Source organism: Halichoeres trimaculatus, unplaced genomic scaffold (genome assembly GCF_033239565.1).
Source record: "Halichoeres trimaculatus isolate MK-OKI-2021-1 unplaced genomic scaffold, fHalTri1.1 fHalTri1_scaffold_6, whole genome shotgun sequence".
Lineage (NCBI taxonomy): Eukaryota > Metazoa > Chordata > Actinopteri > Labriformes > Labridae > Halichoeres > Halichoeres trimaculatus.
Genome location: NW_027437184.1, coordinates 4,501,840 through 4,623,447, shown reverse-complemented (window position 1 = coordinate 4,623,447; position 121,608 = coordinate 4,501,840). Strand labels below are relative to the sequence as shown.

At 39.1% G+C, this 121,608-nt stretch overlaps 3 protein-coding genes across 3 annotated transcripts; 2 read left to right on the top strand and 1 right to left on the bottom strand.

Annotated features, from left to right (window-relative positions):
* Positions 1-3,657: 3,657 nt before the first annotated feature.
* On the bottom strand, positions 3,658-37,449 carry rabep1 (rabaptin, RAB GTPase binding effector protein 1). The gene is made up of 18 exons (XM_074672711.1): positions 37,305-37,449; positions 32,097-32,225; positions 30,816-31,019; positions 29,093-29,253; positions 28,836-28,955; positions 25,345-25,480; positions 21,965-22,143; positions 20,494-20,604; positions 19,361-19,822; positions 16,962-17,066; positions 16,761-16,877; positions 16,325-16,423; positions 14,748-14,888; positions 12,605-12,794; positions 8,919-8,974; positions 7,090-7,188; positions 6,414-6,530; positions 3,658-4,672 (listed from the first exon to the last, which is right to left on the bottom strand). The coding sequence occupies exons 1-18, from the start codon at positions 37,348-37,350 to the stop codon at positions 4,571-4,573; spliced, it is 2,574 nt and encodes an 857-aa protein (XP_074528812.1). The 5' UTR covers positions 37,351-37,449; the 3' UTR covers positions 3,658-4,570.
* A 936-nt stretch (positions 37,450-38,385) lies between these two features.
* scimp (SLP adaptor and CSK interacting membrane protein) lies at positions 38,386-49,281 on the top strand. The gene is made up of 8 exons (XM_074672359.1): positions 38,386-38,520; positions 39,210-39,328; positions 43,058-43,112; positions 45,751-45,827; positions 48,280-48,390; positions 48,475-48,606; positions 48,691-48,759; positions 48,845-49,281. Exons 2-8 carry the CDS (start codon positions 39,217-39,219, stop codon positions 49,279-49,281), a joined length of 993 nt encoding a protein of 330 aa, XP_074528460.1. The 5' UTR covers positions 38,386-38,520; positions 39,210-39,216.
* An 8,026-nt stretch (positions 49,282-57,307) lies between these two features.
* Positions 57,308-117,992, top strand: vps37d (VPS37D subunit of ESCRT-I). Its single transcript, XM_074671521.1, has 4 exons — positions 57,308-57,552; positions 70,065-70,236; positions 100,774-100,856; positions 116,081-117,992. The coding sequence occupies exons 1-4, from the start codon at positions 57,430-57,432 to the stop codon at positions 116,618-116,620; spliced, it is 918 nt and encodes a 305-aa protein (XP_074527622.1). The 5' UTR covers positions 57,308-57,429; the 3' UTR covers positions 116,621-117,992.
* Positions 117,993-121,608: the final 3,616 nt, after the last annotated feature.

Sequence of the window (121,608 nt, the reverse complement as noted above, 5' to 3'; positions counted from 1 at the left end):
TGAAACTTAGCTCGTAGCACATCATCAGAATCAGTCAGCTGACACATATCCAAACTCTCTGAATGTGCTGTGACACACTGACTCAGTCTGGACTCGGTCGATGCGCTCTGGGTTTCCTGCAAAGCCCGTCTTTTCTTTTTGACCTCTGAGAGGCGAGTGACATTTATTTAAAACTACAAAAATGGCTGCCATAAATTATAATCAGCGTGAAGCTGACTGGACACAAACAGTTCGATCTTGTGGTCAGAAAATTAAGAAAGTGAACAATAAATTTGAGGAGTTAACTTCAAAATGAGAGGAAAAATAAAACTGTGACAAATTTGACATTTTTTTCTCTTTTTTGAAAGAGCTTTTGTAAAAATCCTTGACCCTGATTGGTTATTTTCTTCTCAGAGGCGTGACTTCTATTCAAGCTCTGTTTTGTGAAGCTGCTTTGAATTTCAGAGTGAAATATTTTCCCTTGTGAATTTAAATGGTGACTTTAGACAAACATCTTCTGCTGGACTCTTAAAATAATTTTAGTTTAGAAGATTTAAAGGTTGCATGTTTTGAAAATTATGAACAAGGATGTTAGATTTTTTTTAAATAAGAAGGTAAAGTAGATCCCTGTTCAAATCCCTGACATCTCACTTTCCAACATCCCGTACATTTCACACTAAAAATCTGTGTATCATAACGTGTTAGAACGTTCACACATAACGTGTGAAACAGGCATCCAACGTCTTCAAAGTCAGCAACTGTAGTTTACAGACTACACTTCTTAACCACTTTAGCAGGACCCTTGTTTTGTTGCAACAGCCATTGTTGGTGTAAGGAGAGAGGAAGTTATAAACTAAAAGCGTCAATAATACACACTTAACCAAGGCTAGATGTAAAATATGAGCTGCTGTTGTAAACAAAGGTCTTCAAATTATGCAATCTGGAATCTGCATTCATTTACAAATTTCTAGTTTAAAGATTGAACTTTACAAATGTTTTGATGGGGAATTTATTAGACTTAAAAAGCTATTTTTCAAAAATTTTTGTGTCATGAGGTCAAAGTTGTCTCTGAGTTTACGAGAAGCAGGAAACACTTGAGCCGTCAGAGTCTGAAAACTCAAATCTTCATATTGTTTGTTTTGATTAACAATACAGAAAAGGATCAAGGCCACTGAAAAAATATACATCCAATTGTTTTATATATCTATTTTTTCTGTGAAAAAGTCAGCATTCTTAGATGAAAGTCAAATTCTAAGAAAAAAAAGTCAAAATCCTGACTTAAATCTGTGAATTCTGAAAAAAGTCAAGATTATGAGCTTACAGTCAGAATCAAGAAATAATAATACGTCCACTTTTTTTAATCAATTTTTTCTTTGAAACAAGTCATAATTTTGAGATTAAAGTCAAAGTCTAAAAAAAAAGAAGTCAAAATTCTGACTTTAATCTCAAAATTAAAAAAAAAAAAAGAATTATAAGAGTATAGTCAGAATTTTAAAAAAAAATATGTCCACATTTTTTTAATATCAAATTTTCCTTTGAAAAAAGTCAGAATTTTGAGATTAAAGTCAGAATTGTAAAAAAAAAAAAACTCAAAAATTTTTCATATCTTCTTTTCATTTAGAGAAAAAAAAAAGTCAAATTCCGACTTTAATCCTAGAGCTTTGGAAAAAGCAGAATCATGAGATAAAAGTCAGAATTTAAAAAAAAAGGCAAATTTCAATATCCAGTTGTTCTGAGAAAAATGTTAAAATTACAGGAATTAAGTCTTTATTTAGAAAAAAGTAATAATTATATCTATTTTTTTGCAAGAAAAAAAGTCAAAATTCTGACTTTAATCCTAAAACTGTGGGAAAAAGCAGAATTATGAGATTAAAGTCAGATTTTTTTTTGAAAAGTCAAATTTTTTAATATCCAGTTTTTCTGAGAAAATGTTAAAATTACGGGAATTAAGTCTCATTTTTTGTCTTAAAAAATCCAATTTTATACATCTGTTTTTAATTTTTTTTTTTTAGAAAAATTTCAGAAATTTTTCTTGTATCTAAGAATTATCTTAGATTTTTTCTCAGAAAAAAACAGTGATAAAAAATAAGATTTTAACTTTTTTTTCTAGTGGCCCTAACCCTCTTCAATAGAACGATGATACTGTGTAAGAACTTATTTTACCATTTTATCTGAGCTCAGGATCAAAGTGTCTCGAGTTTTCACAGCAGGGAGTAAAAAAGGAAACCAGAGAGACAAAGAGGGGAGATAGGAGTTACGATGATCACATAATGAATGTCAGAAATTTGTTACAACAGGAGTAAAAACAAAAAAAGGGGCATGGAGACATGTTTCAAACCCTGGCTGTTAAATGTCACTCAAATAACGCTGTGTGGAGAAAGCGTGAAGATGACGGTTAGAGAAATGGTTAAAAACTGCTCACAGGATGGAAAGGTGTGACATGAGGTTGTTTTTAACTCCACACTCACGTCAGATGGAGGACACTGACAGCTTTAGTCATGTAAGAGTCAGCTGTTTAAATTTACCTTAAAACATCTTCAGGATTTCATTCAAAACATTCCTGTTTTTCACCGATCACAGCTGCCTGTCACTTCTTTTCCCCTTGATCCTGTTTCTGTAGCTGTGCTTCAGAAACGTAAAGTCGCGTCTGATCATCTCAGTAATGAGTCCCTCTTTAACCCTCTCACAGGATGTTGCTTTGTTGTGCTCTGACCATTAATGGAGATTTCCATCGATCTGTCTTTGAGTCTCACTGTTAGATCTGCTCGTTTTCATCATTACAAATGTGACTGAGCTGCATCTTGCTGCATCCGTGACTTCTGCTGCTTGGTTGAATTAACTTCACTTAAAGCTGCTTCATTCTTTTAGTTTGATGAGATTTAAGTTTGACTCTGTAAGGTGTGTGTCAGTATCACAGTTTACAGTATCAACACTGGAAAAACTGAAATCTTATCAAGTGTTTTTGTCTTATTTCAGTAAAAAATGTCTTTTTAGACTTAATCTGAGCCACATTCACCTGTACAGTCCAGAAAAATTCTTATTTTAAGTTATTTAAAGACAAAAGTGAGATCTGAATTGCTTGCAAGTTTTTAGCAAATTTTCGAGCAAATTTTTCTTTTTTTTTAACTTGTTACAAGAAATTCAGACCTCATTTTTGTCTTTAAACAAATTAAAACCAGAAGTTTTTCTGAAGAGATTAGTTGAATGTGGCTCATATCAAGCAAAAAAGACAGTTTTTATTCAAAATAAGACAAAAACACTTGATAAGAATTCAGTTTTTTGCAGTGGACTTTCTCGATTACATACATAAGTCTGCATCTTATGGTTTGTTTTTTTTTCTTCCTTATTGTTACTGTCTTATAATTAAGCTATTGCACACATTATACAAGAGAAGAATTGTCAAAAGAAGTCTAATTTTATCCTTTTAACATCTTTAAAGATGCTTTTTTCGCATGAAGTCTGATCAAAAACTTTAATTTTCAGGATAATCAGGAGAATATGATCTTCACGCTCTGATTTTGGGTTTAGTTTGCTTTATGTTGTGGTTTGAGAGAGTTGTAGTCACAGCCTCTGCAGCTACAGCTGAGAAACACATTGTGTGTGTGTGTGTGTGTGTGTGTGTGTGTGTGTGTGTGTGTGTGTGTGTGTGTGTGTGTGTGTGTGTGTGGTGTGCTCTTCTATTTTATATCACTTAAAAAGTCGTCCAAACTTAATCCCAAAGCTTCAGGATCACATTAAAAAGTCTGGAGCAGAGCGTGTGCATTATGCACATTACTTTCCATTAACACGTCCTCTCTCCTCCCCATGAACTCATCCGTTACCTGTCAGGAAGTAGGTTAGCCATCGCTGCACGAGGTGAGGAATGAAACTTAGGGACATGACGGTTTGGTTCTTCTCTGTATTTCTGCAGCTTTTAGGATTAAAACGCTTTCTGTCAGACATTAAGAAAAAGCAAAGATACAGTCGATGTGTTTTTTAAGGAATGGAGAGATATTGCTCAAATTTTGTTCCTTTTTTTTCATCCCAGTTAAGTTATGTGCAAGTGCTTTCCGTGATTTTCCTTCAGTGTGTGTCAGTCACAAGGTGCAGAAGCAGGTCGAGGTGGAAAACGTCAGACAGAAAAAAGCGAAGGAGGAGGAGGAGGAGGAGGAGGGAAGGAGGAGGAGGAAGCAACCGTTTCGAGAACAGACGGAGAAAAAGATGCATCTTCTGATTTTACCTCAGAGGAGAAGTGGCAGATGAAAAGTGCTTCAGAGGACGACAAACCTTTTTGGTTGAGCTAATACAGACAGTCATATCTACAGTAGAAACAAACACAGACTTCTCTCCTCCGTCCACGCACACATTTAGTTATTTACACGTGTTTTAGTAGTGTTCTTCTTCTTCATGTCATCCAAGACGCTTAATGTACACAAAGGGCTCCTCACGCCGCGTCCGTTCTCTTCCTCTGTGGTTATGGGGGAGGACGAGGAGGAGAGGAAGAGGAGGAGGAGGAGGAGGATCAATAATGTTACTGGGCCAGTGATGAGAGAAAGAGAAAGAAACAGAGGGGAAGGGGAATGGAAGTGAAGGCAGGCTTCACTCAGCCGTATCATGTCTCTGGGAGCTGGTTGATGTCAGTCAAGTTGGTGTCATTGAGGATGACTTTGATTCGATCCAGGGAGTCGGCCTGTCGTATTCGCTCCAGCTGTACCTGCACACACAAACGAACAAACCATAACTCACTTCCTGTTTGATGAAAGAGCTCAGGAGTCATCTTTTAGACACCTTTTCCCTTTGAGGAGGAAAACAAACGCTGGAGTTAATTACACAAAAACAGAGGTAAGCATGTAGCACAGCAGGCTCCTGAACTCATTGTTCCTGAAGAAGAAAAAACAGGATTTAAAATTCAAATATCATCAGAGCAGCTGGAAACTGGGTCAGTTTTGAAACAGATTGAATAAAGAGGAAGTTAACTGATTTCAGACCGGTCTCTGTTTCATCAACACGCCCACACAAGATCGAACCCGACAGATATTCCTTCTTCCTGAAATCTGGTAACTCATATCTTGCCTCTTTCTTCCCAACACTGCTGACATTTCCTTCAAACCATCTGAAACAGACTCTAAAATAGTTGGTTTAATTTAAAGAATGACAAAAACAGTCTTAGGAGCTCACAGCTGCCTGAAAACTGACCCGAAACTATAATTTTTTCTATGATTTATTCTTTATTTGTTGTACAAAAGCAGAGAACAGATGCACGCTTTGCGGATGCCAAACAAACTTTTGTTCAAAGTCTAAACAGGAAATTTTAATTGATTATAAAAGAAACATAAACAATTATGGTTCTACATCCCTTAAAAAACTAAAAAAGAAAAAACACAAAACAACAAAAATTCCAACTTATTTGCACTTTTTCACTGTTGACTAATTTTCCAGATTAAGATTAAGGGTTAGTTCATGAAAAGATATATGTTTTTTTTTTTTACTTTATATAGGAAAAGGCATAGATATATTTGGTTACCATCCATGACATACTAATTTTTGATACAACAGCTTTTTTTCTTTAAATTTGCTTTCAAAGGTTTGTTGTTAATGCCTCATTTTATAACAATATTAAGACAACAGCAGGTTATACTTGTCTCACTGTATCTCTTTTTCTGTAAAATGAATGTAATGTTGTCTAGCTGTAAAACATGTTTTAATTTTGCTTTGAATAAAAACTTAAATATTAAAAAAATAATCAAATAAAATAAAAATGATGACAAACGTTGTACGTTAGTACCTTTTGTCAGTAGCCGGCTAAATGTAGCGCTACCAGCAGCCCGGTGCTGTGAAATATCCGTAGGCTAACGTGACAACAAGCTAACTGTCAGTTTGTTTAGTGGCCATCCATATGTGGCGCTACTGATAGTCTGGTGCTGTGAGACGTGTCTGTAATATGTAACATTAGTAAACCCTGGTTATGTCCTGCCAGTCATCTACCAATCAGAGCTAACGTAACCTCACTCTTCATTTTATTGATAGACTCTCAAGTTTGAACAGACCACTGCAGAATAACTGCTGACTGTGGGTTGGAGTCAACATTAGCACAAAAAGTTTAGCCCTTTTAGCCTTTAGCTTGTGCTCTATCTCTCTCCTGTTTATCTTTCTTCTGCTCTTCTGTCCTTTTTCTGTCTGACAGTTAGGCTCCAGTGTCCACCATCACTACAAAATTAATCACAGAAATCGTTTTCAGCAGAGACAAACACAAATCTCTCTTCTCTCTACTAAACTTCATCAGCTGGCGTGGTGTTGTCATAGAGACTTGGACGTGCTGTAAATCAATCCGGTGACATCTTTGGTATCAGTATTAACTGATACTAAAGCTCAGAGTATTGGTATTGAGGATCTGTGCATTCCTTGTTATGGTCTTAACTTTTGAAACCATCCATAGAGAGATTTCTGTTCCTTACCTGAAGAGTCTGAGAAAGTTTGACAAAGTCCTTCTGAACCTGCTCGCTGACGTCCAGCTCCGTCTGCAGCCGCTGAGCTTTGTCCCTCTCATCGAAGACTTGACTCTCTAGTGCACTCTGCAGTCGACACAAACCAGAGTTAGAAAAGTGAGACGACAAACTTTCTCAAACTTCTTTAAGAATTTAGAAGGTTATAGAAAAAGAGGAGGAATATGTTTGGAGATGATAAACATTTACTAAATGTTCATCTTCTGTAGCTGATCTCTACATTTTTTTTAACTGAGGTTGACATCTGAGTGTCTCATCTTTTTATACAGAAAAGAAAATCTGAACATTTCTGTTGAAACAGAAGGCTGTTTTCTTTTCTTTGGATAATTTTCTGTGGCTTCCTGACTCATCCTGATGCTTTTAGCTTTTAACGTCTCATTCGAGAACATTTCACCTCAATCAACACAGAGTCGCCGTCTGCCATTATGAATTTAAAATTAATGTATTCAGGGTCAGACTTCCTCAATAAACACTTCTGAGATTTTACTGGCACACCTTTTATCACTGCATCAGTGAGCTCTTAGTGGGGAAAGCACATTAGTCTCTGTATGAAGTGTCATGATCAGCGTGGTCTGATAATAATCACGTTAAGGAGACGGACACCTCGGGTCTTTGTGGTGTTACAGACCTTTGCAGTGGTGAGTTCCTTGAGCTGCTGCTCCAGGCTGATCTTCAGGCCCTGGACGCTCTCCAGTGTCTCTGTCTTCTCCGTCAAACTGCTCTGCAGCTGCATTTAAAAAAAACAGGAGTGCCAACAAATATCAGGAAAATATGTCCACTAGGGGGCAGCACAGCAAGACCTAACATTAAAAACTGACTAATTCACATTAAAGAACCACCCAGAAAAGTTTTTATTCCAAACATGTTTGAAATCAATGTCACAAAGCGTTGGAATTGACTTCAACCAGTGATTTTTTTCACATGAATTAAAGATTCATTCTTTCTGCTGCTCTCTGTGAAGCTCCCTCTGACTCAGGAGACAGATATCTGCCTCTTCATACCATCCTGAGACAGAGAACGAACAAATATGGACGACAGATGGTCTCTCAGAGGGGACCCAGTTTGAATCGTCTCCCTGCGTGAGGACTTTGATTGCGTACAGCAGAGTCCACGTTCTGCAGTTTCTGTGCAGCTGTGCTCTCTCTGGGACCGTTTGTTCTCCTCATGTGGAGCTGGAGATCCTGCTGGCTTCAGGTATGCTGGTTCAGCTCTGCTGATAGTTTTAAAGTACAGAGTCAAAACCACTTCACAGAAAGTTGTTTCACCTCTGCCGGCCAAATTAAAGAGGCTTTTCATCAGGTTGGACTTCAACAGGATTAATATCCTTTATAGTCCTCCACACTTTTCTTTATGGGTAAGGTTAAGTGTGAAAGTAGCTGCTGGCTGCAGTTTTCTTGCATGCTTTGTGCTTTATTGACAGCTCTCCTGCAGCACTGAGTGCAGTGTGGGGGAGGGACGGCATCAGTTGAAGCTACTGCACAAGGCAGTACTTTTTTATTTTTATTTCATTCATATTCACGTATAAATATATATAAAAAAAAAAAGAAATCTTAAAATGAATAAAAAAGAGCAGAAAGAAACATTAAAAAAAGAAAAACAAAACAGACAAAACACATTCTTGATATAATTGCTAGTTATATTATGTTTTTCTTTTTATTTGTTTATTTTTATTTAATTATTTTTTTATTTTATTTTATTTTTTATTTCATCATTTTTTATTTATTTTTTCATTTTATTATGTATTATTTTTTTTATCTAATTTATTTTTATTGTATTTTTCATTTTATTATGTTTTACTTTTTATTTAATTTATTTTTTATTTTTATTTTATCTTTAACTTATTTTTTATGATTTATTTTTTTATTTTTATTGTTTTTTCATTTATTTATTTTTTTGGTTTTATTTATTTTAATTTATTTTTTATGTTTAATTTTTTCATTTACTTTTTATATTTTGTTTTATTTTATTGTATTTTTATTTTATTTTTATTTTTTTTCATTTCAGTGGAAAGGTTATAAATATGTTACATCTCTTTTTTGTTTAATGTACTGTTTTTGATATGATTTCTGAAGATACTGAATGATTTGTTTTCTTTATAGTTTCTGTCCAGGGAATTCCATAATCATCATTCAGGTATTTAGGCTTCACTTTTGCACAAAAGATAGAGAAGGAGATGGATCATGTATCTTTATACAGAGTCACAGCTCTGCTCTTTATTTTCCGCCTGTAGATGATCATTTTGCTGAACTGTGTTCAATAAGTCTAAATCTGGACCAGTTTATCTTTGGTTTTATGTAACTGTGACATTTGTGCTCAGTATGTTGTCATAAAAAAAGTTTGTTTGAGACGGCTGGAGATGAAACAAATCAGGACTTTTCACTTTGAATAAAAGAATAAAGCGCTGTAAGCATCCCTCAGTGAGGTGTAACACTGCTGGCTGATAAAAGAAATCTGTACCTGTTCCTTCTCCGCCTTTATTCGCTCCAGCTCCGTCTTCAGACTGGAGAAAGATGCTGTGGGAGAGAGATTTCATTAGAGCATCATGATGTATCTGAATCTCAGATGTTTTCTCGACATATGCGATCTGTTGGAGGGTGATTTGGCTTTTCCTGAATAATGTAACAAAGCTGGTTTGTCTCTGTGTGTTTGGGTTTTGTGAAACAGACAGTAAGAGGTCGACACAACAAAACCTGAAAGTTAAAGGACTGGCTGAGAGTCTGCAAGACTGAAACACAACAAAACCTGTTTTAATTATAAAGGATAATGGTTGCTTTTTCACTCTTGATTATTTTTTAGGTTAAAAATACTGAAGACACTGAAATGGTGCCAAAGCTATCACTCTGCCTTTGGGAGATCTGGTAACAGCAAAACAGAAATTTAGTTATAAACTTAAAATATGTGTTAATCTATGTTGTCGCCCGTTCCTTTTTAACTCTAATGAGACTGCAACAGTACTTACAAATCAAATCAATGTGTTGTTTGACAGAAATTAATCAGTAACTGTTACTATAATGAGAAAATTTAAGCTCTTTAAGCTTCTTTAAATCAAACTGTGAGTCAAGTTCAGCTTTCAGGAAGTTTTCTGCTACTTTTTTAAACTATTTTCTTCTGGTAGCCTAAACCTTAAGCCAGCACAAATTCAAAGAAAGCGACACAAACCCTATTGCAGCCTAGACTCATGGTCCAAAACACCTTTGTTATGCTTAAGTCTAGATCAGTGGTTCCCAAAGTCGAGGTTGTGAAATGCCTTCCAAAACTTAAAACTATTTACCATCCCATATTTCAAACATTTTTGTGAAAATACAGACAATTAGAGGTTAAATGTTACACAAACCATGCAAAGAGAAAACGTTTGAGCTTTTTTCTACATTTCTTGGCAGTAGACCTTCAAGGTAAAAAAAAAGGACAACTAAAAATCAGTGGAGGCAGATCAAGCCGCAACCTCTGGTCTAAGAATATGAGACAGTGCTGAAGTGCTAAAACCTGCAGTTTCTCCAGAGTCCGCTTGACGCTGGCTCCAGAAGAGCCGGAAGTCATATGAAGACCAAGCCGAAAAAGCTGTTTTTACAGCAGAAATAAACCTATTTACAGCCTGGTACGAAAAACGTCTCCTGTCTGAGTCGCTAATTCTACTATCAACACACACGAAAAGGGGGGTGAACTTCTTTCCAACTTGACAATTTAGAGGATATCAAGACAGAAAATTCGTCCACTCAGAGGCACAGCTCAGCTTACATGACTGGAGGGTGCCCTATACAGTGCAAAAAAATAAAATAAAATTTTATAAAGTATTTTTCTCTTATTTTAAGTAAAAATTGTCTTATTACACTTAATCTGAGCCACATTCAATCAATCAGTCCTGAAAAATGTCTAATTTTGAGTTATTTCAAGACAAAAATGAGGTCTGAATTGCTTGGAACAAGAAACATTTTCTTAAAAATTTGCTTGAAACTAGAATAATGTTTTAATACAAGTTAGTTTACTCTTTTTATATTGGCAGATTTTTTAACTTTTAACAAGCAATTCAGACCTAATTTTTGTCTTTAAATAACTTGAAATCAGACATATTTCTGGACCGCTCAGTTTAATGTGACTCATATTAAAGGATAAGTTCGGTTTATACAGCTGTTACATTGTTTATAGGATGAAGTAGAACAAAATACTCACCCAGAAGGTTTTCCTGATCCAAGCAGTGCTTCGGGAGATATTTACATCCAAAATCGTGCAGAGGACGTCCGTATAATGGGATCCATTGGGGCATAGACAGCGCCGCTCCTAAAACTGCATTAATCGTCCAAAAACTCGTGTTTTTCACCAATATTCCATCATGGTCCGCTCCAGGTTAGTCCTCTGCTGCAGTCTGTGTCACTCCAGACAGCGCTGTGTGGCTGTACTGACCTCTGAACTGACAAAGACTTTGTTTACAATTTTCCCTCAAAGAAAGGAGTCAGTGCTCCAGAGAGTACTGCGCATGCGCATGCAAACAAAGTCTTTGTCAGTTCAGAGGTCATTACAGCCACACAGCGCTGTCTGGAGTGACACAGACTGCAGCAGAGGACTAACCTGAAGCGGACCACGATGGAATATTGGTGAAAAACACGAGTTTTTGGACATTTAATGCAGTTTTAGGAGCGGCGCTGTCTATGCCCCAATGGATCCCATTATACAGACGTCCACTGCACGATTTTGGATCTAAATATCTCCTGAAGCACTGCTTGGATCAGGAAAACCTTCTTGGTGAGTATTTTGTTCTACTTCATTCTATAAACAATGTAAAAGCCGTATAAACCGAACTTATCCTTTTAGTCTAAAAAGACATTTTCTGCTGAAAATAAGATAAAAACACTTGATAAGATTTCTGTTTTTAGCAGTGTAGCTGTTAGTGTAGAGAATCAAAGCCTGTGTAACTTCCAAAATTAAGAATCTTGGGCTTTTTTTGTGTTGTGTATTCCCATGGCAGGGTGTCATGGTCACCCTCGCTGCTATTTAGAGGTACGGAGCTGAAAAGTTTGGGACTCCCTGGTATAGATGATGCAAATATAGACATTCAGCTGTAGGGATGGGAACCTTTCACATCTGCAATGATACAGTATCGATACCGATGCCGGGTACCTGGCAATCGGTATCGGTACTCAACTGTACCAATTTTCTGAACTTTCGTGTGTGTTAACGTGGTAAAAAATATTAATTTGTTATAATAAATAAAATCTCAAAGTTTTTCAATTTAACATATTCATTTCTCAGTATATAAACTTGCAATGCTGTGTTCATGTCCAGCATGGAAAATCCCCTACTCTTACACTCTCTCACAGTCAAAAGGATGCGTTTAGGTACCGAATCGTGGTACCTTTGGTTTTACGTGAATTGGTACTTGGTACTACAGACAGATTCGGTACCTAATTCGGTGCTCATCCCTATTAAGCTGTAATAATTGCACCAAGAGTAACACAAGTTTTGCATAAAGTATCTTGAAAAAAACTGCAGGAAAAAAATTAACAAAAAATCTGACGGTTGCTGCAGCTGAACTGAAAAATGTCCCTTACATAATTCTACGCAAAAATCCTACAAACCTGAAAAATTCTCACACAAAATTTGATTTTTGAGGCAACATCACTGCCTTATTTATCAATAAAGAAAAAATAAATGACACTTTCCATGGCGAGGAACACCTCACAACATCTCATGCTGTTTACGTTGTAAGTGCACAACAGGACCCGTCGTTATCCAAGGCCTGAAGTTACAGTGAAACATGTTTGTGTTATTCTGTGCAGCAGGACAGCGGTCAGTGAAGGGAATCATTCATTAATGCACATTAGAGCTGTTCAAAGACAGTTAAAACTGTGTGAGGGGAGGCGATACGCTGTGAGCTAAATGCTGCTATTAGTCTGACAGCTACATCATGAACACACACACACACACACATCAGGCAGTTACAGAACGTTGGTCGTACCTTCCAAGATGTCTGAGTGAAAGAGATGAAATGAGGAGAAACAAAAGAAGAATCAGAGGAGAACACAGAGGATGTCCAGGAAATGAAATGTTGGAAACATCTCCACAGACGCTTAGGAAAGTTTTACTACGAATGACTGATTAGTTCTCTACTCTCCAGCTGATCTACGTTAATTTAACAGTTAGAGTCTTACCGATCTCCTCCTTACAGCCCTCGATCTCCAGCTGCAGCGTGTCCTCCAGGTTCTCCTTTAAGCACTGCTCCGCCTGGATCTGCTCCTTCAGGAACAGGATCTCAGCTTTCAGCTTCTCCTCCATGTGATCCGCAGACGTCCGTAACGAGACCAGGTCCTCACGTAACCTCACCACCAGGCTCTGCAGCTCCTGAAGAAGAATTCAGAGACATTACAGGCTTTAATTTGAGGAACTATCATCATAAAGAGGTACAGTTTGTTGAGTTATGGTACAAAGAAAAACAACTTTCACCAATTAGAGAAGAAAATATAACTTTATATGCAGACAACACTTTTTATAAATTGTGTATTTACTAATAATACTAAATACTTGCTTATAGATAGGTATATATTTGGAACTAGACAAAAAAAGGACAACAATCATATAATGAGATGTGATTGGCCAACAACTGCTGCTGCTAACACCCACACATAAGATAATTTATTATTTTATAAAATAACAATAACAATAATGATAATAATAAAAAAATAGTTATTTTTATTATTATCATTATTATTGATATTATTATTATAATTTTTATTATTTTCATTTGTATTATCATTATCACTATTATAATTATAATTATCATTTTTATTATTATCATTATTAATACTTTAATAACAACAATTAATAATTATTATTATATTATTATTATTATTATAAAAAAAGCTTTTTTGATTATCAAAACTACTTCATTAATTAATTATTGATTATTCTGCAGTTTTTAAAATAAATACTTTCAATATCTAGAGCTAACATAAAATGTCACAAATACATATAATTTTTTTTTTATTTTGGTATGATTTTACTCTAAATCAGCCTAAAATTTATAAAAATGCTTCCATGTGATGAGCTGATACAAACAAGACCATCAGAGGGAAAATGGATCATGCCTGTGTTGTTATTTTTAATGCATGCCAACTCTTCTGGGGGCGTCAAGGAGCGTTTAACAGGTCACTGCTCAAACAGACGTTAAAGTATTTTTTACTGTCCAAAGATTCAGAATAAAGCAGGATGAGAGTTTCCATCCAAAATCCCTACTTTACGATCTACAAAAGATAAGATTAGAGTTCCATACTTATATTTTATAGTTATATTTTTTGTATTTTATAGTTGTACTTTCTTGTATTTGTATATTTTGTAATTTCTTGTATCTTATAGTTTTATATTTTGTACTTTCATTTTTAACACTTGTTGAAGGGAGAAACTATAATTAAAAAGCAATTTTCCCTCAGGGATGATTACAGTATTGATTCTGACTCTGGTAAGTCATCCACAGGGGGCGCCAAACCACACAAACAAAAAGTTCCCAACAGAGGCTTCAAATTCTGAATAGTTAGAAACTTCAAAGTTGTGGTGCAATCAAGGATTTTATCCAAACTCTTACAGACTTCTTACAGACTAATTCAAAAATGCTTGGGGGAAGAATTTCAAAAACTCATAGATAAAAGAAAAAGGATAATTACACTACATTGTTTCTCATTTGTTGGAAAAATAGGCTTTCTGGAGGTTTCAAAGTTCTGCGACAAGCTGGTTTTTACCACCACCAAACCCAGAGTGTTGCAGCATCAGTGCTGCTCCACCCCCACTGAACCAGAGCCCACTCTGCCTGACACACTGCCAGGGGATAACTCAGCTGAGAGTAACAGTGTGGGAGGAAGTTTTCGTGTTGGGAGGAGGAGGAGGGATTACAGTTGGAGACAGATACTCTTTCCTACCTTGTCAGAGACTTTAAAACGAGCAGTGTTCCCACTAATCGTTGAAATGAAACTTAAAGAGTCACAGACACAGCTGAGCACTGTGCTGTTAATCTGTGTTAGTCTCTACAGTTTGTTTCTGGTTTTTTAATAACCAATAATCATCCTTAAAGGAAGTTAAAAGACAAACCTCTCCCACTGCAGCTGAAAAAAACATCCAGGTCTGAAGATGTGAGAAAAATATATAAGTAACTTTGCATCTGACAAACATTTAAACCTCACCCTCTGTATTTGACTCTTTTAGACCCTCTGTGCTGTAAACTACTTCTTTTATTTGCTTTAAAGAAACCCTAAAGGATATAATCGTAGCCCTCTACTTGTCCTTATTGATTTTGGTTTCACATACTTGCACAGTGTTGGGCATTTGAAAGTCCTCCTGTTGCTGCAGCTCTACGTGCAGCCTGTGTTTCCCCTGCAGGCTCTCGTTGTCTCTCTGTAGTCGACTCAGCTCATCCGCCACCTGCTCCCTCGACTTCACCAGCACCACCTGAAACAAACAAACACAATCGCTCAGTCTCTCATTGTGTGTCAGTTTATCTGTCGTGTAGGACCGTCGGCACTTCACACATGGCGTGAGAGGAGTGACTCATCGGATAGCATTTCATTTTGGAGCCATTCTCCCTGCAGAGCTACCATTGTGCTCGGTTTCACATCGTAACCGAATTAATGGAAGTGTTAAGACCCATTTTTCTCCGGATCAAAGCCGCAGGCTGCAGGAGGAATGTCTCGATGCTTTGCAGACGCTTTGTTGTGTGTTGGCAGACCTTGCAGCTGCACATCCATTATTAAGACGGTTTCTGTCTCTTTCTACTCCATCTTTTCTTTCCCTGCCATATGGACGATGATCTGTGAGGAAAATGATGCGTGCACTGAGATTATTTCCCAATCAGCGCATTTTTTGGACACTTTCAAGCACATGCATCTTTATTTTGTCTTTTTCTTTTTGCAATGACTGGATTGATGCAACATATCATCACCCTTTTAAAATAATAACCTTTGGGAAAACACAATTTTTTTTAACCAAAAACAGAGCACATGATTTTTATTAATTATTTACATCAAAAAGGCCTTCACAATGGATGATTGTTGACATTCAGAGAACATTGTGAGTGTCAATCATATAATATTAAAGAATAATGTGAGTTAGGCCAATTTTCTAACAATTTAGAGTGACTTAAGTAACTTTGAACCTGGATTAAACTGCTCTTTAACTTGCTGCTCAACCTTTTGGTGGAGCAATTTTTTTAATCTGTATATCTCCTTGAAAATATGTAGGGTCAACAATAGAAAAAAATCATAATTTTTAATTTATTTTATTTTTTCAGAAAATAGCACAGTGTATGTATGTCTACTTGTAGTTATGTGTACATGCATATATTTGTCTTATTGCCTTTACTTGAATTTCTCTTTGACAATCTGTTTTATTTCTTTACCTTTTTCTCTTTTTCTTTCCACTTTTCGTACGGTACATTGGAGAAAGGGGCTCTGTTAAATCTAGCTATGTTTTTCAGTTAAAACTGAAACATTAATGATGTAATTTTTAAAAAACTACAAAAAAAGACCATGACCAAAATAAGAAAAAATCACAGTGATATTATAACTGAGTGTCACAAACCAGATATTTTGAGTTTTGCAGAAATAAAGATGGAAATTTCAGGAGGATTTCTACAGCAGCCTAAAGCTCCATGGTGTCAGCGTATATTTGTGTTGGAAAAGAAAATCTGCCACTTCAGCTGCAGAGACAGAGAAAGTCAAATCCAACGTGGCTGTGTGTCTGCGTGTTGTCAAAACAGAAATTAGCCGTTCCTTTTTTCAGGACTGTACTCCCTCCAGCCTCAAAGACTGACATGAGAGGGAAACCAGAGACTCAAACACAGCTGGCGAGAACGGGCAACACGGAGCTGAAGGAAGGACGCCGCTCACCATCTGCTCCTGTGTGTTCCTCTTGGCGTCACTGAAGGCCTGCTGTAGTGTGCTGAGCAGCGTCTCTGACTCCTGGACCCTCTGTAAGAGACCGGAAACCTACAACACAGGACAAAAACATCAAAAAGACATGAAGAGTCTTAGAAAGGTCTTTAGGCTTTAGTTAAAAATATCTAATTCAGAGCACAGGCCCGGCCTCACAAATAGAAGTCATAGCAACATTATGCTTCTGTCGATACGCTCCAAAGGATTGTGGGAACATTCTCGCAGAGTTCATGGGTAATTTAGCCCAGTAGGTGGTTAGCAACTCTGATAATGAGCCGAAAGTTTCATGTTCTTCCAGTTATTATCAGAAAAAAAGGATGAGAATTGGCACTGAGAAAGAAATCTGTTCAGAGCAGACCACGCTGTGACTCAATGAGGAATCCGTCCAAACCTTCGCTGCAGTTTCCTCGTTTCCTGCTTTGACCGAATCTTCCAGACTCTGTTTCTCAGTCATGGTCCTCTCCAGCTGATCGTTGGCCTGACGAAGCATCACCTGCAGCTTCTTCACCTGAGAGGGAGCACAAAAGATATTCTCCGTTAAAGAAAGCATGCAAAGCTGGGGTGGATGTGAGACGAGATGACAGAAACGCACCTGATCTCGTGTGTCCGCCTCTTGACCTTGGATCACCTGCAGCTGCTTCTCGTAGTTGGTGCACATGTCGCAGCGTCGGCCAAGTTTCCTGCCTGCGTTTTTCACCTGGAGACAGACAAACAAGACAACAATGAGATAACTTAAGTTTAAAACTTTAAGATTTTGTCCATTTCTACACCTTATGTGGGCAGATGTGTTAATGTTATTAAAATAATGATCTGTCCTGTGGTTTTCCCCAAATAAACAATCACATCCAGAAGTCTTTGCACAGACAAATGTGTCACCCTGCGGTTAGTTTGTAAAGAAAAGCTGTTTTTCAGCTGCCCACAGTCCAACACCCACCTCTCTCTGCCATTTCATTTGTTAAAAATCATGATTTAGAAATTGTTGATCTTGTTACTGATTGTTTCATCTTCTATTTTGGGTTATGAACAGAATCACTATAAAACTGCTCCACAACCGAAACTCCTCACAGGGGCTTTAAAAATGCCTGATGACTGAAACAATAACAAAAAGTATCTAAGTAGCATGCAAGCTAGCTGATGTAATGAGAAGTCAGACAGCTTTTCCCAAAGATACAGGCATTTTAATAGTGATTACATTTTCATTTGACTGATAAGATCAAATGGTATTGACGGAGTAAAAATATAGCTATGAGTTTAGTACCTCGTATAGTTTGATATTTGTTGAGGACAAAGTAGCTAACAGCTGTTTTACGGCTGTGAATCATCTTGTTGACATTAAAAACGACGATTCAGAAATCGCCGCACCAGTAGATGATGGAGTTATTTGTTTTTTAAGGTCATAAAGAGGCATCACTGTAGGTTCAATCGCTTTTACAACTGCTAAAAAAACACAAAACAACACAGTAGATGCTTTATTTATCAGCATTTCTTCAGGGTCCCTTTACTAAACCCTCCTGTTGAACTTAATTTAAATTATTTAGAAACTCAGCTAAGGCAGCATGATGGATAATTTCCTCTTTTCCCTGTCAAAGAAAGGTTTTGCTTGTGTATGAATGTTAGGGGTGGGAGAAAAAATCAATGTATTGTAGTATTGGGATATTTTTGTTTATTTTATATATAATATAATATAATATAATATAATATAATATAATATAATATAATATAATATAATATAATATAATATAAAATAATATTTTTTATTTTATATTTTATGTATTTTATATTTTTTATTTTATTTGTTTATTATATTTTAATTGTTTATTTTTTCTGTTTTAAGTAAAGATTTTTTTTGTTCCAATTTTTTCTTTTCAAATGTATGTCCTTCATTTCAGTCTTTATACGCAGGGTTGAAAAAAGTAGAGATGTCAGATCCCTGTGCAGTTTTTTGTTTGTGTGTGTGTGGGGGGGTATGGCTCCTGATACAGTCAGCAGACACCCTCATCATTATCATTCAACTTTTTCACATGGTCAGGTTTTAAAAAAGTTAAGTGAAAATAGCAAAAATCAGAACCATAAAAATTTTAAATCTATTCAGCACCCCAGAATGCATAAAAGAATCAAATCTGGAGAAAAGTTTATCATCCCATGTGCATATAAATTATATTTTTCACTTTTGTTTTTATATTCTCAATTTTACTTTATTCATGCTCTTGTTTTTTTTAACTATTTGCACCAACAGACAAATTCCTTGTCATGTAGAAAAATATTCAGCAATAAATCTGATTCTGATTTGGATGATCATTTTTATCTCCTGTACACAAGTTTATTGTCTTGGCCCATGATGTGTTTTTATGGAATTAGCTCCACTTTATTTTCCTTTTTCAAAGTGATATTTATCCCTAATATATTTCAGAGAACCTCCATCATTACTATCAAACACTTTTGGGAGTGCATACATTTGCTGCACAGTGATTTGTCTCACCATTTGATGCTTTGCTAGCTGAACCATCACCTCATTGTCAACTTTCAGTTTTCTGTTAGTCGCCTTCTATGTTCATACATTTTCTGCAGCTGATTACTCCAACAGGAGTAGCAGCAGAGACCTGATATGCTTGGTTTATAGCGTGTGATGGCGCTAAAGTAAATATTTATAAATGGTTCATCACAGATTACACAACCTCTTCACAAACAACTACTTTTCCTGTCCACACAAGTCAATATCTTCTGCATATAAGACACTTTTCTATTTCTATTTCTGTCTCGTACACGTGGTTTGTACGAAGGCAGAACATCAGTTTTAGAAAGGTTGGATCTTTGTGTTGTTTTTGATCAAATTTCCTGTAATTATAATTATTTTATTCCAAGGTTTGCCATAACATGATCCTGATCTTCCCCTTAGACTCTGTCTCGCTGAATGATTTTAATAAAATAGATCTAAGAATATCATGCGCCTGTGCTGGGTTTAAACTGCTTCTTAAATACTGAGAGCTGCACCTCTTGCTGCAGCAGGTTCCACTCGCTGTCGCTGACCAGCCTGTAGCCCGCAGGCGGTAAGTACGCCGTGTCGGGGGCGTGAGAGATGCTGGACAGCAGCGACGCCGTCTCCTCCTGCTCCGGCGTCATGGCCTTGATGGCCTTCTCCTGGTCTTTCGTCAGAAGAAAGTGACTCGCCGTCAGCTTTATGGAGCTGATAGATGCTGTTTCACCAAAACTACTGTCCGTCACGCTGCAGTCGGCCCCAACCAGGGGCCCAAAGTCCGACTCGTCCAAGTGACTGGCCGACTTGGCTTTGTGGTTGTGGCCGCCGAGGCCTTGCTGTGGAGACAGCGAGGAGCCGAGGCTGTCTGTGGACTGAACTCTGCGCAGGTTTTCTTTGTAAGGGTCCATGGAGCTTCCTGCCACCACATCAGTGTCTAACGAGTGCATGGAGCCGTGGGCGCTGTGGTTGGCGTGGGGCTGAAAGAGAAAGAGCCAATCAGAATCCTGGGAAAACACAAGTTTTCACTATTTCACCATCGCTTGAAGAGGAGATAAATAAGATCCCAGTGAGTCATTTTTCAAGCAGAACATTTGTTTGTTGTGTTAATAAACACCACCTGTTTCAGAGCAAGATGCTTGAAAAGACACTGAGAAAATTCTGGCCACAACTATCAGTGTGGAGCCGCTGATTTAAAAGCGCACAAGGAAGAACAAAATACACATAATAAACAAGAGTTTCTCATCATTTCATAGATCTAAACATAACAGAAATGAACTGATAAACATAAAAACACGCCTACGACAAAACAGAAACAATGAAATGTGTTAGTGATCATGTGAATAAAACCCCTGTGAGTGACCCTCTCTCCTTCATTTCCTTCAAACTATGAAAAGGATTAAAGCAAAATGCTGTGAGGTAGAGTTTAAAGTTGGAAAAACACATATTACACAGACTTTAAGGTTTCTGTCATGCATTACAGCCGCCCCAGTTCAGTGTTACATCAAAAATACCCACAAGGACAAACATGAAGGTGCCATGACGCCCGCCTGGGTATCGTGTTACTCAAATGGGAAATAATATGACGTGGGGCGATAATAGCCTGCTCAGCTCGCCCTGAGGGAGGTCTCAGATTACGTGATTCTCGTACCTCCTCGACGCTCAGCCCCAGGAAGGAATCCTCCAGAGGCTCGGTGTTGTCTCCACCATCGTCCTCCTGCAGCTCCTTCACTTGGCTGAGCCGCTCCTTTTCATCCTCCTCCTTGGATGGAGAAAGACAAACGCTTTGGTCACTTTATTCTACAGCTTCACCTATTTTTACACTAATTTATTCAGAAAATCTTCAGATCTAGCAAGATTAAATCAAATGGCTCAGATGAATGCTGCCTTCCTGAATAAGACAAATTTTTAAGCTCACTCATGATCTCCACTTAGTGTTAAATATATATGATAAATAAAGATCTTCAAAAATCTTCAGTCAGATAAAAACCTTCTGTACAGTATTTTCTTCTTGCCTGTTACCTCCTTAGAAAAGAGAGTAGATGAGTTAAAGAGATAAAAAAACACCCAACTACAGGAAAACTGCACTTTAAAAAAGATATTTTTGTGGTTTCACATTAATCTAAATTTAATTTTTGTTATAATTGTCGAATCAATAAGTCGAATCATTGATGTTCAAATCTTTCTTTTTCTTAATATTATTTTTAATTTTAATTCTTTATTTTTTTTTATTCAGTCTTTTATCAGTCTTTTAATTTAAAAGTGAATGAATATACAGGTATATGTATTGACAGTAAATAAATGGATGAAAAAAATAAGATAAAGAAAAATTAAGCTTGTAATTTTTTTTGTGATTTATTCTTTTACGTGCATATATATATATATATATATATATATATATATATATATATATATATATATATATATATATATATATATATATTATTTAATCTTTTAATTAATAAGTGAAAGATATATATATATATATATATATATATATATATATATATATATCTTTCATGGATAAACTCACCTTTGAGTGATTTTTATTTATTTTATTATTAATTTTGTATCTGTATCTTTAAAAAAAAGGAAAATATAAAGAGAAGTTTAAAAAAAAATTTTTTTAAGCATCTAGTTTCATTTTTAAGTTTAAGTTAATTTGTATTTTTTAAACCCTGCTGTGCTTATGATTTATTACATTCCTGTATGACTTTCTTGCTGCTGTAAAGCACATCAAAAATACTCTATAAATAAAATTATTACTCTGATAATTGTTGTGATCACTGTTCAATGATAAAAAGTTGTTCCTCTGCCTCGTCATCCTTCCTCTAACTTCTCGGTGACCTTTTTCCTACACAGTCACACAGCAGCTCGACTTTGAACACTTGGCTCTCGCTAAGAGGCTTACATATCATCTTTGAAAGATGGAAATAAATTATCTGTCAAACCACGAGCTCTGTTTGACAGATCATTTGACAGGAAATGTTTCCCAAAATACTCACAAATTTATAGAACAACATCAAGCATGTCCATGATGAGGAAAAGCGTCTGTAAAGCAGACTCTGTGAGCTCACACACGTGACTAACAGAGGGGCTGGCTGAGCGGGGTTTCTGTGTACCTGGTCTTTCTTCTTCATCTCCTCCACCTGGCGGAGCTGTTCTGACGACAGCACGCTCTCTATCCTCTGCATGTCTCTCATGAGGAGCCGCTGGGACTCCAGGAACTGGTCGTTGGCTCTCTGCCACGTGTGTTTCAGCTGGTTGTGCTGCTGCCGCTCCAACTCCAGCTTGTGGCAAACTGAGACGTCGAAAGGCAACAAGACCCAGGGAGACAGAGAGAGACAGAAAGGTTGTTTACACTTGTTTGGATGTCTAAAAGTTTTGATCTGTGCGTCTTTCCTATGATAACCTCTTGTCTTTTTAGAGGGAGATTTATTCCTCTCCAGCTTCAGCTCTTTAAATCTATTTTTTTTCTTATAAAATACCTTTTCGTCTAATATACCTCAACTGAAATTATGAGAAATGTTTTATTCATAACCCAAATCCTGTTATAACATAGTTCAGTGCACCTGCAGAGCAGCTGACCTGTATTTGACTCCTGTAATAGCCCAGACGTCAGGTCTCATTTTCTACCAGCAGGACTCACATTTTAGAGCTTTTTTATCGTCTCCCCAAGGAAAAACTATTTTCTAAATGGGAAAAAGTCTGAGTGCTCAGTGTGAGCAGTTCATAGCTTTGTCTGGGGCTGTAAAGGTTGGTCTATTAATCTGTGGGATCAAAAGGAGTCAATATCAGACTAGTCTGAAAGGGAAAAAACATGTCAGTCAGTTTTTTAAGCAATGGTTCAGCTTGTTTGGTTTGATGTGAGTAAAAAACTACATTTGAACTGTGCAGGCTGCTTTTATAAAGCTAAAGCTCTGTACGCTGTGCAGAAACTCAACAACTCTCACAGCTGACGTCTTTAAATGACTATATCATGATGTAAATATGTGAGAGAATACTGTAAAATTTTCTTATCTATGTTCAAAAATAAAGAGGCTTGACTCTGGACTTAAAGACAGAGCTCTCAGTTTACTAAATGAAAACTTGTAATTTAATTTGTTCACAACTTTTCCAGCATCTCCTGCGCAAAAAAAATCACTAAACTTACTTTTTTTCCATAGAAGTGCATCATGGGTAATGGAGTCCATTTTAACTAACTTCTACTATCTAGTTTCAATTTGTTTTGGGGGTTCTTTTTGTTGTTGCTGTTGTTTTGTTTTCCCTGGTTTTTATTTTGTTTTTGTAATTTTTTTCTCTATTATTTATTTATTTTTGTTTTTTCATTTGTTCTTTTCCATGTTGATTTTCTTTTCTTTTTTTCTTTTTGTATTATTTTCACATGTTCGAAATAAAGCATTCATTCATTCAAAAAGCTTTAGCTATGAGATTCAAATAAATTTGCTCCTAGAATTAATAACTTAATAGCTTGTACAACTTCCAACATTCTCTATCCATTAGAGTTACAGCCTACATGACAAGGGATGAAACGGTTTTTGAAAAAAATCCAAACTGTTCGGTTTTCCTCACTCGGTTTGGGACGCGTGTGCTTCGTTTGGTTCGTGTTTCTCTTTTTTCTTATTTTACGGCTCAGTTTGAGACTAGTTTGTAGCTTTGATCATAAGAATGTGCTAATCGAGGTGAAGGAGTACAGCAGGACACTTTGAGGGGAAGCGTGTGTGTTGTTTACATGAAGAGTAAGAGGGTGTTTCTGTGGCGTTGAGTCGTTAAATTCAGTGTGAGCTCTGATGACGGCGGTAAGGAAGTGGAGGATAAAACTGCGACTGAGTGTTGCCAACTTGAAGACTTTGTCGCTACATTTAATGACTTTTCAGACCCTCTGGAGAGTTTTTTTAAAAGACGACCATTCTTGTGACTTCTCTGGCATTTGGAGAATCTGAGGTTAAAGCGTGTTTTGATCTCCTCAATGTTCAGCGTGTGTGAGTCCCTCCTCTATCTACAATTGTGTGTCTCATTATGGTCACTTCTGCTGGTCCCCAGCCCAGATAAAGGATGAGGGTTGATATTTAAACAGAAAAAACAAGATTGGACAGAAGAAAGTTAATTTGTAGCTCTAAACATATTTATGATGTTGTGTTTTTCCTGCTTTCTGTCTCTCCCACGTTATTTCTTTGTTACAGAGTCCATGACAGCGTCATTTTTTTACATCATATTCTTAGCAATGATCATACTTACATTTCATAGTTATATTCAATTTCAAGTGCACTTATGCTTCTTTTTTTCCCACTTCTTATACTTGTGATTTCTTACATCTTTAATTTTAAAACTTCTTATTTTGGTATTCTTTGTAATTACTTCTCAAATCTTGTGACTCCTTTTTTTTTATACTACTTTTTTCAACTTTTTGAAGGGGTAGCTGTGACTAAAAAGCAACTTCCCCTCAGGGATTAATAAAGTACTTCTATTTCTAATTCTGATTTAGTGACTTTTAGTGACGTCTGGGACAGCCAATAGTGGCTTTCCTTACTGAAGAGTTGGCGTGTTGAAATTAGCAATGTTTCATTCAGCTTTAATGATGTTTAAAATGGGAAACAGCCTCATTCTTTCAGCTTTTTTATGACTATAAATGACAGAATTGATTAAAAATAATCTGTTAATGGTGGATTATTAGGGTATATGGTGATCTGGGCTGCCCGAAAACCACAAAACCGTGATAAGAACTGAAGCGTGGGTTTTGTGAACCGTTCCATCCCTAGACATGACTAGATTAAAATTATAAAATGATGCTGAAAAGTGTGCGTAAAATTGTTCAGAATGCAGGGTAAGAAATATTTGGGGCTAAAAAATTTGTTTGCAGGTGAAAATGTCTAAATATGAAAAAAATCCTGATAAAATTCAGATCCTGCTCTAAAAACATCCTGACATATGTTCTCCATATCGCCCCCTAATGGAGAACATTTTCATTGGTCAGAGAGGAATTACGTCTTGTTTGCATCTTGATAAAAATATGTTAAGAAATTCTGGACTTAATGAGTAAAATTTGTAAAACCCCAGTCGAAAGATTTTGTGGAAGTCCCATATTCGACTCTTTTTGTTTCACTTTCTGTCTGTCGTTCCTCCTCAGCGTGGTTCTGGTTACTCTGATACAAACACATGGCTCTGCTGTAGGCCTCTCCAAAATTGGGAAGTCGGGGTTTGATCCAAGGTCTCGCTGTCCTCATGCCAGAGTGTCCTCAGGAAAAACACTTTGCTGCTGAATCTCAGCTTCTGTCTCTCAGATTTCAGTAAATGTGAGGATTTGAAAAGTTGTTTTCCCACCCACACTGTAGTCAGGGCTGAAATTTCAGCACATTAAAAGACGACTCTCCTGCTCGAGAGCTGACGCTTAAAGTGAGCAAATTATACCACACACTAACTATAAGAGTGACACAGTAAGATGGAGGATGTGAGATGAGTTCTCTCCTGAGATATTAAAAGATGGAGCTGACGAACTCTGTACCTTCATGAAGCTCTTTACGTAGTTTCTCTGCGTCTTCCTGCAGCACAGACTTCTGCGTGTTCAACACGGCCACGTACATCTCCAGGTCAGTACGACACGACTTCTCCGCCTCCAGAACGTGATTGAGCTCCTTGACCTTTGCAAGAGGAACACAAGTTTAACGTTTTCACAAGAAACGTCTGTATTTCTGCAAAAAGCTTCTCTTCTGTGATGTGAAAAGAAAGATAGAGACAACCTAAAGTTTTATTTGATACTTTTTGCTTCATCTCTTGAGGGAAATGTCTGACTCTTTAGTGGCTAAATGCTCCACTTTCTCTGCTAACTATGTCTCTCTGCTTACAAAACTTTTATCAGTTTTTGCTCTGTGAAAAATGCCGACTTCAGCTGGAAACAGGCTGATGACAGAGCAAAGACAAGAGCAGAGAGAAAACTTAACAGTGGTCTGACAACAAAACCACAGTCCGTCCACAAATCACACTTCATCGCAGTGACTTTTTTAGATCTACTCAGAGTCAAACTATCAACATTTTTAACGCAGCTATAAATGAAGCTGTGGACGGTGGTTTATTAGTTTTTGTTATGACAGAAGTTGAATTGTCAAAAGACACGTGACACCACAACCAGAGCTATTCATAAAAACTACAACTGCTGACACCAAGCAGGCACTTACGCTTGCGTTTGGTGAATATTTCATGACACCAAATCACGTTTAATGCTCTCTAGTTTATACTTTAATGTGCTGCTAACGAGCATCCAGAGTGAACATATTTTCATTTTACTGCTCTGCTCCATAAGACACAACAACCGACAGGAATACACAAAGGTTGGAGCTTTCTCGCAGCTCGTGCAGGGTTAACAAAGTTAAATTTTAAAAGACGTTCAAAGGGCTTTTTTTATGGCTTCAAAGAGCTGAATTTAAAACGTGTTTCACAATCATCGCAGCCAAAGAATGAAAGAAAAACTGAACCAGATCAAAAGGACGGCTGAAGGTTTTACTTGGTTTTTACTACAGAAACAAGTCTTCTTTCCATTTTAATGTTAAAAAGAAAACTGGTCGAGTCCACGTTTTTACCTCTGCTTGATTACAGAGATGTATTGTACATGAATGCTGCTGCTCAGGTCTGCAGATGTTGGACAGTGTGTATCACGGAGCTCTGAGATTCATCACTGTACTTTGTACTCTAAAGTCTGATGGACTTCTTTAAGTTCAAGTTCTTACAAAGCCAAATTCCTGGCAATCTTCCCTAATTATTAATCTTGAAAGAAGCACAACACAACCCGAGATCTCTGAGATGTATAAATAATCATCAGACTGAATTAAAGCTGGAGTGAAAACACTGGAATACAGACTTTCTGAACTTCGATGTTTTTAATTGACTTTCTTACTTATTTGTACTTTAATGAGTCGGTGTGGCTGTTTGCTGTCACTGTGATTCTGCCTTTCTTGTTCAGGTCTCCCTTGAACAGCAGATCTTGTGATCTCAACAAGACTAACCAGGTAAAATAAAAAATAAAATAAAATGAAATAAAAATTAAATAAAATTGAATAAAATAAAATTATTAAATGAAATTTAAATTAAAAAAATAATATAAAAATACAATAAAATTAATCAAAATAAAATAAAACAAAATGAAATAAAATTCAATTCAATTCAATTAAACAAAATAAAATAGAATAGAACAAAATAAAATGAAAAATAAAATTGAATTAAATTAAATTAAATTAAATTTAGAAAATAAAATAAAATTAATCAAAATAAAATAAAACAAAATAAAACAAAATTAAATTAAACAAAATAAAATAGAATAGAATAAAGTAAAATAGAAAATAAAATAAAATAAAATTAAATAAAAAATAAATAAATAAATAGAAATAAAATAAAACAAAGTAAAACCAAATTAAATTAAATTTAATTTAATAATATTTTCACAGAGTGCTTGTATTTCAACATTTAAGTCAGCATTTTAAGAGGTTAACACATATAAAAATATAAATGAAACGTGTTAGCTCATATTTTTTTAATGACTAATTACTTATTTTAAATATAAAAATATTTATTTTTAATACATTAATTCCACTTTCATTCAGAAGACAGGATTTAAGAAATTTAACATTTTAAGTGGCTTTAAAGCTCCGGTGAGGAACTTTTTTTTGTATAGCTATTGGTGCCCTCGTGTGGACACTTTCCTAGGCTTTGCAGTTAATTTCTTGTACATATTGTTAACTAAAAGAAAAAAAACAAACTCTTTTAGCTTTTTATTGGTTAGATGTAATGCTACCGATAAATTTTGGCTGAAAACTGCACAACACTGGTGTTATTTGAGCCTACGCTTACCATTGCCTACCCTGCGTCATTATTTACAGGGGCTAAAAATATGTGTATAAGAAACATGACTTTTATTTCTCATAGTTTTGTTTGCTTTTGGATGGCTTATAAAGGTAAAATATAAAGGTAAGAATTAAGTTTCAGTCTTTTTTATGACCAGTTAAGAAATACTCACAGGAGCTTTAAGTGCCAGAATATTAAGTATTGTGACGACTGAAAATTGCTGTGAGTCGAATTTCATGGAGAATGAGGAAGTGCGACATCTGTTGTTTAGTTTTTCTTAATTTTTTTATCTGTATATGAAAGGGAGTGTAATAGTTATGAGGATACATTTTGAAGTTTTTGTGTGTAACTGTCTTTAAATGACTTTGTACGCTCCTCCCTGGAAAAAAATGAATTTGTAAATAAATATTTCACTTGTATTTTTGTGACCAACATTTTAAATCAAAGCCTCCCTTAAAAATCAAATCTAAGGCGTCTGCTTTTGCTTGCTCGGTCTGTCCATCAAGGGTCCTGATGGAGACCATAGGATCTGAGTTGGAGCTGGTTACTGAAGAGGTGCCAGGTCACTCACTGGGAACTACAGAGGAGTATGGCAGCAAAACCCTGAACTGTACCGTCTGATCCTGAACTGCCCCCTTACTCTGACTTTCCTCTTCATTACTGTGGAATCCTTGCGTGTGTGTGTGTGTGTGTGTGTGTGTGTGTGTGTGTGTGTGTGTGTGTGTGTGTGTGTGTGTGTGTGTGTGTGTGTGTGTGTGATGCTTAATAACAGTGAAAAAAACAAGTTCCCCTCTTGGATGACTAAATTTTGGCTTCTTCTTATAAAATAACTTCCCTTTTTCTTGAGGGTAAGGAAATTAAGGATGTTATCATAACAAAACTAATGACGCAGAATCAAATGAAGCACCAAAAGCTGCTAAAATATTCTTTTTTTTTAAATAAAATTTTCACACCTGAAGCTATATTTGCATTGTAAAAGGTATTTTAAGTTTTGAGTGTCTGAAGCAGCAGAAAGGCTTTTCCACCTTTAATACAATAAACCTTCACAAATTTGATTTATTCAGACAGTGCAGCTGCCATGCCTGGTCAACATCACGCCCCGTTAACATCATTTTATCTGCTCCTTTCCTCCTCTGAATCATTGATTCACTGCTGACTAACCTTCGAGGCCTCCAGCTCCTTCACTCTGTCCTCCGCTGTGGTCAGCTTCGCCTTAAGGGCGGCGATCTCCTGCTCCATGGGCATCACCACCGAGCGCAGCTTCTCTGCATCCTCCTGAGCCTGAGAGGAGATTTTAATTCACTCATAAATAAAAAAGAAATTATGCAATTATTACAAACTTACAAACTGGATTTCTGATTTGTTTTCAGGTTTGGAGCCTGTTTTTAAATCAAAGCCAGGCTGAAAACGTAGCCTACTTTCTTCATCTCGTTCTCCAGATTCTCCTCCTCCTGGCCTTCAGAGAGGCGTCGTCTCAGCTCTCCAAGTTCCCTCTCCACTGCCTCCCTGTACTGGTTCCACTGGGCTCTCTCTTGCTCCAGGCGCTGGTGGAACTGGACCTCGTACTCACACACAGTTTCTATAGGGACAAGGCAGAAAGAGGCACATTACTTCTTGCACCAGTGATGTTATCTCTGTTTTTCCAGGGTCTTTAATGAACGTGTCAGCAATCTGTGCTGCATCATCAGTTTCTAACAGATCTACCAGTGCTTTACAGCAGCCAGCTCCTTCCTACACTGAGATGAAATGATTTCAAATAATTTTTAGATTTTGTTTTTGAATAAAAAGTAAAATGCTTGGTTACTTGAATTTATCATCAGTGTGTCACTTTTCTTTAGCGTTAATATTAACTCAAAAAAGTTCTGGTGGATGCTCTGCGGGTGTTTCTCAGTGCAGTGATCCTGATGCTGCAGAGACAATGAGAGTGTCTCTCCTTCAGGTGAAGCATGGAGCACACAGAGCTTTAAATTGATTGATAGTTTAATTCTGTGAACACACCAGAGTCAGCAGATGAGTCAAGAGTCTAATGTTGATAAATGACATCCACAAGTCCTGCACAGTCAGTTCAGGATCATACAGGTAAAGCTAGGACAACACCACCCTCCTTTTGTTAACTTTAAAGGTCCCATATTGTGCAAAAATCACTTTATCAAGTCTTTTAGGGAAACTTGTGGGTCTTTGGTTTTCCTCCCAGCCCACAAAATGTAATATTTAATGACAAAACCTGTACTTAGTAGTGCTTGTGAATGTAAAATCCTGACCTAAAACGAGCTGTTTGGATTTTGCCGACGTCAGCGATTCCCTTTTTTGACCAATCAGGAGCAAATCTGACCCGATTGGTCCACCGGAGCAGACACCCCCGAAACCCCAGAGAGAAATCTCTCCAGCAGCGGGGAGGAGAATGCCAAAGTTGAAGAGCCATCACTGCTCTGTTTTTGGCTGTAAACAGACACATAGTTCCATGCTCAAGCTTTCCATCCCAGAATAAGACAGACTAAGTGTCTAGAGTTCATTTATCAGGAAATGTTCCAGCTACACTCAGTAAAACTGTGCATGTGTGTGCTAGTCACTTCACGGCCGACTGCTTTTCCAACTTTGGACAGAACAACAGAGGGCTAGCCAATAGACTGGTCCTGAATCCAGGCGCATTACCAACCATCCACCAACAAACCTGGGACCCTGGAAATGTGAGTATTTTAAATGCTGTGTGCTGTGGAGCAGATGGAAGAGCTTTTCCTCAGTGTCCCCCCTGTCTCTGTGTTAGCTTCAGGATGCTAACTTTAGCTGCAGTGAGCCTGCTGTTTTAGCCTGTAATGTTACGGTAAACGAGCTTCTCTGTTTTCTAAACATTGTGCACTCGGAGCTCGTGGCGCCGCTCTCAGTGACGTGGAAGAGCGGGGCGGTATCAGTGGTAGCTCATTTACATATGAAGGCCACGCCCACTAAATCAGAGCGTTCTGAACAGAGGGGCTATGAGAGCCTGGAAACAATGCTGCTGTGCTTGATTTATTGGCTTTTTGGACCAAAACATGTTACTACCATTTCATGAAGACATCAATGATCCATATTAAACTGTAGAAAAGGAGCAGAATATGGGACCTTTAAACTTCTAACTTTGAACATCATCATTGCTGTGTTTACCTTTCATGATGGCCTGCAGAGAGGCCACCTCCTCCTGCCACTGGCTGCGGACCTGGTCGATGGCTTCCTGTTTGGTGTTTTCGGACACGGTGGCCACGGCTTTGATGGTCTCCATCTCCGCCTGAGCCTGGGACAGCTGGTTCTGGACGGAGCTCAGCTCAGCCTGGGCGCCCTCCATGGCCAGGGTCTGCCTCTTGAGCTCCTCTGTGGGGACAAAGGGTCAATGATGACATGAACAGGGGCGAAAATGTGCAGGAAGAAGAAGGCGGACTAACAGGAATCATTGTAGCTGCTGTTTCATAATGTTTTCTATTTTTAAATAAAATTTTACAATTCTTACTTTTCTGGGATCTCAGGAAGGCATTTTTACACTACTTTAAATTTTGATTTATTTACTGATTTAAAGGGACAGTGCAAAGAAACATGAAGGATCAGTTTTACTCATAAGTGGACTAGCAATTTCCCCTCAGAGATTAATAAAGTATTTCTGATTTCTAAATTTTTTTGGGGACTTGAAGTAGTGCTGTCAGGTGATCAAACAAATTAATCTTATTAATTACAGGATTTTTAATTAATTAATCAAATTAATCGCATTTTAATCTCATATCTGCTGAAGGTCCCCAAATAAAGTATTTAAATTCTAGGACATTACAAGATTGAAGTGCATGACTAATCAAATGAAAACACAAAGAAGAGAAGATTTGTTAAATCCACATTTTTTCTCAATTCAATCGCAACCGTTTACTGCGTCTATAGAAGTATATTGTGGTTTTTCAGCGCTGGGAGGTGGGGTCTGGGAGAGCTTGTCAATCAAAATCCTGCTCGTGAACTACTGTGGGTGAGAGCAGTGTGCTCTTTGGATGAGAGCTCAGCATGGATATGAGGAGAAGATGTGAGATGACAGAGACATATCGAAACGCTGCAAGTCAGAAAAGTTCAGGCAGCTCACGCTCAAACTGAGGATGTGTCGCGGTAGTTCAGAGAGAAAGAGCGGAGCCATTGTGAGGAAAGACGACAGAGATCATGGAGAAGAATCAAAGGATGGAGTGACGAGATGAACGTGATCAAAAAAAGTATGTTTTGTCTGTTTTTTTGGATCAAAAACAGGAAGAGAGACATAAAAGAAGAGAGTCCACCCCTCTTAGGTAGTTTTGGTGCTTACATAGTCAGAGAAAACAAGATTATTTGGGTCTTGAAAGATTTTTACTTTAAGCTTTCATTGCATCCAGCATGAGTTAAAATCACATTAGCAAAAAGAGATGCACATGATGGGATCCTCACCTTCCTTGGACATGTAGAGCTCCTTAAATTTGGCTCTTTTCTGGTTGAACTCGGCCTCCAGCTGCTGCTTGAGTCTGATGAACTCGGCCCTTTCCTGCTCCAGAGCGGCCACTCGCTGCTGCAGCACCTCTGCGGGACGGGGAGCAAATACACAGAACACATGAGACCACAATCAATCACTCAAACGGTATGATACAAAAACCTCATATCTAAAAAAATCAGGCTGTAAAAATACAACTTTGACTCACTGTATCGCCTCGGTTGAACTTTGAGAAAATAACAGGAGCAGTCAGTTTATAAAATCTAATCATATGAAATAAGAAAAATACATCGCTCTGTTGCTCTTTCCCTCAGACAGGAGCAGAGAGGAAAACATCAATAGAGCGTTAGGCATAATGGCTTTTAGTTCTTTGGAGATAAGAACATAAATAAGAGGGATCTAAGCCAAGAAAAGCTTTGTAGATCAGACTGAGCCTCTGTGTACATTCAAAAAGAGCCAGTCAGCATGTAAGGCCAGTGACAAACCTCAAAGAAAAGTGATTACCAGTGTTCAAAGCTCTCATATATGCAGCACATCATCAAGCAGCGGTCAAAAGGTTAGAGATACAAGTCGTCCTCTGGCTCTGTGGGAGAAGAAGGACCTCGCCTGGCTTCATCCTGAGTTTGGAGACTGAACTGTTTAAACTGGCTCCAGATCAATGAGAAAATCCATGAGCTTAGAGCTTGTAACTGGATCTGAAGGTGTTTCTTTGGGAGAGAAGATTTAAAACCAATGTAATGTTCAGCAGACTGAATATTATTTCCATGTTCTGTCTCACTGGTCGCAGAGAAAAGTGTTAAAGTGAATTAAAGGGTCGTCTCATGCTCGTCTCATTCTGAGTTATTAAATTAGTTATGGTTATTGATTGTTACAATAATAATATTCTGTATTTTCCACCAGAGTTTTCTTTATTTAATTATCTAAATTTGACTCCACTACTTTTTTTTTTTATTTCTTGAACTGAACCTGTTTTCTTGCCCCTGATCACAGGCAGCTCAAACAGTCGTTATTTTTCCTTTCAGGGTTGATTTGTTGGAATAATTTTTGAGACATGAGAATGTAAATTGTTCTGTAATTCACAGGACAAAAGGGAGGATTAGAGTCACCTCTGCAGAAATTACTGTTTCATAATTCAGTCTTTAATCAAACACTTTGCCTCGAGACTCTTTGCAGGAGTAGCTGACCCCCCAACAGGTTGGGAACCACAGAGTCAGACTCTGCAGAGATAGATCCAGTTTTCCCCCTGTCAAAAGGGGGTGAATCCACCAATGTAAATAACTACAGACCAATTTCTAAATTACATATTTTAGCAAAAATGTTTGATGTCAGTGATCAGTTAAAGGATTTTTTAGAGTCAAATAATATTTTATCATCTTTTCAATCTGCTTTTAGAAAACAGCACAGCACTGTTATAGCTGGTCTTTAAGTTTGAAATGATTTTATTGAGGCTCTGGACAGTAAAAAATATTGTGTTGCTCTTTTTATCGATTTGTCTGACACAGTAGACCACAGACTGTTGATGTACACCTTAAAAAACATTGGCATCTCAGAGTCAGCCTCTCATTGGTTCAGAGATTATCTAACAAACAGAACACAGTGTGTGCAGGTGGCTGGATCCACCTCTGCTGTTCTGGATGTTACCAAAGGGGTGCCCCAGGGCTCAGTCCTGGGACCCATTTTATTTTCAATTTACATCAACAGTCTGTGTGCTCATGTGTCAAATGTATTTTACCACTTTTATGCAGATGACACCATTATTTATTGCTGTTCATTCTCACTCACTCGGGCTTTTGAGTTTTTACAAGCTGCTTTTAATGTTGTTAAAACTAAGCTCATGGTCTTCTCTAACTCAAGTGAGTTGCAAGTAGATATTCCAACTCTTGTAACTCAACAGGGAAGTCCTATAGAGCTGGTCTCTAATTTTAAGTATTTGGGGTTTCTTTTGGACCGTGAGCTTTCTTTTAGGGATCACATAGCAGGCTTGGTCACCAAACTCAGGGTGAAACTCAGGTTCTTATACCAAAACCAATCCTGTTTTTCACTTAGAGCTCGTAAACTGCTTGTGTCTGCCACATTTCTTCCTTTAATTGATTATAGTGATGTGTTGTATATGGGGGCTTCACTGAAATGTCTTCAGTCCATAAATACTGTTTATCACAGCGCCTTAAGGTTTGTCACAGATGATGGTCGCCTCACGCATCATTGTGACTTATACATTAAATCTGGTTTGCCTTCTTTAAGTGCGCGGAGGTACACGCACTGGAGAACTTCAGAGAACTACAAGCCGCTACTCCTTAAAGTCGTGTCGTGTGACATTGTCTACCTCTCTGTTCCTTGTGTCAGAACTGAGTTTGGGAAGAGAGCATTTAGATTTGCTGCCCTCACAGCCTGGAACTCTTTACAATCTGAGCTGAAGCTCTCAGAGCTTGTTTCACTTGGAGCTTTTCGATCCATGCTGATGGACAAACAGCGTGAGACCAGCGAACGGTGCGTGTGTTTATGAATTGTTATTTTTGTTGAAAGCTCTGCGTTTAACTTAAAACACCTTGCACTCACAAAAGTATGTATATCTTAAGTTGTTGTATTTTGTCTCTTTTAATGTTTTTGTCATGACGTGTGCTGCTGACCTCTTGGCCAGGTCACCCTTGTGAAAGAGATCTTGATCTCAATGAGTTTTCATTTGGTTAAATAAAGGTTTAAAAAAAAAATTACTAGTGGGACCCCTTCTCCTGCCATAACACCAACAAATCAGCCCTTCCTGACAGAAACAAGAAGTCTGGTTCTGCTTTTTATGTAGTTTCATGAGGTGAAGTTTCTTGTGATCAAAGCTTTGAAGACAGAAATTGATTGACAGAATGACGGATGATGACAACTAAACAACATCACGTGCAGCAATTCTCCAAACCTGTTCTTCCATCAAACCAGCAGCCTGTAATTTTAATACCCTTGTGATATTTGAGCACAGTCTTGACCTCAGAAGACTCAACACTCATCAAACAATGCCATTCATAATCATCACTTAGAGATTTTCTCAACAAATATTCAAGGTTGAGATGGAAAACGTATATTTTTGTCACTTTGAGTGATGCGCAGCTTTCAGTTGTGTCATTTCCTCCGAGCTTATGATAAGAGTCACAGGTTTTTCCGACATCCAGTCGTGCTTGGATCGTGCTTATTTTCCTTTCTTATTTAAAACCAGCGGAGCGAGCAGGGAGATAATGATATCTCAGACTGAGGAACGGAAACATTTGCACACCAGCAGCAGCAGCAGCAGCTCCCCGCTGTCATGTGATAGCTGAACACACTACAGCAGAAATTCCATCAGCACATCAGCTTAACTTAAATACACGTGGGTTTCTTGGAGATTTTTGGCTTTAATCCCATCAGGAGCACCGTTAAATAACCTTCTTTAACACAGCTAAGCTTTTTTCTGTTGTTTTACAACATATATTACAAAGACTCTTACAGTGACGACTTCTCTTCCTCTGCTTATTCTGTCTCTTTGTTGAGACATCTGCAAATTTTACATGAATCAACACTGGAAAAAACCCAGTTCAATTTAAACGATCGGGACCAATCAAGGCTTAAGAGCAAAAACTGTTTGAGTTAAAAGGAAAAAAAGATTTTTGCAACTTCTAGAATTTGCACGAGGACAAATTGAATGAAAATGCTAGAAAAGACACTGAAATTACAGCCTCATAGCTTATACCACAAGAAAGCAGAACAAAGAAAAACAGTCACTCTAAAATTGCAAAAAATAAAACCCTTAAATTTTCAGTTTTTTTATGAAATGAAATACAAACCAGACAGTCTTTGTTTATATTATTCAACTTAGAAGGTTGGAGCAAGTTAACTCGTTATTTATGACCACATGATATGATATTATATAGTGATGGATTGGGCCTCTTCTGATTATCATGCAAATAGACAATGAACATGTTTTATTATCCCTCAAGCTGACTCATGCACATTAATTTCAAAAAGGCTTTCTTCTCTATTTATGTCTGTCATAAGAAAGTCACAGGTAAATCACATCAGGGGTAAAATTGCAGTCTGAAAACTTAATCTTACTTTGGTCCCAATAAAGCATGCAGTGGGGTGAGATCTTTGCAGCTGAAGCAATGAATGAAATGTTAGATTTCAGCATGCAAAGTGAACATCTGCTGACATAATTATGATTGCAACATGCATAAAAAATCATGCAGTTGTGGTTGGAATTGCAGGGTGCAGCACCCAAAATTATCCACAACAAAGATGATATCATAAATCGTAAATTAAGTGATATCATTTACTGAGAGACATGTTGATAGAAAATTATATCTGATCAAAGAAGACAACAAAACATGACTGATGTTATTAGTGTCACCTCCAGGAGTTATAAAGAATGGAGGAAGGGGCTTGTTGTTCTAAGTAAAATACGCTTTTGGGGGTGACCAGCAAGAAGGTAAGTGAGAGCATGCATGTCAACTTCAAAAGTCCACATCTGCTATGATAACTATACTGCAAATCCAGAAAATAGCAGTTTATATTGACTAACCAGACACTATTAACTCTAATGCAGTATATAATTCATGAAGACTAGTTTCACGCCCACACTAAGCCAGGGTATCTATTCCCCGCAAGACCTCTGGATGGTCCTCGGACCCCTGTTTGAGAACCAGAGGTAAAACCTCCTCCAGGATCAACCTCCTGTATGATGGTCCAGCCCCCGACTGTTGCAGGCCACACACAGCACATTGTAGAGGGCTGATAAGGTCCATATGACCCACGTTAAAGAATGACAAGGCTGGGTCAGGCTTAGAGAGGCCAGTGCTGACCTTTAGATCAATTTAGTAACATCAGCTGAAGCTACGAGCTAAGCAGCTAGTCTGTCATAAAAGCTAAAGAGACAGCAACGTTAGCTTGGTTACACTAGGATGTAACAGCATTACACTTCTTTTCAGCATTTACAAAGACTCAGAGGCTTCACACACATGGTTTCACGCAGATATTCACCAGTGCACGAACTGCGTAGTGTGAAATGCTCAATATAAGCCAGTGACAGCAGTGACACGTCGCCCTGATGATGCTAACTAGCTAATGTTGTCAAGGATGCAGAGGCCGCTGGTTTCGGAGCTCCCAGCCCTTAACGGTCCCTCCACGAAACCCCACGAACGAGAGAAATTTACCGTCATGCTGGGACGACAGCGGGGGTCCCGGGGCCTGCTCGGCCATGGTTTCCTGAGGGGGGCTTGAGGCTATAACCAGGAGAGTGGGATAAGCGCTAGGAGTGTCCAAGAAAACAGGCTAACATCACAACTAGTGTTAAGCGCGCGACAGGAGAAAAACTGCTTCCGGTTAATCTCCAAAATACAAAAGATATGTCGCTGCCCTGCGATCTCGATCCTTTACCAGGGTACGCAGTAATAGAAACGTATTTAAAGAGCACTACATAGATATGAATATTAATGATTACTGTCGAGTCACGGCCAATGGTAACAGCATTCCAATGCAAATTATCAAAACTATACTGTTTATGCTTTTATTTTGAAGGCAATTGAATATTTCCTGCCAGGGCTTGAAAAAGCTCAACGTCTTTACAATTCCGGTGTCACCTTTCAAAATAAAAAAAAAATTACAAAAAAATATACAAATTTTCTCTTAAAAGGACAATTCTAATAAAGTTCTTCTACTTAATAGTAAAAAAGTAGTTTAATAGTAATAATGATAATGATAATAATAATAATAATAACAGCAACAATAATAATAATAATAATAATAATAATAATAATAATAATAATAATAATAATAATAATAATGACAAACATTAAAAATATTAATTATTATAAAATCATAACTTTATATACAGTACAGACTATACAAAGTTAGATCAGTTACAATCCTTTTTCTTTTTAAGAGGAACTGAAAATAAAGAGACTGCAGAATAAACATTACTTTCCACTCTTATTTTAAAATTAACTCTCACAAACAGTGGCAGCAAAGAGTTTTTTTAGAATGACTAACTCGAAAGTGTTGTCTTTTGAAAAAAAAAGGACGTTATTTCATAGTCTTGAAACAGATGTTGCATACTATTTTTTATTTGACTCTTACACATACTCACACACACACACACACACACACACACACACACACACACACACACACACACACACACACACACACACACACACACACACACACACACACACACACACACACACACACACACACACACACAAAAGCTGTAATCACTGTAGCATGACAGAAGGAGGGGAGAGTCCAGTCTCAGCCTTCTTCTAAGGTCTGAAGTTATCTATGAAAATTAGTAACTGTCATGCAAATACAAAGCATGATGACTGCTGACATATCACATCCTGCACTACTTTAGCCAAACTGTGAGCTAAGGTAAGGTTCCTTTTTAATTATGCAGCAGAATAATTAGGGGCTCTTGAATTAATTCTTAAAACCTGTGAAAAATGTGAAATTATTTCAAAAACATAATCGTCTAGAAAATAAAATGTTCTTGCAATAAGTGCACGTTCAAATATCTGTAAAGACAGTAAAGTGTGAGCATCATTCAAAATACTGAAGTCACTGAAATGCTTATTGTATTAACACTTTTCTGAGCATTTTGTTTTCAAGTCAGCAGAATGTGGCAGAGATGCCACTTTGTTAATGTTTTGTTTCAGACAGGAAGCTGTTGAAAGGACAGGATATGGGGCATGCAGATAAACAGAAAGAACATTACTATCTGTCTGTCCGTAAAGATAGAAGAAACTGTGGCTTGAACTAACACCTAATTAAAAAAAATCCTCTTTCGTGCTTTTGTTAACCTTTCGTTTTCTCAATATTAAGGTTGTTACCAGCAAAGAAGTCAGACTTCCTCAGGAGAAAAAAAAAAGTCCCTCGAGCTTGTTGATTCTCAGAATGCTAACTTCGAACCAAAATAACTTTACCAACATAAAAAGGGGAAGTGGTGCATGGTCTGTCTTTCCGATTCACCCTGCCGTCTGCTGAAGAGCAACATCTTATTTCTCTTTAGTCACAGCACTGATGCCGTTTTTTGCTCTTTAATCCTCTGTGCTGTTGGACAGGGCGTCAATGGATCTTTCACGTAAATATTTGTGGCTGTTGGTGCTCGCTGGGACGATTTTAATAAGCGTGTTCATTGTTGTCATCTTCGTCCTCATCAACAAGTGCATCTCAAAAAAAGGTAGGATGAAACTTCACTCAACACATCTCTGAGAAGCTAGTGGATGTAGCATCATCTGCATATAAATGTTTACCCCTTATTCTTGTCAATTTTCCCACTTCTTTTTTTTCTTCTGTCATTAAAATTAAAATCTGTGATACATGCATCAGCAGATCCAGTATCACAGGAGGATGGTTTAAGATAAGGATGATTCACTGAAGGAAAATTCTGTTTTTGTAGCTGTTTAAGGACATAAATAAATAGTAAAGTACATTGTTTCTTATTGACACAAATAAAAAATGAAAATTTGAAATAAATTTGCTTTAGAGATTCAGTGATAAAATAATAAGATATGTCAAAAGTCGCACATCTAAAACGTGAAACCAATTAAAACCAGTAAACAGTTGTTTAAAAAATTAAAAAGAAAAACATTACTCAGCTTACAATGTGATTAAAAGTGTAATATCTGTGATAGGCTGTGTTATTGTGCTGTTCAATACACTTAGGGGAAAGGGGAAATTAACCTGTAAATAATATAGTATATGATATAAAACCAGTACATTTTTCAGTGTACTCATCTGTAGAACGAATAAATGAAATTGAATAATCTAAAATCAGGCAATGGAAAGATAACTGTTGAAATTTGAAGTATGAGAATGAACCTGCAGAATCTGTGGAGGGAGTTTCTCACACTGTTACTGTCTGTGGTGTACGACCTCAAGACAAACAGTGTCAGACAGTTTTAGCAGTGCACTACTCAAGCTATGTAAGTAAAGTCACTGTCTTGGTGCTAAATAACCACAAAAATGTTCTCACTATCTGTTAATTTGTTGTTTTGCTGTTGTGGAGCTGAGAGTCTATACATGAGAAGTTGAGTAAATTAATGAAATATAGAGTTCAGGGAGCAGGTGGGCACAGGCTCTTAATTTATAGGACCAAGGTATTATCTTGTGCCTTCAATATGAAAGTTGTTTAGATACTGTGAGCACAAAACAATTACTCTTTGTCCCCACAAAATAGTTAATGTAAACACATGATGAACATGTTATGAGACCTAAAAAGCACCTGTGTGCAGAATATTACCTTTGCATGTCTCATCATTTACAGTAAAGCTCTCATGTCTTTGCTTTGTGTAGACAATGATTTGTTCACAAAATTTAGTGACTTGTTTCTCTGTGACGTTGTGTCTTATCGAAACAAGTTCCACTGAAAACCCAACAAGATATGAGACAGGAGGTTGCAGTTTGTGGCTATGGGAGGGGAAGAATGGTTCCTTTTTTTGATGTTTGTTTTCAGGGAAGTACATTGCCGGGGAATTTGTTTCTCACACTTGATGGCCATTACATTTTCTCACGCTCTTATATTATTACTATTATTATTGTTAATAATAATAATAATAATAATAATAATAATAATAATAATAATAATAATAATAACAATAATAATAATAATAATAATAATAATAATAATAATAATAATAATAATAATAATAATTATTATTATTATTATTATTATTATTATTATTATTATTAACATTGTTATTAATATTGTTATTATTATTAGTATTATTTATTTATTTATTTATTTTAAGTCTTCCCAACTATTAAAAGAATAAATTAAAATAAATAATTTAGAATTTAAGTTTGTTGTCTTTGAAAAAGGTAAAGTGAGAACCTATGTTACATACAGATGAGTTTCATTTTTGGGAGTTAAATTATGGAACAGACTTAGTGTTGACTTGAAATAGTGTAAATCACTGTTGAGTTTCCAAAAAAATCGAAAAGTAAAATGATAAAGGATTACAATGTAAAAGCACTGAATGTTAAATGAATAAGAAGAATGATTACGAGCAAATCTTGTCATGATTTTATTTTCCTTATTTCTATGACTGCTACTCTGGGTTATTTTATGGATTGTATAGAATAGGCAAAAATAAGCCTCAGCTTCAGCCTTCTCCTTTTTCGGTTACAGAATTTGTTATTTATTGATATATTGGTGGATAAAATTGTACAAGGATATATACACGTTTTATTTTATTTTATTTATTTTTTTTATTGATTTTTTTGTTTTTATTTATTTATTCTTTTGGTGAGGTGATCACACATAATTCATATTCTGTAGGCCTACTGAATACTGTAACTGAAATGAAATACTCATTCAAAAAATACTCATCCATAGCTTTATTTATAAGCACATTTAAGGTCAACCAGAGCACTTTGCAGACAGATAAAAAATAGTTATAATACAATAATGAAAACAGTGGAATAAGTTAAGAACATATGCAAAAAAAATAATACAGCTATACAATTGTGGTAATAAAAAAAAGGAATACAATGAAATACAGCAATACAATCATGGCGGGTAGTAATTACAGTCCCTTGGGTCAGTTCCTGTTTATTTTTGGAATGGGGTGAACAAAGTTTGATTATTATTTAGTTATTATGAAATACACTTCAACAGTTTTCCTGCCAAGCAGCATCAGGGATTCCTCTTTTAAATATTCCTTGTGTCCCACACAGACATCAGAAAGTGAATTTTCTGTTTTTGTGAACTAAAATGGGACATATTTGCTTCTGGTATTCAAAATGTTGAAGTCTCTAGATGTTTATAAAATACTCTGAACACTTTTTTTTTAATCTGATTTTTTTTTTAATCATTACTATCTTAAACTGATTTCCCTCAGTGTTTTATTCTTACATATCTTATTGATCTATTTCATTGCCTTCTTCTGTCTTCTTGTTTTCTGCCTATTGCTTTCATTTTCAGTCTGTTTGTTCCATTGTGGATCACTTTGTTCTCTGTGTGCGCAGTCTGAATAAAAGCCATAAGAATAAGGGTAAGAATAGAGAATAAATCAGTAAAAATCTTGTAAAACAGGAAGCCAAGACTTCTGAACTTAAAGCTGTGAATTAAGTGTCAACAGTGTGACATAATCTGATCATAGCTCAGCATAAAAACTGCAAACAAGAGCTTGTCTGCCCGACTACAAGGGCTATATATCACATGTAAACACAGTACAATATGTCCAGGGATATAACTGCATTAAACTCTCATAAAAACAGACTCTCACTCACGCCCAGTCATATGTGGTAACGCTCTGTGCAAATAAAATCTAAATTCACATGAAAAAAGTAAGTAGCAACCTTTACTTCCCTTTCCTGTACCTGTTTCTCTGTATTAAGCTGGAAAAACTGTAGCTAGTGACCACAGAAGAGGAAGAGAAACCAAACTATTGCAGACCGTCAGAGTAACCTGCAGGTTTTACTCTGATTCTTCCTCTGCAAAGCATAATTATAATTGTATGATTTGCTATTATTAGAGGCCCCCTCTGGATTTGATTAGCTTAGATGAAACTTTAATGATCCCTGTGGGTAAACTGGGCTGCAGCAGTGAAGACAGGAGCTCTGTGATGGTTTAGTGTGAGGATAAACAGAGCAAACACAGGGAACAGAGCACACAGCTCAGATTTATACTGCGATGACCATACGAGAGTGTGATGACATGTTTATAAATGAAGGCACAAACACGGCCGCTGATGTGTAAATGTGATTTTTTTGTCGGTTTAATTATGTCCTACTTAGAGCCTCATTATCATGTGGTGTGAAATAAATCTTGGTGTATTTATTTTCATCCCCATTTGTAGCAACATAATCCTGCATCACACTCCTGCTGAGCCGTTAATGAACTCAACCATGATACGTTTTCTTTTTCCTGTCGTTTAACTTCTTCCTCACTCTGTTTCCTCCACAGCCAAACTCAAAATCACACACTCAAACCTGGAAAAAGGACATGGCTTCAGCATCAGGTAATGTTTGTTTATATTCTATATTATTTTAGATTCGTTACTTAAACCCAGCCCAAACCTAAGTGTATTAATATTGTGTTGTGTGTTTATACCTGGTCTCTGTGTCTGCATATCTTTTGATCAGAAAAGCATTTTTGGTGACAAAAACTCAGTTAACTTCCATAAAATCCTAGATTTTCACAATTCTTTTGATGAATTTAACAACAGCGTAAGCACATCACAAATATAGGTGTGCAAAAACACAGTATGGATACACACAGAGCTTACTTTAGATTTACTCAAAGACAACATCAAACATGTTAGAAAAGTTTAGATTTGCTTTAAATCACTTCATGGGTCAACTTAGTGAAAAATAGCACTCTTGTTTAAAACAGCAGAGTTAATCTTTTTAAATAAACTTAAAGCTGATATACTAAACTTCCTAAGTACTGCGTATCATGGCACATTTTAAATAAATTTAGTACACCCAACTTTAGATCAAAGCTGGTCGACTTCCTTTTCTCCGAGTGTGTCAACAAACTGGCAAAGCAGGAGGTTTCTGATTTATCAACAGCTGTGAAATAGCTGGTAGTGACAAAAAACGATTTCAAGGATCGAGGCCCATGAGTCAAAAGCTGGAAATAAAAAAGAAAATGTATTCAACTTCAAAAACAAGACAAAAGGCAAAAGGAGAAGAGGGTTTAAAATGGCAAAAATGTCACTTACTAACCATCTTTTAAAAAGAAGAAAGAAAAGATGTTGATAAATATCTTTGATACCAGACTCATACCTCTGGAAACACACTTGACGAGACGATCAGGCACAGGGCAAAGTGAGACGCCGTCTTTAGCACATGTGGAAACAACAAGGGCAGGGACAACAATCACAAAGGTGAGACATACATGAGGGCAGAAAAGGACAGCAAAACAGTTAAAAGGTAAAAACAAAGAAAAGATTAAACTAAAAAGTGTGAAATTTACATAAATGATGAGAAATTACAGGCAGTTAAATTATAGGGTTAAAAAGAAATCTAACTCTTAAGTCTTGACACTTAAAGGGACTGTGAGGACTTTCTATTTGAAGTGGATTACAGTGACTAGGATTGTGCACGCTGTCATGATGTCGACTCTTAGGGTTGTTTTTGTTTTGAAAAATGAACAGAGATCATATCTTCCTTTTCACTCTACTTTTCCTTGTTCGAGGTAACTTTTTACCCGATGCAATGCCATGAGGTATTTATGTATGTATTTATCAACAGTTACGTGGCACTGTTGTTTGAAACATGACAATAAGCAAACTTTGTAAACTCAGTTTGTATGTAGCTATGTAGTTTTGTAAGTAGTAGTTAAGTAGTTTTGTAAGTAGTCCATATGTAGCACTACTGGTAGCCCGGTGCTCTAAGACGTGTCTGTAATGTGTAACGTTAGTGAATCCTGGTTATGTCCTGCCAGTCATCTACCAATCAGAGCTAACGTAACCTCACTCGTCATTTTATTGATAGACTCTCAAGTTTGAACAGACCACTGCAGAATAACTGCTGACTGTGGGTTGGAATGAACGTTAGCACAAACAGCTTAAACAGTGTTTTAGCTTTTAAATCATATTTTAGTCTTTAGCTCATGCTTTAAATTTTAGCTCATGTTTTAGCTTTAAGCTCATATTTAAGTCTTTAGCTCATGCTTGAGCTTTCAGCTTGAGTTTTAGCTTTTAGCTCATGTTTTAGCCTTTAGCTCATGCTTTAGCTTTTAGCTCCGGATTTAGCTTTTAAGTCATGCTTTAGCTTTTAGGTCATGCTATATCCTTGAGACCATGTACTAGCTTTTAGCTTGGGGTTTGGCCCTCAGCTCGTGCTTTAGCTTTTAGCTCATGCGTTAGCCTTTAGCTCATATTATAGCTTTTAGCTCATGCTTTATCCTTAAGACCATGTTTTAGCTTTTAGCTCGTGATTTGGCCTTCAGCTTGTGTTTTAGCTTTCAGCTTGTAATTGAACCTTTAGGACATGTTTTAGCCTTTAGCCCATGTTTTAGCCTTTAGCTCATGATTAAGCCTTTAGCTGATGCTTTATTCTTAAGCTTGTGATTTGGCTTTTAGCTCATTATTTAGCCTTTAGCTTGTGTTTAAGCCTTCAGCTCGTGCTATCTCTCTCTTGTCTATCTTTCTTCTGCTCTTCTGTCCTTTTTCTGTCTGACAGTTAGACTCCAGTGTCCACCATCACTACAAAATTAATCACAGAAATCGTTTTCAGCAGAGAAAAACTCTGTTAGTTTCATTGTTGATTAAAATTAGGGATATATGTAGAGAGGAGAGATTTCCAAGATCACTTTAAATGTTCTCACAGTCCCTTTAAAGAAAAACACATTTTAACTTTAATTTATCATTGCGGACATAATCCAAGTGACAGGTGCTGAACCTGGGGCTCTGCACTGGGTCGCACCAGCTACACAGGAGTCTAAATGTAGCCTGGTTTGAACACATCTTTAAATTTAGGATGGAGTTCAAATTCCACAAAGGTTAAAGTAACAACTTTTCAAATGAAAGCATGTGAATACTCAAAAGTCAAAAGAGCAGATTCATAACTCAGGAAATGACATAATCCGAAGAGCACGTTGGATTCAGGGTGTCCTCATTGAACCTAACATTTATTTTCTTTTTCCAACAGGAGCAACAAGTACCAGGAGAGGAACATCAAAGCCAGCACCCCACCTTTACCTCCTCGGACACAGTTTCTCACTGAAGGCAAGGCTTTTATTTAATGTCTGAATAGATTATGTAACACAGCTCTACCCATCAAACCCCCCTTCTTCCTGCAGCCTCTTATCTTGCCCTCACGTTCACCACATTATCACAAAAACTGCAAATAAAACCTAAATCTGTCTGCTGTGAGACCAGAAGCCAAAATCTAAGAGGAAAAAGAGGATTACATCTGAGGCTCACATGAGTTTGTCAAAAAATAACACGTGACCACTAATGACAGAAAAATTAAGCAACATGAAGAGCAGTGGAATAAAAGCCTCCATGACTGTTTCTGCACAGCCACAGAAAACTGGACTCAGATCCAGTCATAAACCACATTCTGTCCTCCAAACTGTGGTTTCTGTACCAAAATGATCCATGCATCACATATTCAAGCTGAGTGAGAAATAAAAATGATGTCCACAGTGAGGCCAAATGAACAAAGCGCCAGATTTGTTTCACAAATCTGGCCAAAATAATTGGATTTTTTGGCCAGAGGAGTGTTTCCATGAAACTCTAGCAACTCCATTTTTCTCCAGCCTGTTGAAGCAAACACAGAATATCAAAGAGAATATATTAGACCTCCAGATTTTGTAGACTGTAGCATAAAAACTTGCTGCCTGTAAAATCACAGACGGCAGAGCATGGAGGTAGAAGCCTGTTGATGGTGGTTTTTGTAAATACTGACTCAGCCTGACTTTTGGCCAACCTTGGAGCAGATACAGAGCTGCATCTGACACGGGCCTTTAGCTTCCTAGCTAGAAGCTACAACAAGCTCTAACTTGCTAATCCATCCTCAATTACAAGCCTCAATGTCTGTTTTTCAAACCACCTACTACACTAGTACTACCTACTATTTTAGCCAAATTCAGTCAGTAGTAATCAGTTTGTGAAAATTTGCAAAATCTCCAGTTTGCCAAAAATCCCCAGATGTCCTACTGATCCAGAAAAATCCAGAAAATGTCTTACTATTCAACAGACCAGTCTACTTGGCATACTGTTTGCCAAAATGCATGGCACTCACGATGTTTGTCTATGCAGGGGGCAGGTTTGGTAAATTACCGCCATCTACTGGAATGAGTCGGCATTACAACTATAATACAACAACACTAATGTAAGACAGTCTGTGAGATGGAAGTGAAATGATGCGAAAAACACAAGTATAATATATAAATAAACCACTTATTCACTATTTTAAAACATACCTGAATTATATAGAAGTGGTTTTTCCATCAGCTTTAAAAATAAAAATCCCTTCCAGATTTATTTTAAGAAACGATAAAACTTTCGGTGTAAGATTAGAAATCAAATATGATGATTCTGCTATGATGTGATTAACAAAATGACTAAAATGGCAAGATCTACCTAAAGTTCGTGTTGTACATTTATAATCAAGGCACAATAAAATCCATCACTTGTAGCTCCATTTTCTGAAACTGAAAACCAAAGTAGTAGGGAGGGATTATTTGTTTATCAACAACGGCGGATGCGCGCGCAACCTTGGTGCGGAAGCATTGCGGAGTATAACGGTTTGTCAACTGACGTGGAAGAGTTAACCACCAAAAAACGCGGTTTTAAACTAAATATCATCACTTACATGGATGGTAAACGGCTCCCAAGTTTGTAAAATAGCAGTGAGTGGACAAAAGAGATCAGCAAGTGGATGGATATTTGGTGGACTTACGTTTCTAGCAGAGTTAAACACACAACTGTCACTCGATGCTCATGACTGCATTTTCACGGGACACTTACCAGACCGGAGCGTAAACATGTGTCGATAAATCAGAAACCGTCCCAGACCAAAAAAAGGACACAGACTGCTGAGTCTGAGACCCGGTTCATGATAAAAGACCCAGAAAACTACGTCCAGAGTTAATTATTCACCCGCGGACATCGCTGGTGTTTCAGTGTAAAGTGTGACCCTGTTAACTGGTGACTCTCGGCCGTTAATCACTGATACTGTCGGCTGAGTCACCAGTTAGCATGGTCGCTATTAACTCCAAAACACCGGTTGCTCTGTGACGGTCAAAACTTGATAAACGTTGCCTCTTTTGTATGGTATCGATTCTAAAAACTGATCACAGAACAACCGTACATTTTTATGCAAATAACAGGTTGAATTTAGCGTTTAAAAAACGCTAACTCGTCTGAATGAATGGAGCGAACCTCTGCTTCCGCAGTCCACGTGCGCATCATTACGATGACGTAGGCTGATTATCTCTCTCAAAAGCAGTAGGCAGCATTCACATGTTGTATGTAGTAGGTGGTTTGGAAAACAGCTATTTTTTCTAACATAGATCAAAAATCAACTGGCTGCAGACCTCCATCTTTAGACCCTTATCTTCGTAGCACTGAAGCAGCTGCAATAGAGGCTTGGGAATATGTGCACAAAGAGAAGTTTGAAAAAAAACTGCTGAAAGATCTTAAGCATTAAATGTTAAATTTATGGTTTTAGGAGCCCAAAGTTATGAAAACCTGACAGAGGAATGCAACCATGAGCAGAGAACGCTGGATAACAAGCAGAGTACGAGGGACCACAAGCAGAGTGTTCGGGATTACGAGCAGAGTATGCCAGACTAATTTATTCCAACACTGTAACCCTTAATGCTGAAAAGATCCTGAATATAAAATATTAAATTTATGGTTTCAGAGGTACAAAGTTACGAAAATCTGACAGAGGAACCCGCCTACGAGCAGAGTATGCCGGACTACGTAGAAGGCGTGCCGGACTACGAGCAGAGCATGCCGGATTATGTAGAGGGCGTGCCAGATAACGGGCAGAGTATGCCGTAATAATTTATTGTTTTACTTTAACCCTGAATGTTGAAAAGATTTTAAAAATAAAATATTGAATCTATGATTTCAGAGGCCCAAAGTTATGAAAATCTGGCCGAGGAGCCCAACTACGAGCAGAGCATGCCGGATAACAAGCAGAGTATGAGGGGCTAACTTATCCGTACGCTGTTACTCTGAATGCCTAAAAAGATCTTGATTATGAAATTTTACTTTTACGTTTTCAGTGGCACAAAGTTACGAGAATCTGGCTGAGGAATCCAACTACGAGCAGAGTACGCCAGATTACGAACAAGCAGAGCCGGACTACGAACAGAGTACACCAGACTACGAACAAGCCGAGCCAGACTACGAGCAGAGTACACCAGACTACGAACAAGCCGAGCCGGACTACGAACAAGCCGAGCCGGACTACGAACAAGCCGAGCCGGACTACGAACAAGCCGAGCCGGACTACGAACAAGCCGAGCCGGACTATGTGGAGGACCTGAATGAGCCGCCTGATTATCTGAAGTTAGAGGATGACGACATCATTCTTCCTCCTCCTCCTCCACCTTTCCAGGATCCTGATTCAGCAGCAGACACCGCCTCTACAGATGACTACGACGACATAGGAGGTGAGGATGAAAACCAGGATGATGAGGACTACGATGACGTGGGATGAATCTATGAAACGACAGACGGAGAAGGCACTTTTTTGACTTTCATACCTGGATCCTGCTGCAGAGAGGTTGATGGAAGTTGCACTTAATGTGCAAAAGCTTTACAAGTGGACTCAGTGACATAATGTAAATAACAGTTTTAATATATGTCAGAAATCATACTTGTTATTTCATCTGCTGCTTATAAAAAGTATCTGCTGAGAAATAATGTCTGGTCCAGCTACATAAAAAAAAATAGTTTTTATATTCTTGTTTTTATTCCAGGTGTTAAAATAAAACTCATTTTATACTTTCCAAACTCTTTCATAGTCTGTTCAGCAGAGACTTAATTAATGACATGCATTAAAATAAGATTAAACCCCAGTAAAAAAAAAAACTGATCACTTTGCTTTATCTGTTTCCACCTGTGAGATAAATCCCAGAGTAAGGAAAAACACTTTGCACTGAGAGACTGCAGCTGACAAATTGATGATCTTTGACATTTTTGATTACAAAGATGTGTTAGCAAATAGATTGCATTTAGCTACGGCTTTGCATAATGTTTGCTCCTGAGAGTTTCTCTCCTTTAACAAGTCTCACAGTCTCCTGTGAGCTGCACTGGGTTTGTATCTGAGAGCGAAAACATTGCTTCTTCTAAGAGCTAACTTCTAAGAGAGTCCAAAGTAGCAGAAATTAAGCTCTACTGAACAGGTTCAATGTCGTAACCTCAGATTTCTTTGTCTTTTTTTTTAAAGTAGACTTTCGCAACTCTCTTATTTCAACACATGAAAAGAAAAAATGCATTACATACAGTTTTAATCTGTATAGGGGTCATGCCTAGTTATAAATGAAGCTGTTTAGAATAGAATAGAAAATTGAATAGAATAGAAAATACTTTATTTATCCCCGAGGGGAAATTCAGGAGTCACAGCAACAATCAAGAAAACCAAAGTAAGAAAGTGTATAGAAAGTGCAAAAAGCTCCATAAGAAAATAGATGCTGACAGCTTGTCCATCATTGTCCAGTCAGCCAGCCTCCACCTCCACAGGGTCCAGGACTGAGCTTCTTCAGCAGTCTGTTCAGTCTCTGTCTGCTGGATCCTGTCTGCTCACAGCAGGTGAAGCTCTTCTAATGTGGTGTTGGTGTCCGATGTCAGCTCCATCAGCCACGTCCGTGAAGAGCACGATGCCACTCTGCCTGCCGGCAGCCCCTCTGCCGCTGGGTTGGCATGGCTAGCTCGTCCATCTTATTGGAGATAGATCTTACGTTCCCAAGCCCTACACTAGTTAGCATTGACATGCTACAGGCTGCTAACAGCTGATTTCACATGTAAACAATGCAGCCATGGATACATGTAGGATCTCCAGACAAACAGGAGAAAAAGTAGTAAAAATATCACTGAAGACACAAAAAGTTTGGTGTCCATGACCAACAATGAACCATACAAAGTAATGATCCACTCCAAATACAAAGATGACGAAAAAGAGACGAAAAAAAATTACAAGAAACGGACAAAGAAGAGAGAGATGCTGCAACAGGCAGCTATTTGGGCAGCGCCTAGCAATGAAAAAATAGAATTAATTAAATAAATTAAATAATTAAGTAATAAAAAAATAACAAAACTGATTTGTGCCATGTAAACAGAATATTCCTCCGTTGTCATGTGTTCTCGAAAGTGGGAAAACTCAGACACATCCGTGCTTCGATCCCATTTTAAACCCATTTCTCTATCTTAAAATGAATAATAAATGCTCTCTCTGGCTCATTGGGTGTAATTTCCCCCTGAGGATTGTCTTTTCTTTGGCCTCTTGTTCCCTCTAGTTGGTTGAAAGATAGTTTGAATTTCATAGCAGTACTCATGGTCCTTAAGGAGCCTGTGCGTTTACTTATCAAAATTGCTTGTGCTGTGAGATATTAAATCTATTGAATTATGCAAAAGGGTATTGGTATCTGGGGTTATTGCACAGATCATAGGAAGAAAAGATTTACAACAAGACTCTGGCCTGTAAGGAGAGGATATAAGCTCATCCTGGTACACAAACAATCCAAAAGACTCACACTCAGAGAGTAAAATATGATCTCTTTAACACTCAGCAACTCAAACCTAACAGGAATGGTTTACTGACTGATGAGGAAATCCCACATATTTGGTGAATTCAGAACAGATGACAATTGGACAATTCGTGCAATAAAAGTTGAGAACGGCCGAGACGGAAACCAAAAATTTTCAGCCTTCTACTGCTGGAACATTGAGGGACACTTTCACGGATCACAGAAGAAACCCCGTCATACCGGTTTTACGTGACTGTTTGGGCCACTGGCTGCGTATAAAGATGGCAGACACCTCCCCACCTCATCCAAAAATGAAGCCAAAATTTATTTCATTCATTTCTTTGTCCGTTTCTTGTGATTTTTTTGTCTCTTTTTCGTCATCTTTGTATTTGGAGTGGATCATTACTTTGCACGGTTCATGGTTGGTCATGGACACCAAACTTTTTGTGTCTTCAGTGATATTTTTTCTATTTTTTCTCCTGTGTTTGTCTAGAGATCCTACATGTAACCATGGCTGAATTGTTTACTTGTAAAATCAGCTGTTAGCAGCTTGTAGCATGTCAGTGCTAACTGGTGCAAAGCCAGATGTTTTCCCACAAGGTGAGGAGAAAGAGGTGAGGACGAACTGATGGTTCTCAGGTGAGAGCTAAGAAGTGATGACATGGACCTGTCCTTCCATCGTTATTGGGAACGTAAGATCTATCTCCTATAAGATGGACAAGCTAGCCTGAGAAAAATGAACTCTGGGAAATATCAGCATGGTGTAAAGTAACTAAAATAACAGGAATCACGTTTAAGGAAGACAATCTAACGCAAGTTTCTAGGATCAACTCATACCCTGTGTTTTAGCTTGACTCATCGAACTTTACTACAGCCAGTCAACAGAGGAAGATTGAAGTGTTTTGGCATCACTTTCAGGAGCAATCGTGTCGTCCGTCTTTTTGTATCAGTCACGGTTTAGACTGACGTTGCGAAAACTCAAACATTCAAATATAAAACAAATCACCGTAAGAACGTTAGAGATCAGGTGTAATTGGATTTTAACTGTCTACACTGTCTTAAAGTAAACAACCCAGAGCAAAACAATCCCATTTTTTACCCACAGCCTGAATGAAGTCTTTGTATTGAGTCTACTGTAACCGACACATTTTCCCAATTCAGAAAACCAGAGTGAGCGCCTTGTCCTGAAACCAGAGTTTATGCATCTCACCACACTCTGGCAACATGTGCAGCAACAGTCAGCAGAAGTGGTCTCCTTCACCAACAGCGCTGTGAGAAACCAAACCTCGGCTCATTTCCTGGCTGCTCAGAGTCAACAGAGCTGTCAGAGGAGGTAGCAGCAACAGAGGAGGTGGTACAAGCATAGAAAGGAAATTAGGGGGGAAAAAGTTATTCTCCTGGAGAAAAAAATGACTCATTTGACTGATTTATCCAGAGTGAAGAGCTGTTGATTTGTTTAAACTGATGTATAGAAGGGTGAGAAAAATTATTGCTGTGTCTGGTGGAGGAGGAGCTAACTTTCACTTCTTAGGTTGTTTAAGGTAGTGGTTCCTGACCTCACTATTAGGTCCCTCAAAATGCTTCAGGATAAAACCAGTGGGTGTGTGCAATGACTCATTAAAGAGAGAAGAAAAACAAGCTGTTTTGCAACAAAGAATAAATATATAAATAAATAAATAAATAAATAAAAAGGGAGTTATTGAAACAATGACAATAATGAACTGTTGAATGGCACATCTCATTTTAAAATCAAATTTCCAAAATGACAGAGTTAGCAAATTAAAGTTTTATGTTTAATGTAATTTTGAAATCACTGAAGTAGTTTGGTTTGAACAAAAATCTATGAGCAACGCATACAGGTGCAGCAAAGCTGAATGATGTCAGGGGGTGTTAAAACAGACTTGTGGAAGAAACTAAACACAAGTTATTGGTTGGCAGCACTTGTTTAATTGGCGGCAAATTACTGCAGGTCAGGCATTGTAAAAATAAACTCCAGTATAGAATAGAATAGAATAGAATAGATTAGAATAGTATTGACTTAATTTATCGAAACAAAGTAAGAAAGTGTATAGAAAGTGCAAATAGCGCCATAATAAAATAGATGCTAACAGCTTGTCCATCATTGTCCAGTCAGCCAGCCTCCACCTCCACAGGGTCCAGGACTGAGCTTCTTCAGCAGTCTGTTCAGTCTCTGTCTCCTGGATCCTGTCTGCTCACAGCAGGTGAAGCTCTTCCAATGTGGAGTTGGTGTCTGGTGTTAGCTCTGTTAGCCATGTCTGTGAATAGCATGATGCTACTCTGCCTTCTGGTATTCCCTCTGTTTCTGGGTTAGCACAGCTAGCTCATCCATCTTATTGGAGATAGATCTTACGTTCCCAATAATGATGGATGGAAGGACAGGTCCATGTCGTCACTTCTTAGCTCACACCTGAGAACCAGCACGTCATCCTCACCTCCTTCTCACCTTGTGGGGAAACATCAGGCCTTGCACCAGTTAGCATTGACATGCTACAGGCTGCTAACAGCTGATTTCACATGTTGATGAACTGCTGAATATGTATTTTTAACTGTGTAGTATTTTTTTTCTTCAAACTAAATAGTAAATTGGTATTGTTTTCCACAGAGAACTATTTTAAAGCTGGTACGGCAGTGCAGTATTTATTTGAATGAAAGAAGTCAGGATCATAAAGCACATTTTATCACATGTGCAATTATTGCGTATTCATTTGATTTCATTCTCAATATGGATGGCAAGACTTCCTTTTCTTATTTATACAGATATATAACTGTTGTTTGATGTAAAATGAAGGAATTCTGAGAATGAAATAAAAAGAATCAGTTAGCCACCAACTCTATTAAGAGAATAGGAAACAGCACAAGTCATCCACAATCCCAAATGTTGACCATATATGAATTTTCATATTTATGTTTTTTAAGGAATTTCTAGTCCCGGTGCCCTGCAGACATGTTATTGAACCAATAAATGATCCGATGAATTAGATACACATCATTAAAAAACCACAGAGCAGAAATTTTAAAGCATGTGTGATGAGGGTTTTCACCACTACCTGGCAACCCAAAGTTTATTTTGCTTCTGAAGCACAAATTCTCTTCAAATTATCTGCAAATGGCATAATGTTAATAATCAAACAGTACCCAGAAATGTTAAATAAAGAGGTTATTGTTAAAAGTGCAATGCTCAAGTGTATATACTTTTAAAATCTTTGACTATTAATGTGAAACTCTTTGTCTCTTTTAACAAACAGCTCACATCTTATGAAATAAGCCTTGAAGAGACTTTTCATCCACTGTTGGAAGCCAAAACATATTCCAAACAGTGGTTTATTCATAAATAATATATTTCATCTTAAAACACATTCTGAGTTTCATTTCATATTCATGCCTCATTACAGCATCCTGTAACTAAAGCTGTCAAATAAAAGTTTTGGAGCCCAGAGATGATCGTTTCTGGTGTGTAGGGAAATAAAAGCGTGGAACAACGTAAAACTGACATACTTAAAAGTTTCTCAAGTAATGATCTGTTCTTTTAGTGAGCATCCCAACAGAAATCATCCAGTGTTTTCTACAGTCAGCAGGACCCAGAGCAGAATTTTATCCCCCTACGATCAAACTGTCAGAGTAACCCACATCTGCACGGACCACTCACTGAGCTTATTTTCCATACTGGTTGTCTTGGTGTCCCCCTGGTGGCAGAAGGGCCCTGAGCAGCCTCTCAGTCAGCTCGCAGTCTGTTGTTTATGCCTGAGGCCCCTCCAGTCCAGATATTAGGCTGCAGACGACGCAAAGGAAAAAATAAATAAATAAATCTCTTTTGGACTTTGTTTATGAAAAATGCCCAGAGCCCTTGAGTTTGCTGACCTACATACATCTAATAATCCCTCACACCAACCACATAATGATATCTTGTCAGTAATCAGTCACAGCTTTACTTGCTCCTGACAAGTTGAACGGATTTAAGTGAGTCTTCCAAAAAACACTCGAGGGTTTAGTGAACTCATGGCACCGTTCAGAAAAAGCATCAGGCCAAAAAATACTGCACAAAAATGAAGTGAAAGTGTTGGTGAAATCTGAGTGAGGAACAGCTAAAAGTGAAACGCATGAAGGAAAATGTTTTTCAATGCACTTTCAAAAGAGTTGTTGCACATTTTGCTCCACAACTTCTGACCAAATACCCTTATTTGATTGATTTTATAAGTAAAATTGAAAAAAGGAAAACTACAGCAGCATAGTTTTAAACCAGGGGACAACACTGCTGAGATGTGTTGGGTAAGATATGAAGATTTGATCTTTGATTTCTGCAGCTGTGGATACTTTTCTAATATTCTGAGCACTTGAATGAAACATTTACTTCTAAACACAGTAGGCTACCCTTACTAAAACTGTTCAGGGCAAGAATTTAACTTTGAACTGTTTTATGGTTTGGTGTAAGAAAATCATCCTCACTTGAGGATTTAAATCTTCAATTGCTTGTTGCATTGAAATAACCAGGGGGCTTTTATTTTGAAAAAACTTACTGTAAATAGACTGCACTAGAAATCCTTTAAACTTATAAATAAGTAATGCTGTCAAAAATGTTGAGGCAAGTTATTTTAAATCCAATTTAAATATTGGATCACTTTCTATTAGCATAAAAGCTAGCTTATTTGCTAAGGATTAATGGGCCTCTGGAGATGGTATACACCCCAGCTGGACAAACATTATGGGTTTTTATGCTCTCACACACAACAGGAGATTAATGGTTGAGTATTTCTGTCAAATTTAACATTTCAGGCAACAGTTAGGATGTTTAGGCTACAAATACAGCAATAGACCTATGCTAGTTTTGAGTAGCAGAGTAAATACTCTGCATGCCAAATTGGAGGGCACATTATATAGACACTGGGCATATCATATCAGTTCAACTTTTTCCCTCTCTGTGCAACATAAAAAGAGCAAATCATCCACCACCCATCCCTCAACACTTTCTACAGAAGCAACACCGTCACCATGGACTGTGCTCTGTTCTGGCCTCTGGGAAGAGATTCTGCAGCATCAGGACCAGAACATCAAGAGTTTGTAAGTGTCTTACTCCCATACCATCAGACTACTGAACTCAACATTGAAGCAATGTACTCCATCTTATCTTACCTGCGGTACAATGTAGTATTCATTAAAATGCCATTTATTTATTTATTTATTTATTTATTTATTTATTTATTTATTTAAATTGTATTTAATTTTATTTTATTTGCACCACCCTCTGAGCTTTTCTGCTACAGAATTTTGTTCAAATATTTAATGACAATATTACAGAAGAGGATTAGAGACACTTGGAAAAAAAGAAGAAAAAATGAATAACTTTTTTATTATTAGTTTTTTTTTTCTGATGAAATAAAAAAGTCAGAATTTTGAGATCAAAGTCAGAATTCTGACATATTCAGAATCGCGACTGTAATCTCAGAATTCTTAGGAAAAAAAACATTATTTATTTATTTATTTATTTATTTATTATTATTATCATTATTATTATTATTATTATTATTATTATTATTATTATTATTATTATTATCATCATTATTATTAATATTATTATTATTACATAAATTCATTTTTTTTAAAATCCTGGAAAAAAAATGACAGAGTTTTTGGATCAAATTGAGAATTTTGACTTTTTTTTTCAGAATTTTTTTTTGAATAAAAATTTGGACGTTTTTAATATCCCACATCCTCTTTTGTACAAAAAAGAAAAAAAGAAACAAACAAAAAAAAAACTGAATCTATTTTTTTCTTTACGTCAACCTAGTCTGCACATTCATTTTCTTCAAACTGTAAAAGGCCAGGAATTCTTAATTAATGTGTTTTTGTTCCTGGTTGTGAACTCTCTTTATCTTTGTTAAGAAAGATACAGCCCACTTAATCATCTTTCACCGGACACTTTTCAGTTTTATTTTGAAGGTATTCGCCGGAAGTGTGGAGGTTGACGGTTGGTGAGCGTCCGTTGACTCTGCATGCGGAGCAGCAGAGCTGAACGCATCGCATTCCGATGTGAGCGAGATGTGACCGCTGTGCGGACTTTGTGTGTCTCCAAACCGTCTTGAAGCGCGTGGCGAAGGAGCAAAATGTCCATCGTAGCGGAGCCGAACTCTTGTCCTGACGGTTACCGAGCTTTGAGCGACGGGGAGCTGAGCGAGCTTTTACAAAACGACGACAAAATGGACCAAATCATTCGGCTCAATGAGAAGGTAGGTACCCTCTGTTTCCCCAAGGAAACCAAAGTGCCGTGAGGAATTTCTGTTGGATCACCGCTTTGTTGGACCTCTGGTTTTGTCTCAAACGACGTGTTTCCACCGTTTTCCTCTTGCACTTTTCCTCCTCTTTGAGGAATTTACATTCTGGCGTTTTAGTGTCATTCACATTTTAACGCAAATCCGCTTTACATGGCTCATCGATTGTCTGCGTGGCGAGTGGTCGGATTCCCCATTCGTTTCAAGAACGCCGTCTTCTAATATCTGCGGTGAATAATTAGTTTCTTTCCTGAGATAAAGCACAGATAAAATCACTAATTGGGTCATTAAAATGTCATATCTTCATCCAGAGCTCCTCACCGCGCAGTACGCATCACATGGAGGTGTTTGAGACGCGCCGTTATGTGGTTTGAAACCCCCTTTAAACACCACGCAATGTGGTTTTTCGTCTTCTGTCGGATCTGAGCTGAATGAGGCGATCTTGCAGTCACTGTTGCATCCTCTTCCATGAGCAGTGCACCCACACATTGAGAAAAGCTGACTTAAATTGAAGTGCAACTTTGACAACTGTCTATTCTCAGTCCTCTGCGTTCAATATATTTGGATGAGAAATTAATTCTGAATGAAAGTCAACTTCCTCTGCAGTAGGTTGCTCCTTTTTGTCTCATACTTTGGCTAATTTTTCTCAGTTGAAACAAAAAACAGCATAGTTCCAATTTATTTTAAGGAGTGTCAAGGCTGGACCCAGACTTTCTTCTTCTTCCTTGTGTCCTCAGAATGAAAATTTATCAAACTAGTACAAGATGCATAATGAGACTTGTGTTGCAGTATTTTACACAGGAGATGTTGCCTGAGGAGGAAAGTGGCAGCTTTGCAATTTGGATGCATCAGGGCGCACCAGTCTGGCACTGTCACTCTTAAGTCCAGATCCACCAAGCATTCTGGTTTGGATCAGTACAGGTTGGATCAGTTAAGCCTGATCCTGTTTGCGTTTCCCCAGCCAGCATTGCCCCCTTGTGGTAGGCGGTATGTAAGCCGGATGCCGATAGCTGCGTCAGTTATGTAATAGCATGACGCTATAGCAGCACGACACAGTGTACCCTGCTAATAAATCCAACGAAGAAGAAAAATGTGACACAGTAAACAAAGAGCAACGATGGAAGATCTTCCTAAACCTAACCCTAACATCCCAAACGAAGGGTCCCAAAAAGTGGGACAACTCGTCTTGGTTATTTGGGGATCTGTCACAGGATTAGTCTGTTGAAATGCCACAAAATGCAATCCGTACCAAGTCGAACCAAACTGAACCATTTGGTGGAAACGGGCCTTGATATGTTTCTACCCTCATTGGGCTATTACTGATGCGTATGACAACATGTGACCAGCAGAGGGGGCGGCGCAAGTCTGTATCTGAACTGTCAGTCTAGGCTGTGTTCAATCACTGTATAGTTAGCTGTGGTTCAAGAAAGAGCTACACATCTGCATAAAAACCAAACATTGCTGAACCCAAACAAAATCTGAAGGAACTTTTTCCCCCTTCTCCGGGAAAACGCAAGATCCGTGTCAGTTACGTCTTCTCTCCATTGTGCGTTGATCTGATTTGTACTAATTGACACGTTACTGCTCTGGCATTGTGCAAAAATAGACCGTGCTGGTTTGACTTTACAGATTGAGTTGAATGGAAACCTATCAGACCTGATACTGTGACCTAGCATAGACGCATCTGATGTATTTCAACTTTATGTAATAGTGTGACTTAAAGTGATACTCTGGGATAGAACAAGTTGGGTCCTATCACAAGGTTTAGGGCAGAAATTACCCCTACAGCAGTGTTTTTGTGCAGCAGAAGCCCAGGGCGCTCGCACCAAACACCCCCTCCCTGCTCCTCTGCTGGTTTCCTCTGCACTCAGTGCACAATCACAAAAACACCGCTAAATAAGGCCCTAGTTCTCATCATGTTGTAAAACGGCGCTACCTCCGCTGCAGAGCCACAGCTGGCTACGAGGCCCTCGCCGCTTAGTGTATCAGTCCGCGCCGCGCGGTGTGCCAGATATTAACAAACGCAGGTAGTCTGCCAGGACGAAGAGACACGATGAGAACTAGAGCCTTATTTAGCGGTGTTATTGTGTGACAGTAACGGGCTGAAAATTCTCTAAATAAAGCGTGAATGCAGACTGATATCAGATTTTTTTTTGGTGGGAGTCTGTTTATTTGTGTTTTTGGTCAAGTAAAATATGGCCCCATCTTGATCCATCCCGGAGTATCACTTTAAAGAATCAAAAAACATGTCTCTAAAGTAAAGTAGTGTTCAAAGTGCCAACAAATGGAACTGTGCTACACTGAAAGCTGCGGCAGTGTCACCGAATCTGTCACTTACCCCACCTCCCATAAGGAAACAGCCAGTCTAAGTTTGAGAGTGGTGGCCAATCAGGTGTAGGACGGGCACGTGTCACCTCAGGCCACCCCTCGGGACGCGCCCCTGTTATAACAGAGGCTAAATGAAGGTCCACAGTCCTACAGGGGGATTCCACGTGCCTCATTCTGTGTCAGACACAAACAGGGTGACCTTTCTGACGTACAGGAATGCTACATCACTCCATTATTCATCTCCACATCTCCACCCCCACACAAACACGTATGCACCACCTCGATAACAAGGTGGTCCAGGGTTGCCTAACTTTTTCATGGGCCCCATTTTGATGAGATTTGCCTTGGGGGGAGTTCAAACAGAGAAGACTCTGTCAGGATTCAGCAGGATATAGGATTGCATTGCGCTGGCAGCCATGGGTGGAGTGATAACAACAGTGTGTGCAGTGAAACATAACCAGGGTGGGATAGTCGTGTTCTCTTTGTGATTGTGCTCACACCAGAGGAGATTAATATTCAGAAAATTCAACTGTTTTTATTATAGGAACCCCACTTTGAGCACCTCAGGGCTGGATTATGTCATTCTGTTGCACCACACTTCTCTGCCTTGATTCCATTAACGCACCAACAGCTAAATGTTTTTAAATATTTGCTCAGACGTGCTCATTCACCCTGTTTTTGGTTAAAGGATATGACATCTGAAACCTGGCTCTGAATGGAACGGGATGATGGAGCTAAAGTGGTTGAATCTCACCGAGAGGTCATGCAATTCCCCCTGCGGGAGCAGAGCAGATTACTCAAATCCACAATCCAGACAGCTTGGGGGTGTTTTTGGCATTTATTTGTCATTATCGAATAATTCGGAGCCTTTGTTTGAGGGGACATTAATCCTATCAAGTCGTCTACATTTCTCTATATCCAAACATGTACTGTAGCTTCATCACGGCTGACTGGTCCCGTCATCATGTGAGCACTGGGAGCAGCACGCTTCATTAATCTTATGCTAATGACGAATGTTATAAAAACATGTGAGATCAGTCATACATGCAGAATCACAGCATTCGTCCACTTTGTCTCTGAACTCCAGGAGCTTCTTCCCAGAGTCACGTGCAGATCAGCTGGGACAGGTTTTTATTAATCTTGAGGGTTAAACCCAGTTCACAGTCACAAATCTGAAGTGGAGGAGCCTCAGCAGAGTTTGGACCCTGATGCTCTGCAGCTGCAGCACAGTCATATCTATGCCAGGCCCATAACATTTACAGTCCACTGGCACCAAATGAAGAGCAGGAGGGAAGAGTAATGTGACAATAGAGAAACAGCAGGCTGGTTCAAGGGGAGGCTGCTGCTGAGAGCCTCACAGCGTGTAACACATAAAGTGACAGTATTAATGTCGCTGGTGGAGCTCCCAGTTCAGCATATTTATTATATTTTTGGCTTCATTTGACTCTAACTGTGCTGTAAGTTGTTAATGTTGTTGCGATTCTCAACCAAGTCAGGATTTATTTGATGTTTTTCCAGTTAAGTGTGTTTTCCACTCATGGTGTTGAAATGAGAGTTAAATCTCGTAGCTGAACAACGAAATCAAGATGTTATGCCAAACAGATTGATCTGTAAAAATCTGCTTGTAACTTTGCTAGCCTGGCCAGTCCGAAAAGACAGATGTTCAGATTATTGTTCCATGTAAGTCTTCTCCCCATAAAACGGAAGATGTTCCTCTCTGAGTGCATGCTTATTGGTGGTAACTGTATTTTCCAAGGCTGGGACGATGTGCTTTTCCCCGGATTCGATTCTTTTACGATTTTTGGGGTGCTGATTTGGTTTCAAGTTGCGATTCTTCAATATTTCTGATTTTTAGTTTGGTTTTTAACACTAGATCATGTAAAAAAGTTAAACGATGATGATGATAATGTCTACAGACTTAATCAGGAGCCATTTTTTTTCCCAGAAAATGTACATTTATTTATTTGCACCATAAATTAGAAACAGTTACAATGGCATAAAAAAATTCAAGAAAGCACTGGAGGGGTGAAAAAAACCCAAAGTGGGTTTATCCAAGATTCCTCCCCAAAAAGATTTAATAATAAAAATTGCTTTCTACAGCAACAAAGAGTCCTGGGAGAAAAAAATTAACAAAAAAAATGGAATAAGTGCAAGTTAAAAAACTAAAATATTAAATTCTGAGATGGATAAATAATTGGTGAAAACCAGAGCGACTTGAAAGTACTCTGCCTGTTTGGAGAACACTGTTAATGAAACCAGATTAAGTGGATTGGGACCCTGAATGGATTGTATAGTATAAGCTTCCTAATCTAAAGTCTGTAAGTCTGATTGAGCCGCTGTGTGAATGGAGCAGCTATTGTCTGTTAGTTTTCTTGACTCAGTGAGGAGAAGGGCGTGAGGACAACCTTTCAGCTGCTGTTTTATATCAGTTCGTACGTCTTTTTATTCTTTAACTTGTAGATATTGTAAATACATCCAAGTTTGAATGAGTGAATAACCATAGAGGCTGAACTCTGTCTCTAAAAATGATCAAGATGAGTGCTTCTGGCTGCAGAGTGCTGTCTCACATGGACAGATATGACGGGGCAAGTCCAGACAATGTCCAGACCTGATCCTCCAGACTTTGTGTAGACTTCATGTGGAAACAGCTCGGAGATAAGATCAAATTGGGGAAGTTAGAAAGTGAAACATGCGTTAAACTTTGTACCCCTGAGAGGCACATGGTTCAGATATGTAAATATTGATGAAAGAAGCTAAAAGTCATTTAAAGCCATCTTTCAGAGGAGACACAGACTGGCCCTTCATTTCTCTTTTTCTGAGTTTTTCCGCTTGGAAAACAAGTCGACACCCCGTCAGAATCATCACATCGTTAAATATTGAATCAGAGGTTTTGGTTTCTGAACCTAATTAAGCTTTCGCCACATTTCAAACAAAGCAGCAACACCTATTCACAGCATCTCATGTGGTCTGACACGTCCAACCACTGGAAACAACACTGCTGCAGCGGCTCTTCTGGCGCAGAGTTTCCGGGTCTTTAAGTGTCCCCCCAAGTGTTATTTGTCAGGGAGAGTAAACACTGCCGGGACAGTTTTACAGCTCATACATCAAATCAGAAAAACACTCCCTCCCTGAAGTCTGCAGCAATTGTTGCTTGATTAACGGGGCGGACTACTCGGCGCAGGAAATGGATTGTCCACTTTGATTCCTGCTCTGAGAAACCGGGCCGTATGATTGGCCTGTTAGGTCTGAATGGAGCTGTGTTATCTGAATTCTCACAGGACATGTTTGAGAATGAATAGCAGATCTGTGGTATCTTTTTCTGCACTCGCAGACTTTCTTTTTCACAATGAGGCACATTCTGCAAATTCCTCTGAACTCGGGACTCTAACATCCCTTTGATGACCCGGAAAATGTGAGACAGATGCAGCTCCGGAGAACCCCGGACTGAATGAAACGACCTTCAGGCTTGTAAGTGACTGACTGTGGAAAAGAAAGCAATAGAGCAAGAAAAGGATCCGGCTGGGCAGAAACGCAGGAATGCAGGGGCTGATAGGAGAGTGGAAAAGGGTTCAGATCTTCTGCAGATTAAAGCACACAAAGTGGCATTGTGTCTGCGTTTGAGACACTCAACGTTTCTGGACGTCAACGCTTCGTTGGCAGAACTTACAGGGAGTGGCATCCACTTTAATAATTCATGTAATGCTCTTGTGACAATGGTAATCCACCCCTCCCCCTGTGTGCTCACAACAACCACCATCCCTCAGCCACCAGCAGCATGTCAGCTTCATTTAACAGCTTCCTGAAGCCACAAACCAACAAGGAGAGTAAACTTTGACCTGACGGGGCTTTTGCTCATGAATCATGACAGAAAACTAAAAACTGTCTCGCCGTGGCTGATGACATCATCCGGAAACTTGTGCACTCAACGCATCTAGTCTCTCTGTGTGTTCCTGAGACCACGAGTCCTTCCTCGACCACGTGTTTGCTGTTTTCTTCTCGCTAAGCCGTCATGCTCGCTAACCTGGCAGTGGCACCCAGACCAGCTCAAATTAAGGGTAGCAGAGGGTGTCATCTTTGTCCAAATGCATCCTGGGATTTACCCGGTTGATCAAAACATAGCGATCTCTGAAAGTACTATGAATGTTGATGTGCTAGAAGTTGAGTTTTTCTGTGATATATTTGCTTTAAAGGTCAAATCTTTTCATGAACGTTGAATTTTTTCTCCCTACTTGTAGTAACAAAGACCAAAACTCCAAAAAGCATCACACTCAAACTAAAAATCCAAACTTCTAAAAAGTCTCTCTTCCCAACACACTTTGATTTGAAAAAAAATATTTGTCTGGTATAAATAATTCTGTTTCAAAGAATAACTCGCTTCAAAGTTGAAAAAACGGCACCCAGCAGCTGAAGTTGGAGAGAGTGTCAGATTTTAATGATTTGGAAGTAAAAAGGAAAACTGTTGTGTTTGTTTCAGGCAGTTTTATGGTGGAAACAGACAATTTTGCCTTTTTCAACTTCTAGCCTTTCACTGTTAACACAGAAACAAATGGAAACTGTCCGTTTTTCTCAAAGTTTAGCAACTGTCAAAGAAAGAAACAACAAGAGTACAGTAAAAACAGTTCGGGCCAAACTAGCTGACTTTACTACTCAGTAATGTTTTGTTAAAGATAAAATAGAAGAGAGAAGAGGTAAAACACAAACACTGTGTCTTTCTCTGCTGAAAACGATTTCTGTGATTAGTTTTGTAGTGATGGTGGACACTGGAGCCTAACTGTCAGACAGAAAAAGGACAGAAGAGCAAAAGAAAGATAAACAGGAGAGAGATAGAGCACGAGCTAATGGCTAAAAGGGCTAATCTGTTTGTGCTAATGTTGACTCCAACCCACAGTCAGCAGTTATTCTGCAGTGGTCTTGTGCACTTGAGAGTCTATCAATAAAATGAAGAGTGATACCTTTTTAATCTGGCTTTTAGCTGATAGTATTTATTATTATTTTATGTAATATTTTAACTTATTTTAACCCTTTTATTTTGTTTTATTTCCACATTCCAGTTCAGATTTTTTTTTAATTTTTTATTTTATTCTTTGTTAAATGCTTTTCCTTTTATTATCCTATTTTAGCTGAATTTATTATGCACCTGATGTTACACTTTCTCATTTTACCATATTATTTGTCCAACTTTTATTATATATTGTCAAATTATATTATTTTTTGTATTTATTTAGTTACACATTTACTTCTCTTACCCTCTAGTATTTAAGTATTTTTTTTAATTAATTATTATTTTAGTTTTAGCTCCTGTGTTTCCTCATTTTAATTCAAGATGGCGTTTTACTTAGTCTTCAAATTCTGTTTTCTGTCAAAATTTCCTTTATATGTCTTGTGGTTTGGGGGAGGGGGGGTTATGGGGGTCTTATGTTTTCATTTTATGCAATTTTCTGCTTTTCATTCTACTTCTTGTTATTTCATTTCATTTTTTTCCCCATGTTAAGCACTTTGTGGTACAAATTACAAAGTTTGATTGATTACGGACTGGGCTGTCAGCTGCGCTACATAGAGACAGCTACTTAACTACGTAGGAGAATAAATCAAATCAAAATCAAATTCGATAGATTGGACTTTTTTGGTTGATAGTGTCAAAATTGGGATTCTTTGTCAAAAAATTGATTTTTTTCAAATTCAGATTCTTCATTTCAGTCTTTTTTTATAAACTTTATTGGAAAAAATGTTACCACTTTTCTCCAGCAGAGGGCAAATGTTTCTCTCTGACTCACTGACTCACCTCACATGAAGCTGGCTACTACAATGTTTGCTTGGTGTCTCGTTTGACACTGTAGCGCTACATAACTCTGCTGTTAAATACTAATTGAGTAAAAAGTTGTCTTGTACAAAGAAAATTTCTTTCGATCTGATCTCTATTTAACTCCAAAACAAACACACACCACGCTAGAAGTGATTTACGGCAGTGTATGGAGACTTCGGGCCAGATGGTGGCGAGGGAGTCCCATTAAAGCAGATCCTCCTCATAGCATCTTTAATGATTTATACACTCTATTTACATCATTTATTTATCTGAACACCTGCTACTGGCAATGATTTGAGTCCTGTTTCCTATGTCGAGAGGAAATACTTTTATTTTTATGTCTGTCATGTAATGTCTTTCATTATACAAACTTGAGGTGAAACACAAGGGCACAATTATGAATCCCAAGGTTTGTCTAAACAGTTCATTGTGAATGAATCAGTGTTTCAATCAACCCCTAAAGCCAGAGCTCACCAAACTCAATCAAATCTGGACCTTGTTAATTGGAAAGAAATCAAGTAATCAGCTGCAAAACCTTAATAACAATCAGAATCCCTATTATGATTGTCAGCAGGTTTTTGTTCTCGAAGAATGCCAATTGAATATAACTAACGAGAGTCATTGTCTGTGCTTAACTCTTGATTTCTTCTGCTCTGTAGTTTTTTTAAGCTACTCTTGTTTTTCCAATATTTTTTATTTCCTGAATCGAGACGTCAATTTTCCAAGAGATTCGACTGGATTGAGGACAGTAATGCTTTGTGAGAGCAGAGCTAAAAGGAAAAACCCCGTTATATGGAACTTGGCCTCTGTTTTGGAGATGGTACGAGGGCTCTCTCCAAATAACGCTGTAACTTGGTTTAGTGGAACGCCAGCTTGAAGTTTCCCTTTTTGCGCGGGCTGTATCCAGTTATAGCAAATGTGGCATCCTCATTCTTGGAGCTCCAAGAGTCAACATCAGCAGATTAAGCTGTTTGGCATTGGCAGAGATGATTTGGCAATTTTTTATGGGTGCAACCCACAAACTCAGCTCAGCTGCTCATCCCATAAATGCATTTTCCTCACAAATGTGGCTCCATTTAAAAAGGGAAACAAACAATGTAAGATGTATTGTTACAGCAAGGAAACAATCTTTCAATTCAACTTTTTCTTACATTTTCTGTGAAGTGACAATTTGAAAGTTTTTCCGTAACCTTAACGTTGAGCAATCAAAACTGACACAGTGATGAAATCTGGCTTGTTGACTGCTACTTTCCATAAATAAGGGACAAAGAAATGTTTGATTGCTTGTGTCAGACTTGCATCATGGTTACAGCTCCTGTTAAAGCCTGTTTGTGCTTGTGTGATTTGGTTTGTGGGGGGTGATGGCTGATGTGGAAATAAGCCTGTGACTGCGAGGCCAGGTGATGGTTTTCTGCGAGAGATGAGACGCACTGAGCTTTTTCCCTCCATCGCCTCACCTCCAGCTGATTCAGAGTCCTGTGCAGCCTCCAGAAGAAGATAAAGCTATAATTGCTGCTCCCTGTGACCTTCAGATACACAGGAAACTCTCTGAGCTTGCCTGTGTATACAGTTTACGGTTCAGCCCTGATATTCCCTCTCCACTCTGAGGTCAGTCTGGGCCAAACAGAACCATGAGGCGGTCTATGCTGAGAACCACCAGGGCTTTTCTTTCATCAGGTTATTGTAGCCACACAAAGCATCTACAGGGTCTCTCTTGAATGAGCAGAAATACTGAATGCATCATGAGAGTCAGTGATGTCTCCACAGGGCTGCAGTGCTGAAAGCGAGACAGCTGGGCTGCCACATGTGTTTGGAAAGCTTTCCTAAACCAAAAGATTGTGAGGAATTATCGGAAACTGAGACACAAACAGAAACTGAACTCTGATAAAGTCATTTAGGATACTGTAGACCAGGGATGTCAAACTCGTGCCATGGAGGGCCAAGAAGCTGCAGGTTTTCTTTCCAACCAAGAACTCCACCAGCTGATTTCACTGATTACCTCACCTTCAAGTAGAGAGCAGGGACTTATCAGTGAAATCAGCTGGTGGAGTTCTTGGTTGGAAAGAAAACCTGCAGCCTCTTGGCCCTTCATGGCACGAGTTTGAGATCCCTGCTGTAGACGATGGTAGGGCAAGTATCTCTTCATATTATCTCTTAAAGATGCTATGAGGGGGATCTGTTTTAATTGGACTGCAGCGCCACCTTCTGGCCCGGAGTCTCACGCACACTGTCATGAAGATGTGACTTTTAACCAGGCGTGTTTGTTAAAGTCATTTTTTAATCTGATACAACGCAACAAGGTCATGTATTTATTGTACAGTTACCTTGCGCTGTTGTTTGAAACGAGAAAAGTATGTAGTGCTATCGGCAGCTCGGTGGTACGACGTATCATGGCACCAGGACGTTTTTGGTTGTCGCTTTCTTGAACACATCCTGCTTTGATTGCAGTTTGCATTTTAAATCTTGCTCTATTTGTTGTTTTCTTGAAGCCTGAAATTTGGTGTCAACATTCACCTTCCTGTTTTTCTTGAAACAGCCTTCATCTGCATCAACTTTTCTCCTCCTGGACATTTTGGGATCATTATTTTATTTTCCTCAATTTTACTAGTTTTTGGAAAATGGTGATGTGAAAGCACTGCGATCTAGGGCTGCATCTAACGATTATTTTTAATGTGGACTAATCTATCGGTTATTTTTCCGATTAGTCAATTAATCACGATTATTTTGAGTTTCAACCTAATTTGTCCTTTAAAATGTGCAGACCTTTAAAATTCAACCTGCGTGTTGCATTTTCACTGCATTTACCCAGAGTTAGGTTCTCACCTCTGATTGGTCAGCTCTGTGTCATGTTTGTTTGTTTGTTTGTCTTTATTTCATTCATGATGACATAAAAATACAAGTATCATACAAAAAAACAAAATAAATCTCAAAATGAATGAAGCAGGTAACAAGGAAATGAAGTTGTTGTGCACAGTGTTGGACACAGCGCTTATTAGTGACTTTGGGCTTGTTTTCTAATTTTTATTTGTTTATTGGGGTTTTGCTCTCTGTATGATCCGCCTGACTCTCTCCCAGCTCTCCACAACAAGGCGTTAAGTTTCGTTTCTCTACATGCGCTACTTCCACTTCGCTCATGCACACTCCGCCCCTCCTCCTCCCCGCTGAGTGTTACCGGTGTAGTGTGAGCTTGAGAGTGAGAGCTCCATCAGATGAAAGTCCTCTCTTTTAAAAAGTTAAGGGAGTTTTGATACTAGTTTGTGACTCAGATCCCGAAAAACTGCTAAAAACGGCGAGCGAAGGAGACTCTAAATCACGTTATCAGACGCTAAACTCCGGGAGCTGTCAGTGTGTCCAAACTGGAGCTGCAGAGCCTCCGTCGGCGCACAGCGCTCTCTGGAAGTGGAGATTTTTCCTCATCAATATTCCTCATGTATGAACTTAGTGATCTTTTCCCAGAAACAGATCCAATAACACAGCACTTCATATACACACATATGAGCATTACCCCCTGGCATTTCATTTCCTGATATGACAACAACAATATAAACATTAATATGGCGAGTCGACTACTAAAATTTCCGCCGATTAATTTTTTATAGTCGACAAGTCCATTATGTCGACCAATCGCTGTAGCCTACTGCAATCTATGCCGTCGCTTTGCGTGTAACATAATGTGTAGGTATTATGGGAAATGTAATTTATGGTCAATGCACCTTTTGAATTATCTATTGTTAGACAATCGGACCTTTTAAGCTCTCGTGGACCACATTAAATGGCATGGCAGGCCACCTTTGGCCCACGGGCCTTGAGTTTGACACATGTGTCATAGAGACTTAGATTTGTTGTGTCTTGTTGTAAAACCTTTATTTGTGCTGATAATCTCATTTTAAAGTGTGGATTACGATCAGGCATATGTCTAGAAGGGAGACTTTTTCAAGATCCCTTAGAAACTCCTCCAAGCCGCTTTAATTTATCAGCCCATCCAAATTTTAAGTGGTCTTAATTGGATGTTTCATACACTCCATTACGTGATTGTGACATCATTTTGATTTTTCTTACTTCTTACTGACTTTACTCACAGATTTAATGAGGGGCCTGGCTGGAGAGACTTAGAAAGAGTTGGAGAGATGTTTTGGCTGTTTGAGCAGCCATATGCCGCCCACTGCGAAAATTTGGAAAGTTTACAGAAATTAGTGTTTGTGAGTGCACAGTTTGTGAAATGTAATCCAGGAAGAGCAAACGCAAACCCTTTTAGTTAAAAGTCATTCATTCTTTACTTAAGTGCAGCTAGACACCACTATAAAACTGACAGATTCACTAAATCTGTGTTTGCGTTCAGTTTCAGGACCTACAGGTGGACCGGGAGACGCTGCTGACCTCCAACCGGAGCCTGGCGGAGGAGAGCCTGGCCCGACAACCCCGCCTCTGCAACGGCAAACTTCAGCTGGCGGAGAAATACCGGGAACTGTCCAACCTGGCAACCACATGCTGGGAAAAACAGAGTCAGCTTGGTGAGTTTACCCTCCCATTGATGAGACACCGAGTGTGGAGGACAGGGGGGACAGGGGGAGGCGGGAAGACGACGTTTCTGGTTCCATATTTGGGTGATCACTGTCGAGTCATTTGTCAGGAGGAGTTTGGTTGTGATGACGAGGTCACGGGGTCAGATTCCTGGGCTGGATGGGTAAATATGGACTCGCTAAGTGGAAATGAGGCCCTGAAAGGCAAACATAGCTGCCATGTTGCTTTCAGTCTGACGTGAAACAAATGAAGGTTTTTTTTGTTTTCATTTTCAGACGTGAACATGTTTTTGTGAGGATTTTTATAGACTTTGGTAAAAACAAACCAAAAGAAAAGCAGCAGAACAAAAGGTTGTGTCGTAACCACTTAAGGTTAAAGCTAATTATAGGTAATGTCCCACTGAGGCTCCTCTTTGTCTCACCTTTAATTGCTCACCCCAGACTCCCCAGACATAGAAAGCAGACTGCATTGTTTTGGACTCACTGTAACTATCTTGCTGCTTCTGAAAAAGTAGAAAAAGTTTCACATCAGACGCCACAGTGTCAGCGAGACGAGTGAAAAGCCTCGGCGTGACTGCAGTTCGGTCATGGGAACGAAATGGAGCATATCAAATGCCAGCAGGAAGCTTGCAGCAGTTGTCAGGGAATTTGCGGAGTGAAGGGGGCCTTGTCTTTGTTTAGGCGAGTCATGCTTGTGACAGGGCAGCTCCAGAGGATGTCTTTTTAAGCCCCGAGCCTCTAAATTTTAAGCCTCATGGGCAGGCGTTTGGAAATTCCTCCCAGGGTGAGAGCCATGCCAAGAGCAGGTGATAAAACAAATCCTGTGCCTTAATTTTCAGAGGTAAAGTCAACCGCTGTGTGTTTTTAACTCCTTGACTGTAATGAAACAGCGGTTGCCAGATTTGTGCTCCAGCCTCAGCTGCCGGCCAGTGATGGAAGTTGGGAGGAATGTTAAACTTCCGCTCGATGTGTGTGTGTGCGTTACACAGATGCAGTCCCACCTCCCCAGCAGAGCAGGATGGGCGGGGGTCCGTCCTTCCTCTGCACAACATCTGACTCTCATTTGCTGCAACAAGGGAACGAGTGGAGAGAGATGAATGAGGAGGCTTTTTCTCCAGCGCGCTGATCGTGGCAGAGACAAACTGCGGGGTGGATTGAAGCAGATAGCTGCATTGTTCCGTACATCCTGCGGATTGTTTGACCACAGAACGCTGGCAGAGCTGCAGTGGTTGTGTTGTTGTGTTGTCCTGGTCCCCAGGTTGAGTGAGACCTTGAGTGTTACATTTCACACAGCTGTTGTTGTCATCCGTTTCCTTCTGCGTCATCTTGCTCGGATCACCTGCAGAAAACAGAAACAGACAAATGTTTAAACCATCGACTGTAAAAAACAATGGATGTTGCTGCTCCCCCTGGTGGCTGGCTGCAGTATAGGTAAAAAAATCCATCTCCCCAGTCATTCCAGATGGGCTGTGGTTGAACTTAAAAAAAATTAATACACCTCGTAGAAATGTTTCTCACATCCGATTATTGTGGTGATTTGAAGATATTATTGGGCTGCTTTGTATTCACATCCTCTTATTTCTAAAAGTTTCGTTTTTATTAGTTATTAGAGGTTAAAAATTAGGCTTTATGTCAAGTTTGACGATGATCGACAGCTGCTGTTTTGGTCTATTTTTTTTAGAGGATTGTAAAATATGTCGAGAGGGAGAGGCAAGACGAGATTTAGGACAACGTACCAGGACCATTTAAATAAATAAATTAAAAAAATTGAGACGTTGAACTCAAAATTTACTAGTTTATAAAATCGCAAATTTACAACCTTATAGACGAATACATTTCGGTGTGTCACAGAATTATATTAGGGATGCACCAATATTAAATTTTGGCTGAAACTGATAACCGATATTGTTATTGGAAAAAGAAACAAAAAAAAACGAGATGATCAAATTGTGAATAAACTGAAAATGATGCAAACTGAATTTTTCAATATCTCTCTTGATTTTAAAACTTGTTTTCCTTGTCCACTCTTCTTAGGTGATTACATAATCATAGAAAACAGTATTATTTGAGTCTTTAAAGATTGTTCAAGATGATCTGAAAATGGCTGGCAGCTAATGATTAAATATCGGCCAAACATCAAAATATCAAAAATGACCAACATCATCCGATACCGTTATGGATACTGATATATCATACAGCCCTAATTTATATGTGGCTTCAAATTTGTAGGTTGTTATGAAGCTACGTACTCCACGCCAAGATGGACTGAATTCACAGCATTATCAGATTGTAAGGCTGGGACAATATGCTATTCTCCTGATTTTTGGGGTGTCAATTCGATTTAAATTGCGATTCTTCGATATTTACAATTTTTGCAGTTTATAGTTTGCTTTTTAAACACCAGACCATGGCAAAAAAGTTAAATGATGATGGTCGGGGGATGGTTACCAAATTAGGTACTTTTATAGGTACACACCATATTCTGTCAAATCGATTCGCATAAAATCAAACGGTACCATGTTTAGGTACCTGAACGCATCATTGTGACTGTGAGGGAGTGGAAGAGTAGACAATTTTCCATGCTAGCCATGAACACAGCATTGAAAGGTTATATATTGAAGAATAAATGTGTAACATGTCAAAATGTGATATTTTATTATTAAACAAATTGATATTTTTTTACCACATAAACACAAAAAAGTACAGAAAATTGGTACTGTTGAGTACCAGTACCGATTGCCAGGTACAAGGTATCGGTACTGTATTGTTAAAATGTGAAAGGTACCCATTCCTACTGACGATATTGTCTACAGACTATATCAGGAGCCAAATTTTCCCATAAGATGCACATCACAAGAGTCAGAGAGAAACATTTCGCCCTCTGCTGGACAAAAGTGGTAATTTTTTTTCCAATCCAGTTTATAAGCAACGACTGGAATGAAGAATTTGAATTAAGGATCCCAATTTTGGTATTGTCTAACAAAAAACCCCCTGATGTATCGTATTTTGATTTTTTTTCTCCAACCCCTTTCAGATTATACTTTCGAGTTGGACTCGACAATAAGTGGTTGTTACTGGTTTTAGCCCAAAGTCATTGCATTATTCAGACTCTGAAAAGACACTGGTACCATGGGGCTGTTCAGAAGAAAGCAGCATGAAGTCGTAAATTTACTAGTTAACAAGGTCGTAAATTTGCGACTTTATAAAGTCGTAAATTTGGGACTTGAAAACTAAAAAAATTTCTCTTTTTTTTTTTTTTTTTTCAAATTTATTTATTGAACTTCTTTAGTGGCCCTGTCGTAAAGATTAGACTCTCAAAAGAAAGAAAAATTATTATTTTGTCTCCCAGCTCCACTCAGATTCTCTCTCAGTCTCTACTGCTCAGACTCTGGCTGCTAATGGTGGTGCCTGTGACGGGGTATTTTGACTTCAAACCTGTACAGTGATGAAAGGCGGAGCCACGCTGTCCACTTTTTATACAGTCAGTGGTTTAAACACATTCACAAAAGTGTTAAAGCAAACTTCCTTCCAGCTCTATATCTGAGTCTCTTGTTTTGACAACTCCCTCTTCCTGTTAAACCCTGGATTATATTTAGTGACCGCTTTCACACCATGAGTCCCAGGCCTGGTTCAGGGCTGTCAGATTCTCCCCCTGATTGATCACAAAGAAAAGGACCTCAAACTGTGTCTTGGTCTCATGAGCCGTAAATTTTTCAGGATTCACGGCTCATTACCAAGTTTGATCAAATGCTTAAGTCTGAATGAAAAATTACAGCCCTGGTGTGGTTCGGTTGGAGTAATGAAAACTTTTTTGGTGGTTTGCTTGTACTCAAAGTCACAATTCAAAGTTTTCCCCATAAAACCAAACGATTGTCTTCCCAGAGCTCTAACCGAGGCCCTTCACGACAGGAAAGCAGCAGTGAAAAACTTAAATTATGCTTTTGTTGCTATGGGGGAGTGAGATACTGTTATAAACAGAGCGTGTGCACAGAGGGGGGCCAGGCAGGCCAAGGGTTTCTCAAACTATGAGAGTAAGTTGTCTGCATGTCCGACCTGGAATGCAAACACTCGTCTGTCAAAAACCGGAGGCTGCAAACTCAAGGATGCAGGGATGAGGTCATTTTAAAAGCAGATATGAGGAATAGTACTGCTTGTTTCAGCGTTGTTGTTGTTTTTCGAGCATTGACTGGTGTTGAACTTTCTGGCTTTTGGTGGGGAAAACAAAGAAACTTCAGCGTCCTGTCATCTCATTGTGTTTAGTTGAGAAAGGGACATTATGACGTCAAAAAGGGTGTTGATACTAGCACAACAAAGCATTTTTCTCAGCACACTAAACAGTGAAGCTGGGTGTGGTTGGATGAGCAACAGCTCTGAAACATAAGCAGAGGACAGACAAGTCTTTCACACTGGTACAGAGTCACTTTCTGAAGGTTTGAAACACTTATTTTAAGAGTCTGCTGGGATTCAACTCTTGGAAGTGACAGGTCTTAAGGAAAATTCATCCTCAGACACTTACTGATGAAAAGAAATGCTAAATATGTATTTAGTAAGTCTTGACCCCTTTGTTTTGTTTTTATTGATGAGTTAAAAACGCTGACAGCTTCACCTCCTGTTGAGATATTTTTAGCACGTATCCGATGTTTTTAAAAGATGATCCTGAGACGGTCTGATTTACTGTCACCATGCTTCAGGAAAAGGGAGAAATCTTCTTTCTTGTTTTTGCTGCTCATAATGAAAATGTAAGAAACAGTTAAAGTGTCTCATGTCACAGCAGCAGCTAACGAAACAAGAGTCTGGTTTGCTGAACTTATATCTTCATTGAGGCAGTTTTGATTCCCCAGTGGGTGCTGAAAAGCATCCTGGGACGTTTAAGTGAGGCAGGTTTGGCTAAATTAGGTGTTAGCTAAAGCACGCTACTGGAGTAGTGTCCAGTCACAGCTCATTAAAAGGATGTAAAGTGTTGGACATCCTCTGATATTGGTGTGGTGAAGGTCTACAGCCTCGAACGCTGTTGCACCGTGTTTTCTGACACCTTTCTGTCACAAACAACTTTAACTTTTTCAGCAGTTTGAGCTCCAGTAACTCTTCCAAACAGATCACACAAGGATAAAATGTTCACCTTATATACCTCACCCACTGATTAGTGTTGATATGTAATGAATGATGTAGGGTTAGTGAGGTATTAAACCTCGACAGGGTGTAACTAGACCCAGATAATGTGTGTGTCCTACTTATTACTTAAGGGTAGAGTCTGCAGGATTCCCCTTAAAAAATAAAAAGTCAACTTTTACAGGAATAATCCTACTTAATCGTCTCCTTTGGGCCTTTATACATGTGTGTCAGTGTCTGTGTCTGCCTCAACCCCCTTCCTCTGCCTGTATGTTGATGTTTTGGTTGTTTTGGGGTGTGTCTGGGCAGAGAGTGGACATGGTTACCTCAGTCAATCACAGTGCGTAAGTTACTTTGTGTGTTGATTATAGGGCTGCACGATTATCGCAATCGCAATCGCAATCGCAATCGCAATCGCAATGTCAGCACATGCAATTCAGATTTTTCTCCATGATAACCAAGCAAGTCTGTAGACTCATCATGACACAACTTTTTTTTATTAAATCGCAAGCACAATCGCAATCGCAATATTGTCCACCTAATCGCAAATCGCACCTTTTCCCCAAATCGTGCAGCACTAGTTGATTAGCGAGTGGAATAAGCTGTCCTGTGCGACTATGATAGCAGAAGTAGCACGGAGAAAAAGAAAAACACAGCCAAAGTGAAAAAAAACATCAAACAGATAAAGCTTTTAACTAAACTAAGGTGAAGCTTGGCTCGACTTTCACTGCACGGGACGAAGAGCGACGCAAGTTAGCTTTCTGCTAACCAAGTATGTGTCAAATATTATTTTATTTTATCCCGATACAGATTTTTTGACTTCTGATCATGATATGTTTTGTCGATACCAATCAGATACCGATACCTTTCTCTGATGAATCCTATACTTCGTTGAGTGATTCTGTTGTAAATGACGAATCGTATTTGTTGTATTAAAGTGAGCCCTGTTGGTACATCCTCCAGAAACACTCACTTTAAAAATGTTGCAGACGCTGTTTTACGTTCATTGCTTTACTAAGAGGAGTCCCACACAGCGGACATGTTTTCACAAAGTTTGATTTACAGTAGCGTGACAGTGCTGAAAACATGTGAAAGATGGACGAAATCCGATGCTATCCGATCTGCCAAAACTAACCATATTGGACGCCAATACCAATCAGAATATTGGATTGGGACATCCCTAGAGGTAGACCGATATATCGGCCGGCCGATATATCGGCCCAATATTTGGACATTTGTCTCTATCGGCCATCGGCTGTATTTTCTTTTAAAAAGCCGATTTTTGATCCGTTGTATAAAATGACGCAATTTTTGATCAGGCACAAAAAAGATGAGCACCTCAAACTTGTGGAACCACTTGGATACATTACATACTTTTGTTCAAATTATATTAATAAGTTTAAATTTCTTTTTTGACATTTTAAGAAGAGTGTGAATGTTTACTACTGCTTGTTACATTGTGTGTTTACTCAGACAAAATATTTCATTGTTTTGAAAGCTGAATAAATGTTCAGAGGACTGGACACGACTTGTTGTAATAGATTTCTTTTAGTTGCTCAGAAATGGCTGCGTTTCACAAAAATGTGATAAATATATATTTATTTAACAATTGCCCTGAATATCAAATTGGAAAAATCGGCTATGCATATCGGCATCGGCTGCCCAAATTTGGAAAGCATTGGCATCGGCATCGGCCCCCAAAAAACCCATATCGGTCGACCTCTAGACATCCCTATCATATACCTGTGGTTAGCTTGTACTAACATGCTAAGTCAGGTGCACGGCTCTCGAGTCTCTCCCATGTAGAAACGCGATGCAACAGGTGGTTGCTGGGCTAGCGAATGTGTTCTTGTAGTCACGGTGAGAGACCATGGGGGTGTGCTGCCGCTGGCACTGAGCCAAGGAGGAGGAGCTCAGTTTGAATGTTGTGTATACCAGCAAGTAACAAAAACTTATGCAAAAAACACGAGTCAAGATTTGGATTTGAGTTTCAGTTTCTTTGTCTCAACCTGTTACTCACACTTTTCAATCTTTTTTACAGCCTTTCAGCTCTTTTCTACCTCTAATGTGCTCATGTTAGAGAAAGTTGATAACTCTCATCAATCAGAATCAAACACCTTACACCGACAGAAGAAAAAAAAACAGGTACTCCACCTGTCAGTGCCCAAAGTGTTGCGTCTGATTGGTGCAGAGGTTAATGTGCTCCAAACTGTTAGCAGCCACACTGTTAGCATATCCCTGAGTCTCCTTCAATGAAGAAGTGAATTCCTACACGAGCTGATGGTGTTACAGGTTCAGTTATTCAGACCCCATTAAACAGATTTGTTTGCAGACACCTGCTAGCTTAATTAGCTCATTAACTAAAACTGATGGAGAGAGTTGCTGTTTCACTTTCCAGCTCATACAGGGCAGCTGGCTGAAAAACAGCCTCTTATGAATGAAGTTTCTTGCAGCATAAATCCCTCTTTCTTCATATCAACAGATGAATCTGGAGCCATATTATAAAATTAAAATAAAAGTCAGACATTTTTTCTTCAAATACGCTTTCTCTCATCACAGTTTGATCGTATTTTGCTGATTTAACGACTGATTGACAGCTCTGCTCATGAGAGCGGCTCCCGCAGCGCTCTGTTCCACATTAGCAGAAAGGGTAAAGTGACTGAAATATCACAAACATTAACAACACGTAGCCCACCTGAGGGATCTGAGCTGTGCGCTAACTGTGTGTTATGATCAGCAGAAAGGGCGAGATGTCAGTCCCGAGGCTAGACGCTTCCCCACATGCCTGCTCCGCTCCGGTTTAATGTGTCAGCTCCCACCGCGGTGGTTTTTGGCTTCGCTCCTCGCAGTGGGAGGAGCACGGGTGGAGGCGCGGTGTCCATTTCAGATAAGGTCAGAGCTCTGTACCAACACCATTGTTATTTATCTCCATAAGCAGCATCAGCTGTGTGTCTGCTGGCGTCAGTTTAGTCAAACCGCTGCAGGTAGACTGTGTCAGATCATTTGGTGGTGCTGAGAGCTTACAGCTGTGTGGCTGTTTCAGCCGACTGTCAACAGCCAGACTGCACCTTTTGTTTGATGTAATTCCTCCTTTATCTCCTCTAATCCGTGCACCAATCCTCGTCTCACACTGAGAAACAAGAAAATGCAGGAATTACATTTTTCAGCGCATAAATGCAAACAGATTTCCAAAGTGAGCCTTTTCCAGAGGACCACACATAAAAGCCTCCACACTCCCACGAGTTTGGGACAAGTGGAGGTCAGCTTCAGCAGGACTGTACTCGCTGTGTCTTACTCCTGTGTTTCTGATGTTGGGTGTGGACATTAGTGCAGGATCATGGGCTTGTTTGTTGTTACTGTAGCAGATCTGAGTGAATGTGAACTCTGAGAAAAGCTTTTAAACGCTCGTCCTCTGGGAACGCAGCTGACTGAAGGTGGAGAACAAAGTGCACATGGTGTCTCCGAACATTTTCTGCTTTCTTTTTGGGGAGTCTCCGCATTCAGATTGGAATAAAAGAAACCGTGCTCTTGGCTCAAAGTCAACAAGTCTCTCGCGGATTTTAAGGATGAAACAGATCTGAATGTTTTCTTGTTTTTCCTTTCGACGTCTGATGCATACCAAGATTCATGGATTCAGACGTTTATGAGGCTGTTTGCTGTCAGGTCACATTCACAATCTGTGCGTTCGCTGCAGCGTCTGGTAATATTTTCAGAGACTCGCTCTATAAAGACGCTGAAGGTGTTATTCACTGTTGGTAGATGATGTTTCCAGACAAATCACAGGAGCAGAGATCAGCCGTGAAAACTCCCAGGAGGTGAACTTTCAGCTTTAAATTAATTGGCTGTATTTGTTTGTGTGAAGCCTTTAAGGGTTGTTCTTGTTGTCACCGCTGAGGCTGGAGGACCTGAGAAAAATATGTAATTGGTATTTCTCTGACCATTGTGGTGTCTGTGAATTTAATTGGATTTTCTTCTCCAGTGATTTAACGTGAAGTGTGTAATCTCAGCCGGCATTAACCAGCATCTTTATCTGGTTTCTGTGTCAAATAAAGAAAACAGCAGTTGCTCGTTGCAGAGAATAATGATCCACTTACGTTGGATTAATTTAAATATTATATAACGAGGCTCATTTCTGCTGGACTAACACCAGATCTCTGTCCATTGTTGTGCTTCATTTTGAATGCACTCTGCTCATTTTGTCTGTTTTTTGAGGCCGTGGAGTTTAATGCGATCTAGTGTCAACATGGTTTTTGTTATTCTGAAAGTCACCAGATATTTTACTGTGGTTTAAGTGCACAGCTTCCTGTCTCACTCAATCTGTTCTTGGAACCAGGATAAATCATTTATTGCATTAATACATTGATTTAAATTGGCAGATATCCAACATTTTGACTTTATCCACATCAGCCTTTCTTTAATTCGACAGCTGATGAGATATCAGTTCAGAACAATGTCATTTTGGCTCCAATACAGCAGCGTCACTTCTCTGTCTCGAGCATTGTCCCACCCACAGCACCACCTGATTGGTTACACCCAAAGCCATTTTTTGGAAAGCTTGACTTACTGCATGAAACTTCATTGAGCTATTTATTTTCTCAAAGTTTTTAGTTAACTTTCAAAATTACTCTAAACGAAAATCCGCTCCAAATATCAGTTATCGACCTCTTTGACGGTTATTAGTCAGTATTGGCCCAGAAAAAAAACATGTCTTTTAGTGAAAAAGTTGAATGATAATGATGATGTCTTCAGACTGTATCAGGAGCTATATTTTCATTAAGAATGACTAGATAAGCTCTGCTTCTCCTGTCTTCCCTTTCGGACATGTACAATGTGATCATCTACTGAAAATGTGTGATATTGTATAAGTGTGCGGACATATCCGAAATAAATCAAATCAAATCAAATCAAAATATGACGTATAACACATGGATTTGGATAGTTATTTAGAGAGTTAGGGGGTATAAATCTTTAGGGGTAAATCGTCGCAGGAAGGGAAATCCTTGAACTGGAGAACTGCCTGTATATTCCTATTGATTCTTGAACAAAGAAATCTCAATTTAAAATCGTTTAACAAAAAATCCTGATACTAACATACATTGATTCTTTTTTCTTACCCCTGATGTCCACACGTAGCCGCGTATCTCAGAAATCGCAAATACCGCTATACATTTATGCCTGCCATCCACAGCAAAACACAGTTTTATGTCACTAAGAATGATGTTTTAGGAAAGCTGCGCCAAAAATGAGTATTTTGGAAAACTCTGGTTTCACGGTTTGGTGTAGACGCCTGGAAAACTGAGTTTTCAGTTCTCCGACGTCACAGCTGAATGAGGGCTCATTCCCATTGGCTGGCACAGGTTTCGTGTGAGAAAAACAGACAAATATGGGTTTGGCAGATTTTCCTGGTGTGTGTGGAAGAAATCATTTTTAAAAACAAGTGGGGGGGGAGGATATTTTTTCATTAAAACACCCAGCCACGTGTGCAAGGCTTTAATTAGCAGGGCCAACTGAGTGGATAAGGGTTAACTGAGGAGTGAGCTGTAGCATAAATCACCTGTAAAGAAAGTTTAGCATAAATTTTCTCCATCAAAGCCCTTCCTCTGTGTGAAGGCGGCCGGCTCAGGGATGGTCGATGTTCCTCAGCAAACGTACACGCTCTCCTTCCTGTAGTCTGACTCACCTGAAGGCTGTGATGAGTTACTCGACCATCTGAGCCGTGTTTAACTTCAGAGCGATCCTGCAGACAGTTCTGTAGCTCAGAGGGTTAAAATTAGCGTTACACGCTCACAGGAAACGCCGCTTCACAAACAATGACTCGATGTGCGTAGGAGATCACGCCACTCTCTCTGTTATTTACATGATAACTCCACATCCACCTACTGCAGGACGTCTGAAATAGATTCAAGACTGTGGTTGTTTGTTGGACTGAAACAACAACCCACTTCTTACTCAGACAAAACTGATTTTCAGGCTGCTGCTCTCCCGCTTTCAGCCAGGAGCAATTACTTAAAACGCTGGCAGACGCAGAGTTTAAGAACAGCCAAACCTCGTTTCTCACAATAACTGTTAATGACGTGCTACAAAATAATTTTTATGGGCACAGTTGCTCCTTTTTCTGAGACATGAAAGGTCATTAAAAAGTAAAAATACACTTTATTCTCTGACTTTGATCGAGGAATATAAAGCTACATCGTTTCCTGGTTTGGGCACAGTATGCAACAAACACAACGGGTGGAAATCCTGGCCACGCTTGCTTGTGAAGACGCTATTAATCATGTGAAATGTAATTAAAGTCCTGGCACTTTCGACTGACTGATTTCACTCTTCCAAGATAGCAATTACACCGAGTGCCATTCCTGCTGGTTGTCCGGACACCTGCACGGAGAGGATGAGATTTGGAGGAGGGTGTGAAACTCCCACCCGGGCTTGATTAGAAATGAGCATTCAGGATGCAAAGGAGTACGGAGGAGGATGAGGGCCACTGGAAAAAAAAAGTCCAATTATTTTTTTATCATTATTATTTTTCTGACAAGAAAGTTAGAATAATGGCTTTTTTTTCTCTGTGCACAGATTGCTTCTGCATTGGCGTACGGTTTCTGAAAGAAGCAGTAGAAAGTGACAGTACATAGTGTTATGATGGCAGAGATCAAATAAATGCAGTGTTTGTTGGAGTTACCTAAAGTTTATGTCAATGATAAACAGAGAATTCTCAGGTATCTACTACAACACCATGTAGCAAGTCGTATAAAGGCTTCAAAACATGTCTCTGTATTTGTTTGAAGCTTTGCAGGCAGTTTGCTAACACTAGCCTGAGCTAGAAGACTTGCTTTTGTGTTTTAAGTTAAGAGCTTCAGATCAATCATACTTAAGCTCTCACTCAATGTGTTTGTACTGTTATGACACCATAAGGTAAAAACGGGGCTACAAGAGATCTCAATAATTACTCTCTTACAAGATATATGCTAGCAGTTAGCTGTAACGCGAAAACTTAGGTTTCAAGCAAAATTTCAACTTTCATCACTGAACACACAAACAAGTATAAAACTCTCGCACAAAAGATTACAGGGTTCCTGCAGATCCTTAAAAACTCTTAAAAGGCATTGAATTCATAATTCTAAAAATAAGGCCTGAAATGGCATTAAAAAGTCTTAAATCCAAATTTCAAAAGTCTTAAAAATTTGAACACAGTGGTAAGATTTATGTTAGTTTGAAGTAAAAAAAAATATTAAGTAACATTTATCTATTTTTCTAAATAATTTCCTGATTTACTCTCATGGTAACATCGCATAATCACAATAGCGGAACTAAGAAAACGGTGATGTGGTTGCACCAGGAACTTTTAAAGCAGACGCATGTCTTGGTTCTACCTAGGGTGCCTGGAGAGAGAAAAAAAAAATGAGGAAAAGTTGGCAAAATAAATGGCTTAGGAAAACTGATTATGGCAGCAAAACTGAGAAAAAAAATTGAAAAAAAAAATTCAAAAACCATGTAAAAATTACAAAAATGGTTGTGACAGTGGCCAAAAAAGATGAACAGGGGCAAAATAGGCATAAAGTTGTAAAAATGGGGTTAAAAAAACGGTAAAAAGTGATGTTTTATGTAAAATAAACAAAGGGTTAAAATTGCCTCTAACCCAGGTAATTCATGTGGTGTTTTCGTTAGTTTGTTTGTTTCAATTGTGGTTCGTTGTCGATTTGTATTTAAATTTGATTTCCAACGTTATTAAAAAAGTCTTAAAAAGTCTTAAAATTAACTTGCCTTGAGCTGTAGGAACCCTGGATTAGTTTTTAATCCATTCAACATGTTATATAGCTCTGAATCTACCAAAGTGCTGCAGAGCACTTGGCGCTAGCTTCACGTTAAGGTACATTGGAAATTGCATTGATATGCAATACACATCAACAAACTTTGTTTTTCCAACAGAATATCAACTTTCATCACTGAACACACAAATAAATGTTCATAACCTCCTCCTAAGAGATTCATTTTCAATCCATTCAGTGTGTTATATCTAGGGCTGCAACGACGAATCGATAAAATTGATAAAAAATTAGTAAAAGCGTCAACATTTTTCCATAAGTGATGCACTGTGTTGCGCCAATACTGTATTAGTTTGTCTCGTTCTTTTTTGTGGGATTATTTAGCAATTGGCAGCCAGCTGAAGGTGCATTACCACCACCTACTGGACTGGAGTGTAGATGACCTGGGCTGCGGGGCTGTATGTGTCATTTGTAAACAGATCAGCGTGGCAGAGGAGAAGCCAGAGAAGCCGTTAGTCCAAAAAAACTCCAGAGTTTAGGAGTAACTTGGAGTTGTCAATAATTGATAAAAATGACCTTACATGGCGCGGCAGGATGACTGCAATGATCCAGCTCTTAAAACGCAAACATGTTGGGCTCATCGATGACGAGCCGGGGAGCTCACAGAGAGGTGAAGAGCTACAAAATCTCACATACCTTCTTTTATATAATGTGAAATGCATGGTATGTCTTCTAAGACTCGTTTTGTCTTTTTATTCAATCTTCACCCCGTTTAAAAAACCAAGAGGAGTTCATTAAACCAATGTTAGCATTAGCGTTAGCTGCCACAGACAGTGGTAGGGCAGAGGGGGTGAACTGTTTGACCTGCAGGTGAAAAGATTGAGGACACATTCTTATTTATTTACCTTTTTGGCCCACTAACTTCTTAATCTGATGACATAACAATTTATTTTTTATCATTTTGTCCAAACTGTTGATTCTTTAAGTGACAATTCATTCTAATCTATAAATGTAGCATCTGATCAGCTTAAACCATCTTCAGATGTGTTGTTTCTTTGTGTATATCTTTAACCAAACAAAAGTCATCAACTAAAATAACATGTTTGGTTTTGAGAATGTTACTACTATGCATTTTCATCTCTTTTTTTTCCCCTGATTCATCGATTAATCATAAATAAAGTCGTCAGAGTAATCGATTACGAAAGTAATCGTCTGTTGCAGCCCTAGTTTTATCTCTTCTACACCACACAGCAGTGGTGTGGAGAAGGCTGAAAGAGCTGTCGTCACGTCTTGGAAAAGATACCTATGTACGATCACACGAAATCTCCTTTAGCGCATAAAAAAAAAATGGCCACAATTACGGTAACTGCGGTAACTGGAAGTTTACATACCAGGGATTTAAGTTAGAATTATGACTTTTTTCTCAAAATTCTGACTTTTCCCCCCCAAAAAAAGGGTTGGATTTTTTTTTTTTACTTTTTTCATTCCCAGTGGCCCTAGTCCTCTTCCAAAAAGACCAAAGGGAGAAATGCCTTTGAACAGATCCAACCTAAAGCTGTCAGATGAGCTCCTCCAGTTGTAGAAACACAAGCTGTGGCGTCACACAGCTGCCCTGAAGCCGACAGTAATCCCATGAGCTGCGTTGACCGTGACTGAACAAGTCGAGACAAGATCATAAAACCCACAAAACATCAACAAGAGACGGTGAAAAGATGTCCAAGAGCTGGTCGTAGCATGTGACTGTCAGTGCGTCCCAGACAGTAAAGTGCAGGAAACAAGTCTTGTGAGCCTGTTGTTCCACGTTGTAATACGGCGTGTCATCAAGGAGCTGGGATCCCTGAGTAAACTTAAAATAGCAGAGTGTTATCTCCATACGCTGGAGCTGTGAAGCCGTTATCACACTTGAGTTGGATATAAAAGGAATCCTCTCAGGTTGCCTCGCTGCGCCACGTTAAAGGGGACAAACATCGAGCTGTGGGAGCTGTGGGAGCTGTGGGCTGTTCTCCACTCCTGATTGGTTGGCTAACTCTCAAGCCTGGGATACATCCATGCCCTTCAAGGCCCCATCTGTAATACCATGACCTATTTGTGTATAATCAGCTGCAGATCGCCTGCCCGGCGTGTTGAAGCGCATTTCTTCACTCCATTTCTCACGGCCGGCCCTGTGCAGCCGAGTTAGCAGCTCCCTGCGCTGAAAGAGCTGTGTTCATTTCATTACCACCGACCCGTCGGCTCCCCTTGTTTGTGTCGTTTCCAGCTGGCGCCCCATAAGTCGGACGCATTGATATCTCCCAGCCTTTGACCAGAGACGATGTTAGCGGCATGTCGGGCGTGAAACGTGGAAATCTGTTGAGCTTTAGAGCAAGAAAAGGCAAATCACACACGTCCTGATATGCATCTGATAAAACCTTCAAGCTTGCAAAAAGTCGCCCACTCCCTTCTGATAAAACACTCTTTGATAGACGAGCTGCATTCAAAGCTTCACTTCTCTCTGATTGATTAGCGCGGCACAGAGCGCGCCGAGCAGCTCAATGTGCTGCAATAAAGTAAAATCAAACCGAAACGCTCTCCCAACCTTTAACCGGCGGTGTGAAAACTGCATAAAAATCCTGTTTAATGTGGATGAATCAGAAATGCAGGAGCAGTGAGGTGTAAATAATTACGTTTCTTACAGCGTCTATTATCTGCAGCAGCTTTATGCATTATGAAAGTTTATCTTTTGGTTCATTAAACATCCGCAGTCATCTTCAGGCGTCAGGATGGATGTGGAGATAAAGATAAATCTGCAGCCTTTAAAGGGGACATATCATGATCCCTGATTTAATACTTACATATAATATAATAAATTTGAAAACAAGACCTTACACCCCCTGAATTAAAAAAAAATGAGATATTGTATTTTTTCTTATATCCTAGAACGAGATTTGATGCCTCTGAAAATAGGTCATTGCCATTTGGCCGCGAGATTTCGACCTTCGTGACGACACGAGGATCCTTTCTTTTTATTGGAGTAATCTGATAAAGCAGCTCCTCCTCTGTGATGTCAGTTAGTCACACAACCGCCACCGAGGGATACACGCACCAAGAGCCGAGTATAAATAAAGCTCCTTACTAGCTCTGGCTAACTTGACTGAGTGCTGGATGTAGGGACTCTGCTCTGCTGAGCAGCTCGGCTTTACATGGTGAATTAGCAATTAAAACACTGTAGTTTTAGCAGACGTCGTGATACTTGTGAGACTGTGATATTTGCATGCTTGTTCTGACATGCACTGTGAACCTGGACCACAATAATGCTGCGGTAATAACATAGTGACGAACTGAGGGTAGAGGCGATCTTTAGACTACACTTTCAGCATGATGGATAAAACAGACAGAGAAAAGTGAAGGAGCAGGATGGAGCCCTGTTATAGAAATAGTTTATTGGTGAAGTCTGCCTATATTTCCACGTATAAACTATACATGTTACAGTACCGGTTTGACTCACCACACTTAAGCGTCCTGAGATGATCTGTGTCCAGGTGGATTTTCTTCCTCCTGAGCTGCAGAACCGTCCGGGTCTGACTCGGGGTCCAATACAAAAGGACGTATCCTACACTCTGCCATTTTATTACTGCTATCAATGCCTTACGGTGAAGTTTTGGCAAACAGCAAACTCGCTCGGTCTGCTCCATTCAATATGGCGATTTTGTAAATACTGCCATGCTGCAAAAACCGCCCCCTGGCTCTACCCCCTCCGCCCCTCTGATAGAACTGACCAATCAGAGCACAAAGGGCTGTGACGATGCGAGGTTACTGGAGGTCATTCTCCAAACGGAGCGTTTCAACGAGATCTTCAGAATGGCCTAAAATGAGGATATTGAGAACGCTATTGTGGGGCAGTGAAGGAACTAAATGACTTGTACTGAGGGCAGAAATGCTTTACAGGCATCCTAGTCTGGCATAGTGAAAAGGAGAAACAAGCATGATATGTCCCCTTTAAATTGTGTCAGAGCGTCTTTTCCACACACGCTCCTTTCTGTTTACCTTCAGCTCGTCAGGCCGGCTTCATTCTTGAAAAGCATTGTGCTGCAAATTGTGTTGTATGGCATCAGTTATGATATGATGTAACCATAGAGACAGAGCAACAATTAAAATCCACCCACACCCTGAGGGGGGAAAACAAACCCTCCACTCTCCATTGTTGACTTTATATTACGTGAAGGTGCCGCCTTGTCACTTCCATCTGCCGGCACACAACAGAGACATGCCCACGAGCTGCCGCGTGGTGGGATGTACCGCCAAAAGGATGGAGAACAAAGTTTTTACAGGCTGCTGAAACAAAAGAAAGACTCAGTTTTTATGAAGACAGAAGTGGTTACAGGAAATAAGATGTCAGACAGAAGCTGGAGGAGGAAGAGGAAGAATGAGATCCTCAGGGTGCCCAACCTTAAGAGCAGGAAACCTCGCTAACGTTTGGATGTGACATTAATTAGGCTGCTTGCTTTGATCGTTAATAAAGATACCACAGATGCAGGGTGTTTCTGTCCTTTTGTTCAGTGTTTGTACACAGCGGCTCAGATTCTTCTTCCAGCACATTGTGGTTTGCGTTCAGCCCAACTCAAACTGTAATTAACTCGTTTTCTTTTTATGCGGTGCATTCCCGTCCTGTCACGCTGCACCTGACAGAGAACAAACTGATTTCCTGTAGACGCTGCTTTCTTATTCATTGCTCTTCTTTTGTCACACCCCTCTGTGGTTTGCAGAGCTGCTCCAGGGACCGGTGGTGTGAGTGGGTGAAAACAGCTCCAACAATGGCCTGATGGGTTGGGGTCGTGATAAGTTACGAGGATATTACTGCACATCACATGTTGGAGTCTGCTTTCAGGGGAGAAGAGGGGGGAGCAGGGGTGGAGTTATCTGAAATCATAGATACCACCCCAAATTACTCATCCATGATTGGTTGTTCTGCTGCAATATGTTAAAGCTTTGTTACATCATGTTTCTTTGATTTTAGTAGTGACACATTTTCTGTATCTAATGCTTTAAGATTTGTTTTTGGGCTCATGTCTTTTTAAGTCCTCAAAGAATTAAGAAAAAATCGTCGCCCTGTTGTTTAAAGTTTTGAAAAACGTACCAAATTGCGTTTCCATAGCCAACTGTGCCCCCTTGTGGTAGGCGGCGTGTAAGCTGGATGCCGATAGTCGCTAAACAATAGCGTGATGCAATAGCAGCGCTACAAAGTATACCCCACTAATAAATCCAATGAAGAAGAAAAATGCAATGCAGTAAACAAAGAGTAATGATGGAAGACATGCAGCATTTTGTCTTCTTTGTGATTCCCATGTGGCTCTTTGTTACAAAGAACAATCAAGCTTTGTTTCAGAGAAGACTGTGTGCCGCCAGGAGAAATACAGTCACAGAGGACGTGACAATTTTTTTCGACAAAGCAACAGTTGTAGCTCCACCTTCTGGGATGAGATCAGTTTAGTCCGGTACCCTAACAGAAGGGTCCCAAAAAGTGGGGCGACCCGTCCTGGTTATTTGGGATGTGTCCCGGGATAAGCCAGTGGAAACAGTGTGAAATGCGCGCCGAGACGAACAGAACTAAACCTTTTGATGGAAACAGGGTTTTGGTATTTTCTTACATCCGAAAGGATCTGAAATTAATTTGAAGTTCTCTATTTCTTGATACGAGGCTTAGACAGAGAGTTATGATTTTGAAACTTCAGGCTTTTGTAGTAATCTGGCTGAGTTATTATTTACAGTAGGTCTGAGCTTTTTTACTCAGCAGAGCTTGAACTTTATTCAGGAAGAGAACTACGGCAGCTCAGCAGCAAGAATCAGAGCCTTTGTTTGTTCTTGCACTTGGGAAGGGTTCCAAATTAGGTACTTTTATAGGTACCAACCAAATTCCATCTGCAGTACCATTAGGGATGAGTACCTTTCACATTTAAAAACGATACGGTACAGATGCCTGGCAATGGGTACCGGTACTCAACGGTAACAAGTTTCCGTACTTTTTTGTGTTTATGTGATAAAAAATATCAATTTGTTTAATAATGAAATATAAAAATGTTTCAATTTAACATATTTATTCTTCAATTTATATCCTTATAATGCTGTGTTCATGTCCAATTTGGAAAATCACATACTCTTCCACTCCCTCACAGTCACAAGGATGCATTTAGGTACCTGAACATGGTACCTTTTGATTTTATGTGAATCGATACTCAGTACTTTTGACAGAATTTGGTCGGTACCTATAAAAGTACCTAATTCAGTACCCATACCAAAGTAACAAGTACTGATTCATGTAAAATCAGATGGTACCATGTTTTGGTACCTAGATGTATTCTTGTGACTGTGAGGGCGTGGAAGAGTAGGAGATTTTCCATGTTGAACATGAACACAGCAGTACAAGTTTATATTCTGAAGAATAAATATGTTAAATTAAAAAACTTTGAGATTTTATCATTAAATATATATAGATATTTATATCTATATATATATAGATATTTATTGCCATATAAACACACACAAAAGTACTGAAAGTTGGTACCTATGAGTACTGATACCAATTGCCAGGTACCGGACATCTGTACCGTATCATTTTAGATGTGAAAGGTACCCATCCATGGTCAAAAAGGTGTCAACACATGTGCCCAAACTTTATCCCCTTCCTGCAGGATGCAGTTTGTAGACTGGTAACATGGAGTTTTTTCCTAACTTCATAACAAGGTTGGCTACGGATAGGGATGGGTACCTCTCACATTTGAAACGATACGGTATTGATGGCCAGTACCTTGTAATTGGTACCAGTACTCAACTGTACAAATTTTCGGTTCTTTTTTGTGTTTAAGTGGTAAAAATATCAGTTTGTTGAATAATAAAGTAAAACATTTTTTCAATTTAACATATTTGTTCTTCAATGTATAACCTTGCAATTCTGTGTTCATGTCTGGCATGGAAAATCACCTACTCTTCCACTCTCTCAGAGTCACAAAGATGCGTTTAGGTACCTAAACATGGTACCTTTTGGTTTTACGTGAATCGATACCCGGTACTTTTGACAGAATTTGATCGGTACCTATAAAAGTACCTAATTCAGTACCCATCCCTAGCTCCATAAAACATCTCTAAGTCATATCTGCACTGCACAAAAGCATCATTTGGAAGAGGCCATTTTCCACTGTATGGAGATATTTTAAGGTGTGTATTGCATTTGATAGTTCCACTGAAAGATATTTTTGATACACTAAATGTTGATTATGAAGCCTTGCTGAATATTTCATTCATCTCACTGTCAGCTGTTTTATTTACAGTTTATATTCAGGCGTTTTAATCCACCACCTATCTTAGGGGCCTGTAAGCCATCAGGCTTTGAAATATCAGTGTCAATGTCTGACACCTTCCTCTTTAGATTCCCTTTCACCTCCATGAACTGAAATAGCCTCTTCTCCTGGAATCGCCAGCACAGTCCATCCATGTGTCCCCACACCTATTTTTATCTCTGCTGTTGCGTGATTAAGCCGTGGCCCCGTGTCTCGTCTGCTTCTCTGGACGTGATAAATCGTACAAATGAGCAGTAAAATTGGACTTTTTCATCCGGTCTCACCTGGAAGGCTCTCATGGCCTTCAAGGTGTCGCTGAGTGCCGGAGACAGAGGAAGTGACAGAGGTGGTTTGGAGAGGAGGGAACAAACGATGAATCCTGACATGATGTGTGTGATCTTAAATTTTAGAGACGCAGATGTGTGTCTGCGTGGAGGGAACTGGAGCTCTGTGCTCCGTCTCAGTCTTCCTGCAGGTCTCCTGTGCTCTCAGCGGGGTCCATTAACATGTTGACATCAGCTGTTTTCCGGGAGCTTCTCCTGCGCTCACACAGCGACAGTTACTGTCACATCCATCAGCATTTCTTACAGAGCGAGTCGCACGTGAACACGGTGGAGGTTCAGCTTCAGATCACGGCTCAGGATTAACGCTGACTCCTAAACCTGACTGAGCAGGACAGCTTGACAGTTCAGGGCTGGAGAAGTGGGGCTGCCGGTCCAACTGGATGAAATATTTCCAACTGAAAAACTCCCAGCTGAGGTCTTTAAATCTACCTCATCAAACCAGCTATAAAAAATCTAATAAACTTAAGTAACGAAGCATAAACATCCACGGCTAAGAGGCTGTAAACAGTTTTTCTTTCACATTATGGATAATAAAAGAGAATGTCCTCGAAACCCTGAGACAGCAGATGTCCTGGGGACTGTTTCTTACACACACACAGAGTTTACAAGGACACATTTCAGACGCAGATATCTAAGAGTTAGATTCGTCTCTTGGGTAGATGCCACCAGGGATCAGTGTGAGAAGAACTTTTTTCTCTGATTTGAACTCTATGAACCGACCCTTGGCCGTAGAGAGGCGTTTGGTCCATCTGTCTGTCAGTTTCTGAGTCTCACCATGAAATTTTCATTTTTATTCACTGTCTCAACAAATCCAAAAATATGAATCTGGTCTCTGGCAAAGAATCTACGTTTATGCATGAATTAGCCGCGGATATCACAGTCACCAAATCTCTCAGTGTGTTTCTCTAATCCAAAAGTTTCCCTTCTTTGGTGCCATATGGTAAAAAATAAGGTATCAGGGGACCCATTGAGGGGCTTATGACACAGATGTTGTTAATACCTGATTCTTATTGGTCAATTAAGGCGTCCTGACGTCGGCTGTTTCTGTGCAACAAACTGCTGCTCTAAGAAATAACAGAGAGCACAGCTGTGATCCAGCCTTCAATCAAGACGATGTTTCTTTTACTCTGGGCCTTGTTAATGTTAATGGAGGTTTACCTGAAAAATATGAAAAGACAGTGGACAATCCTTTGGAAAGGTGGTGATTTGTAGCCATACAGCAACTTTAGATTTAGGAGACACAATTTTTCAGTGAACAGATGAGGTAAGGGAGAGAAACCGGCGAGGCTCGCTGCCGTCAGTTTTATAAGTTTGATTCGCTTTTGATTTAATGCATCTGAGTCCTTCCAAGATGTGTGCCAAGATCCCCAAACTTTCTCTTTCTCTTTGCTTACCTGATTCACTCACAGATAACAGCTGTTTGTGTATTCTTGTTATAAAATATAAATTTCTCCGGTAAAAAAAAAAAAATCTTGATCTTCTCTCAGTCACACCGCTAGCCAGGTTTATCGCTGTTTATCAGTGGTAGACATGCGCAGGTTGCGTTCTTTTGATGGGGTTTTCCCGGAGTTTCCTCTTAATTATGACGTAATCTGCACCTGCGTCTCTTTCATGGTGTAATTAGTTAACCTGATCGCTAACTCTTTATGTCTGCATGGTTAGCGGGGAGCTAACAAGTAAGGCTGGGTATAGCTAAAAACCTCACTTCTACATTACTTATGTTTCAATAATTTTGGTTCTTTAGGATTAATATTGATTTAAATGCTTCAGTTTTTAAATTTCATGCACATGTGAACTAGGGATGGCCAACAAGTACTTTCATAGGCACCAGCCGAATTCTGTCTGTAGTAACCAAGTACCAATTCACATAAAATCAAATGGTACCATGTTTAGGTACCTAAAAGCATCCTTATGACTGTGAGAGATTGGAAGAGAGGGTGGTTTTCCATGCTGGACATGAACACAGCATTACAAGTTTATATATGATCTTACTCACATATATTTATATTTACTGTAAACTAGTGCTGCACGATTTGGGGAAAAGGTGCGATTTGCGATTAGGTGGACAATATTACGATTGCGATTGTGCTTGCGATTTAATAAAAAAAGTTGTGTCATGATGAGTCTACAGACTTGCTTGGTTATCATGGAGAAAAATCTGAATTGCATGTGCTGACATTGCGAATGTGATTGCGATTGCGATAGTCATGCAGCCCTACTGTAAACCACCTTTGGATTCTGTTCTATGAAAGGTGCTATACTAAACTAACCTGAGACGCCAGACAAACCGTTTCTAAGATCCACCCTCCGAAATATTTCTCTAGTCCATCTGGGTAGCATCGCTTCAGATTGGTTTTCAGAGGCGGGACCTTCAAAAAAATCAGCACCTGGTGATTGGACGACCGTTCTGATTGACACACTCATCACAGACCAATTAACATCAAGCCACAGTATGACGTAGCTTATGTTTGCCGCTGCTGAGAAACAAAAGACGAACAACTACAGGAACACAGAAACAGCTGTGACGATGGCGTTAGACGACAGCTAAGGAACGCTGACAAGTACGAAAGTCTGCTGACATCACACAGCTCCCGCCTCTCTTCTCTGATTGGGCCGGTCAGATTTTAGTAGAGTGAATTTGTTGGTCAATGGAGCCTGGCAAGATGGATCGGCAGGATTTCAGAAACTGAATCAGGCAGGTCCATCTGCTCTGCAAGGTTAATACTAAATAAAATTTACCTACTTATATTGAGAAATACATATGTTAAATTGAAAAACTTTGAGTTTTTATCATAAAAAAATAATTCTTATGAACACATAAAGACACAAAAGTACCCAAAATTGGTACTGTTGAGTACTGATTGTCTGGTACCAGGTATCGGCACCATATGTTTCATATGGAACCCATTCCTAATGGGACCATTGTGGCATGTCACCTCACATTTTGGAGCAATAAAACAACCCAAACATCAGACTTCAAATTTTAAAAAGCTGGTTTTTGAGCTGCTTGCTTTCGTTGTTTGGTCCAGTGCAGCCCTCAAATAACACACACACAGCACCCCCCACTGGCCAGGAGGATCTGTAATCTGATTCCAAAGCAGTCGCCGACACTTTAGGCCAAATATCTTCTGCTGGTGGTGTAACAGGGAAGAAGATCATTGAAGCAGGAGCTGTGTATGTTTGCCTCCAGCTCACCAGACGAGAACTTCAGAAGGTTTTGTTTTCTCAGTCATCTTGTGCAAACATATTCAACACTTCTCTGGAGACGGACTTCATAAGAACTGTGAGCAAATCCCTTTGACCTCCAAATTGACAAAACAAACGGAATCTGATATTTTCTTAAATCTAAAAGAAGTGTCGTGCATGGCTCAAATTATTCAAACTATGATTGAAATGTGCATTCAGCACATTTTTGTCCACGTTATCTGTGCTGATTCTCGATTCTCTGCATATGTCGGTACCATTCTGCGAGGAGCTGTCCTCGCTCGTGTTCCTGTTTTAATCAAACATACCACACACTGTGAAACTTGGCTTGGGAAAAAGTAAACAATAGCTCTGAATCCTCTTGTGTAAATCTTCCCAGTGGCAGCAGCGACAGGCCTTAAAATATCTCCCTACAGTAGAAAACAGCCTCTTCCAAATGATGCTTTTGTTTCTTTCGTTTTATGGAGCTTCTCACTGAGTCTGCAGCCGACCTCGTTATGAAGTTAATAAAAAATCGTGTTACTTGTCTGCACAGGATTTGAAGTTAATATTTTTCTGTCTGTAGGTCAATCAGTTATCTTTTTTAATCCATTTTGAGTGATGTCTGACTCACAGTGTGTTTTATTCTGGGACATATTACACAGACCAACATGTGCAGACACAGACTGAGCGTTGGAGCCGCTCCTCTCCGTACAGTAGCAGGAGCGTGACTATCCCCCTCATCAGCTCATATCCGCTCCCAGACACGGCGTGTTACTTCATCACCACCACCATTGACTTTCACTGCGCTGTACTATCAGGCCCCCAGGTCCATACCCCTCACCCCCTCCTCCTCTTGGTCACCCTCCACCTCCCCAAATGTAGGTCACACACAGCTGCCATGGGAGTGTTTGTTTGCCTGGCTGTCACCTCTCATTACTCCCCCATCCCCTCAACATCTGCACCCAGGGGTCAGAAACGAGGCCGTCCCTGAGTGCGTGCACGCTTTGTGCCACGGCAGGGGGTGATCGCAGCCAAAATGCTTAAATGTTACAGAGGAGGGACGCAGGGAGGAAGGAAACCTGGGCCAACTCCAACATTTTACATCGATTTAATTATCTCTGTTTGTTTTTATAATGGAGTCTCTCAGCTGGGTTAATTTTCAGTTTGAAAAACGTTAGTGTCCATTGTTTACATCGTTCAGGCCTTCATGAAAACCATTTCTCTCATTCAGCCTGAGGATGATGTCTGCTTACTGAAACATGCATTTAACTCCACGATAAGATTAAAATGTCCCCTGAGGTTGGTGCCGTTGTAGCCGACACTTATGAGTATAAAAAGCTCAGAGACTATTGTTGTGGTCCTCCACTCGTTTATCCTCAACTTCTAATTTCCAGTGTTTAAAAAAAAGGGTACAGGACGATGTTGATTTCATTTACAAGATGTATAAGGAGAAATGTTCATCAGTTAACCATTTTTCTGCTGTAAAGATAAGCTAAAACTAATTCACCAATCATAAAAACTCTACAAATATTTTTTTGGTGGACCCCAGACAATCAAAGTCCATGATGTTTTTCTACCGTGTGTCTAACACAGGTGGGAAAAAAAGTTGTTTCCCATGTGTATCCTGACTTTTTCTTTTTCAATATTAAAATTGGGATTCTTTGTTAAATTCTTTTAAAATTTCCCCTAATTAAAATCCTTCATTTCAGTCTTTGTGTATAAAATTGATTGGAAAAAAATTACTGCTTTTCTCCAGCAGAGGGTGAAATTAAAAATATGGTTCCTGGTGTAGTCTGTAGACGTCCTCATCATCATTCAACTCCTTCACATGGTCTGGTGTTAAAAAAAGCAAACTAAAAATCACAAAAATTGGAAATTTAAAGAAATTGAATTGGCACCCCAAAAATCATGGCCTTTTAGAAACATTTAGTAGGAGTCTGTCGAACGTAACTCCTCTCTTATTACTCTTTACATCAACAGGCACATATCAGCAGCTTTACATTGGACGAGACCAGGATTAATTATGGAACAAAGATATTACTAGAGGTGTGAAAAAATATTGATACAGCAACATATTGCGATACTTTGACCTGTGATAAAATATCAATTTCAACTCTTAATATTGATACTTTTGTTAAAATGAAAATTCATATTTTAGGTAAGTTGGAAGAACAATATGTTTTCCACACCTCCACTGCAGTAGATGGCGCCAAAGAGCTACTCCGCTGTATGTTTCCCATAAACTGTATCATAAATATAATCTCAAACTTTATTCAAAATATTTTATTCCTAAACTTAATGATGTGAGTTTTGATGCTGTAAACATCAATGTTTTCTCTCAATACTTGGGTCAGTTAGTTTAAAATCATTTTAAGTTTTTTTTTTTTTTTTTTTTACAGTGTAGTAGACTGATAAAATAATAATTAGTCATGTTTTGTGCAATATTAGATGTTTTAGGAGTAACATCGGTTACAGCAAGTGACATGCGTCAGATTCACCAACGGACAAATTCCTTTTTTTTGCAACATAAGCTTAATGTCACAGTAGTTTTAGTGACAAACTTGACGCACTTTATGGTTTTAAGTATCGTGATGTGTATTGTATAATTAGGTTCTTGCCAATACTCAGCCCTGGGTATTACACAAGTTAAAGAGTAAAGACTGGGATGTTGCTGAACTGCTTTAAAAGCAGTTTTAAAAGAAAACTTGTTGACTGAATGCATGTCAGATAAAACTATTAAGTATTTCCTTTTAAGGACTAAGACTTAGCTTAAAAACAGCTACACCTTTTTAAATCTACCTACGACTGATCCAATCAGTGAAATAAACATCAAGACATAAATCAGCATGATAAAAAACTATCAGTACTGACAGAAAAATGTGTTTGATGTGTATTTAATTTTGTAGTTTGACACATTTATTTAATATACTGCATCTGGTCAGTAGAGGGAGCTCTAAATCATTTGGTTTCACAGTCGGTGAGCAAACAGTGTCTGTTTTGATTCACGATCCATGGAGAAAATATGGGACTTCTTAGTTTGTGAGGATGTAGGTATTTATCCACTGCTGCAAAATGTAAGAGCTTTCTTTTTGCTGATTGGTCGATATCACTTTATAGAGAAAATAGACGCTCAAACAGATCCAGAGAAAATACAATAGAGCGTCTTTAAACCGCATCATTTAGAGGAACATCTTCTCAGGAAATGCTACTCCTCGCACACTTTGTCCTTTTCTTTCTGTCTGTGTTGACGGGGTGGATTTCCCTCAGGGGCTCAGAGTTATTAGAGTCATTACCGTGACCTTTATTTGGCCCCCAGTCTCTGCTGAACTGGCTTTGACCCGCAGGGGGGGGGTTGAGCGCGGTTGTCACAGCGTCTCTCTGAGGGGACAGCACACACTCCGCAGTCTGCTGGGTCAAGCCTGTACATATTGATGAGCGATCACGAAGCCCAGGAGGTGAACACACGCTGGGAGTGAGTGCGTGAGAGTCATATTCAGAGGACAGGCAGGGGGTGTTTGTGGAGCTCTCCGTGGGTCAGCTCAGAGACATTAGTGCGGCTTCCTGTACGTCTTTATATTTCAATCTGCAGGCTACAACCTAACCTGTTGGTATCTTATTTTTAATTTGTGGACTTGTATCATGAAAAAAATGGCTGAACTTTTCATTAACACTTCCTGTTTGTACAGAGAGCTCTCAGGGGATTATTTTAACTCAAGAAAACACACAAAAAAGACCCCTGGGCTTCAGATTTAAAGGGGCAGATTCTCTTTGGAGGGTTTTAATGAATCTGAAAGTTTCTCTGCAAATTAAAGCCAAAGTGAGTCTCAAATGTTATTAATTTCACTTGATGTGATTTGATTTGGTTGGAGTTTGATTGCACCAATCCACCTGTGGAAAACAGTGGTACACCTTCTCTTTCAACTCTCTGTCTCCCACTGTTTAAACCCTCCAGGCCTCTTCCTCCATCCGCTGAAAATCTCTGCTTTATTAGATTTATTTGCAGAGAGACAACAGGAAATGAGGAGGATAGAAAATATTGTTCATGGTCAGCAGATCTCCATTCTTTGATCAGTATCAACAAAAACCTCTTATTTGACTAAATCATGTCTTCAGGAAATATTAGACTTACTTTGAGTTGTGTTCATTCTCAGAATCAGATTGGATTATTACAAAAGTAAACATAGATCCAGCTTTTTTAGGCTTCCTGAAATGATAATTAAATCCATATTTATCAAATCGTTTTTGTATCCTCATGGGACAAACTGCAGAAACTACTGGATAAACTGAAGACTTGAAGATTGTATTAATAAGATGTTATCCAATAACCAATTTACATATCAGAGGAACAGTGCGACAGCCTGTGCTTGCTCACACAGTTTCCAGTATCTGGCGTTTGAGTGTGTGCTTTGTTTTGCTTCAGCTGTCGATCGTGTAACTCGAGTGTTTCTTGCTCTGTTGGACTTTTTGGATCTCAGAAAGGATCATGCTGAGTTTAAAGGTAGGGTCTGCAGGAGTTTTCATTACTTGTTTGTAAACACAACGTTCAAACTGGGCTCTTCCTCCTTGGCTCAGTGCCAGCAGCAGCACACACCCACAGCCTTCGACCGTGACTACGTGAACAAACTCACTACCCACCAACCACCTGTTTTTTTATTTTTGTTTTGTTTTACCTTTATTTTATCAAGAATAATCCCAGTGAGATGCAAGATCTTTTGTACATGGAAGTCCTGGCCAAAAAAGTTTCACACAGGTGGAAAAGACAGAGACGATAGACAGAAATAAATCAACGATACATCAGTTCATTAATTTGCGGTGTTCAGCAGTAAAACAAGTGCACAGACTCATGAGATGATCCTAGGTCCTGGTTTTAAAACAGTCCAAGCTAACATGGTTATCCAGTTTCAGATGGCTTTGAAGCTCAGACCAAGATGAAGCAAAAAACACTAAAAGCTCTTTGACAGAGCAAGTTTGCAGCCAGCGACAACCATAAAGAGTAAAGAGAATAAAAAAGACATCAGATCATTCAGTTTGGCCTTATAAAGAAGGATAAACCATTGCTCCATTCTTCTAAATTGTAGGGAGGCCAGGCTGTAGCATTGCATTTCTACTCGAGAGCCGTGCACCTGACTTAGCATGTTAGCACAAGCTTATCAAGGGTATTTGACACATACCTGGTTAGCAGTAAGCTAACTAGCATCACGCTTTGTCCCGTGCTGCTCTCCAAGTTCCTGAAAGGGAGTGAAAATGAAACCCAGCTTCACCCTTGTTTGGCGTTTTGATTCTTTTCACTTTGGTTGCGTTTTTCTTTCTCTGTGCTCAGTCCACTTTCGTAGCTGCCAGGGAAGTGTACTGAATTAGGTTCTTTTGTAGGTACAGACCGAATTGAAAGTACCATCTTTCAATACCTAAACCCATCCTTGTGACTGTGAGGGAGTGGAAGAGTAGGCGATTTTCCATGCTGGCCATGAACACAGCAGTGCAAGTTTATATATTGAAGAATAAATATGTAAATATGTAGAATCAAAAAACTTGTCTGTGAATAGCATGATGCTACTCTACCCTCTGGTATTCCCTCTGTTGCTGGGTTAGCACTGCTAGCTCGTCCATCTTATTGGAGATAGATCTTACGTTCCCAATAACGATGGATGGAAGGACAGGTCAATGCCATCACTTTTTAGCTCACACCTGAGAACCAGCACGTCGTCCTCACCTCCTTCTCCTCACCTTGTGGGAAGACATCAGGCCTTGCACCAGTTAGCATTGCCATGCTACAGGCTGCTAACAGCTGAGTTCACATGTAAACAATGCAGACATGGTTACATGTTGGATCTCCAGACAAACACAGGAGCAAAAACAGTAAAAATATCACTGATGACAAAATGATATGAGCCAGATTTACCTGATCAGTCTAGAAAAACGTCTTGTTTCAAGTTATATAAAGACAAAAATGAGGTCTGAATGGCTTGTAACAAGTAAAAAAATCTGCCAATGGAACAAGAGTTTTTTGAAGAAACAAAAGGGGTTGAAGCTACAGCTGTCAATTCTGCCTCACTTCTATTTATACATAATTGATTATGACTCTATGACTCTCCTGGAGCCTGCCTCAAGTGGACGCTTTAGGAGCTGCAGTTTTTAACACAACTGAATATTGTCTGGAGGCTTTTAACCGGAGGTGCTGTGTATGAATCTAACTCGTCTTTCTCCTTAAAGACAAACACACAGCACTCAGCGTGCATCAGCGACTCCTGACAATTCGCTGCATCAATGTGACACAATGACAAAACAATGTCTGGTCATTCATGTCTCCACTTGCTCGTCCTTGTTACGCTGACATGAGCACGTTTGGATTTTCTGCAGCTGCTGCCCCCATTTCCCTTTTTTGTCTGTGTGTGTTTTATGGCTCTGTGCATTTTTTATGTTATTGACATTAATATAAATTATTAAAATATGGTATCCATGTGCAGACATGAACAGAGAGGACTCAGGCATTATTGATGAGATGAGAATGCAAAAGAGTTTTTATTTGGTTGCAGGGGTTTTATAGATTTGTTGGCTGCGTTGAATCTTCGTGGTGCATCTGATAAACTCATGTATTGAAAAATGAAGCTCTGAAACAGATCTCAGTCTGGTGGTCAAACCAGCTTTCTCAAAATAGCTCAGAGCCGAATATCTGCAGCCAACAACTGTCCTCCAGATCACCAACATCCCCTCGTCAGCACAAACCCTGCAGCCTCCTTGTTATTTGGAAAATACTTCTCTATTCTGTGGCTCCTTGGTTACAGGATTTTTTTTTCCAGTGATGTTTCTTTGTCTTTGCAGAAGCTCATGGCCAGAAGCACAGCCTGCAGACGGCGCAAAACCTCCTGCAAGAAGAGGTGGCACGGGCAGAGGAGCATTCAGAGGTAAAAGACAGGCAGAGAGGGAAAGGAGCTCATGATTTTGAGCTCCGTCTTCTTGTTCTTGCTGGATATCAGACACAAATCTTGCATCACTTTGGCAGCTCAGTTGTGGGGGATTCTTGAAAAGCAGGCTGACAGCCCACCCACTTTAGTGCAATCTGATCTCTAAAGACATGAGGAATATCCATGCAGCGAGCAAACTGCCAACATCTGAGAGCAGCTAAACCACTTCCAGCACGGAGAGCTCTGCAGAGATATCTCCACATGCTGTTCTGCCAATCCCTCCATCAGGCTTTAACCACATGGTGTTTGCACAGACATGCTAACCTCACAGCAGCTGATTGGAGATACATCACTGCAGGGTTAAAGATTAACACTCCTCTGCATCTTATTCTGAAAGATTAAGTCATATTATTTAAAGAGTTCACAGAAAGAGCAGGTATTTTTCTTCTCCTCTGAATGAAAAGTGTTGTAAATATATCTCTCTTAAGAGACAAGGTGAAATCGATGGCATGTTTCAGAAACATATTAGCATACGCTGGTGACTTTGCTGCACAGATAAACAAACCAGATCTCGCTCTGATGATGAAACTCTTCAAAGTGTGTTGCTCCTCAGGGCGAAAATGATCCGAGCATTTGACATATTGAGAAATCATACGAACAGGGATCATAATTTTCATCATTTGGTTTATTGATACAAGGTCACAAAGTTTACTGCAACTTAAAGTGATCCTCCGGGATGGACCAAGTTGGGTCCTATCACAAGGTTTAGGGCAGAAATTACCCCTACAGCAGTGTTTTTGTGCAGCAGAAGCCCAGAGCGCTCGCACCAAACACCCCCTCCCTGCTCCTCTGCAGGTTTCCTCTGCACTCAGACGGGGCCATATTTTACTTGACCAAAAACACAAATAAACGGACTCCCACTGAAAAAATCTGATATCAGTCTGCATTCACGATTTATTTAGAGAATTTTCAGCATGTTACTTTCACACAAAAACACCGCTATATAAGGCTCTAGCTCTCATCGTGTCTCTTCGTCCTGGCAGACTACCTGCGTTTGTTTATATCTGGCACACCACGCGCGCGGACTGATACACTAAGCGGCGAGCGCCTCGTAGCCAGCTGTGGCTCTGCAGCAGAGGTAGTGCCGTTTTACGACACGATGAGAACTAGAGCCTTATTTAGCGGTGTTTTTGTGTGAAAGTAACGCGCAGAAAATTCTCTAAATAAAGCGTGAATGCAGACCGATATCAGATTTTTTCGGTGGGAGTCCGTTTACTTGTGTTTTTGGTCAAGTAAAATATGGCCCCGTCTGAGTGCAGAGGAAACCAGCAGAGGAGCAGGGAGGGGGTGTTTGGTGCGAGCGCTCTGGGCTTCTGCTGCACAAAAACACTGCTGTAGGGGTAATTTCTGCCCTAAATGTTGTGATAGGACCCAACTTGTTCCATCCCAGAAGATCACTTTAAGTTGCAGTAAACCTTGTGACCTTGTACCAATAAACCAAATGATGAAAATTATGATCCCTGTTCATATTATTTCTTCAATATGTCAAATGTTCGGATCATTTTTCGCCCTGAGGAGCAACACACTTTGAAGAGTTTCATCATCAGAGCAAGAGCTGGTTTGTTTATCTGAGCAGCAAAGTCACCAGCGTATGCTAATATGTTTCTGAAACATGCCAACGATTTCACTTTGTCTCTTCAGAGAGATATATTTACAACACTTTTCATTTAGAGGAGAAGAAAAATACCTGCTCTTTCTGTGAACTCTTTAAATAATCTGACTTAATCTTTCAGAATAAGATGCAGATGAGTGTTAATCTTTAACCTGCAGTGATGTATCTCCGATCAGCTGCTGTGAGGTTAGCATGTCTGTGCAAACACCATGTGGTTGAAGCTTGATGGAGGGATTGGCAGAACAGCATGTGGAGATATCTCTGCAGAGCTCTCCGTGCTGGAAGTGGTTTAGCTTAGTTGTAAAACGGTGCTACCTCCGCTGCAAAGCCACAGCTGGCTACGAGGCACTCGCCGCATAGTGTATCAGTCCGCGCGCGGCGTGCCAGATATAAACAAACGCAGGTAGTCTGCCAGGACGAAGAGACACGATGAGAACTAGAGCCTTATTTAGCGGTGTTTTTGTGTTCTTTACAGTGAAAAAAACAAACAAACTTTTGATTATTGGTATCGGCCAAAAGGGGTTTCGATATATCGGCATATCGGATATTGGCAAAAATCCAATATCGTGCATCCCTAGTAAAAATTCAGAGTAGGCAAGAGTGAGCGGGACAGGAAGTGGAGACTGAAAACTACCTAAAAACACCCAGTGACTTTCAGAATAAAACAAACCGTGTCAAAATCAGTTTCTATTTAGCTTGACTACGACAGCAAATGGATGTAATGAGCAGAGCCAGACCAGGAGTCAACAGGTTTGAGGTTTTACAGCCCAACATGAATGAAGAGAGACTTATCAATGGAGTGAGAAGCGTGGAAACTTGCACTGTAGATGTTTCTGGTGTATTTCAGGCGTAAGACTAAAACTCTTCTAGTATTTAGTTGAGTAAATTTAAATAAGACTAAAAGGTTTCAGATGACTAAAATATGACTGAAACTCAATGATGTATTATCATAAAGACAAAAACTAAATCAGAATTTCTAAGTAAAAATTGATTCTCCAGCAATATCCAAATAAAACTATCATTCCAATATGTTTTAGATTGTTTTTATGTTGCAAAGAAGTTCTAAGAGAATTCCCGACAAATATAATTGAGATATCAACATGTAAACTAATTTTTCTAACAGGTTTTCCTCTTACAACACAGAGCTACGTTAGTAAAAGCCTTAATTTGAGAGACAAACTCAGCAAACTCTGTGCAAACTTCAAAAGCACAGAGTTTTTAAAAAAATCTCTCTTAATTAGATTTTTTATTCACAGATTTTATGCAGGGTGTTTCTTTGCTTAGCTAACTCATGAAATATTAGCTAATTAAGTCGATTAGATCTGGAAATGAAAGGCTCGTTAACAACTTAAGACCTGTTCTTCATATTTCATGAAACAGCTCTGAGCAAAGAGGCCGAGGAAATTGATTTTTTTTAACCCTGGGATTGATTTGTTTGCTCTCTTTGTAACTGGAATACAAAAACAGATTCACACAGTCTGAAGATTTTAGACAAATGTCAGAACTTTTCTAAACAGCAGATCCAAAAACATCACATCTGTTTACATTCCCTTCCTCTTTACCCCTTGTGGTGTCTGTGCACGCTCTCCGAGGCTTGTTATGTCTGCCTGCACCACAATGCAGAGGAGGTAAATTGTGTTTTTGTTTATTGCATCCACAGGCTTGAGAAATGACCTTTTGAAAAGCTAAAAACAACGTTCCCCCTCCGTGCTTGTTTCTGGAGATAATCCACAAACCTCACTTTGAACATTTTTCAGTCACGGTGAGGGCAGAATTAAAACTTCACAAATATTAAATTAATGCTCCGCTGGCCTTGATGCTTTCAAAGCCGTCTGCCAGCCACAGTGAAAGAAGAGTGCTGCTTTTCTTTTGTGTAAAAACTGAGTATCCATGTTCTTATGAATCTGTGCACTCTGTGTTCGGTAATAGCCTGACTCTGTGACGTGCAGGTACTGACATGAGGAGTGTGTGTGCACAGCTGAGGGAAAACACACAGCTGCTGCTAGAAAACACTTTCCTGATCCTTTTAATGATGATAAATAATCAGTGGGATAACAAATGCACTATCTTGCCTCTGCCTGCTCAGTAACAAGCTAAAATTTGTGCATGTTGAACCGTTCAGGTATGCAGAATAGAAAACAGAAGAGGGTAAAAATGAGGCCCTGAAATCTGGCATTTTATTGTGGTTTATACAGACGGACAAAAATGCATTTCCACAAAGCAAATAAGATAAAAAATGCTCTTTTATAAGGAAGTCCTGGTCAACACAGCAGCCTATAAAGTTACACAGTCAGTCAACAGTCAAAGACAAACAAGACAACCACTTCACTGTCAGCCCCCCAATTATCAAAACACGTACGCACAGTGGCGTGGCGTGGAGATTTTTTTTGAGGAAGCCAAGTGAGACAAAGCCTGTTATCTGTAGTTTTTTTTAGGGAGTGGGGTACATAAAAGGCTATGTTGCAGTTTGTATCACTATTTCATGTAACGGACCTGTTAGAGTGCCCAGAGAGCGCTCGTTTTACTTACTTTGAACAACAAACACACGTCCTTTCTCTCTCCCACCCTCACTCACTCATTCACACTCGTTCATTGTCCTCTTGACTTAGCTTAAACATCGTATTAATTAATTCAACCGCCCACTTAAACACACAACCGGCCGCTTCATGAACACTGCTAATGTGCTAACCTCCCTGATTTCATTCAGTGGCTCGAGGATGACGATACTGTGATTTGATTGGTTTGAGGCCAAAGACGGGGTGGCTTCCCTTGGCACAGTCTTGGTCAATCACAGATGAGCAGCGTCATGACCACGGCCTCATCTGATTGGTTAATCATTCTGGGTTTTTTTCACCAAGGGACTCCAACTCTGCTTGGCTTCCTTGCAGACAACAGCGTGCAGTATCGTATTTTCACCACTCATTCGCCACAGAACATTTACGAGGGCGCTGTTTTACACATTGTAAAATGCTCAATAACTAGAGGAGAGGAATAAGGAAGAGATGACAGTGACAAAACACAGAAGAAGTATCGAAACTGTTAAAAAGGAATATTTTCATTAAATCACAGCTACAGTCTAAAAAAAGAGAGGAAGCATGGCTTCCCTTGGCCTCCGGGAGAAAACGCCACTGCGTACGCAAAGCGGTTAAATGAGCCTCAATTCTGGTTTTAAAATCATACAGCCTGATAAATTAATCCAGTTTAAAGTGATACAAGATGATGGAGCAAAGACATTTAATGCATTTTTACCAAGTACTGACTGATTTGGAGGTACAACATACGTGATGTAGCCATGAGACCTCAGATTACAGTCCCTGACTGTTTGAGGAGTAGCTCATGAAGATTAGTCCAATAAAGAAAGATGTACCAGTGCTTTATCAGTCTGTTATGTAAGGAAGATAAATCTCACGGCAGAGTGATACACAGTCCAACATTTCCAAGGAAGAGGAGGTTGCATACTAATAAAGAATATCATCAAACTCAGTCATGGACAGAAAAGTTGCCTGGATGAGTCTCCGTCCTGCAACTAAAGGGTAACAGCATTTGACTCTATAGAAGAAACTTTACGTTCAGTTTTAAAGTGAGACACTCAGTGTGAGTTCTTCCAGAGTGAAGCCTATATGTCGATATGCTGAGACCTGTTCAATCACCAGTTTGTTCACAGTAAAAATCTTTTAACTGTCCTTAACCTTTCTTTCTGATCTGGAAAAAATACATGTTTCCATCTTGTTAACACTGAGTACAAGTCTCAGTCTGCCAAGATTCCTCAAAACAACATCAAAAGCAGCTTCACTTAGCATGACAAGGAAGTATACAACACGATATCGTCAGCATAGAAAGGAAACCTTGCATCACTGTCATCTTTACATAAATCACTGATGTAGATGATGAAAATAGAATATGAATAGGACCCAGTATTGATCCCTGTGGGACACCGTTTTGAATGTTAAAGAGTGTAGAGGATATGTCTTCAACTTGGACACTTTGGTCTCAGTGTAAATTTATAACCAAATTACTTCGTTAAATCTGTGAAACACTCACACCACTGAGGACACAAGAGTGACGATCTCAATGTTTTGGGGCCAACATTGTGTGTACAAATAACGACACAGCAATGTATCACAATACTATGACCTGTAATACAATATTGATATTGATAACTTTGTTAAAATAAAAATGTATATTTTAGGCAAGTTGGAAGTACAGTATAATAAATAAAATCTCAAACTAGATTCAAAATATTTTATTCCTAAACTTGGTGATGTAAGTTTTGATGCCATAAACGTCAATGTTTTCTCTCCATTCTTGGGCCAGTTAGCTTAAAATTATTTTAAGTTAATTTTTTACAGTGTAGTAGACTGATAAAATAGTAATCATAGTCATGTTTTATGCAGTATTATATTTTTTGAGAAACTTTTGTTACACCAAGTGACATTAATTAGTGTTACCAATTGACCAATATATATATATTTTTATTTAAATTTTTTGATTTTAATTTTCAAATTTTTGTTGTTTTATTTTTTATCTGTAATTAAGTGATTTAGATTTTAATTAATTTTAGTTTTGGTTAGTAATTTATTTTTATTTTATTTTATTTTTTTAAATTTATTTTTAATTAAGTAATTTAGATTTTAATTGATGTTAGTTTTAATTAAGTAATTTCATTTTTTGATTTTAATTTTAATTTTTATTAAGTAATTTAGATTTTAAATAATTCTATTTATTTTTTATTAATTTTTATTTTTAATTGTAATTTATTCAGTAGTTAATATTTAAAATAATTGTAGTTTTAATTAATTTTATTCTTTTAGTTTTAATTTTTAATGTCACATTAGTTTAAGCCACAAACTGGACATGCTGTAAGTTTTTAAATTAAGTGTATGTATGAAACACTGTATCTGACTTTTTTTTATTTAACCACTATACAATGAAAAGTTATTTTTAATCAAATAAGTACCTGTGTAGAATATTGCAATATATCATAATATTGTCATATCGTGATATTATCGTTTTGCGACCTAAGTATCATGATGCGCATTGTGAAGATTTTTACAATACTCACCCCAATTAAAAATGTCTATCTGTAATAAATGAAAAAAAAACAGTCCATGGTTGTGTCTCTACAGATCCTTTTCAAAAAGAGATGCACACTAACATTTCCTCTGTGCCTGATTTTCTTCTTGTACTAATGTAAATCAGTCCGTCCCTCCTCCACACGCCCGCCGTCCTCTGTTTCAGCTTCTCCTCGCTCCGTCAGTCCCCACACGAGCCAACTGTCTCTCCAAACTTCCTCCATCGTCTGTGTGCATGCATCATTTCTTGTGCATCACTTGAGCATGAAGCACGGCTGAATGTTTCACCGACAACGTAAACCAGCATATATGGAGCGAGCTGGCAGATGTTCTCTGTGCGCTTAATGTTATTCCAGAGATTGTTGGAGCATGTAGTGCAAGACAAATTTGCGTGTGAGCGGACAATAAACTGCACGAAAACATTTTATCCCAGGATATCAGATCTGCACTCCTGATGCGGTTAATGTGTGTTGGAGCATAGATGCTGAAAAAATTGGCTATGGTATGAAAACATGAGGATTATGATTAAATGCACGGGCAGGTGCCAATGTTTGCATGTTTTGATGCTTTAATGCTTACTGCACATCACGGCTGCTGTGTACGTCCTGACACATGACCCTGCTGGATGAGCTGTCAATCAAACATCTGTGACATCCAGAGTCTTGGCAGATGAACTTTCCGGTCACTGAATTCAAAATATCCATATATCTGAATCTCATCTGCTGAAGGAATGATTAATGAAGCTTCAGTTGGATTTTAAACTCACATATCAGAGCTTCGTTTTGTTCCTGATGTCCAGTGGACGCCGTTGAAACACGAGGATGGTCTGTGATGGAAATGAAGCTGTTATCATAAGTGTAGCTTGTGTCTTGATAGCTGCAGATCACTTACAATCCTGCATCTTGTTTCAGCCTTAATCAGGATGTTGGAGGAGTCTCATTCACACCTGAAAGCCACACTGCTGCCCCCAGGCTCGTATCGATCCCCACACACACCTCCCCCATCTGACACCGGCTCCGATCAATACCTCCACGACTCGGTCATTAAGGTGTCTGTCCACTGATTGATTAAGCGACTCACAGCACATGCCAAACAGCCCGACTGAGTCGAGCAGAGAACACACCTCAGGATGTTTGCACAACATGTGTGAGACGTTTCAGCTTCTTTAAACGAACAAAATAAAAGCAACCAACTTTTTCATTTCTGCATTTTGAAGATTGACGTGTTGACTAATTTAAGATGTCACATAATTTGGAGTTATGATGAAATAATCCTACACATTTCACTCGCCTGTGCGAAGCTTGAAAACAAAACCATGTATAAATAGACCTAAACTGATATAGACACTAAGGATGCATGATATTATCGGCACAGTATCGGTATCGGCTGATGTTGGCTGAATTTTCATATTTGGTTCCTGTTTTAAGTTGAACTTGAATTCAAGCAGCAGTCTGTATGGTATATATATCTGACTACTTTAGACACATTTACCATTTACTAAAATAAACCATGAAAAATAAAATGAACCTGAATGTTCAGGATTAATACTTTGTTTTGTGGGGGAAAACCTACTGTGGCGTATTACATTCAATTGAAAAAAAAAACTTTCTGTTTTTATGACATAACTATCTTGCAAAAACAAGATTTTTTTTTTGTTTAGAATTAAAAAAAAATGTTATATTTATTTTAGAATTTCCTGTTTTTTTGAGATACTATCTTGTAAAAACAGCATTTCCCATAATGCCACACTGCATGACTCGTTGCTGCATGTTTTTGCTGCCAAGGTAGGCTTTTTAATATGTTCTAGTTAACCGTTACATGTTTCTTTATTGGGGCGGTGATTAAAGATTTTCAGGAATTTCTTTACTTTGTAGATTCCTGTTTTAATGAGAAAGTATCACATAAAAACAGGAAATTCTAAAATAGGTTAAAAAAAATCCAATGTTTATGAGATAGTTATGTCGTAACAACAGGAGGATTTTTTGTTTTATATTCAAGTGAATGCAACAATCCACCGTAAAAACCAAAGTGGATAATTATTTTTTTCATTTGTAGTATTTGTTTTATTAAAATAGGGGAGGCCCGAGTGACTTTATGTTCTCTGAATGGACGCTCTCTGTCTTACACTTTGAAAACCCCTGAAATCGAACATTTTCAAACATTTTCACAGGAACGGCATCATGACCATGAAACATGAAAAAGAAAACACCTGAAAACTTAAATCTCTGTTTTTGTGGAGCCGATTAAACGGCTTATTTCTTTGCCCCCGTAATTCAAACACACTTTCCTATTAGGAAGATTCTCTGTCAGGCCTGGACGTGAAAACAGATCCTTCATGACACAGGAAACAAGACTCAGACTCTTTGTTGTCGTCTGTCCTCTTAAACACTCGCAGGAGACTTTGCTTGAGTTTAATGACCCGCCAGCCTTTAAACTCAGACAAACTGTGGGCACACACACACACACACACACACACAGCAGACTTTGTTTGGGGTTTAAACTAAAGTTCACAGCTTCAGCTCCTCAAAGGATCTGCTGCTCATTATACGTTAAAGCTGTCGGACTGCAGCCAAGTGGTCTGACTGATGCTGTTAAGGACTGCACCGCTGCCAAAGTGATGTTCTCCCCTGTGGTGGTCTTCATCATGCACATGGGCAAGAAATCCTTTAAAAGTTGTATGAATGGTTTTATAATGAAGGAGTCTTTCACAGAAACGTTTCACACTCGCTGCACACGGTTTCTCTGTTTCTGCTTCCTCTGATGAAGGAAAGACTTTTGGTTTGATTGTGAATAATGAAAAAAATATGAAAGGAGAAGGGTTTGATGAATATAACATGACTTTTAAAAACTAACCAAAAAGTTATACCTTCTATGGACCAGGCATGACCAACCCTGGTAACCCCTAGCTTTCATCTTACAATCTATATATAGTAACATCTCGCTACACTACATCTGGACTGAGCCCAGGCTCCTTCTATAAAGCTAAAGCTCTGTACATTCTACAGAAACTCAACATCTCTCACAGCTGACGTCTAAAAATGAATGGATTTATCAGGATGTGAAAATCTGAGAGTTTAATAAACACATCAGAGGACACAAGGAGAGGGTAAAGTTAAGAAATGGAAAGGAGTACAATGTTTAAGAATGCAGGATCAGAAATATTTGGGGCTAAAAAATGTTGTTAGTTGGTCAAAAAAGTCTGAAATTGAAAAACAATCCTGATCCTGCTCTAAAAACATCCTGACATATTCTCCCCATATCGCCCCCTAATGGAGAATAGTTTCCTTGGTCAGAAGCAGAGTTTGCTGATGTTTACGTAGCACGTAAAACTGCTTACGACTGACCACTGATTATGTGGTATCAAGAGACACCTGAGGGACAGGTGAGCTGTGGTTTTATCAGGTATGTCAAGCTGCTTTTCCACCAAGCAGACCGGTTCAGTTCGTCTCGGTACGGCGCGCATTTTGTGGCGTTTCTACTGACTTCTCCCGGGACAGATCCTCAAATAACCGAGACGAGCCGTCCCACTTTTTGGGACCCTTTCGTATGGGTGCCAGACTGAACCGATCCGCTCTCAGAAGGTGGAGCTACAACACTGCAGACCGTTGATTGGTCGAGAGAATCATCACTTACCCCGAAAGTGGCGGCATTTCTCCTGGCGGCACACAGACTTCTCTCAGACAAAGCTTGATTGTTCTTTGTATCAAAGAGCTACATGACAATCACAGAGAGGACGAAATTCTGCATGTCTTCATCGTTGCTCTTTGTTTACTGTGTCACGTTTTTCTTCTTCGTTGGATTTATTAGCGGGTAAACTGTGTCACGTAAACGGCGTCACACTATTGTTTAACAGCTGCAGCTTTCTGCATCCGACTTACACGCTACACCACAAGAGGAGACAGTTTGCTGTGGAACAGCTGAAGGGATCAGGCCTAACTGAACCAAACCGTGCCTAACCGTACTGAACCAAACCGGACTGCTTGGTGGAAATGCTTTACACCACACTGGCAAACCATACCGAGCTTAAGCACACTTTAACCTTGAGAGCGCTCCTTTCAACCATCATTTTAAACAGTAGCAGGGTTGTTAAAGGGCTGTGTTGGACCAAAACCTTTTAACTAGTGCTGTTAGGCGATAAAAAAATTAATCCAATTAATTACAGGATTTGTAATTAATTAATCTGATTAATCACATTTTAATCTCAAATCTCCGGAAGGTCCCCAAATAAAGAATTTCTAAATCCATATTCCACAATCCTCATTCGTTTCAGAAGTGCTGTAAGCATGGGTTAGCAAAGCAAGCTAACAGAAGCACTCATAACGCTAACAGTGGAACTTGTCCAGACATGTATGGCGTTCAAATGATGCGTCAGGCTGCAGCAACTTTGGTGATATGAAAATTAATTTTTTTCATAAGCTACAAATAACCATGTTTTTGTTGACTGTCATGTCATCATATTTTTTTTGGTAAATAAATTTGACATTGAAAGGCCAAAATTTGCTAGCCTCACTAGCAGTCGTCATCTCTATTCCTGTTGTCACCTCGGCTTTGTTTGGTTTGATTAGCGCCACATTTGTGAAGTGACGCCCTTCAAATGGCCAATATTAAAATGTCAGTGTGCTATAATTAATTTTGCATTAGTTTTTTACAATGCATTAATTTTCGGTGTAATTAATGAATCTAAATAACATGTTTAAGTAACAGCACCAGTCTTAACATAAGTTTTCAAGTCTCTAAAGTTGTAGAAATAGTTCCCAAATAGAAAATTCATAGTTACTATCATAGTTTACAAATAGTTGATTTCACCAAATCAGTTGTAACCCACTTTAAAAAAAAGTCTGTACACCTCTAGTTTAGAAAAAAAAAAACAATTAAATTTGTTTTCATGAATTGATCCAAAATAAATTGTCAGGAAAAGGAGTTTTCTTCCTTGACTGTTTTTAAACTCCAACATCAGGCACAAATAAAAGCCAACAAACTCTCCTCACTCGTTTTTGTGAAATGAGGGCTTGACAGTCTTTGACATTTTGCTCGAATTGTGTCTCATATAATTCAGCCATCAACTAAATATTTGTGTTTCCACGTCTGTCACTTCTTTGTCTGATAATTGAGTCATTTTCAGCCTCGGGTTCAAGCTGCCATTTACATCCTCAGAAACAAATACGAACCAGCTGACAGACATTTTCAGTGACGAATGCAGAATACAGATTTATCCTAATGAGCTTCTTCTCTGGGATAATTTATGCCTCCGCTAATAAAAACGCTGAAGATTAACTCTGTTTCTGTGCGGTATGAGCATCACACTCCAGTGCAGATCGCTGTTTGTACACTCACGGTAGAAATTAAACCAGCTTCGCATGTAGCAGCTGCTGAATATTGGCAGCCAGGCCAATTTAATTCGCTGGGACCTGAGGTTATCTGATGGCGACCGCGCCAGATGGAGAAGCTCTCGACTCAGTGGGAGAAGACTCACGGGGAGGAGGAGGGGGTGTAATAAAGCAGGAGCTCCACCAATAAGACGACAGGACTGACCGGTGACAGGCAAACGTTAGAGGAAGGGAGACGGCGATGTGAGGAGTAACACTGGGTGTCTAATTTAACGTCCTCTTTGATGCCACCGCCAATTATTCCCCTCCGTCTGAAGTCTGTTAAATTCACATTGTTCTTTTGTTTTATTGTCCCTCTTGAATTTTATAATCTTCTTTGTCTCTCTGCAGGGTTCTCACATCTTTTTCTTCGGTCTTTAACTTTTCTGTGTTGACCTTAATCTAGTCCCACTTAGTCTGACTTTGTTAGCGTGTCTCTGTTTTTTTTTCCTTATAAAACTCAGGATCAAGCCTTTTCCAGCAGCTTTAAAGCTGTTTACCTTTTCCTCTCATCCTTTGTCCTTATGATAAAAACTCTTCACATTCCAGGGAAAACAAACCAGGGCAGCTCAGGAAGTTTTTTAAAAGTTCCTTAAGTGCATCAACAGATACACAGAGATCAATCTTTTGGTCGTAAATGTGTCGTTGTGTGTCTTTAAGACCAAGCAGGACGGGATTTAATGGAAAAAATGTAAACACGTAAAACAAAACAGTCCAGCTGCAGACCTCTACTCCTCCACTGTCAGAAAGAATTGACGGCAGGATATGAAGTAAAATTTCAAAATAAAAGTTGCCTTCAAAATTACATTGCGTAGACACATCCAATTTTTCTTCGTTTTGATGACCTTGGTTAGCCTGAGTCCTGTATAGTGTTACATTAAGAAAAGGAAACGTAAGAAATATGTGTCTTTAATAACACAACATGACTCTCATTTTCATTTCATCTCATCTGTTTCACGCCCCAGCTAACTTGTTTTAGGTTGTTTTAAGACAAAAACGTCTGAATGGCTTGTAACAAGGACAAAAATCTGCCAGCGGTACAAGAAAAATTTGCTTGAAAATTTGCTTGAAACTAGAATAATGTCTTAATACAAGAACTACTACTACTTGTTACAGCAATTCAGACCTCATTTTTGTCTTTGAATAGCTTAATCAAGACATTTGTCTGGACTGGTCAGGTGAATGTAGCTCGAATTAAGTCTAGAAAGACATTTTTTACAGAAAATGAGACAAAAACACTTGATATGATTTCAGTTTTTCCAGTGCAGGATTTTCCCCTTAAAGTTTTACCAAAGAACTGAACACACAGAGTAAAGTACATTTTTGTCTCCCTCTTCGTAACGGACCAAAAGCAATATGAAAAAAAAATAAAAAAAATAGTGCTAGCTTGACGCTAACTTAAATGAGAAATTGCATTTATACGCTAGCAGTTAGCATGTATTTATATAACTTTGTTCTAAAAGGCAACTCCGTTTTTTTGACACCTGGACCTTATTTATAGGTGTGTGCATGCTCATATACTCACTCAGACAAACATCGTGCAGCTCGGAGTCCTTCAGAAGTTATTTAGAGCCAGCTGATTTTAGCCGCACTTAGCGGGGCCACGGCAAGGGAGCTTCAGCGCGGGACATAATCTCTGCAGAATCGCTCATTTCGGCTATATTTTTTCATCCATCGCCGGTGTTATCATAAAGTCTTGTGGACAGTGTTCGCCTATGACAACAGAAGAGGAGTGTGTTTGTGATAACGATGGATAGCGATGGATGAAAAGATATAGCCGAAATGATCGATTTTGCAGAGATTATGTCCCGCGCTGAAGCTCCCTTGCCGTGGCCCCCACTAAGTGCGGCTAAAATCAGCTGGATCTAAATAACTTCTGAAGGACTCCGAGCTGCACGATGTTTGTCTGAGTGAGTATATGAGCAAGCACACACCTATAAATAAGGTCCAGGTGTCAAAAAAACAGAGTTGCCCTTTAAACCAGAGTTTCAACCTTCATCACAAAAACATCTCACAGTTAGTCTCTGTTACTCAACTCTAAATGTCAAAATACTAACAGACGGATGTTTTCCAACAGGAAAAAAAAAAGATGCAGGCTATGGCCTTAAATTATTGCTATTACCACTTTAAGACACTAGATGGCCTACTTCAGTCAATAATGCATAACAAAACAATAAATTGATGTCAGATGACGTGCGATTTCTACTTACTTTTATTTATTTATGCACAGAGATATCCAGATCCATTAACCAATTCCAAATTTATTTAAATGTAAACACTTTGTTAGCTCAATAAAATGCAATATGTTTTTTTTGTTTGTTTGTTTGTTTAACTTCACATCCTTAAGTCACTTCCCCTGACAATGGCGGGGGTCTCAGAGTTAGGGTACCGATTTACGTAAAATCAAAAGCTACCATGTTTAGGTACCTAAACACATCCTTGTGACTGTGGGGAAGTGGATGAGTAGGGGATTTTCTGTGCTGGACATGAACACAGCATGGGAAGTTTATATATTGAAGAATAACTATGTTACATTGAAAAAAATGACATTTTACTACGGAACAAATTGATATTTTTTACTACATAAACACACAAAGGTACCGTTGAGAACCGATACCTGGTACCATTTCCTTTTACAAGTGAAAGGTACCCATCCCTACTCAGAGTGGAGCCTCTGTGAGTGGAGGTCTGCAGCTGGACCCCTCTCACACGTAATAAACTCTTGCCGTCCTCTCCCAGGCCTGTGAAGCCAGACTCCACCAGAGGAGGTTTGGAGTTAATTCTGTTCGGTTTACGCAGAGATTACTTCATAAATGTAACTTCTGTCCCGAACCAGACGAGGCTCAGTTTCTCCCGTCCTGGGAACACAAACAGACACAGATCACACGCCTTTCAAGCGCTGCCAAATGTAACAGTTGCAGCACATGGCCCATTGTTAGCTCTGTGAAGTGCAGTTACAGTCAGATATCACAAACTGTGCCAGAGTTCATGGGTAAACATCCTGGAGCTGATTGAATCCTCTTTGTGCTCAGAGGAGTTTGTTTGAAGGACTCCCCGGGGTGCCACCTCGTCCTGTTTGCTGATGCCGCTCTGTTTGTCTGCCCTGCTTCACAGGAGCTGCTGGAGAAGTTCATGGAGGGGAACATAAGCCTGGATGAGTTCCTGGACTCCTTCCAAAGCTCCAGGAAGACGTATCACATCCGCCGGGCTCAGGCGGAGAAGATGCAGGAGGTGGTCCAGGCCAAGCAGCAGACGGGGAAAAGCAAACGTCCAGAGGAGATGAAAGTCCACGAGGTGAAGAAGGACTCGGAGCAGCCCCAGGAGCCTCTGCGGCACAACGGCCTGGTAGCCCAGGGACCTCTGAGGGTCTTCCAGGTCCGCTACGGCCTCACGCCGGCCATCCTCCTTCCACATTACCCCGTTTCTCCTCCAGCGTCCGCCCCAGGATTTCAGAGTAGCACCACTCCCTCTGAACCCCAACCGGGTCAGACCCACATCCTCAGCCCCAGCACCCCGCTCCCAGGACACGGACAGCCGGTGGGCCTCAGGGTCATCGGACAGCTAGCGGGCGGCTGGCCGGCTAACGGCAGGCCGGTGAGGGTGCAGCAGCTTTACAGGCCAAACCCTCAACAGCCTGAACCGCCGTTTCGATAAACACGAGGAGGAGGAGGAGGAAGGGGGATGAAAAGCCGGTGTAAGAGGGCTACCGTGGCGTGGAACCAAACAGTGGCTGTCGCAATCATGTACGCAAAGACTCATCCAGAGACAGGCAGCGCTGCAGGCGTCCGTTTCTGTTCTCCATCCATGACACACTAACGTTAGCAGAGCAGAGACAGAGGGGAGCAGGCAGGAGGTGAAGGCTGACAGGGAGGAGCAGGGATGGGCTCCAGCTGCTCCATTTGACTCATTAATCTCTGATCAATCCTCGTCCTCAAACACAGGCAGAACCAGGAGCTCGTTTCAGTTTGGAGGATGAGATGTTCAGGTTAATCCAGGCTGACGGATCCAGATCGTCTGTGTCACATTAACACTCCTCTCACAGAGTGGACGGGATATGAGAGCCATCATGGAGAAGTTTAAATACAGTTTTCATTTTTAGACTCAGAAACTCATCACTGATAACACTGGGGAACACAGTTTTTGTTGAGTCAGGTTTGACAGCTGTTTGTTCCTAATTTCTGGGTGCAGAATCTAAAACTGATCTCAGTTTTTCTCTATAACGTCAAGTTTTTGAATTATAGGATCCCTTTTCTTGAAGTAATTTGAAAAAATACTTATAGGGGCTTTGAGGAGTTTCTAAGTGAGCTTGAAAAAGTCTCCCTTCTAGATATCTGCCTGATCATAATCCACACTTTAAAATGAGATTATCAGCACCAATATTGCAGGTTACAGGTTATTTTGAATTGCTACTTTTTAGCTTTTAGGATGAGAAGAGACATCTGTGTTTTTCTCTGCTGATTTCTGTGATTACTTTTGTAGTGATGGTGGACACTGGAGCCTAACTGTCAGACAGCAAAAAGACAGAAGAGCAGAAGAAAGATAAACAGGAGATAAACATCTTCATTTAATCACAAAAGAAACACACGCTTCGCTATAAGTCATTTACAACAGTGTGCGGAGACTCCAGGCTACAAGGTGGCGAGGGAGTGCAATTAAAACAGATCCTCCTCATAGCAACTTTAACAGATATGTTTTTTTTTGAAAAATCTTAAAATATTAACACATAATGAAATATGAAAGAAACAGGAATAACTGCTACGTTTCTAAAAAACTAGGATTGAATAGTTACAAGCTTTTTAAAAGACAAAACGGCATAAAACGAACCAGAAATTACAACGGTGTGCCCATGGTTACAAGGTTAAGAGAGAAAAAAAAGCACAAATCCTCTAAATTCCTGCTATGCTAGCTTCTTCTCACCGCTCTTTCTCAACTGCGACTGCACAGAAAGTTTCCACGTAGCTGTAGATGAGACCAATCGTAATTAGTTGGCAGGTCTTACTACAGCTAATCAGAAGAATTTTGCTGATCTGGAGAAAAAAACTTGATGTGCTAGAAAAAAAACTGGAATCAGCATGCTAATTTTAGTTTGATCAGCATAAAAATCCAGCTCAACTGTTTTTGTTTTTCTAACTGTTCCCCAGTGTTATCAAAAGAAGTGCTTCAGAGAGTTTTATCTACAGGGAACTGATGTTAAGTAAATTATTTCTTTGTTGTCACAGTGCTTCTTGGTTAACTTTCTGGCATTGGCAGAGGAGATTCAGCCAACATGCTCATCCCACAAATACATGTTCCTTCCAAATGTCCATTTAAAAGGAAAATAAACAGGCTTTACAACAGTATCAGATTAATCACCAAGAAGCATTGGTACAAAAAAGAAATAATCCATCAAACGTGAATTTCCTTACCTCTTTTGCTAAGTTTAAAGAACATAATGTCATGTAGGTGAGGACAGGAAGACATACAGAATACACCAGATGTGTCTCCAGTCTGACTCTGCTCCGTCAATTAACACCAAACCCACTCGACTGACTGCATCAGATACACAAAATGTCAGAGCTGTGACATGTAAACAGATAGAGCCAAACAGGAAGTTGTGCACAGAAACCACCTACGAACTCAGAGTGATTTTCAAAATAAAACAAACTGTGCCAAAATTAGGTCATAATTCAGAATCAGAATCAGAATCAGAATCACCTTTATTCGTCAAGTATTCCCAATAGTACAAGGAATTTGACTCTGGTTGAAACTGCACTCTCTCAGTACAAATTTTGTAAATAGAAAGACACTAAAAGAAACACTAAATATTTAAAAAGTAGAAAAATAGAGCTTAAGTAGTAGGGGAAATATTAATAATTACAATATTAAATAAAGAACTTTGTACAGAGTAGAATAAAAATATTCACATAATTTAAGTTAAAGTAGTGCACTGAATAGATGTCAGAAAAATGTGCAATTTGCAATAGAGAAATGGAAGATGAATGTGCAAAAATGAAACAGACACGCTGTAGTTGTACGATTAGCTTGACTATCACAACAAACCAACATAGTGAGAGCTGCCAGACCTGGAGGTGACAGGTTTGGGGTTTGCACATCAACGGCGACGTGAATAAACGGCACAAAATTGCCAAAATTTGGAGGCGTCATATTGAGTCTTTGCAGCTATTCTCCTCCAAATGTTGTCTTTGTAGTTTTTAGGTCTTTTGTCGAACACAATCAGTGTTGAATGCTTTGGTATGTGATTTGTCAACAGCGAGGGTAATGATTGGTTGTGTACTTGTTGCAAGCAAAACTTTGGAAGAATCAATCTCGGTCTGAAAAAGAGTGAAAGAACGTTGCTGGTTTGAAAGCGAACAGTAGATTCGGAAAAAAAAAAAAAAAACGTGCAAAATATTTGAACAAAAAATATGCGTCTGGTGTGCAAAGGGAACTCCTCCAGCTGTCTGACAGTCCTGCTTCAGGCCGGACCGAACACGCAATGGAGCAGAGCCGGACCAGAGACGCATCTGGTGTTTCTGTCGTAAGGTTTCCAAACAGAGGCAACAATAAACTGAACAGAAAGAAGAAATTACAAGTCTCCAAACAAGAGGAGGTCTCAGGAAGTGTTTTAAAAGAAGTTTAAGAAGTTTTAACAGCAAATGATTTTTAGCTTTTAACTGAGAGCTGGTTATGGAAGTGAGGAGCAGGGAGTTGTTTTTGTCAGGTCTTTGATGGCCGTGCTGCTGACTTAAATCATGAGGATCTGAAGCTAATGGAGGTTGAGGAAAGCAGAAATTATTTTGCAGGGAAGAGGATTGTGATGTCAGAGATTGAAGATTTCAGAGACATCAAATTAAGATATTTAAAAAACTTAGTTTAGCCAGAGTTAGCATCTTAGATCAAGGGTTAAAATGACAGATGCAGCTCATTAACGATCGTTCTTCCTCTCTGAAGGAGAAGTTACCGGCTGTTTGTGTCGTCTGCTGCCTTTAGCTTCAAGCTGACTCTTTAACATCTCTAACTTTTGTGATCAACGAAAAATGTTTCATCAGGATTAAAGAGGTGGATTTGACGCAGCATCCTGTGAAAAAAAAAAAAAGCTTTGGAAGCCCATCCCTCGCTATGATGAGAAAGGTTTTATTATTTTTAATTTTATTATTATTATTATTATTGTTTGGTGTTCTGTGTGGATGGATGTGAAGCACAGGGTTGTGAAGCACATCTTCAGCTGCAAAAAAGATGTCATTGTTCATTCACGCAGCCAACATGAGATGCCAAGAGCCAGCGAAGTGAAAAGAGGCATCAATACGGTTTTTAATACGGACTCTCATTTGTGTTTCCGTCTCATCAGATCCGACAGAGACTTTCCGACTTGGAGCAAATCCCGGGATGGCGAACTCTGTTATTAGAGTTTCAGACTCAAACAGAGCTGGGGGTATTTATAAAGGATTCCCACACTATAACCTCACGTTATTCTCTGCAGTGTCATGTGTGTCGGCTCCACAGACGATTACCCGGAGCCGTCTGCCTTCTTGTGCGATTTCATGAACAGTGTTGGAGCTGGAGCGATTTATTTATTCATGTAAATCCTATTTTAAATGGCTGACTTCAAAGCTTCTTGTTTACCGTGCTAAATGAAGAGCTGCTTCTTCTTTTCAAAGCAGCCACTGTTTTTTTATTTCCCACCACCCCCGAACTGAGACGCAGAGTGAGGGGAATTTAATCTCTATGAGAATGCCGGCGCTCTGCAAGCCCACAGTCAAATATAACGCCGTTCTGGAGGTTTTCCTTTTTCATTTCACTCTCCTTTCTTTTCCCCCCTCATTATTCATCCCTCAGCATTCAAAGACAAACTCTGTGGACGTTTCTTTTCTTCAACAAATATGTTGCTCATTAATAACTCATAAGTGCATGCTTACTACAGCTCGACAAAGTATACATGAAAATGCCTTCTGCAGGCCGGTGCCCAGCTGCTCCACGGTAACAGAAGACAGGCCCTGGTGATCTTTTTAAAGGGCAATTCTGTCTCTTAAATTTATGTTACTGCAACAGCAGATTAAAGGTCTTGTTCACAGAAAATGTTTTATCCTGAACAATGAACCCAGTTTTTACAAGGGAGTAGTTTTCAGTGAGGATTTTTTATTTGCAGTGTTTAGTTTTCTGGAGACAAAACTATGTTTCTGATCAGAATTTGGATAACTGCTCAATATTTAGGCGAACGTAACACTTTTGATGAAATGTTTTATGAAAATTTGTGAAGTTTGGCATCTTTGTAAATTTGTAAAAAGAGTTGGATCAGGAAAAAGCCTTCACTGCTCTAATTTTTTTAGAGAAAAGCTTGAAGTTTGAGATCTTAGCTTAGCATTAAGACTGAAAACAGGGAAACAGGTCGCCCAGGTCCATCAAAAGTCACAGAATTATCAAGTTTAGAGTTAAGATAACTCTAGATTTACCAATAATCAGCGTCAGACAAGACGTGACGAACAAAAGCCCTGTTTCAACCAAGTAGTTCGTCTTGGTTGGTCTTGGTATGGCACACATTTTAAGCCGTTTCTCCCGAGTAATCCTGGGACAGATCCCCAAATAACCGACCCGTACCGTCCCATTTTTTAGGACCCTTCCGTTGGGACGCCAAACATACTGATCCAAGCCAAGAAGGCCTTCAC

What these genes read in the sequence shown, in the direction of transcription:
- rabep1 (XM_074672711.1), bottom strand. Translation starts at nt 37,350, where the DNA reads ATGGCCGAGCAGGCCCCGGGACCCCCGCTGTCGTCCCAGCATGACG. An exon ending in TGGGGCTGAGCGTCGAGGAG is followed by an intron (nt 19,823 to 20,493) that starts GTACGAGAATCA and finishes TTTCTCTTTCAG; the next exon opens with CCCCACGCCAACCACAGCGC. An exon ending in GGGCTGTAAGGAGGAGATCG is followed by an intron (nt 8,975 to 12,604) that starts GTAAGACTCTAA and finishes TCTCTCCCACAG; the next exon opens with CATCTTTCTCCAGTCTGAAG.
- scimp (XM_074672359.1), top strand. Translation starts at nt 39,217, where the DNA reads ATGGATCTTTCACGTAAATATTTGTGGCTGTTGGTGCTCGCTGGGACG. An exon ending in CAAGTGCATCTCAAAAAAAG is followed by an intron (nt 39,329 to 43,057) that starts GTAGGATGAAAC and finishes TTTCCTCCACAG; the next exon opens with CCAAACTCAAAATCACACAC. An exon ending in GGACATGGCTTCAGCATCAG is followed by an intron (nt 43,113 to 45,750) that starts GTAATGTTTGTT and finishes TTTTTCCAACAG; the next exon opens with GAGCAACAAGTACCAGGAGA.
- vps37d (XM_074671521.1), top strand. Translation starts at nt 57,430, where the DNA reads ATGTCCATCGTAGCGGAGCCGAACTCTTGTCCTGACGGTTACCGAGCT. An exon ending in TCATTCGGCTCAATGAGAAG is followed by an intron (nt 57,553 to 70,064) that starts GTAGGTACCCTC and finishes GTTTGCGTTCAG; the next exon opens with TTTCAGGACCTACAGGTGGA. An exon ending in GGGCAGAGGAGCATTCAGAG is followed by an intron (nt 100,857 to 116,080) that starts GTAAAAGACAGG and finishes CCTGCTTCACAG; the next exon opens with GAGCTGCTGGAGAAGTTCAT.